The 144,179-nt window shown below is 41.9% G+C and overlaps 1 protein-coding gene across 2 annotated transcripts; it reads left to right on the forward strand.

The window, feature by feature from the left end:
- Window positions 1-49,813: 49,813 nt before the first annotated feature.
- LOC127420741 (delta-type opioid receptor-like) lies at window positions 49,814-99,941 on the forward strand. 2 transcript variants are annotated; one of them, XM_051663259.1, is made up of 3 exons: window positions 49,814-50,292; window positions 98,040-98,395; window positions 98,534-99,941. In XM_051663259.1, exons 1-3 carry the CDS (start codon window positions 50,054-50,056, stop codon window positions 99,061-99,063), a joined length of 1,125 nt encoding a protein of 374 aa, XP_051519219.1. In that variant the 5' UTR covers window positions 49,814-50,053; the 3' UTR covers window positions 99,064-99,941. The 2 variants fall into 2 exon arrangements, with proteins under 2 accessions (XP_051519219.1, XP_051519220.1); XM_051663260.1 differs by having other exon boundaries at window positions 98,630-99,941.
- Window positions 99,942-144,179: the final 44,238 nt, after the last annotated feature.

Below are 144,179 nucleotides of genomic sequence, written 5' to 3' on the forward strand. Positions count from 1 at the left end.
TTAGAAGTGCCACAACAGTAGCCACATTTAAATCCAGACTGAAAACAATTCTGTTTAGCTGTGCATTTTCTGACTGAGCATAGTCCTGCACTTATTAATTTCACAGAATCATTTTGCTTTTGTCTTTCATTTTAGTTATTTTGTATCTTATCGACTTGTGATGCCTATTAAACCTACAGAAAACAATCAGTAAACTCTCTCATTTGATTATTGCAAAACATGACTCTGGGTTTTTATTCTTCAATATCCACATTGAGGACCCAGTTGTCACCCCCTACAGCTTATGGTGGAAGAATGTGTTACACACCTCTGGCCAGATGGCAGTGACATGATGCAGTTTATCTAAAACACAAGAATAAGAAGATGGAAAGAGTTGTGCTGCTTTCATTAGCATGACCGCTCTGGTAATCTTTTATTACAGTTAACAATGCAATCTCTTATCAAGGTTCCTTAACATTATTGTTCAACATTTGACAGCCTTTAACACTTCACATGTGCACTCTATAACATCAATAAATCCTGTTTGTTACCAAATCATTTCAGGGTGATTCTTTTAAACCCTCATTATACACTAATACACACTAATATTCATTCTCTTCAACGTATTCATGAACCTTAACCAGTTCCTTGAAAAGATTGACATTTTCTCTCAGTAATAGTTCCCAATGTGTAGGAAAACTTTTATCTTTAAGGATTAGATTGTACATTTTTAACCAAATAAATCAGCAAGTCACTCTTAAATGTTATATAAACACAAAACTCAATTATTTAAGCAAACCCAATAACTTTAACTAGTCATCAATCATTTCCTCTGAATACCATTATATTATTATCATTACCACATTAAGTATGTAATATAAACTATACATTACATCAACAATATAAACAAACACAGCAATTGTAAGGGGGTTTAAGTGTGCAGGAGCTTACCATTTTAACTTCAGTATAAGTTTACAAGTTACCTCGTCACAACTAATCATGGCCGTCAACAGCGTAATGTCTCAGTGAAACAAACTCAGAAAATCAACTCTATTCACGAAGCTAAAGTGTAAAATAATTCACTTTGACGTTTATACACTTCAGTAATCATGATGTTATATCAAAGTCTTCACTTTATAACAAGATTTACTCACCTAAAACACAAGAATAAGAAGACGGAAAGGGTTGTGCTGCTTTCATTAGCGTGACCGCTCTGGTAATGGCTGCCAGTTTCAGCCGTACACAATAAAACTCCAAAGTCACTAAACAGCACACCGCTCCCTCTACTGTCCACTCAGAGAATTGCATGTTTTCAATCCATAAGAAATAATACAGTCACAAAGCATATCACCACAAAAATAAACAAAACAATCATCATATTTACTCAAAACATAAATATTTGTGACCAAACATTTAGGGTCACATTCTCCCCGACAAGAAAAATGGCTCCTGACATCACTTTCCCCGATTAATTGTAAACGTATTTACAAACCAATATGAGAACTCTTAAGATCACAAATGTTCCCACTCTGCAAGTGTGAAATGTAATGTTCATGTGTTCAGTCTCTAAACATGTGTCCATGCATTTAACTGACGACTACAAATTTTCAATACCCAACAATAGTAGTGTAGGGTAATAAAGCAGGATAGGAAGCTGTCTGACAGGGGTCTGTTGGTGGGACATAGGACCAGGGTATGCAGTGTGATCCCTGAACTGAATAAGGGTAATGCTGCAGTCTCTGCATAGGCATCAGCTGTACGGAACTTATTTCAGTAGGCAGTTCATAAGAAGGCTGACCTAAGGAATGGTAAGTGAATATCTTTGCAGGATTCCTATTTCGACTAGATCTTCTCATTGCTCCAGGTTCTGAACCTTCTTCAGTAGGATTCACCATTTAATTTTCTCTCTCTACAGGTGCTGTCTGTTCTGGCTCACAGTCTGTCTCTCTTGGTTCATGCACAACAGGTAAGTTATCAGGTGGTAGGAATTCTGAGGAAACAGGTAAGTTTTCATCTCTCAATTCTGCTGTAATCTCTCCATTCCTCACAGGTTCATTCATACTGGTTCTCTGCTTCCTTAAATCCTTCTGATAATCACCAGTCACAGTTTCTCTATCCCTTGGACATCTCTCTCGTATAGGAGCCCGTAACCAGTAGCCAGTTCTTGGGACATCAATGTCATCTGAATTGGTATCACTTTGACTCAGTACCTCTGGTTCTCTTACTGGTCTATTATGTCTTTGTCTTCCTCTTCTAGGTCTACACATCTCATTGGCTTCTGGAGGTGGTGAATCTACAGGTAAGTCATTCACCAAGTGTAGAAGATTTCGATGAAGGACACTTGTCACCACTGAATACTGCCCTCTGCTTGATTCAGGATATATTCGATAAACTGGACTATCACCCACTCTTTCTTTGACCATATGCACCATCTTTTCCCAGTATGATCTTAACTTGCCAGGTCCACCTCTTTCACTAAGGTTGCGAACCAGCACTCGATCACCAGGCTGTAGGACCACACCCCGCAGATGCTGATCATAATACTTCTTGCCACGAGCACTGGCCTGTTTGCTGTTGTCAGATGCAAGTTTGTATGCATCAGCCATCCACTTAGCCCACTTCTCTGCATACCCGCGGGGAGAATATTCATGATCTTCTGACCCCAACCCAAACAACAGGTCAGCTGGCAGGCAAGGGTGACATCTGTAAAGAAGAATGGGGAAAACCCTGTTGACTCATGTTTTGTGCAATTATATGCGTGCACCACCTGAGGAAGGTGCTCCTTCCACCTGTCCTTTTCTTTCTCCTCCAGCGTTCTCAGCATCTATAACAGAGTCCGATTAAATCACTCTGCCGGATTTGCCTGGGGGTGATAAGGTGTTGTTCTGGAATTGCCGACACCTGTCAACTGTTGTAGTGTTGCAAAGAGTTGGTTCTCGAATTCACGTCCCTGGTCATGATGCAGTTTGTAGGGGTAGCCGAACCTTGGAATATAGTCATTAAATATCCTCTCGGCCGCCATTTTTCCTGACTTATCTCTCGTCGGATATGCCTGTGTGAATCTGGTAAAGTGATCCACCAGTACCAGAATATTTTCATATCCACCGCGATTCTGTTCCAAGTGCAAATAGTCAATTGACACAATGTCAAATGGACAGCTTGAAGTAATGTTACCCATTGGAGCTCTGACTTGGATCACTGGTTTCTTCTGTTTAATGCAACGGCATTGTTGGGTTACATAGTGCTCAATTTCCTTTTTCATAAAGGGCCAATAGAATGTTTCTTGTGAGATCCAGGACGTTCCGTCCCAACGTGACCCATGTTGTTGTGTAGGTGTTTCAAGACCAAGTGTTTGTATTTTGTTGGAAGGACGAGTTGACATCTATGATTGGTCTTCTGATGAAGTAATCCAACTTGAAGATGCAAGTTTCCCCACTCATACATAAGTCTCTTTACACCGCCACTTGCTGTTTTCTTGATTTCAGGTGTTAATTCTTGACCAGCCTCCTACAGTTTCATCAGTTCACCAATGACAGGATCCTCCCTCTGAGCCATCTTCAATTCAGCTTGGTCGAGTGTCGCTAGGCCTTCACAATATTGGTATTCCATATTCTCCTGACATGCGTTGATTGCGGCAACCCAGGCAACATCACTCTTTAGTGTGACCTGACTCCCTTCCCATGTGGCACAAACCACCTCCTCAGACACCTCTTCCGTACATGTGGTCACATACTTGCTAATATCCAGAGGCCAACGAGAGAGTACATCTGCATCTGTGTCTGCCTTTCCTGGTCTGTAGCGAATGCTGAACTTGAAGTCCACAAGCTCTCCAACCCACCTGTGACCTACTGAATTTAGCTTGGCCATGCTCAATATATAAGTCCAGGGGTTGTTGTCCGTGAATACCGTGAAGTGGGGGGTGCAGAATAGGTAATCCCAGAACTTTTCACATACTGCCACTTAAGTGCCAGAAACTCAAGCTTGCCTGAGTGAAGTCGATAATTTTTTTTTGGCTGGTGTCAATGTTCTAGCCAATGACTCAGAGCTTTCCATCTTGCTGTTGATACAGTACAGCTCCGAGCCCTTGCTCTGACGCATCTGTGTGAAGTACAAACGGGAGTGCGAAGTTTGATTAGGCTAACAATGGGGGACATGTAAGGGCATCAATGAGCCTTTCCAAAACACCCTGATGTAAGCTTGTCCATCCCACTTTAGCATGGGATGACAATTGTGGTCCTTTCTTTCCAACTTTACTAGACTTCTGCCCTGCAGTGGCCTCCATTCCCCTGGTTTGAAGGAGCTCATAGAGTGGCTTAGCAATGCGTGAAAAGTCCTGAATGAACGTGCGGTAATAACTGAGGAATCCCAGCAACTTTCGCACTTCACCAACTGTGCTGGGCTTCTTTTCCTTGAGAGAGAGGACTGACTCCAAATCTTTTGGATCAATGCGGACACCATCCTCCGAGACAAATCTTCCTAGGTATCTGACTTCTTCCTTGAAAAGTTCACATTTTGCGGGCCTCAGCTTTACTCCGTGGCTCTGCAGTGCCTGGAGAACTTTCCTCAGTCCCTGTACATGCTCAACTAAGGTCTTGCCATAGAAAAGAATGTCGTCAAGATAAGGTAAGCATAACTCGTCTCGAAGTGAATCTAGCATCTCCTCCATACTCCTTTGAAAAGCAGCTGGAGCATTAGTTAGCCAAAGGGTTTGCACACCCACTCATATAGACCCCATGGTGTGATGAAAGAGGTTAAATGGCATGACCCCTCGGCCATGAATCCCTGGTGGTAGGCCTTCCCCTGATCTAGAACTGAAAACCACCGGTAGCCTCCCAGGGTGTCGATGAGATCCTGAATACCGGGAAGTGGATGTCTATCTGGGACTGTCTTCTGATTCAGCAGCCCATAATCGATGCACAGCCTCAGAGTACCATCCTTCTTCCGAACACACACCACAGGTGCTGCATATGGAGACTTTGACTTGACAACCCATCCACGAGCTAGCAGATCCTGGATATACTCCTTTACCTCCTTATACAAGGGTTTTGGGATAGAAGCATATGCCCGTTGAACTGGTATGACATCCTTCAGACTAATTGTCATCTGCAAATTCGGGATACATCCAATGTCGTTATCTGTGCATGCAAAGGCATTGGACTCCTTATAGAGCATGTCTCTGACTAACTTTTGATGTTCTTCATCTAAATGGCTTAGGTCAACAGGTGGGTGCCACAGACTGCCAGCTTTGTGGTCTTCATCCTTCTCCTGAAGAGTTGGCATTTCCACCTGACTCACTGGTAAGTCACTGTTGCTCAAAGGACCTTCTTGGTCAGATTCGACAATGTTAGCAATGGACTGAACACTCCCCAGGGGAGTCCGCTGTTGAATTTGGATTTCACATGTGGTGGGATTGACCAACGGAACCATGACATAAGGCTTGTCTCTCCCTTCTATCGCCATCAACCCTTCTCCAATGTCTAACTGGGTGAGTTGTGTATTTCCGCTACAGGGTTCAAACAACACCACAGGCTCGGTATATCCCACGTCAGCTGGAACAACACACTTGACATAAGCCACCTGACCTGGCAGTACAACAACATCTCTGTAGCCTCCTGTGACAAGTGCTTGGTGGTGGTTACTGGTTAAGTGTTCTTGAATGAAGCTTACCATGGCATTGGCTTGTTCATCTTTGATGTCAAGAGCAGCTTTCAGGAGATCTGCAAATGCATGTATGCCGTGTTCTCTATCCACTTTTCCCTTGATTATCTCCTCATCCACGTTGAACCTCAGCAATGGTCTCTCTAGTAACATTTTCCCAACCAGGAAAGGTACTTGAATGGCTAAGTTTGGGTCATTGTTTCCTGGCAGGTTCACAGTCAACTCTACCCATCCCTCAAATGGAAGTGGATCACCATTAACCACTGAAACATTGAAGTCACCTCCTCCAACTATCTCAGATAGTGGTCGCAAGGCTTGGTCAGGCAAGTATCTACTTTTGCAGTTGTAGTCTATTATACTAACTTGTGCTCCTGCGTCTAACAGAGCACTGACTGAGAAGCCATTAAGGTAGCATTTGAGAACAGCCTTCTTTCCGATAAGCTGTGCTGCTTTGTCACAAGGAAGATCTTTTTGGTGTGGCCGTGAGAATGGGCCCACCCCGCTGTCTGACTGACTTTCTCTTTGAGCTGGGACTGTGGTTGCTCGGTCACTGATCGTCCCTCTTCAGTGGCCACGGGTCGTTTCCTGACACTTTTCTTTTGAGGCAGCCTACCGCACGATGCCCTTCCTCTTTGCACAAAAAACAGTGATTGCAGGCCATTGTACCTTTACTTTTGAAATCAGAGCAGACTGCTCTTCTTTGCCTTCGCTGCAGCTGAGAATCAGTAACTTTGTGTTCACATTCAGTTGCTTTTGCCTTTGTAAGTGACTCAACTAGCTTTGTGAGAGCCTCAACCTGTGCATCAGTTTGATCACTTTTCTGGGTAAGGACTGGTCCCTTAGTTTGGCTGGACTCAAATTGTGCACTGAGGGCATGTGAGGTTTTGGGACATGAGCTCTGTCCTAAGCGACATTGTCTTTCACTCTCATCACTAGCTATCTGATTTACCTGGCGCAAGAGTGTTTCATCGGTCACCATCCGGTTAGTAAGTAGCGGTTTCAGTTCACTGCGGAGCTGGTTGAACTTTGCACCTATGCCCTGATAGATAGTTCTCAGAAACACATTCTTGATTGTCTGTTCATCATATTCAATGTCTGTTGAAGCTTGTTTGGACATGAAGATCAGTTTCTGTTTCAGTCCAATCAATCTGTATAAGAATTGTTGGGGTGTTTCACTGTCATGCTGTTTATCGCACATCAGCTCTTGAAAGAGCTCAGAACTGCTTCTCTCATTTAGAAGTGATTGGAGGAAACTTTTCAGTTTGGGTATTGTCAGCCCATCTTTATTCACCAACATGTCTTTAAAGTTTCCTGGCTTGATAACCCTCAACACCCCCCCTTATTATGTCATTTTCACTATGGTTGGTTGCTAGTCCCTCATCTATCCGTTTCGTCAGGCTTGTGCTAATGTCTGATGCACTATCACTAATTTGCCCTCCCTGAATCTTAAATTCTCTGTGTTGTAATGGGAGTAACTGGAGATCATGCAGAGAGATAATACCTTCCCCTTTATCACCGGTTAGCTGATCAGTTGCACTCATGGGTAAGCTACAACGAGTTTTGGAAGACCCTGACTTATTTGGAGTAGCAGCGACTCTGTACTGTGCTAGTTTCTGACCTAGCTCTGTGTACTTGTCTACCATCTGTCGATACTCATCCTGCTGTGTGTGTTTGTCAATGCTAGGTGTGTGTTGTGTCAACATCTGTGGTGGTGATAGCAATTCAGAATGATACAAGGCAGGTTCTACATTGTGTTTCTGAATAATCTCATCAACATCATCTTTCAACATTAACAATCGTGAAAGACCACCATCTTCCAATTCAAGAAAAGACGAGCCCCCAAAATCTGTTACACGCCACTGGCCAGATGGCAGTGGCACGATGCAGTTTATCTAAAACACAAGAATAAGAAGACAGAAAGAGTTGTGCTGCTTTCATTAGCATGACTGCTCTGGTAATCTTTTATTACAGTTAACAATGCAATCTCTTATCAAGGTTCCTTAACATTATTGTTCAACATTTGACAGCCTTTAACACTTCACATGTGCACTCTATAACATCAATAAATCCTGTTTGTTACCAAATCATTTCAGGGTGATTCTTTTAAACCCTCATTATACACTAATACACACTAATATTCATTCTCTTCAACGTATTCATGAACCTTCACCAGTTCCTTGAAAAGATTGACATTTTCTCTCAGTAATAGTTCCCAATGTGTAGGAAAACATTTATCTTTAAGGATTAGATTGTACATTTTTAACCAAATAAATCAGCAAGTCACTCTTAAATGTTATATAAACACAAAACTCAATTATTTAAGCAAACCCAATGACTTTAACTAGTCATCAATAATTTCCTCTGAATACCATTATATTATTATCATTACCACATTAACTATGTAATATAAACTATAACTATACATTACATCAACACTATAAACAAACACAGCAATTGTAAGGGGGTTTAAGTGTGCAGGAGCTTACCATTTTAACTTCAGTATAAGTTTACAAGTTACCTCGTCACAACTAATCATGGCCGTCAACAGCGTAATGTCTCAGTGAAACAAACTCAGAAAATCAACTCTATTCACGAAGCTAAAGTGTAAAATAATTCACTTTGACAGTTTATACACTTAAGTAATCATGATGTTATATCAAAGTCTTCACTTTATAACAAGATTTTCTCACCTAAAACACAAGAATAAGAAGACGGAAAGAGTTGTGCTGCTCTCATTAGCGTGACCGCTCTGGTAATGGCTGCCAGTTTCAGCCGTACACAATAAAACTCCAAAGTCACTAAACAGCACACCGCTCCCTCTACTGTCCACTAAGGGAATTGCATGTTTTCAGTCCATAAGAAATAATAGTTACAAAGCCTATCGCCACAAAAATAAACAAAACGATCATCGTATTCACTCAAAACATAAATATTTGTGACCAAACATTTAGGCTGTCACAAATGCGGGCAATTTTATCTGTGTAAACTTGATCAACCAACAAAAATAAGATAGGTAGATTCTATTATTTTGTTAGGGACTGTCTGGTGGAGAGATGGAGTGAGGCGCTGCTGTTAGTACCTGAATAAAATAGGCCTGAGGCACCCCACACTCTGTACCGAGAGTGGTTCTAAGTGGTTCTCTGAGTTTAGGAAAAGATAGATAGTAGATTCTTTTAGTTTAGATTTGATATTCATTTTTCTTTTATTTTCTTGTTTTATATACACGGTGTAGGCATTGGTTGTAGATGGGTACACTGAGATCTGCCTTTGAGACTAAAATTAAAGGAAAAGAAATGCAATAATGATTTGAATCATTTCATGTTCTCTGCTTTTTCAATTCACTGAATTTGTGCTCTTAACTTTTACAAATTTATCTGTAGCCTAGTTTCCATCCACTTTTCGCGATATTTTGTTATAGACAAAGTGAAAATGCGTAAAAAAAATTTGGGGGGGAAATTTGTCGTCTTCTGCCTTTTTCCATTCAAATGGCCTTTTATAAATAAAAATGGTGTGCGTGATGACGGCATGCCTAAAAAAAACACTTTGTCGCATACGTTTTGGTTTATCGCAAAAGAAATCTGCCCTAAAGCAGTTTCCATACAGAAATGTTTGTTTATCGCTAATTGTATACTTTTCACCTTGCAGATGTCCCTCTTTGTTTTCCTTGAGACAGTTCATTGAAATTAAACAGCTTGCTGTCATTTTAATTTCGCAAATAATGCAATCAGAAGAGGAGGAATTGCAATGAAAAGGGAGCAGTTGCCCTTCTGATAGGACTGTAATATTGGTCCTGATGTTGCCCCTATCGCAGGCTGCCACCGATTCCGATCCGCAAGTGAATCGTCATGGCCCTGTTCAAGCTGGCAACCTGCACCAAGTAGTGGGGAAAACTTTCAGTCTTAGTATAAGGACCATCCATCGATGTGTATATGTTGTGTTTACAGCTAATAAAGAAAAATTGATGCGGTGTAATGTCAGGGTTTACATATGATACATTCCTGATATTCAGTAGGATATTTTGAACAATCATCTAATCTAAAGCATCGTCATCACAACTGCATTATGTCCCACATATTTGTCCAGCAACTTTTAACAACCAGCTGAACTTGATTGTCATCTAAAATTAATTTTACCGTCATAATGCAATTTACATGTTCTGAAGAAACTCAGCAAATGTGATCCGAGGTAAAGAGGGTTAGATTTAAAACATTTAAAAGTTTTAAAATGTTCAAAATCTCGTTTTCTTAAAGTGAACTCAGCATTGGACAAATAATTCTGATGTAGAACATTCTGAGAGTGTCATTCAGCCGACTTTTTTCATCTACAGAACAGGGTAAGGCTAATTTAAGTTTGTGTAAAGAAAATGCATATATATATATATATATATATATATATATATATATATATATATATATATATATATATATATATATATATATATATCACTTTGTAATTAAATATTTTATTTAATGCTTTATTCATTTGGTAATTTATTTAGCCTAATTTAATACAAGGAATTTTGCCGGCATTTTTTCAAAAGTATAAACAATAATTTTATAGAATTGGGCTGTGTTAGTGTTCCAGAAAAGCACACTGAAGCTTTTCTCCTAGTATTGTGTATTTGTTTTTAATTTAAAACATCTTTGTGCATAGAAATATGCATTTTTTTTGTATTGTGGGCTAATTCCATGACTGCCGTCTATTATTTGAATGGTGTGGAAAAGCAACTTTAATAAATAAATGGATGGCTAACGCGATTAAATTAATCACAAACAGTGGCCATTCATTTGTTCTCCATGCACTTGTTGATGTGCATGATACGAGATATTTGTGTTGGCACTCCTGGAAGTGTCATGTTTGCAGCATCGGATCTATATGCCATTAAGATCAATCCATAATCACGTACAGTAAATTGGCTTTCAAGGATGCATACTGTTGTCATGATTAACACAGGCTAACGACTGGGGTAAATTATGTCATGTGACACAACATTTTTGCGTCAATGCCAATTTTCTCGACAAAAACTGTTTCCAAACCAGTTGTTTTTTTTTTTTTTTTTTTTTTTTTGCAACATTTGAAGTGTCGACATAGAGTTTATGCGCTAGAGTTAAATGGAAAAATATTATGTCCAAATTTTAGCGATAATTAGCATTTCCATCAGCTATATTTTGATGCACTAAAACTTTTTTTTTGCAAAAAAATCCTTGGATGGAAACTTAGTTTGTGAGGCCTGATCATTGCTTACTCCACTGGCAAGAAGCAAACATATCAGAATTAGCTAAACTCAATATCCAAGGAACTTAAAAGGCTAGAGCTAGAATACTCTTTATCTAAAGATGGAGAACTTCAAAGATTATGTACACTAAGACTAGAATATAATATGTTTAATATGTTTAATATGTTCCAGTTTATTTTACTAAAGAGGCAGAATATATGCTTGAGAACTAAACAATGTTATTATGAGCATGGAGATAAAATAGAGTAACTGTTTGCCTAGCAATTGCGTAAAGAAAATGCATCAAAATCCATTACCTCAATATGCTAGAATAGTAATGTTATCAAAGATCCTGAACTTATAAACCAGGAGTTCATGCAATTCTATAAATCTCTATATACCTACCAAGGTGATGATTTGGAAAAGATTAGTGATTTCCTAGACAGACTGGTCATACCATCATTATCCAGTGATGATATTACATAGGCTGAAATTCAAGAGGCCATTGCCAAATTCTCCACCGCTAAGTCGCCTGGCCTGTATGGCTTTTCCATAGATTTTTTTAAAGCCTTCCTACCTAAATTAATTAATCCACTAATGCATGGTACATGAATGCCATAAAGGAACAGAGATTACCAGATACACTCGAACAGGCAATTATAATACTGTTACTTAAGCCTGGCAAGGATGCTGGCCTGTGTAGCTCATATAAGCCTATTTCATTGCTCAATTCCGATTACAAGATCTTCACAAAAATTGTCGCACTTACACTTGATAAAGTTATACAATGACTGGTGCACGCGGATCAGACAGGATTTATTCAGGATCATTCATCCTTTGATAATGTCTGTAGGCTTATGAATGTAATTTTCGCTGCCACACAGGTGGAGTACCCAGTAATAGCCATCTCTTTGGATGCTGAGAAGGCATTTGACCGAGTTGAGTGGTCTTATTTGTTTTCAGTTTTACAAAAAATGAATTTTGGCCCTTCATTTCTCAATATGGTTAAGATGCTCTATAGGCATCCGGTGGCTGTAGTTCAGACTAACAGAGAAATTTCAGCACAGTTTTCCTTAAAGCGGGGTACAAGACAGGGCTGTCCATGGTCCCCACTGTTATTCACACTTGCAATTGAGCCTCTAGCTATTGCAATTAGGTCACATCAGGTTTTTAGCAGCTTTTCAATTCGTCACTCCCAACATGTAATATCACTATATGCGGATGATTATTATGCTGTATCTTACGAATATAGACTCTTCTGTACCAGCCCTAACTACACTACTGCAGGATTACAGCATGGTATCTGGGTATAAGATCAATATGAATAAGAGTGTTGCAATGCCGCTGAACAATGCAGCTGCTCAATTTCCTCTAAGAAACATTCCTTTTTTATGGAATGCTACCAAACTTGTGTACTTAGGACTGCAAATACCTTGGGATATATCTCAAGTATATAATTTGAATCATGTCCACCTACTCAAAAAAATTAGAAAAAGATTTAGATAGATGGAAATCTCTTCCTATCTCATTAATTGAACCGGTCTAACCTTAATTCCTATATCTGTTCCAGACACTTCCATCCATGCTGCCAAAGTCTTTTTTCAAGGACCTAGATAGGCTTATCTCAGGTTTTTATATGGAAGGGGAAGGTACCATGGGTCAAATTAAAATCCCTACACATGTCATGCCATCAGGGAGGACTACAGCTCCCAATTTCTATTTATTTTACTGTGCATCCCAGTTAAGAGATTTGTGAATATGGCAAGCAGAAAAGATTGTGACAAATAGAAGAAGTGCAGATTGAGGGTGTTTCTATAGCTGCCGCAATTTTTGTCCCTTTAAATTATGCAAAGAAAATAACAACAAATCCATTTATATTAGGCACTTGTAAAGTTTGGGTGGATATAAAGACAAAAGTTAACAGTAAACAAAATGTAATTAGATCTACCCCCTTTTACTATAACCCCGCTCTACCACCTATCTTTAGAGATGGAATAGCTCAACAATGGCAACTGGAGGACATTCAGACATTTGGCAACTTATATGAAGAAGGCAGCTTTATGTCTTACGAACAGCTGAGACATAAGTTTTCACTCCCATCCAAATACTTTATGTATTTACAGGTGCAGCATTATATTTCTACTCAGCAAGGTGGTCATCTCTTGCCTCTTTTCTTTTACTCCCCTGGAAGATGTTTTAAATCATTTGAAAAGGTCTAAGGGCTTGGTCTCATATTTGTATTGGAAAATGTATCACTTGATGGAAAACATTAGTACTGTTATCAAATCAATGTGGGAAATGGTGAGGAATGTGGATCTAAATGCAGCTTTTAATGAAACAAAAGATAAAGTTACTCAGAATATAATTAAACAAAAACACAGGGAACCAGGCACTGAACATGACAACACATGTGAAGATTGACAAAGAAACCAGAGGAAACAAGGGCAAACAAGGGAACGAGGAACACCTGGGGAAAACAATCAGGGGAAAACCAATCATGAAAGAAAACTACAAAGGACTACAAAACTAACAGGAATCAGGAATGGGGAACTAAACAAGAATTTCAAAATAAAAGTCTAAGCACAAAAAACAGGGAATATGTGACAGAGCCCCCCCCCCCCTTAAGGATCTGATTCCAGACGCTCCAAAAAAATAAATAAAAAATTGTCCATAGGGTGTGGGGGGAAGGGGGAAACAGGCAGTTCAAGGGGGCACAAGGGACAAGGGGCAAGGGGAGCAGAGGAACAAGGCAAAGTCAGGGAGGCGGGTCAGGGTCAAGAGGCCTGGGAGGCGGCATATACCAGTCAATCTTTTCCCGGTTTTTGAATATTCAGACATTTCGCTGGACAATTTAGTTGTTCAAGAGACGCAGGCGAGGGAGATGAGCAGGCACGCTGGTCAAGCTCCGTCAGCGTGGCTTTCAAACAGCGCTGCCGAGCATTCATCTAGCGAATCTCCGCTCTCTTCCTATCAAAACTGATGAACTACATCTCCTCACCCGCACAAACAAGGACTTTTCAACCTCTGCTGCCTTGTGCTTCACAGAAACCTGGCTGATTGAAGCCATTCCGGACAGCGTGTTACATCTGCCGGGCTTTCAGCTGTTCAGAGTGGATCGCATCGCGGAGTTAACGGGGAAAACGAGAGGCGGTGGAACATGCTTTTACATCAATGAAAGTTGGTGTACAGATGTAACAACGTTAAAGAAGATGTGCTGTCCTAATTTGGAAGCGCTCTATATTAACTGTAAGCCTTTCTCACAGACACAAATCACAGACACAGAATAAAAATAGCCGGACTCAGTTATTATTATCCTTGGGGATTTTAACAAAGCAAACCACACATGTGAACTTCCCAAATACAAACAGCACATTACATGCCCCACCAGAGACAGAAATATACTGGATCACTGCTACACAACATTAAAGGATGCATATCACTCTGTCCCTAGAGCAGCTTTGGGACTCTCTGATCAATGTCTGGTTCATCTTCTTCCAAACTACAGACAGAAACTAAAATCTGATAAGCCTGTAGTAAGGACTGTAAAGAGATGGACCAATGAAGCAGAGCTGGAACTACAAGCCTGCTTTGACTGCACTGATTGGAGTGTTTTTGAGGCTGCAGACACTAATCTGGACGAGCTCACAAATACTGTTACATCATATATCAGTTTCTGTGAGGATATGTGCATCCCTACTAGGACTTACTTAACATTTAACAACAACAAACCATGGTTTACAGCAGAACTCAGGCAGATTTGTCAGGCCAAAGAAGATGTTTACTGGGGTGGGGATAAAGTCTTGTACAATCAGGCCAGGAACACACTGAATAAGGAAATCAGAGTGGCTAAAAGAAGATACTCTGAGAAGCTGAAAAACAAGTTTTCAGCTAACGACCCTGCATCAGTGTGGAGTGGCATGAAACAACTTAGGAATTACAGGACTCCTGCCATCCAACCCTGTGGTGGACCAACAACTTGCTGATGACCTGAATGTGTTCTACTGTAGATTTGAAAGTCCCAATCTCACACCCCACACCCGCTCTGACCTTCACTTCACACAAACACCAACACCTCCTGCAACCCTCCTCCTCCCCCCTCCTGCTACTCAAGCTGCACTTAAGATCTGTGAAGATGATGTGTGCCGTGTCTTTCGAAAACAAAGGATAAGGAAAGCACAGGGCCCAGATTGTGTTTCACCTGCATGTCTTAGATCATGTGCTAACCAGCTGGCCCCCATCTTCACACATATCTTCAATAGATCACTGGAGCAGTGTGAAGTCCCATGCTGCTTCAAATGCGCCACTATCATTCCCATCCCAAAGAAACCAAAAATCACAGGACTTAATGATTACAGACCTATCGCCCTGACATCTGTGGTCATGAAGTCATTTTTGAGACTGGTGTTGGCCCACCTGAAGGACATCACTGGACCCTTTCTAGATCCCCTTCAATTTGTTTATCGAGCAAACAGGTCTGTGGATAATGCAGTCAACATGGGATTGCATCATATCCTGCAACAAATGGACAGACCAGGGACATATACAAGGATCCTTTTTGTGGACTTCAGTTCGGCTTTCAACACCATCATCCCAGCTCCGGAATAACTTACACCACCTTTCTGTTCCCACGTCTATCTGTCAGTGGATTACCAGCTTTCTGACAGACAGGCAGCAGCTTGTGAGACAGGGGAAATTCACTTCCAGCACCTGTACAAGCAGCACTGGTGCCCCCCAGGGATGTGTGCTCTCCCCACTACTCTTCTCCCTCTTCACCAAAGACTGCATCACTAAGGATCCCTCTGTCAAGTTCCTGAAGTTTGTAGACAACACCACTGTCATCGGCATCATCCGAGATGATGATGAGTCTGCATACAGAAGGGAGATTAAACAGCTGGCTGTCTGGTGCAGTCAAAACAACCTTGAGCTGAACACACTCAAAACGGTGGAAATGACTCACCATTCTAAACAGCACTGTGTCAGCAGTGGAGTCATTCAGGTTCCTGGGCACTACCATCTCACAGGACCTGAAGTGGGAGACCTACACTGACTCCATTTTGAAAAAGGCCCAGCAGAGGTTGTACTTCCTTCGCCAGTTGAGGATGTTCAACCTTCCACAGGCGCTGTTGATACAGTTCTACTCAGCAGTCATTGAGTCTGTCATCTGCACTTCAGTATCTGTCTGGTTTGGTTCAGCTACGAAATCGGATATTAGAAGACTACAAAGGACAGTTCGGACTGCTGAGAGGATTATTGGTTTCCCCCTGCCCTCCCTTCAAGAACTATACACTTCCAGAGTGAGGAAAAAGGCTGGAAAAATCACACTGGACCCCACTCACCCTGCCCACTACCTTTTTGAACTGTTGCCTTCTGGCCGACGCTTCAGAGCTCCGAGCACCAGAACTGTCAGGCACAGGAACAGTTTTTTCCCTCAGGCTATCCATCTCATGAACAGTTAGAACTGCCCAATTGAGCAATAAATAATGTGCAATACACAGCTTAGTCTTTTTATATTATCCAACACTTCCAACCTCTTCTGCCATTACATTCCCTTGCACTGTATATAACCAATTTGTATTTAGATTTACACTACTTATGTGTATGTGTGTATGATATATATATATATATATATATATATATATATATATATATATATATATATTATATATATATAGTCTATTGTGTATTCTATATATACATTATATTCTTTTCAAAATTTTGTTTTTCCTTTTTCCAATTTTTAATTATTCTTTAAAGGTCTTGTTGCTGTCGCTCCTGTCACCAAGACAAATTCCTTGTATGTGCCAGCATACTTGGCAATAAAGCTCATTCTGATTCTGATAATCCACTGTGTAAAAGGATCCGCAAAGTTCAAGAGCCTTCTCCACACATTCGCAGAGTGTCCAGTGAGGATCAGCAGGAGGCATCAGATCCTTCAGTGCACTATTCAGACCAGTCCAGAAGAAAACCACCAGAGAGCGGTCTGGATAATGCACTAAATTCGCTAGCTCTAAAAACTCATGGACATGATCCTCAACTGGATGGTCGCCTTGCTTCGGAAGCAGAATTCTGACAGCCGCTAGATCCATATTTGGTCAGTATTTCTGTGACGAGGCAGGCGAGGAATGAGGATCTAAATGCAGCTTTTAATGAAACAAAAGATAAACAAAGTTACTCAGAATGTAATGAAACAAAAACACAGGGAACCAGGCACAGAACATGACAACACATGTGAAGACTGTCAAAGAAACCAGGGGAAACAAGGGCTTAAATACACAAGGGCAAACAAGGGAACGAGGAACACCTGGGGAAAACAATCAGGGGAAAACCAATCATGAAAGAAAACTACAAAGGTCTACAAAACTAACAGGAATAAGGAACGGGGAACTAAATGAGAATTTCAAAATAAAAGTCTAAGCACGAAAAATGTCCTGGTTACTTTCGTAACCTCCGTTCCCTGATGGAGGGTAGTTCAGTGTTGTGGAAAGAGGGACACAACGTCTCATTCCCTCCATCAGGGAACGGAGGTTACAAAAGTAACCAGGACGTTCCCTATCTGTCACTCACTCGACATTGTGTCGATGTAGTGACACTAGGGGTCCCTATACAAAATGCCACAACTAGCTGAACTGTGTTAGGTGGACTGGCGGTGCGAGACGGGCAGACCGCTGTGTGCCTCATAGCCAGCGCACCAAGCCGTCATGTAACCTCCCCCAACACTCTTATGAGTGTTGAACAGTCCTTCGGGAACAAGACACAGAACATGACTGTTCTTTTCCATGAGCACTTAACCAGTCATTAACCAGCACCTGTTGCACTTTATTCTGATGCTAGTGAAACTTTGTAATACGGCACTTTTCATACCACTGTCTCCTTAAGATGATTCGCTTAAGTTTTCCACTTTTGTAAGTCGCTTTGGATAAAAGCGTCTGCCAAATGAATAAATGTAAATATAAATGTAAGTCAAATGCCCAAAAAATAGGGACAAGCTAGCCCAGATATGGCCTCTTTTCCTCTTTTTTCTCCCCAAAAATAGTGGAATTTCTTAACCGACTGGTGGCCATAAATGTCTACGTTGGTGGGGGGGGGTGTCACTCCTAAGGGGAAGACACCACGGAGACCACACACTGCCCAGTGAAAAAAAAGGGGGGGAGGGGTATTTTGAGTGGAAATATGTCACATGGTCTTACCGAGTCTTGTTGGAAGTATGTCATGTGGAGAAGTCCCATGGTAGGTCCTACCCGAGGGGGGAAGAGTTTCTACAAACATGGTGACCGGGGAAAAAGGGGCCTCTGCCCAAGGAAGACGCAGTTTTCCGACAGGGTTTACCTGGCGGAGGTGGTCCTATTGGGGTCCCCAAATCACCCCCAGTGCTAACCGACAAGGCCTCATACCCGTAGGTAGAAGGACCGAGGCGGGGAGCCGCTGGGGTGGCTTGCTTTCTTACGAAGGCAAGCGTGACCGCAAATGTCTCCACGTGGGCAGCGCCCAGACACGTAAGACAGTGATCGTGGCCATCAGAAGCGGAGAGATAACGACTGCAACCAGGAATAACACACAAGTGGAAAGGCATTTTTAAAAAGACATACACCCGAATGTGCCGCTCTTTTAGAATTTAAAATATACTCTTTTTTTAGAATATACTCTTTTTTTTGTTGTTCTGCCGAAGTGCCCAAGGGTGTTCTCTGCACTCCACGGTGTAGAGGGGGAGAAGCCGCTGAAATGCACCGTAAATCCAGCAGATGAGGTGAATGAACTCGGCGGATGAATTCAGCTCAATGAGTAGAACCGATCGGCTCCGAAGAGAAAATCTGAATGAGTGGTTGCATACCAGCTCCTTTTATACCCATATGTCCGGGGGAGTGGCATTCAAATTCCACTCGCCAATTCCCATTGGCCTTTTTTCAAAAAGCAGAGGTGTTTGGGGCTCCCAAGAGTGACCCCTAGTGTCACTACATCGACACAACTTCGAGTGAGTGACAGATAGGGAACAGGGAATACGTGACACCAAGAATGGAAAACAATTTGTGAAAATTCGCAGACCTTTTCTTTCAACAGTTGACATAAATTAATTCAGTTTAATATAATCCACAGAGTATATTACACTCCGGAAAGATTACATTTGTTCAAGAACAGCTATTCAGAGTTCTGTTCAAGATGCAAAAAAGGCTAAGGGATGCTTTTACATATGCTTTGGTCTTGCTCAGAATTGGAGCAATACTGGAAAGGGATCTTGGATACTATTGCAGAAATTGCTGGTGTTGAAATCCCCCCCAACCCCAGGCTTACTCTTTTAGGGGAAATATCAGTGTTTTTTCCAGAACAAAATTATGTTAATTTTAGGTTTGTAAGGATGGTACTAATAGCTGCCAATAAGTGTTTAACTTTGTTATGGAAAACCCCTGAACCACCCACTATTTGTGGATGTGGATGAAAGAGTTACCCTCTTATATTCCCCTGGAAAAAACAACATTTTGTGTGAAGCATCAGGACATGTTCGAAAAATACTGGGGTGGTTTTTTCTTATCACAAAACAATAGGGTAAATTAGGTAGTAATTTTATTTCTCTAGTCTTCTGTTTCTTATTTTGTTATGTATATGCATGTTTGTGTATGTATATGCATATCTATATTGTGTGTTTGTGTATATACTGTATATGTCAATTATTGGTTTGCACTACGGGGTTTGGAGAGCTGGGGTTTTATTTTTCTTTAGGGAGGGTCTTTTATTTGTGTATCTCGTCTTTTGTCTTTTTATTTCTTGTGTTTTGTGGGTGGGTTGGGGTTGAAAAAGTAAAATTTCTATATTATACTATATCTGTATATTTTTGTACCATGTAATTGTAAACTTTATATAAATATATAAAATATATATATTATTTAATACCCAACAAAATATTTTAATCAGGATAGTAAAGACATTTTTGTCTATTCAAAGAAATATATATATATATATATATATATATTTTTTTAATTAATTCATTTTTATGACTACTACATGTTTGTCTGCTTGCATTTCTGTGAGAGTTGAAGGGTCTGCATCTCTAAATGAGTCATTGAAAGGGAGAAATGTGTGGCGCCAAGAATATGACTTGTGTGCGACAATGAACAAGTAGGAAATCTAGACATTATTTTGAATTTGTTGAGTGGAAAAACAAACACTTTTCTGCGAAAGGGGTTTTAGATAGAAAGTTAAAAGTATTTAGTTATGTGATTACTTTTTCTGATTAACATTTTTATTGATCATACAGATAACAAAGAAAAGCAAAACATATATACAGAGAATCAACATTTAACTCCCCAATCCCCAACCCCACCCTGACCCTCAACAAACATCCCTGTGGTCACATATAAGTATACATACAAAAAAATAATAATAAATAAATAAAATAACAAATATAATAATCACACACATTTAAAACTATGCTTCTCTCTCCACTGCTCCTCTCTGAGAGCCCACAAAAATGCCAAATAACTGCCCCATTTCCCATTAAACGAATCCCAGATCCCCAGCCTTCAACATGATACACCCTCGAAAACCGCCACCCTCCCCATCTCCGCACACCACTCCCGAAACGAGGGCACTCCAGCTGACTTCCATCCCCTTAAAAGAATCTGTCTGCTGATCATAACACTGGTCAGGACCCAATTTTTTATGTGGTTGTCCCCAATATTGATGACCGCCCCATCGCAAAAAATACAGATTCTGGGGCAAAATGGAATTTGAGTGCCCAATACATCACACATAAAACTCTGAACCTTCAACCAAAATTCTTAGATCTTAACACACCACCAAAAAACATGGGTTGTGTCTCCATCTTCTGATTGGCATCGCCAGCAGGTGGGTGTGTCTTTAAGAAAAAGCCTATACAATCTAGAGGTGGTCCAATAGAATCTATGTAAAATCTTGAATTGCATAAGGCACACCCTTGCATCTCTAGATACAGACTTGACACTTTTTTTTTAGAATCCCAGCCCACACTTCCTCCAATACCAAGTTTAAATTTTTCTCCCATAATCTCTTGATAGAAGTTAAAGCTCCTTCCCCCAGACTCTGAATTAGCAGGGAGTAATACACTGATGCCTCATGACCTTTTCCAAAAGCAGTAATCACCACTCCCGGAGTATCTGTCGCTTTAGGGTGGTGTATGCTACTCCCAAAAATACAGCAGAGCAGATGGCACAGCTATAAATACCTAAAGAACTGAGATCTGGGAATCCCAAAATGTTGAACCAAATTTTCAAAGGATCTCAACACTCCACTCTCATATAGGTCACCGAGTGTATTAACCTCCCTCACAATCCACTCTGGTCAGCAAAACGGGGACTAATTAATACATAATTTTGGGTTCAGCCATATGCTTGTGTCAACATTTAAATAAATGTCCAAATTAGACTCTCTGGACACTTTTGTCCATACCGAGTGCAAATGCGAGATAATGGGCCATAACTTAACTTCTCCGATTAGTTTGATAGAAAGGCTTTGCAATGGCAAAATAGGGGCAATAACTTCCTGTTCAATACAGAAGCAGGGAGGGGGTCTCTCAGGTGGCTCTCTCAGGTGGAAGTGACCAATGAGCCAAATGTCTGAGACCGAATGCATAATAATAAAACAAAATCTTGGGTAAGCCTAGACCACCTTTGTCGATCGGCCTATGCAGTTTACTGAGATGTAATTTGAGATGTTTACCATTCCAAATGAAGGACTTCGCTATGCTATCAAATTGCTTGAAATAAGAGAGGGGGACATCTATAGGGAGATACGGTAGCAGGTAGTTGAATTTTGGAATACAATTCATTTTAATAACATTAACCATTCCAATCATAGATAAATGTACTGAAGCCCACCTGCCCAGATCACTCAAAAACCTTTTTATTAAAGGGTCAAAATTAACTCTAACTAAATCACTCAAATTTGCTGGGAATAAAATACCCATATACTTAATGCCCTGTTGGGGCCACTGGAAGGCACCTGGCTGAAAAGCCTTTACCGGGCAGTGCGTTGTCAGAGCCAAAGCTTCGGATTTAGAACAATTAACTCTGTATCCTGAGAACTTAAGAAGGAATTAATAATTCTGTGGAGGCAAGGCATAGATCTAGTAGGGTCGGAGACGAATAATAAAATATCATCTGCGTAAAGCAAAAGCTTATGCGCCACACCTCCCGCCACCACCCCGGAAAATCATCCTCCTTTCTTTTCGCAGCTGCTTATGGTTCCAGGGCAAGACAGAACAATAATGGGGAGAGAGGGCAACCCTGCCAGGTGCCCCTATCCAGAGTAAAATAATCTGAAATTAATCCATTAATTTGTACGGCCGCTATCGGGTGTCTATAAAGTAACTTAATCCAACCAATAAAAGTATTCCCGAACCTTTAAATTTCCACAATCTTAAAAAGATAATCCCATTCTACCATATCAAATGCGTTTTCGGTGTCAAGTGAGATGGCAGCGACCGGAGTCTGATGATTCGCCACTGACCACGTGATATTGATGAAACGCCTAATGTTATCAGAAGAGCTACGGCCCCGAATAAACCCCACCTGATCTATATGCATAAGAGTTGTCATAACTTAATCAGTTAGCAAAATTTTGGACAATATTTTAACGTCTAGCTGGATGAGGGAAATTGGACGGTAACTCTTATACTCGCTTGGATGTTTGTCCTTTTTAAGAATCAGACTGATCCGGGCTTGCATCATGGTTGGCAGAAGTTTTCCATTCTTTAACGATTCCATATAAACTTCTAGCAAAAGTGGAGCCAATTCTATAGCATAAGATCTAAAAAAACTCAGTGGCAAAGCCATCTGGCCCCAGAGCCTTGCCTGTAGGCAAGGCCTTAATTATTTTGCTCAGCCGTCAGTTTAGGAAGTTCAAAAACATTCTAATATCCTCATCAGTAGATGAAGTCATGGAACTATAGAGATCAAGATAGAATTCTTTAAAAGCATTATTTATATCAATGCCTGAGGTAAATATTTCACCACCAGCAGATTTCACTGAGGGAATGGTAGAAAAATACTCTGTTTTATATATCTAGCCAAAAGTTTTCCTGCCTTGTCCCCCGACACAAAGTATGACTATCTTGTTCTGAATAGACAATACTCCACCTTCCGCAACAAAACAGTATTAGATCTGTATTTCAAACTGGTCAATTCTCTGAGGCCATCAGATGACATAGCACTTCAGCTCTGCCTCAGCACTTTTAATATTCCTTTCCAATTCCACGAGTTCTCGTGCTTTGGATTTTTTGGTGAATGAAGCACACTGTATTATCCGGCCCCTAAGAACCGCCTTAAGTGCCTCCCAAGCCATGCCCACAGAGGATACTGAGGACCAGTTGGTCTCCATATTAATACTGATTTCAGCCTTTAACATTTGTTGGAATTCAGGATTTTGCAAAAGGGATACATTAAAGTGCCAACTATACAATTTCCTTTTCTCCATATGTGGGAACACCTCTAAACTCATCAGGGCATGATCTGAGACTTATATGTTTCCAATTGAGCAATCAACAACATATGAAATGAGGGACTTAGATATAATAAAATTAAATCTATTCTAGAACAAATCTTATGGACTGATGAAAAAAATGTATAGTCCCTACCAGATGGGTTCAAAAATATCTGTAAGACCAAGATTTTTGCACATCCTATGAAGCCTCAATGTTGCTCTAGGGGGCTTGCACACTTTTGCTTCACTATGATCAAGTCCATCAAAAGATTAAAGTTTCCTCCCAATATTATATCATGAGGGGTGCCAGCGGCTTGCAACTTCCCTTCAAGATCTATAAAAAAGCCCTGATCAGCATTGTTAGGTGTGTAAATATTAGCCAAAATAAGACTCTGCCCCCAAATTTCTGCTAAAACAATATTGACTCTTCCTAATTTATCTTAAATCTGTTTGAGACATTTGAATTGTAGATGCTTACTTATTAGTGTAATAACTCCCCTGCTCTTACTTTAGCCAGCACTAAAGAAAACATGTCCACCCCATATCTTCCCAAATTTTTCAGCTTCCTGCAGGGAAAGATGCTTTTCTTGAAGAAACACTATATCATATTTCTTATGCTTAAGAAGAGAAATAACCTTCCTTCTTTTTATGGGGTGCCCCAACCCATTTACATTACACGTGGAGAGAGACAATCCGCTCATATTAACATCTGATATTTTGTGTCAAAAACAAAATTATAAAGACCACATTCCAACATTAGTGCAACAATCAAACCCCGAACTTCCCCCAGAACCAAACAAACAAAAAACAAAAACAAAAAAAAAAACATGCGCATTAACCCCGCGCACGACAGCACTAACTGGCGTCCATCCTTCTAAACTCAAACAGTTCATGTATGCCTACGAGAGCCCCCGCAACAACTTTGCCATCGTATTGCTCAAGTCCTGTGTTTCTATACAAATTTTGTGAGACAGAGTTACACAACAAAATATAATCTATAAAACAAACTCCAGCCAATAGGTGGAATAAACACAAAGAACATGTAGATTCATCCACATAACTGTCCCGAAGGTGTGTTATTCCACAAAACAAACTCCAGCAGCTAGGCGGAACCAGCACATAAAAAAGGTACTCAGTTTTCTCAGACAGTCAAATGAATGTTCAGTGAGCCTGCCCAGTTGGCTGCTACGAGTATAACAAATGACCTAATCACTCCAATGTCTTGCAAGAAATACTCCATAAAACAAACTCCAGCCAATAGGTGGCATGAGCACAAAGAACGGTAAGATTCATCCACAGAACAGTCCCGAAGGAGTGTTACTCCACAAAACAAACTCTAGCCCCTAGGTGGAACCAGCACAAAAAGAAACAAAAAAGGTGCTCAGTTTTCTCAAACAGACAAAAGAATGTTCAGTGAGTCCATTTGGCTAAACTTGAGCACCACAAATTAACTTACATTAACAACATGGACATCGCTTGCTGGAGACATGTGAATGTTTTACGCCATCCTTAGCATCTATTCTCAATTTGGCATGTCATTTCTTTGACACTTTCATCTCACTTGTCAGCTTACCTGCTGGACTGGTGTCGAACCGCATACTTCAGAGTTCAAAGTCTAACACTCTATCAGGTGAGCTACTGTGAAATCTAATCATGTTGGGATAATTGTGTAAATGTAGATGAATCTGTAATAGAAGTGATAAAATCTATCATTTTAGAGTAGTGTGGAGTAAAAGTGTTTCAATATCATAACAAAGCAGTGTGTGACTTGTGAAAAACAATTGTTTATAATGTCATAATCACCTTTACAAAAATCTAAACTAGCCGCAAACTTGCCATACATTTTCTGCAGATTTGCAGCTTGTTATTTTCACATGCAAATGAGCTTGTCATTTGCTGCAAATGTTTTCCAGAAGTTTGCAGCTCTTCACCGGTAGTGGTGAACCTCCGGCAAAACCTACCAACCATTGTACTGGTGAATTGTGTGAAAGTGAATAGTGTTTGAAGCCTTAACCGTCCCAGAGCTAGCATCTGAAGTCTCTACCATCCCAAAGCCAGTGCCTGTAGCCTCTACCATCCCAGACCTAGCACCTGAAGCCTCTACCATCTCAGAGCCAGCGCCTGAAGCCTCTACCATGCCAGATCCAGTGCCTGAAGCCTCAACCTTTCCAGAGCTAGCGTTTGAAGCCTTAACCGTCCCAGAGCTAGCGTCTGAAGCCTCTAATGTCCCAGAGCTAGTGTCTGAAGCCTCTAATGTCCCAGAGCTAGCGTATGAAGCCTTAACTGTCCCAGAGCTAGCGTCTGAAGCCTCTACAATCCCAGAGCCAGTACCTGAAGCCTCTACCATCCCAGAGCCAGCACCTTAAGCCTCTACCATCCCAAAGCTAGCGCCTGAAGCCTCAATCTTTGCAGAGCTAGCATTTGAAGCCTTAACCGTCCCAGAGCTCGTGTCTGAAACCTCATCAAATTATGTTGTTATGTTGTGTTATGTTGTCTCGCCTGACCTGCCAAGCCATGTTGTCATGCCTGACCTGCCAAGCCATGTTGTCACGTCTGACCTGCCAAGCCATGTTGTCACACCTGCCATGTCAAGCCATGTTGTCATGCAATGTCTGACCCGTAATGCCAAGCCGCCATGTCTGACCCAACATGCTAAGCCACCACATCCGACCCACCATGCCAAGCTGCCACATCTGACCCACTATGCCAAGCTGCCACATCTGACCCACTATGCCAGGCCACTTTAACCCCTGGCCCTCCGACTCCAGCAGATCTGCCACAGAGTCTCAAGCGGAACCGCTCCTTGAGAGATCCAGCTTGCCATGCTGCCTCGTCAGCCTCACCATGCCACACTGCCTTGTCAGGCCCTGCTCCCCAGCCCTCATATATCTTGTCAGACCCTGATCCCCAGCCCTTGTCTGTCTCATTAGACCCTGCTCCACAGCCCTCATCTGTCTTGCCAGACCACCCTCCACATCCCAGGTCCTCCCCAGCAGGCCACACTCCACAGTCCACGTTTGTCTCATCAGGCCACGTTCCAGGCCATCTGCCGGATCCACCCTGGTCTTCTGGCCGTCTGGTCCCCCCTGGTCTCCAGCCACACCTGGTTCCCAAAAGCCCATGTCTATTAGCCCTCTTCCACTGACATGATTCAGGTGCGGGTTCCTGGGCCTGTGCAAATTCTCGAACTGTTCCGTGCATTTTCACCACAGAAAAGGCCATTCCGGGGCCGAAAACCTGGTTTGACACCGGCCCCAAAAGCTTGCTGGTCTCTACGCAGGAACCAATTATGTCAGGGGATGGAGGGTGGGATAATCTTTCATAACCATGGTAAAGTTTTCCCAAACAACAACAGTAGCTACCGTCTGTAGCAACGAGTACTTCTTCACTCCATAACAACAATAAAAAACCAACAAAATTATCAGACATCAAATGCCCTCAGGTAACACAACGAAACGAGTGCTCTACTTGCGATATGGTATTTACGAAGATCCGAGATAAACTAGAGAGATTGCAAAGGAAAAAAATACTCTATGAGAATGAAGATACAGCACGAAATGATGCCTTCAATCGGACAATTGACCAAATCATAAACAAATTGACAAACACTTAAGGGAGTACAGGGATCATAAGAAGGACATAAGCAAAAGTGCCAGTGGATAGAGCAATGATGTTCTGGACTCGGACACCGACCAGCTTGCTAACTAACCAGGGCATAGCATACAGCCAGTAATGCTCATGATAAACAGTGAATTGCCAGTGTCTTCTGCAGCTGATCTCAGTAAGTTGTTATATTTGCCAACTTTGTTAGCTTTTCTTACACTGTTGTCATCTTATTTTGTGTATTGTTTTGTACTGTAAGGGGATTTTTGGCCAGCTACTCACTAAGTTTGGAAGATCGCGGCTATCTGTTAAGCAAAACGGTGAGATTCTCAATCAATAATATTATATGCTATGGCAAAAATCCAAATACAACCATCTGCTACACCAATGTTAATAATGATTCCGCTGTAACAGTTTACAGAACTTAGTAAGCTAAGCCATAGTTCATACAATATAATGTAATTACATTACATGTTGTCTTTAGCATAGATGTTGTCTCTGACAATCTTGTTGAGCAATGAAATAATGATGGATTGCATTAATCCATATGTTTAAATATGTCCTAAAAAAAGAGTAAAAGCTGTTTATTTATGTTTGAGGTAGTCACGTGAAACTACCACGTAGGCAGTAACCTGTTATGTCACCTTTCAGCTCTCAGGTCAGTGGAAAAGCATGGCCGGTTTACGATAGGCTCCAAATTGCCCCGGCCATGAACCAGCAGAGCACAGGCTCGGTACGAGAACCATTGCAATTTCAGTGGAAAAGGGCTATACTGTATGTGTTTTTGTTCATGTTTTCTTTTCATGTCTTTTTATTTTAAAATGAAGTTGTTTGATTTCTGTTCCTGTTTCTTGTTGTAGGATATTAGATGTAGAAGAGCGAACAATTGCTGCAATATGACTTGAATCTAGAAAACCCAAACGTTTAATCCTGGAATTCCTCAACATCATAAATTAAAAGATTCTGCTTGACTAGGTGCCAAGAAGTGTAGCTGAAGCTCACATCTGGCAAATAAAATGAACAAAAGATACTTGTCCAGATAGCACATGACTTGAGAACTTCATGCTTCTGAGGAAATACCCCCACATTTAATAGTTATCGCCTGACACTGCCATCAAAACCATCTCTGCAAAGAGACCTTAAGGGCAGATGTTATGGGCAATAAATGACAGAGAACACACTCCCTGGAAACCCTGGGAAAGGCTTAAAACACACTCTGTATTTGTCCTTTAATATAAACCAATTTGCTTCACTTAAACTAGACTCATCAGATCAAGAGACATAATGAACATTATTCTGCAAACAGCAGCTAAAAAGGAATCCATGAACATTTCACACAAAGTACCAGTACTTGTGATTTAATCCCCTAAAATATACAGAATGCATATTGACCCAAAATGTACACAATACCTAGCCTTGCTAGATAATCCTGAAAATGACTTTATGACCTGTGATCAGGTCATAAAGGCCATAAACAGGTGACCTATGACCTGTTTGTCATTAAAACTGACAAATTATTGATTATAGCCTGATGTACCTTTTAAAATATGTGTAGTGATTTGTAATCACTTATAACTGACAAATCAATGTGTAAACATTAATCTCATATTATTCATCTCATTCTACTAAGAATGGCAATTCAAGGCTTAACCTAATAATATACCCTGACAATCAGGTTTCTCATAATGTGTGATGTATTATCCATGTTGTAAAACCAATGAATTAACCAGTATGATTTGTAATCAGGGATTTTCATGTTTTGTTACTTACACGTATAATATTCATGAAAGTATGTCATATTTAGTATGTAAATGCTTGCTTGTTTACGTAGAGAATGTTGATGACAATGAATATCATGTCTCTTGCACCATTTTCAAAATATAAAAGTTCATGATTAAACATGCACTACTATGAGTGAGAAGTTTATAAGAATCCTCCACACAAAGGATTGTAAATCAACCTTGAAAAGGACAGACCAGTTGACCATGTGACTCTGAAAAGCCATTCCTGACTGGCTCAGGACACCTTTGGGGTGCAGCCAATTTTCCTACCAAGGAAGAAGTCTTCGGTGGTGGTCTCCTCTCTTCTTCGACTCTTTTGCTTCTTCCACTTCCTCTTGCCCTCGTGGTTTGCAGTGTCCGTGCCATGTAGAGTCCAAGGAATCTCGGGACACGAAGTCCCGAGGAAGCCTCTCACTCTCTGCTTTGCGGCTCACACACATAACTGGAGTCACAAGTCCTCCTTGCGGAAGGCCTCGCTTCAAAGCCCACCTCATCATCCATTGAGACAACAACTAACCACGATCATCAGAGTCCAAGACATCGACGGAATGAACTTTCTTCAAACGCCAAAGAACCAAGCAACACAAGGAAATGCAACAACACGCAACAACACATAAGTGCATCTCCAGACTTTTGCTGAAAGTGCTGGTGTATTATTTAAATACTTCGGGTAATCCGATTGCAAATCGATTTAGACTCAGTGAAGGATAAATGGTTCTTAAGGCATTGTCTACAGACTCCATGAAGTTCATTTTCTTTGTATTGATCATTTCTTCCACATTCTGTCACTTTATTCACCAACCTGTTTCATATTTGTAATGTGTTAATTAGTTTTTATGTTTAGAATAGCAATAAAGTTTGTTTGTCTTGAAAGATAACTTGACTGTGGTATATTTTGATAAATAATCTCGTCACTTGATTTTAAAACATCTTGCCTCAAAAGCTATACCAAAAATATGTGTGATATTATTTTCAATAAGCCGTGAGAATAATATTACTCCAATAATTAAATTAATCATAATTCCCTTATTAAAGCTAATTCCTTACAATAGAAATTGTGAGCAGATGCAACGAGACGTTGTATTACGATTTTAATGGTGCAGAATTTTATTCAGACAAATAATTAATTATTTGTCATTTATCTTTCTTATAATGGTTGTTGAACGCGACTAATTCCATTATAAACTTCCTACATAATAATGACATAGAATGAGGACAGTTCAATTTAATTCCTAATACACATACTGTTCCTACATTGTGATGTGTTTTAGTCATGTGGTTTCCTGTTTCCCTCATGTTTCATGTGTCTTGTTCTGATTGGTCTTTGGTTTATTAGTCTTGTTCTCTTGTTCCCTGTCTGTCACTCACTCAACGTTGTGTCGATGTAGTGACACTAGGGATTCGCTCTTGAGAGCCCCAATCACCTTTGCTTTATTCAGAAAAGGCCAATATCTCATACTGATATTGTTGAGACATTTAATATCTCATTCAGAGCTTGCAACGAGGATGAGTTATTGGTTGCATCGGAGGGTGGGCTTCTGCTTTTGGAAGTGGACGAATCTTCTGAGCTCTCGCTCTCAGGCGGTAGAGCTCAGGATGAGGCGGACGCTGAGTTGGCAGCCGTGCTTGCCCGAGCGGCCACGAACATCAGGCTTGAGTGGAACCCTCTGCCCTGCCCTGAGCATTCGTGGCTAGATGATTGGTTTCTGGGCTCGGAGCGCGACTCATGGCTGCGCCCTGCTCCAGTGCCTTTCTTCCCAGAAGTGCACGAGGAGCTCACGAAGTCATGGAAGGCACGTTTCTCCGCCCGTACACGCTTCGCCAGCTCGTCCACCATAACTACCCTCGACGGCGGAGCAGCTAAGGGATATGTTGAGCTTCTCCAGGTAGAGCGTGCCATAAGAGCAGTTTCCTCATTCCCTGGGTCATTCTCCAATGTTCAGCCCCTCCGGCCTTCGCACCCACGATGGCCAGACGCTGAAAGTCTTTCCGGTCCCTTATTTTCCATCGAAAAAAAGCCAGCAAACAGGTAAGTATGGTGGTTCTTGGGGCCACTTCTGGACGATCCTCCCAGTGGGGTGTCTGCTTTGCCTTGCTGTGAACCACTCACCCTGGGTGTGATAGATCCAATCGTCCCCCTGGTGCCATTAGTGCAAAGGTTGGAAGCCTGGTTAGCGCTTTCCAGCCCGTTGCAATGGCTCATCAGGACGATCTGGCTCGGCAACGCGATCCAGTTCGCCAGACAGCCGCCCAGGTTCAGTGGCGTCCTCTCCACCACACTGTGAGGAGAGGATGCCTTGGTCCTTCTGGCGGAGGTCACCACCCTTCGATAGAACCCGTCCCCTTAGCCAAGTCGCACAAGGGCTTTTACAGCCCTTATTTTATCGTGCCAGGGGGGGTTGCACCCAATCCTGGATCTGTGTGCTTTGAACAGAGCCTTACACAGGCTTCCGTTCAAGATGTTGACGCAGAAGCGAATCCTGATGTCTGTATGACATTAGGATTGGTTAGTGGCCATTGACCTGAAGGATGCGTACTTTCATGTATCGATCCTTCCTCTACACAGACCCTTTCTTCGGTTTGCCTTCAAGGGATGAGCATACCAGTACAAGGTCCTCCCTTTCGGTCTGTCCCTCTCTCCTTGCGTCTTTACCAAAGTCACAGAGGCGGACCTGGCCCCACTAAAGGAGACGGAATTCGCATTCTCAATTATCTCGACGACTGGCTGAAACTAGCACACTCACGAGATCTATTGTGTGCGCACAGGGACCTTGTGCTTCGGCACCTCGACTGACTAGGCTTCAGGTCAACTGGGAAAAGAGCAAGCTCTCCCCGGCACAAAGCATCTCTTTTCTCGTTATGGAGTTGGACTCGGTCACCTTGATGGCACGCCTTACAAACGAGTGTGTACAGTCGGTGCTGGCCTGCCTGAAAACCTTCAGGCAGAAGGTAGCGGTCCTGGTGAAACAATTTCAGAGGCTCCTGGGGCATATGGCATCCTCAGCGGCGGTACTCCCCCTCGGGTTGATGCATATGAGACCGCTCCAGCACTGGCTACAGACTTGAGTCCCGAGGTGGGCATAGCGCCACGGCACCCAGCGGGTGACTATCATGCCACGGTGCCATCAAACTTTCAGTCCTTAGTCAGACCTGCCATTTCTACGGGCAGGGGTTCCCTTAGAGCAGGTCTCGAGGCATGTCGTGGTCATGACAGATGCCACAAATTTGGGCTGGGGCACTGTGTGCAATGGCACATCAACTGCCTAGAGTTGCAGGCAGTATCACTGACCCTGCGGAGGCTTCGGCTATTGATTCAGGGCAAGCACGTGTTGGTCCGGACAGACAACACAACGACTGTGGAGTACATAAACCGCCAGGATGGAGTATGCTCACGTTGCATGTCGCAACTCGCCTGCCGCCTCCTCCTTTGAAGTCAGCAGACGTTGAAGTCTCTGTGAGCCACTCACCTCCCGTGCGTCCTCAACCATGCAGCTGATACGCTCTCACGGCAGGTAACGCTCCGCAGAGAGTGGAGTCTCCACCCCGTGCAGTCCAGCTGATTTGGGAGAGATTTGGAGAGGTGCAGGTGGACCTGTTCACCTTCCGAGAGTCCTCTCACTGCCCCCTTTGGTACTCCCTGTCTGAGGCTCCCCTCGGCACGGATGCCTTGACGCACAGCTGGCCTTCGGGGGCTGTGCAAGTACATGTTTCCCCCAGTGAGCCTCATTGCACAGATGTTGTGCAAAGTCAGGGAGGACGGGTAAAAAGTCCTGATGTTTGCGCCATACTTAACCAACCGTATTTGGTTTCCAGACCTGATGCTCCTGGCAGTAGCCCCTCCCTGGTGCATTCCCTGAGGCAGGACCGGCACCCACAGGAGGAGTAACGCCACCAGGTCCAGTACTCGTGGTATGCCCCTTTTCAGGTAAGCCCATGTACTTGAGCTCAGTGCTCCATATGTGGTGATTCCCCCCTTGGTAATCCCATATGATGCATTTCCACTGTTTGGTTTCCCCTCATGTGAATCCTGTGTTTCCCCTCGTCAGAGCTCTGCTCTGCCTCGGTCACTGTTGCTGTGTACCCTCTCCACAGATAGGGTGCTCCCCAGTGGCATCATTCCATATGTGAACTTCCCCGACGGTAAGTCCATGTGAGGTATTCTCCACGTTAACCTCCCTCCGGTAGGATGTGGTCTCCGTAGTGCTTTCCCTCCTGGAGAGGGAAGAGCACTTCCCCAGCCCTATTCTAGCAGGTGCTTGGCAGGAAATTGCTTAATACAAAAATCAGGAAAGGCCACCACCTGTAGCTTCCTCGGGTAAGTGCCTCCTCCCACTCTTATTGGTACCCGGGAGACGCCTTAACTAACTCGCTGGAAGGTCAAGACATGGTCGAGCGCTTGCTGCAAGGCACGCAGTAGCCTGCCCGTGTCCGCTCCTCCATACCTCGTGACATGGTTCAGCGCCTGTGGCATTTCGTATAGGAACCCCTAGTGTCACTACATCGACACAATGTCCAGTGAGTGACAAACAGGGAACGTCTTGGTTACTGATGTAACCTCAGTTCGCTGATGGAGGGAACGAGACGTTGTGTCCCTCCTGCCACGGCATTGAACCGACCGCTGACATGGCCGGGACTCTCTCTCGGCTCCTCAGCACAACTCTGAATGAGTGGTGCACGCTATCTCCTTTTATACCCATATGTCCGGGGCGGAGAGTGGCATGCAAATTCCACTAGCCAATTTTCATTGGCCTTTTCTGAATAAAGCAAAGGTGATTGGGGCTCTCAAGAGTGAACCCCTTGTGTCACTACATCGACACAACATCTCGTTCCCTCCATCAGGGAACAGAGGTTACATCAGTAACCATGACGTTATCAGTTCATTTCTGTCATTGGTCATTATTTTATTAGTTAAGTCTTGTGATTTGTTATCTTGTTACCCCAGTCTGTGTATTTTAACCCTCTTGTTTGCTTTTGTTCTTGGTCAGGTATTGTTTGTGGTAATGTTGTAATCAAATCTTAAGTCAAGTCTTAGTGAAGTCAAGTCTAGTTAAATACATGTTATGTTTTCACTTTGGAGTTATTTCACATTTGGTTTTCACGTTCTGGAATATATTCACTAAACTGCACTTGAGTTCCTCACATCATTGTCTCCTGTCTGCAATGTTACAGTTACCATCTTTGATTCTGACCTTTTACTTAAGACTATTAACAAGTGTTGAGGAACCTTTACCTCTAATGTACTCACTAAGACTCACTCTCAAATTCTTTGGTTTTGATGCCATAAGATAAGACTTTATTAAAAACATAACAAAGCCGAGGTGGTCCATGGAACATCTGACATAACACATCAGAATCATGCATTTTTATACAGTTTTCTGCTCCCCTTAACTCTTTGAGGGATGGCCTCTTCATCCAATGAAATCGTCTTATGCCTTCCTAGTTTCATCTTTGCCATCTCTCTTCCAGCTGGTCAACTCTGGCCCCAACTTGCTATTTCATCTTAATGCTAGCACTTAGTAGCACACATCGTTTGCCTGTTTTGGTAATCTTGGCATTATCTGCACCAGTCCTGCTCATTAAATTATCCTTTCAGTACCCACATGCCCACCTCCCTTTGTGCCCTACAAAGTTTGATAGAAAAAGGCTGTAATTCTTTCTAAAAGCCAAGCTACTACAGGTGATGTTCCATATCTAAACCCAACTTACTCATTCGCTTGAGACAGGGCATCCCATCTCCCAGGTCTCCTCCTTTCTGCATTACATCAATTAATTTTCCCTTGACACAAAGGCCTTACACAGAGAGAGACTGCAAGCTAAGCTGTTTTCTGCACTTTCAAATCTAAATAATCAGAGTAAATCAGAGCATTAAATTAATAAAAGAATGATTAAATATGTAACATACTGAATAACATTGAATATGCAGCTTATCATAATACATTGATTACACATTGTCATTTTTAGATCATTGCATATTGCATACATATTAATTAAATTATCAAAAACAGATTAACTGAATGATTAAATAAAAATATTCCATACAAGGAATCACCATTAACAACACTGTTATTGTGATAATGATTGCAGTCAGATGATAAATGTCATATCTTTTACCATTATTGGCTTAAATGAACAGTAACTGCATCATTGTCATTTCAGCCGTGGCAGTGGTTTGTTTGGTCAATCTGGCAGATTAGTCTAAAATTTACACATAATGTGCAGCTATTTATTTTTTATAGTCTGAGAGAGTGTTCATACTTAAGCATTCCAACCACATAAAAAACACAAACACGTATACTCTACATAGATGTCTTTGGACCCCCAGACACAATAAGCTTCCCATCGCCTATCTACATAGACAGGTGAGTTATGCATGATTGTGTATGTATGTACTGCATTGCATGTATGTATGAATATGTATTTTTACTAAGCCTATCTCTGAAGAATTATATTATTTCAACTGTCATAGTTTGGAATTTATATTTTTGAAAAATGGATAGATCATGAGTAAATAAAAAAAATATAAAATAAATAAATAAATAAAAAAATAAAAAATAATGGTGTGCCTTGAAATAAATCACATATTATTATAATTATTATTAAAAACCAATGACATTTCTCTTTCAAATCAGGTTTTGTAACGTTCCTGTTATATTCAAATTGTTTTGGGGTTGAATGTCTAATAAAAGCCATAGCTAACAAATATCATTGCTCCACACCACAGAATTTGCAGCGGGTATTTGTGTGGTTAACTGTGCCAAGAAAAATATTGTTTCCTGTATAAAAATAAATAAATAAATAAAATAAATAAATAATAATAATAATAATAATATATATATATGACTATTGTTCTCATAACAGAGAACTATTTATCTGGACAAGGCAAATACAAGTGTAAACATACTGAAAAACGTATCTCTGTTGAAACCATGTGGTCAAATTTTTATGATTTTACTCCCTCAAATGTAATGTCAGAAAGATCAAACCATTATTTAAAGGGGTAATCGTCACAGTGTAATGGGATTAAACAGAAAGGGCAGATACAAAGACAAATGCTACATTTTCACATAAAAAGCAGAAAGTATTCAGTCCTGGGTAGATTACTTCTGAATTATAGTCAGGTACTGATTAAAAATTACATGACGGGGGGTCATGTGATGCCATGCGAGAAGCAGACGTGTGAGCGGCGAGCTCTGCACACTTTGTTGGTTTTTTATTATTTTTGCGTTATAATCCGGTGAGATTTGATACACCCTGCTACATATTTGCCTTTGTAGTCAATATGTCAATAAATTCAAAATCTTCGGGCTCTGGAGATATTAAAAGACACTTACGTGCTCAAGCTGAAACCTCTGGGCCTGCAGAACGGGGACTCGATTTGAATGGCACGGCAGGAGAAATTCAGCATCAACAGTCCAACATGTTTGTGATGCTGACGAAAGTTGTTGCCGATTTAGAAAATCTCGCTGTAATACATCGATCGATTATGGCGATGGAAACAAAATTCTCTGAGTTGGTCACAAGAGTGGCAGATGTTGAGAGGCGGGTTGATTATCTGGAGTCATCAGAGAGGGAATTATCTGATAATCCGCTGGAAACCAAAGTTGATTTGGAACACATTCTTGAAAAACTTGAAAATCTTGAGAATAGGAGCCGTAGGAATAACATCCGAATTGTTGGAATTCCTGAGCATGAAGAGGGCAGAGATATGGTGAAATTCCTAGACGAGCTCTTCCCGAGTCAGCTCGACATAACAGACTGGAAGCTGGAAATTGAGCGAGCTCACAGAGTCCCGGCTCGCAGATCTGCTGAGGGAGACAGGCCCCGAACAATTCTGGCCAAATTTCTGAGATCATCCGATAAAGATCTAGTGTTGCGTGAGGCGAGGAGCAATGGAAAGCTTTCTTGGAAGAATCACAACATTTTCTTGTTCCCAGACTTGCTGGAGTTTGTTTGTGGAGTGTCAATCTTTCAAGAAACATTTGCATTGATGGAAGATCACTTTTACACTGAAGTTTCGAGGCCAGTGATAAGGATGACAGCAAAATATCTACATGCCTATATCAAGCGATGTCTTTTATAGAGTTGATGGACTGAGGAAATTATGGTGTGTTTCTTATGTGACCTCTGAGTCAACTCGTTAAATATACACTTGACTGTCCGAGAAACCGGGACACCTGTTTGTTTCTTTTTGTGCTGGTTCCGCCTAGCGGATGGAGTTTGTTTTGTGGATGAACATATCTTCGGGACAGCTGTGGATGAATCTGCTTGTTCTTTGTGCTTATGCCATCTGTTGGCTGGAGTTTGTTTCATAAAATTTTTCCTGTTATGTAATTTTGCACCAGACTTGAGCAATCCGATGGCAAAGTTGTCATGGGGGTTCTCGTAGGCATGCATGGACTCTTTGAGTTTAGAGGGATTGACGCCGGTTGGCGCTGTCGTGCGTGGGGTTAATGTGCACGTTTTTCTTTTTTCTGTTTGTTTTGTTTGGGGGGATGTCCGGGGTTATGTTTGGGGTTTGATTGTTGCACTGATGTTGAAATGTGGTTTTTATAATTTTGTTTTGACACACAATTTATTCTTTATATTACATCAAAATGTCAAAGATTAATATGAGTGGACTGTCTCTCTCCACATGGAATGTGAATGGGTTGGGGCACCCCATAAAAAGAAGGAAGGTTATTTCTTAAACTTAAGATATATAGATCATCTTTCCCCGCAGGAAGCTGAAAAATTTGGGAAGATATGGGGTGGACATGTTTTCTTTAGTGCTGGCTCAAGTAAGAGTAGAGGAGTCATTATACTGATAAATAAACATCTACAATTCAAATGTCTCAAACAGACTAAAGATAAATTAGGAAGAGTCATTATTGTTTTAGCTTAAATTCAGGGGCAAAGTCTGATTTTGTCTAATATTTACGTGCCTAATGCTGATGATCAGGGCTTTTTTATAGATCTTGAAGGGATGTTGCAAACCATTGGCACCCCTCATGATATAATATTGGGAGGAGACTTTAATCTTTTGATGGACTCAGTCCTTGATCATAGTGAAGCAAAGTGTGTAAGCCCCCTAGAGCAACATTGACGCTTCACAGAATGTGTAAAAATCTTGGTCTTACAGATATTTGGAGACTTTTGAACCCATCTGGTAGGGACTATACATTTTTTTCATCAGTCCATAAGATTTATTCTAGAATAGATTTTTATATATATATATCTAAATCCCTCATTTCATCTGTTGTTGATTGATCATTTGGAAACATTTTAGTCTCAGATCACTCCCTGGTGAGTTTAGAGGTGTTGCCATATATGAAGAAAAAGAAATCATATAGTTGGCACTTTAATGTATCCCTTTTGCAAAATCCTGATTTTCAACAAATGTTAAAGGCTGAAATCAGTGTTTATATGGAGACCAACTGGTCCTCAGTATCCTCTGTAGGTATTGCTTGGGAGGCAGTTAAGGCGGTTCTTAGGGGTCGGATCATACAGTATGCCTCATTCATCAAAAAATCCAAAGCACGAGAACTCGTGGAGTTGGAATGAAATATTAAAGGTGCCGAGGCAGAGCTGAAGTGCCGAATATCATCCAATGGCCTCAGAGAACTGACCCGATTGAAATACAGACATAACACTATTTTGTCACGGAAGGTGGAGTTTTGGTTATTCAGGGCAAGACAGTCATATTTTGAGTCCGGGGACAAAGCAGGAAAACTTTTGGCTAGATATATAAAACAGAGAGAGTCTTTTTCTACCATTCCCTCAGTGAAATCTGCTGGTGGTGAAATATTTAACTCAGCCACTCATATTAATAATGCTTTAAAAGAATTCTATCTTGATCTCTATAGTTCCACGTCGTCGTCTACTGATGAAAATATTAGGAACTTTGTGGAACCGTTAGAACTCCTTAAATTGTCGAATGAGCAAAAAAATTATCTTGATTCTGAAATAAACTTGGAGGAGATTGACGAGGTAATTAAGGCCTTACAAGGCTCCGGAGCCAGATGGTTTTGCCACTGAATTTTTTAGATCTTATGCTATAGAATTGGCTCCACTTTTGCTAGAAGTTTATATGGAATCATTAAAGAGTGGAAAGCTTCCCCCAACAATGACACAAGCCCAGATCAGTCTGATTCTTAAAAAGCATTCGTGTGTAAAAGTTACCGTCCAATTTCCCTGATCCAGCTAGATGTAAAAAATATGTCAAAAACTCTGGCTATCCAATTAAGTTATGACATCTCTTATACATGTAGATCAGGTGGAGTTTATTCGGGGCCGCAGCTCTTCTGATAACATTAGGCGTTTCATCAGTATCATGTGGTCAGTGGCGAATGATCAGACTCCGGTCGCTGCCATCTTACTTGTTGCTGAAAATGCGTTTGATATGGTAGAATGGGATTATCTTTTTAAGATTTTGGAAATATATGGGTTCGGGAATACTTTTATGGGATGGATTAAGTTACTTTATAGACACGCTGTAGCAGCGGTACATACAAATGAATTAATTTCAGATTATTTTACTCTGGATAGGGGCACTCAGCAGGGTTGTCCTCTTTCCCCATTATTGTTCTGTCTTGCCCTGGAACCATTAGCAGCCGCGATAAGAAAGGAGGATGATTTTCCAGGGGTGATGGCGGGAGGTGTGGCGCATAAGCTTCTGCTTTACACAGATGATATTTTATTATTCGTCTCCGACCCTACTAGATCCATGCCTTGCCTCCACAGAATTATTCATTCCTTTTCTACATTTCTGGGATACAGAGTTAATTGGTCTAAATCCGAAGCTTTAGTGCTGACAGCATACTACCCAGTAATGGCTTTTCAACTGGGCACCTTTCATTGGCCCAAACAGGGCATTAAGTATTTGGGCATTTTATTCCCAGCAAATGTATGTGATTTAGTTAGAGTTAATTTTGACCCATTAATTAAAAGGTTTTCGAACGATGTGGGCAGGTGGGCTTCATTACATTTATCTATGACTGGGAAGGTTAATGTTATTAAAATGAATTGTATTCCAAAATGTAACTACTTGCTACAGTCTCTCTCTGTAGATGTCCCCCTCTCTTATTTCAAAAAATGTGATAGCTGTGGCAGCGGGGGTGTGGTCAAGCGCCCGTCCGGAGAGAGAGAAAGCAGTAAAGGCACTTACACCTGAGCTAAATTATGCCTAACACCTGTTTCTAATTCCAGTGAGCATGGGGAGAGCGGCATAAAAGCAGCCACACAACCAGCAGATGAGAGAGAGCCTGGGTCCAGAAAGTTATTGTTGTGAAGCTGAAGAGATTATTATTGTGAAACTAAGAATTTATTATTGTGAAGCTAGGAATTTATTATTGTGAAGCTGAAGAGATTAGTGTGTGAAGCTGTGAGTGCTGAAGTGTGGTCATTAAAATCCTTATCTGTGAGTGGAGCAATCTGCCTCCCGTGTCCTCCTTATCGACCGCCTTCACACTGATGCCGAAAACCCGGGACCCGAAGTTGGAAGTACGCCCCATGGAGCCCTCCACCCAGTTGGCCAAAGTCCTCCAGTCCCTTGCCAGCCTGCATCAAACTCACCAACAAACTCTGCTTGAGCTGTGCCAAAAACAAGACCGCTGGTTCTTTGAGATTCTGCGAGCTCAAGCAGAGGACCGGCATGTGATCCGGAGCCTCCTCAGCCAGGAGAGAGCCCTGGCAGCGACCCCGGACAGCCACAGCCCCCTGCCCCCAACCACACTCTTAAAGATGGGGTCGGAAGAAAACCCAGAGGCCTTCCTCGATCTCTTTGAGCGAAATGCGGAGATCTGGGGCTGGCCACGTGACAAGTGGGCGGCCAGACTCCTTCCGTTGCTGTCCGGGGAAGCCCAGCTCATGGCAAAACAACTGCCGGCGGCAAACCTCCTGGCTTATGAGGATCTAAAGAAGACTATTCTGCAACGGGTTGGCCGCAGTCCCGAGCAGTACCGCCTGCTCTTCAGAACCCTGAGGCTGGAGAGAACGTTTGCGTTCTCCCAACGGCTCTTAGACGCATGCCGGAAGTGGCTGCTGGTGGGGACCCACGACGTCGGGGGAGTGGTCGACCGAGTGGTGCTGGAACAGCCGATACTTTGACTGCCAAAGGGAATGGTGGAGTGGGTCCAGTGCCACTGCCCGGCATCGCTGGAGGAAGGAGTCCGACTGGCGGAGGACCATATGGCGGCATACTCAAGGGTGGAAGAGCTCTCTTCTCTCTCTCTCTGCCCCCTCCACTTGTGTGTTCCCCCCTCCCCCTCACTCTACTCTCTCCCCAGAGCCCGTTCCTGCCCCACGGAGGCGAGGAGCTCCGCCACCGCAGCCAGTTTCGCCGAGCAAGGTGGTGGGCACACATCCCTGCCCCTACAGTGCCCCGCCGCTCTCCCCCTCAGGTGGAAGTGTCCGCCAACGCAGGTGCAGGCATGGCGTCTGGGCCGGCCTGTTGGAGTTGCGGGGATCCGGGACACTTCCAGGATCAATGCCCCATGATGGAGCTGGGGATGGTGGTCCAGATCCCAGATGCCCCGTAGGCTGCCCCCGGCCGAGCCGGAGCGTACCGGCTACCGGTAAGAATCAAGGGGGGTACTCACCAAGCTTTGGTGGACACAGGTTGTAATCAAACCACTATCCACCAACGTTTGGATCAACACATGTGTGCATGAGGATATTCACAAATACCCTGTGGTGACTCTTGCAATTAAATTTCGGGGAACAAAACAGAGTGGAGGCAGCGGATAGTTCCTGGCTCACCCATCCGCTGATTCTGGGGACTAATTGAAACCGAACCGGGAGTGGTGGAACGTAGCCGTCCCTATCACTTGCCCGAACACAAAAAGAAAATAGTTCAGGAGGAATTGGATGCAGTGCTCAATATGGGGGTAATAGAGGAATCCCACAGCGATTGGTCCAGCCCAGTTGTTCTGCAACCTGCCTCCCGTGTTCTCCTTATCGACTGCCTTCACAATAGCATAGTGAAGTCCTTTGTTTGGAATGGAAAGTGTCCCAGGTTACATTTCAATAAGTTACATAGGCCGATTGACAAGGGTGGGCTAGGCCTACCCAAGATTTTGTTTTATTATTATATCTTCGGTCTTAGACATTTGGCTCATTGGTCGCTTCCACCTGAGAGGGCCCCTCCCTGCTTTCTTATTGAACAAGAAGTTCTTGCCCCTATTTCGCCATTGCAAAGCCTTTCGATCAAACAAACCGGAGAAGTTAAGTTACACCCCATTATTTAGCATTTGCACATGGTTTGGATTAAAGTGTCCAGAGTGTTTAATTCAGACATTTATTTAAATTTTGCCTCAAGCATATGGCTGAACCCTAAATTGCATGTTGGTGGGTCCCCTATCTGTTGATCAGAGTGGATTGGGAGGGGGGTTGCTACACTCGGTGACCTATATGAGAGTGGAGTACTGAGAGCTTTTGATAATTTGGTTCAACATTTTAAGATTCCCAGATCCCAGTTCTTTATGTTTTTGCAGCTGTACCACCTGCTCTGTACTGTTTTTGGGAGTGGTGTACACCCCCCTAAAGTGGCAGATACTCTGGAAATGGTGATTACTGCTCATGGGAAAGGTCATGAAGCTTCTGTATATTACTCCCTGTTAAGCGAAGCCAAGGAAGGAGCCGTGGGAGGCTCGAGGGGCGGTGCCATGGAAGGCGGAGCCGTGGAAGGCGGAGCTGTGGAAGTGGAAGATGGAGCCAGGAAAGGCTCGAGGGGCAGAGACATGGAAGGCGGAGCCATGGGAGGCTCGAGGGATAGAGCAATGAAATGCAGAGTTATGAGAGGATCAAGGGAAAAGTCTGTGGAAGGCTCGGGGCTGAGAGCCGTGGAGGAGAGTACAGGCAGAGACTGGGGATTGACCTCCATGGTCGTGAGCATAGGCAGAGACTGGGGAGCGACCTCTGTGGTCGTGAGCATAGGCAGAAACTGGGGAATGACCTCCGTGGTTGCGAGCATAGGCAGAGACTGGGGAGCGACCTCTGTGGTCGTGAGCATAAGCAGAGACTGGGGAATTACCTCTGTGGTCACAAGCATAGGCAGAGACTGGGGAACGACCTCCGTGGTCGTGAGCATAGGCAGAGACTGGGGAGAAGGTGTCCTTTTCCTTCTCCTCCTCTTCCGGCCAGCAGGGAGCGTGGATACGGGGATGGTCAAGGCTACAGGCACTGGCTCTGGGACAGTCGAGGCAACAGGCACTGGCTCGTTAACATGGCAGGCATGGGCACAGGATGTGACCCGGGGTTCCCGCCATAATACATAGCATAAGGGGGAAATGCAACTTCCGTGGTCGTTACCGCTGACTGCAGTAGGGAATCGACCACTGAAACCTGGAGAGGATGAGCCACCCCCCCCCTCAAATTTTTTTTTTAGGGGAATTGAATGGAGAGGAGTTACCTTGGAGATAGGGGGCGCGGAAGGCACGGAGACAGGGGCCTGTGGAAGGTGCGGAGACAGGGGCCATGGAAGAAGTCAATTTCTGTAGTAAACATGATGCGAGTGGAGAGTTATGCATATTCAGGGTGGCTAGGATGTAATTCGCCAAGGGAAGATCTTCCACCTCCAGAAGTGCTGTGGGTCTGTGGAAGTTTAATCCCATTCTATAAATGGGCTTGAGGTATATGTCCAGAATTGATGTCGAAGCAGCGAGGTGAAGGAACTTGGTTGTGTATTCCAAGAGGGGAAGATCCTGCCTGAACAGCTCCAGGAATAACTCTGATGGCTCCATGCTCAGTTATGTGCTCATCGAGATGAGGCTTTGTAGGAGAGGAGGATTGGTGGGATCGCTGGAGTAGAGGAAGACGTTAGGAGGAACAGGTAAGTGTATCCGTATTTTCTTGTGGGTCAGTCCTTCTGTAATGTTGGTGTCTAGGAGTGGAAGAGGAAGAGAGGAGACGTAGGAGTAAGTACTTTCAATTATAATCGTTGGAGTAGATCATTCACTGGAGTGGAAACAAATGCTAACATCAAAACCTAACTCAACGTAACACTTCACTAACTCAACGTAACACTGCAAGGACTGATAAATGATGAAGAAAACTAAAGGGTATTTATACACAAGGAAACTAATGAGGGAATGGAAGGCAGGTGCGGATGATGATGAACAGATAGAAGTGATTAGGGCAGTGAACTCTGGGAAATGTAGTGCAGGGGAAAACTTCAAAATAAGAGTCCTTGAAGAAAATGAGGGAGACAGACTATGACAGTAGCAGAGTACAAAAGCAATTCACGAAACTAAACGTAATTGTATGTCACTAATGCAATTGGTTTACATTGCGAATATGAAATTATGTGTATTTGGGCATTTTGGTAGACAAAACCCTTCCAAACACAGCTAATGACGAGTATCAAGTCTGTGTGCAAATTTCACAACCCCCTCTCCCTCTCTTCTGAAAACACTTGAAGTGTTACTGAACGTCTGTCCTAGGTAGGCTGATTTAGAGTGAAAAATGTAAAAGATTAAAATAAATTACAGTGATCAATAAATTATGAACAGTTTACTGCCATTGTCTAATTAACATGTAATCATGTAATCCATAAAAAATATTGTTGTCTGATTACGAGCATTTTAAAATTGAATTTAATCCAATTACAAGTACTTGATTATCATAATCTGATTATGTAATCCAGATTACATGTAATCTGATACTACCCATCACTGAAAGTATTTTAGAAAAAAACAGGCACTGAAATGATCATATTTTAATTTCTATAAAGCAATATTTACGTAGAATTGTTTTTTTTTATTCTATACAGCTCAATAAAACATAATCAAGCAATTTGTTTAAATTCCAACTAAACACAAACGTTAAAAAAATAAAATGATTGAATTTCAAATGTTGTTTAGCAATACACACAACAAAGAGTCAAATTTCTCAAAGTTCCATATCCTTTTAAAGGGATAGTTCATCCCGAAAGAAAATCAAATTCTGTCATAATTTACTCCAAACCTTCCAAACCTGTCTGACTTTCTTTCTTTTGCGAACATTAAAATGAGATGTTTCAATGAATAGCAATACAATGACAGACTCACTCTAAGCTTAAAAAAGGCTAGTACAAGTGATCCTGGGTTATATTCCAAGGCTTTTGAAGGCATATGATAGGCTTTTGGTTAGAAACAACCCAAATTTATTATTTTTTTTTTTTTTCAGTGAAAATGTGATGTCAATTGCACGTTCATGAGTGCTATGAAAGAAGCTTGTTCACAGTGGCATGCAAGTTCACAGATGATTTTACATATTTTTTAGCTTGTGAAACTATCGAAATGTAGTACAAGCGATTCCTGGGTCATATTCCAAGGCTTCTGAAGGCATATGATAGGCTTTTGGTTAGAAAAAACCCAAAATTATTATTATTATTATTTTCAGTGAAAATGTGATGTCAATTGCACATGAAAGAAAGAAGCTTGTTCACAGTGGCATGCATGTTCATGCAAGAATGTACTTTTTTTTTGCTTGTGAAACTATCGAAATGTAGTACAAGCCACTACTGTGTCATATTCCAAGGCCTTTGAAGGCATATAGGCTTTTGGTTAGAAAAAACCCAAAATTATTAGAAGTAGTTTTTGTTTGTTTTTTTCAGTGAAAATGTGACGTCAATTGCACATGAAAGAAAGAAGCTTGTTCACAGTGGTATGCATGTTCACACAAGAATTTACTTTTTTTTTAGCTTGTGATACTTGTTGGTCCTTTTTTAAGTTTTAAAGTGAGTCGCTATCAACAGCAATTTTATTAGAATAGACAGACTAAAATATTAATTATAACATCTCTACCACATACGACACAGTCATACAGGTGTGTGTATGATTGTGCCATTTTTTGGTGAACTATCCCTTTCATTATTTCAGTAGTAAGCCTTGGAGACACACAAAGCACATAAATGGCACTATTTCCTGCGAATGGCCCAAGGTTTGTATATGCTTTAAATAAAAAGCAGAAACATTTTTCAATCTTTCACCATTACAAATACATACAAACAAACGTGATCAAACCTCATATACGATTCTAAACCCATCCTAGAATCCCAATCCAGTGGATGTGCTTCTAAAGGCTGGGGTTGCCACCATTACAGAGCAGAGTTTGTTGGTAAAGGCTGAATTAAAGTGTAGTAGTGTTTCTCCCATTGCCTCAAACTGTCAGATGAAAAGAACTTGCACTGCTCCATTGCGCTGGTTATGATTAATTCCAAAGCTAAGTGCCACAATTACTAAATCGTTACTGAACAGAAAATGCTTTCATGTTACCGTGGCAGCAAAAAATGTCTTTTGAGAGGTAAATGTACAAAACTTGTGTCTTCAGAGCCCAAACACTTAATAAGTGTTCTTAGAAAATTTTTTTGATGTTATACAGTGGTAAACACTCGACTGTCTCAAATTTTTTGGGTCGTGCTGCAATTTTCCATACTGTCCAGACTTTTTCAGAATTGAGGTTGTAATTTACCATGAGATGATGAATGTACTGTGTATGTGTTGACTGCAAATAGATAAATCTCTGCAGTCTATTTTTAACAGTCTAATCCACTTTTGTTTGTTTTTATTTACCTTGCCCACTGAGAAGTGGTCTGGGCAGTTAGCTTTGGTCTTGAGATTTCTTGGAGGAAATCAATAAAATTATTCTGGAGATCATTAAATGTGAATGCTAATGACAATCAACTTGGAGATTAATGCAATTGCTCTATGATTTGCTCTTAATAGCACTTGGTCAGTGTTACCCATTTCTGAAGTCTTGAATGCATAAGTACAAATAGTCACTTAATTGTCAGAGTCCTGTTGAGCACCATAGAGAATCTTTCTTTTTGTCAAAAAGCCAAACCTCAATAATTTCCCCTGTCTCTTTTTTGGATTCTCATAAACTTGCTACACAAATTTGCAACATTTAAAAAGCATCAGAATCAAACTTTAGATATTGCACACAATGATCTCATGGATCAGGAATATTTTGCAGTGCATATATTGACAAAGTGGTGTTTAGGAAGGTGCTGTGGTAGTGTTTTGTGGCTAGTTAGTCTTTCAAAAGCGTCTCTTAACCCGGAGGCCCTTAGCCCCTTTGTACCCAGACCTATAATATATTTACATCGTGCACTGTATAGTGTTATCTTCTTATCTACATGCCTACCTACATATCTACTAAACTAATATATCTGCCTAATCTATCTACAGTACATACTTACCAGCCTACCTACCTCCCTGTATACCTATGTCTTTCTACCAAAGTTATCTATCTAAATGACTCAGTTTCCACAATGAGAAGCATCAGTCTGTAAACTGTAGTTTATGTCCAGGCAGACTGACCCAGTGGATTATAGGACAAACAATCCAGTTACTGCTACTTTCAACAAAATCTATTGTAACTGAAGAAACAGAGAGCCTCTCAAATGTTTCATATGACACACAAACACAGGTGCATGAGTGTAAATACTCTGACCTGCTGTGATATGTGTGGCCAGAAGTGTGTGAGAAGTCAAGTGTGGCAAATCTGTCTTGACGTTTTGTTCATCTTAACTCAGTTTTGCTGTTTGTGTGTGCTGATGGCATAAGGAACAGACCTGGATAGCACACACTTACTCTCTCTTATACACACACATGCACGGACTCGTGCGCACACACACCCACACACAAACACGCACACTTGCGCGCACACACACAAACACACACACAGTCCAGTACCTGAAGATACTGACATCACCCAAACCATATTCATTTTCAAACATTTTATGTTCCATCACACATCCCTTCCCTTCAAATCTTCCTCTCTCCCCAACTCTATTTTTATTTAGCATCACAGAGTACCTTGGCAACAGTTGGTCAAAATGTAGTGCAGCCGAGAGAGTTCTTAAACCATCTTCTCAGTTTCATACAATATCGATCTCTTTTTTACTCTCTCTATTTCTTCTGTACCCCTTCTCCAACAGCATCCATACTTCCAGCTACACTCCATAACTCTCTGTCCCTCTCTATAACCTGAATATTCTCTCTGTGGTCTCCAGAAGGTCCCTGCATGGAATAAGACGTGTACTGTATGTCTGGGTGAAACTGTGAAATATGAAGTATATTTGTGTATAATAGTTAGCTTTTTTTTTTTTTTTTTTGTCAGGATAATGAAATAATGGATAGAAGATGTGGAATTATATTTTCTTCTTTTGCATGCTTCACCACTAGAAATTATACTTAAGGTGATGTTTTTTTTTGTTTGTTCGTTTATTTATTTATTTATTATGGTAAAATACCTTCTATCCCATTGCTCTGTCGGTCATTATACTGTATGTTAAACATTAAATGTGACTGATAATTACAATTATATATTGAATATTCTCTCTGTGGTCTCCAGAAGGTCCCTGCATGGAATAAGACGTGTACTGTATGTCTGGGTGAAACTGGCAGAGGTGACCATCAGTTGGATTATATCTCACCTGCACTGACAGGGAGACAGAGTGACTAGCCCACTGCATTAATGCATTCATATGAAGTATATTTGTGTATAATAGTTAGCTTTTTTTTTTTTTTGTCAGGATAATGAAATAATGGATAGAAGATGTGGAATTATATTTTCTTCTTTTGCATGCTCCACCACTAGAAATTACACTTAAGGTGATGTTTTTTTGTTTGTTTGTTTATTTATTTATTTATTATGGTAAAATACCTTCTATCCCATTGCTCTGTTTGTTTGGGCATCACAAGCAGCCACACAGCAACAGAAATGTCACACTTTAAAATGCTGTATAATAATTTATTTGTAATCTTTTGGGGTTCTCTTATTCTTATCTCTAATCTAAAATTCTCTGATGTATAGGAACACAACAGATATTTCTTGTGATGTATTTCTTGTAAATATATCAATCCATTACACCACACAATCCATTCAAATCTCTTGCAAAACAAACTTTAAAATTTAAATTTAGATTTAAAAAGTGTGTTCGTGTAAGGACTAAAATCAAAGCTTGTAAAATGCCCTTTGAACAGCAATTCAATTCTACAATTATTAATGCAATGCAATTATTTTGTGTATTTGCTTGAAGTTCAGTAGTAATTGATTACAGAAAGATTTTGAAATTAAGATCGGAGTCAACCCCTTTGCCTTAAACGTCTACATTTCATAGTAGATTATGCATAATATTGGTTTGATATTACATTGGTAGATGGGTCGTGCTGTGAAACAGGTGCCTTTTACATTTTGAAAAAGCTATTTTTAAGTTAATTTCTGTAAAATTTAAAACATTCTATTAAACAAATCATATCTTGAAGTGTTAATAAATGCATTGTGACATATCAAGTTTAATAAATAAACTTGCATAGGCTGTTCATTGAGGTTTTATGCCTTTAAAAATGTAACAGGGTTTTACAGTTTAATTTGACATTTCTAGCTTTGTACTCAAGGCCATAAACTTTTTATTAGAAAAATAATTTTGAATATTTCTACAAATATCCACTTTCAATTATAAATTGTTTAGCTACTATACAACAACAGAGTTGACATTTTCAGATTTTCTATTACTTACAAATATAACAGATACATTTATCTATCTATCTATCTATCTATCTATCTATCTATCTATCTATCTATCTATCTATCTATCATCATTCTGTCTGTCTGTCTGTGCATGTGTATTTGATAAAACAGTAAGGATAATTTGGAAATACAGGGCTAAAAAGGCATCCTCATGAAGAAAATACAGAAAGAACATTTGAAATAAATGATAATAAATACGTTTTTTTTTAAAGCTCTCTTATTATTCCACACAGTAAAAGCTGGCATCATCTTTTCATTGTTCAAGTCATTATTTACATGTTAATAAGGGCCAAACGCAGCCCGTTAGTCGGTCATTATACTGTATGTTAAACATTAAATGTGACTGATAATTACAATTACATATTTAACGGTGAATTAACTGAGCAATAATTTTCTCTTTTCAGACAGCTTTCCTCTCTCATTCAGAATGTTATACTGTCAAATGTCTGCCTTTATTTGTCATTAATCTCATGGGGAGATATTGTATAATTCAAGTGTATGTTGGGAATCCAGATATAAGGCAGGTTGACGTGGTCGATTCTCCCCACATCTACACCCCCCCCCCCCCCCCCCCCCCCCACACACACACACACAAAAAGACATAAGTTTCTTCAGCTTTTGAGCAGATCCATTCAGAGCCACTAACAGCTCCACAGGAGGATCGCGCTGTTCATCTCACACCTGTAGATGATTCTTATTCTCTCTTACCCTTGTTGGATTTGGGTTATTTTTGAGCGTGGAACTAATGTGTGTTCCTGCACAAAACTGAGCTGATATTATAGTCTACGTTTATATTTCTCCGCTGAGATCGAGAAGTTAAACGACGTAAAACGCAACTTTTCAGCACCACAGTGACCGAACAGCGAGCACTGACCCGATGGAGCCGTCCGTGATCCCCGGAGACGAAATGCCCGACATTTACTCCATTAACCCGTTTAATATCACTTTTCCTGACGAGGTGATGGGGTTCGTTCCCGACGGGAGAAACTACACCGAGCCCAACCCGGTAAAGAGCCCCGCGGGGATCATCGTCGCCATTTCCATAACGGCTCTGTACTCTGTCATCTGCGTGGTGGGACTCCTGGGAAATATCCTGGTGATGTACGGGGTGGTCAGGTAAGCAACACTAAACCTTATAATGGAAAAAAATTCCATGTATGAATAAGTTTCAACTGCTAATGTAAAATCAATCTATCATCTATCCATCCATCCATCCATCCATCCATAATATCCTGTCTATTTCTCTCTTCTTGCATTCAAATCTGTAAAAGAGAGAACAATTGATTATTTTGAATGAAATATTTCTTCATGCAGTAAATTGTAAATTAATTGATTTTATTCAAGTAAAAAATATTGCCTAATATGTCTGAATCAACTTGAGTACAAACGGTTAAACCGACAAAACTACAGTAATTAAAATCAGGTAGAAATGTACAAAATCTGCAAGCTCTGCAAATGGCTTTTTTTAACCTAAGATATATATATATATATATATATATATATATATATATATATATACATATATATACACACATACACACACACACACACACACACACACACACACACAATATATATATATATATGTGTGTGTGTGTGTGTGTATATATATATATATATATATATATATATATATATATACACACACACACATATATATATATATATATATATATATATATATATATATATATATGTGTGTGTGTGTGTGTGTGTGTGTGTATATATATATATATATATATATATATATATATATATATATATATATTCAGATTTAGGCCTGTGACAGATTTGAAATGCATGTTTAAAACGAACATGCAAAGTCATTGCTAAAGAAAATGCACATTTGAGTTTAAACTTTTGACTTAATGTGATACATGTATAAGTCTTTTAATTAGTTTTAGAAGTTACTAGATGGTCACCCCTAATTTATTATTTTCTGTGTCGATGTATTCAATGAATCAAGAAGCAGATACTCTAGACATTGTGAAAAATAAACTAAAAGAGCAAATCCATCACCATTTTCAATGCATTACCTACCTGTGAACCCAATTGAGGGTCAATTACAGAATTTAGGTCATGCATCACTTTACTATTGTAATTATTTTTGGTCTTAGACCCCTGGGATCAACAATCACAGGTGATTGCCTTAGGCTTCTCGTTGAACAAACTGTGATGACGGGGTGGTGGGGGAACAAAACGACATATCATCAGGTATGGATTGGTACTTCAGTCCCTGAGGGCATGAATTGACATTATAATAGATGTACATCTCCCCTGGTGTTAATTGGGCTGTCTGCAGATCTGATGAGTGGCTGTGCTATTGGTCTTCCTGTTGAGAAGTAATCAACAGTGTTGTGGTGCTGGTGAAAACTAGAGGTTAAGATTAGCCCCTGCTGGTAGAGGGCCAGAACTACACCAACTGCCTGGAAAAAACCATCTTTCTCAAATGAAAAAGTAGCTGTGCATTCTGACGGAATTAAATTTTTATGCAAGGAACTTATACATTTGCATATATTTTATTATATTATAGTAAATGTTTTACCAGTGTCCCTCTTTGAGGGATCTTAAAAGCATGAAATGGACTTATTTTGTCCTGTCTGCTGCTTTTGACATCACAGTTTAGTCACTAGTGAGGGGCTTGGGACTGTGCTCGTTCTTGTGATTAGTCACATGACACTTATGTCTCCAGAACTGAGTGCCCATGAGGAAAGAGGAGAGCAAGCAAGTTCTTTGAAAAGGTTCATGAATCAGCAGAGCAGCTGCCATTGAGAAAAATGGGAATACTAACTGATATCTCCCTCCAGATTTTATAGATCTACTTGTGTGGAATAACTAAGCCAGTTAGGGAGAGCTAAGGCAGGCAGTGACCTCATTTTGGTACCATTTGATAAAAATAGCATTATGCATCACCAAGGATATCTCCAGAGAAGACTCATCTCATATTTGGTGCTTACCCTGGTCCATTTAATTCCAGAGCTTGGCATTCAGATGTGATGAATATCTTACAGTTAGGTAATGTGCCAGCTGAAATCTCTGTAAGTGGAGATGAAGAGTATGTGCCAGCTGAAATCTCGAAATTCATCGTCTTCCAATTAAAAATCTGTCAAATATCTCCGTAGGTCATCAATTGTATTCTAAAAAGGAATATTCTGGGTTCAATACAATTTAAGCTCAATCGACAACATTTGTGGCACAATGTTGATTACCACAAAAATTATTTAGACTCATCCCCATTTATTTATTTATTTATTTATTTATTTATTAAGCAAAAATCACAGATACAGCAAGGCATTACAATGGAAAAGAATGGAGCCAGTACATTAAAAATAAATACAAACTGTTGTAAAGGTAATGCCACAAGATGTAGACATTACTGCATGTGTTAACATGAATTTAGTGTGATAAAATCGCTTACCGTGATTACAGGGTAATTTTAAAATGAAGTTGTATAAATTTGATATAAATTTACACAGAAAGCACTGAAAGCATGTTAACACTTGTAATTAAATATGTCCTGTGGCTATGTTTTTCACAGAGTATGTATTTTAATGAATTTTTACGGATTGCCCCATTCACTTGTGTCTCATTGTAACCATGAGTTTTGCTTCTTCTTATATATATATATATATATATATATATATATATATATATATATATATATATATATAAATTAGGGACAAGTTGAAATTATATCTTAATTTTATGCCACAAATGCAGTTGATGCTAACCTAAATGTAAATATTATTTTCACTGAAAATATTGCCCTCTGCTGTACTGTATCTCTCAAATCAAATACGTTGGCAGGAAATGTGCTGCGTTTAGTAAAGAGAGCCACAAGAACCAATGGTGTTTGGTCGTTATTTTGTAGTCCATACAACTTTTGTTGTTCATTTCAGAACATCTGCAGCTTGTATGTTTATGTGGTAACACTTTACAATAAGATTAAATTTGTTAAAATTAATTAAAAACATTAGTTGACATGTTAATGAACAATTAGAAATACAGTTACAGCATTTATTAATCTTGGTTAGTGTTAATTTCAACAAATACTAGAATACAGTATTTTTATAATCAAAAGTTGTATTAGTTAATATTAGTTAATGCACTAGTATGAACTAACATGAACTAACAAGTAACAATTATATTTTTATTAACTAATGTTAAAAACAAAGAATAATAAATGCTGTAAAAATTATATTGTACATTGTTTGTTCATGATACTTAATGCATTAACTAATGTTAACAAATGGAACCTTACTGTAAATTGTTACCAATATATGTTATATTTCTATCTGTTACTCACACAAAGATATAAGATGTCTTCTGAAGTCTTGGCATATATCACAATAGTCAAATAGATAACTTAAATGGTCCCTATACCCTATTTACCTTCACTGAATGGAAAAGAGTGGCTAGAATACTCTCACAAAAAAATCACATTTTTGTGTTACACAAAGAGAGAAATTCATACATGTTAAGAACAACATAATGGTCAGTAAATGACTGATTTGTATTTTTTAGAGAACTGTTCCTTGAACTGGTTTCACTTTCTATTAAAAAAAAAAAAAAAAAAAAAAACAACGCAAACTTTTTTTTTTTTTTGTGCAAGGTGGAATTTCTTTTTAATTTAGTATTTTGTAGTTCTACCTGTAAGAGTAAGTTTTCCGGTCACTGGGTTGTCTGGAAAAGGACATTGTGTGAAAAGTAGCTGCACCAGCTGTGGTTGTCATGCTGACAGTAATTGTTCTTTCCTCCTGGTACTAATGTGCTTCTTCACATACAGCTTTAATCAACATACTAATTGAGCGCTCATTCTCTGCTGCCTGTGTGTTAGCCTTTGAGTGGGTCAGCATTAACTGAATGCGCTTCCACTTTTAATAATTAGAAAATTATAAGTTGTACATTGATCAAGGCATATTATAGTCCAGTGAAAGTGTAAGCCACAACAGTGATTAACTCCTTATTATCGCATCTAATTGGTTGATTTAAAATAATAATAATAAAAAGAAAACCATGGTTTGTGGTATACAAGGTAATGCATCATTTGCTAGCAAATTAAGATTCAGAACTGAATTGAGATGATGCCTTTCAAATTCCAAATCAATTCCTGAATTTGAATTACAACATACAGTATGAGGTATTTCCAGGAACATTTGAAGATGTTAATTGCCACTTTCACACATGAAACCAGTCAAATTGCAGTACAATTGCTGGATTGCCTTTTCTGGTAAATGCACCACATCTGGTATTTACACATACAGGCTTTCCCTCTTTTATACATTTTTCTACCATTCACACATCAGCACCAAAATGTCATTGGGACATGGCAGGGTATGACTTATCTGTAACTGAACATACATGGTCTGTAATGTTGTTGATGTTTTAATGTTTCTACAAAATGTTACATGCATTTGCTTGTGAGTCTTGACCCTACGACATCATAATCGATGACTTCAAATAGAAATGATAAACTGTAGGGAACAAAATGCTCTCCGAATTAGATGCTATCAGTGGCTAAAAAGCACAGTATTGTGTACATGTTAAACATTAAAACACACAGAGTAATTGCGTCATCTCCGTAAAAACTTGGCCCAAAGAAAATGTCTTATTTCAGCAGCACGTCTTGACCACCTTCTGTATGAGCTCAAACCATTAATCTTACAGTGTTGTTCACACAAAGCATCAAAACAAACTTTTCCTGATAATTTTAGAAGTTCTCTTTCTGTTGACCTCTCACATGACCTCTGAACCCAAAAAATGCAGTTACTTCCCAGAAAAGGCTGTATGTATGAAAGCGCCTACTGTTACAATAAACATTTGGATTTTCACCTGTTGAAATTTGTATTATATATGTATTATATATTTCTTCATGTTTAATAAATTAACTTTCATTTTATGGGGGAAGAACACTTCATTTTCCAGAATTTTCCAATTTACCCCAAAGTCTTCAAAATGGAGCCAACAACACAAAACAGCTCACAAGATGGAAAGCTTTAACAGAACAACTAAGACACTATATGTTTTTTTTATTTTATTATTATTATTTTATCCCCTTTTCTCCCAATTTGGAATGCCCAATTCCCACTACTTACTAGGTCCTTGTGGTGGCGCGGTTACTCACCTCAATCCGGGTGGCAGAGGACAAGTCTCAGTTGCCTCCGCTTCTGAGACAGTTAATCCACACATTTTATCACGTGGCTCGTAGTGCATGACACCGCGGAGACTCCGCATGTGGAGGCTCATGCTACTCTCCACGATCCACGCACAATTTACCATGCGCCCCATTGAGAGCAAGAACCACTAATCACGACCATGAGGAGGTTACATTATGTGACTCTAACCTCCCTAGCAACCAGGCCAATTTGGTTGCTTAGGAGACCTGGCTGGAGTCACTCAGCACACCCTGGATTAGAACTCGTGACTCCAGGGGTGGTAGTCAGCGTCAATACTCACTGAGCTACCCAGGCCCCCTATGCTATTTGTTCTTGTCCATTTTGTTGGGGGGATAATGGGGGTGGGGCTTGGGGGTAAATTAATAGGTACTTTAGGGTGTAAATTAATCTAGTTGATCTAGTTATGTTTATATGCCTATAATATAGCGACCTAATATCTATAGCCCAATATATGTAGCCCAAGTAATTTCAAAAATACACAAACATTTTCAAATATTAAACAAGATATGAAGAAGATACTATGTTCCAGTATATGCACTATTCATTCCAAGACAGCTCCAGTGAGAAGTCATAAAGATTTGTTCACCCTTTTTAGTGTTTTGCAGTAAAGTAATGCATAGCACTAATTAGCATTTGCGTGAAGGCGTCTCAACGCAGTTATTGCAGGATAAACTGTTATTTTTTCCTGTTATGACTGTTTTCATGACAAGCAAATATCTCTGTTAAACTATTCAAAGGAGTTTGGCAGATTCACACCTGATGAGTGACTCTCAGGTGAGATGGAGAGCGCGCATTCTTGATTGACAGACCACGCGTGTGCGCACATACCGTTTCTATGAACACGCCCGCTGACGGACCACCGCTCTCATTAAACATCAGCTGAGCTCAGATATTCTTTGTTGTTTATTTCATTCGTTACATCCTTTTGCAGTTTATTTCCCTCTCTAACTGTGATGTGCTTCAGCCATTCAGAGAGCTACCGTAAGCCCTCTGATAAAGGAACACCTCAATTAAATTCATGCACATTTGATACATTTGAACATATATTTTATGATGAATGTGGCCCACGTGCCACGTGTTGAGCGCTGCTAGCGCATGCAACACTACATAAAGAGACCTTGTCCAAAAAGAACGATTTATAGCATTTATGGATTACTGTGATTGTTATTGAGCTAATAATTAACATCAGAGAAATGCAGCCTCTGACTTACGGTCATTTACGTAAACCTGGAGATATTAACACGATTCGAAAATAGAGGTCACTGTTGCCCCAAACATTGCAAATGTACAGTTCTATCCTTCTAATTGGTAATTTGTACTTGTGACAGAAAAGATCTCACGACCCAGCAGACAATGATCCACGACACACTTTTGGTTCGCAACCCAGTGGTTGAGAAACCCTGACATAACCCTTTCCCTAACCTTAACTGTAAATGGAAGTGATGCCCCCTTTTGGAGTTGGCGCAACCCTCTTTTGGAGTAACCCCACCCTCTTTTGGAGATTCCGCCCCCATTTGGAGGTCTCCGGCCTGCAGCTTTACCTACTTGGTGGGGTGTGGCCAATTCCATTCAAATTACAACTAATTTGGGCACTAATTCTTAAAAACTTCAGAAAATCTCTTACTGCAAAAAAAAAAAAAAAAAAAAATGCTCTCCTGTGAAAATATCAAAACATCATAATAACAAAACAAAACTAATGAATGATATAAGATATTTAGTCTTGTTTTCAAATAAATCTAGCAAAAATTAATGGGGTTCATGCTTAAAAAAAAATAAAAATCTTAAGAAGTTCTTAAGAAATTTTTCTTAAGAATAAAAAGACAGGCTTTGACATTATCTGATCAGCCTGCTCATGGAGATGCCTTGTCTAATAGCCTACAACACTGGTAAATTGTAACAATAAATGTATCTATTAATCTTTTTTTATTATTATTTATTTATTTTATTTTTTTTAGCAAGCAACTTTTTTATGTAAAGTGCATGAGATGTGTTAGTGACATTAACCGTCAAAGAAGAATTTATTTGCTGCTAACCATTTTAGAACATTTAATTTGACATGGAGGAAAAGAAAAGAAACAAAAACTTCAGTAGACAAGAGCTGGATGTTCTTGAGGAATTTACTGCAAGGAAAAAGTTCTCCTCGGGAAGCTTGATATTATCACGTCGGAAATTAAGAGGCGGGTAAATGGGAAAAGGTGGTGGAGGATGTCTCTGCTGTGCCCAACTCCGATAAGGATGTAGATGGGGGTGAAAAAGAAAGTCTCAGCTTTCTAATGTTATAATAATTATGTTTCTATTTCTATGAAAGATCGTGGAGAGAGAGTGCTATATGTTGCGCACAGGGTTGGGGAGTAACAGAATACATGTAACAGGATTACGTATTTAAAATACAAAATATAAGTAACTGTATTCCACTACAGTTACAATTTAAATCATTGGTAATTAGAATACAGTTACATTCAAAAAGTATTTTGATTATTGAAGAGATTACTTTGCATTTTATTGTCATTTGTTTCATTTAATATTTAGTCCTTTCAGATGGAAAACATTTATACATATAATTGATGCGATCCAAAGTGCATTTGAACAGTGGTGAAACACCTTCTTATGATGTGTTACATTCATATAAGCAGACAGAGAAGTAAGTTTGGAGCAGAAGAAATAAACCTTGTGTAAATTGTCAGCTTTACGCTAAACTAAAATGCTATTTCTAGCCATTTTACATGCACATGTTACCAGGCACGATCATATTTTTTCATCAAGAAAATTCACGTTAGATCATAATTTCTTTTTTTTCTAGTAAGAACTTTTGATATTAGGGCAAAAATCTTATTCTTGATAATAATATTTATATTGTTTTCCTGTAAAAAATATCTAAAAATCCTTAAAACAAGATCAGTTTGATTTTATCTTGTTTTAGAAACAACACTGCATAAGATATTTAGGTTTTTCAGAGAATGTACAGTACTGTGCAAATGTCTTAGGCACATAAGATGTTTAAAAAAAAATTGTCTTAAGATGGTTATTTATATCTGCTACTATAGTGTGTCAATAGGAAATGTGCATTTTATACTCCCAAACATTCCTTTTGCAAATAGAATAGAAGAACAGGGAGCCCTGCAACAGATGGCAATGCCCCCACAGAGCCCTCACTGAACATTGAGTCAGTCTGGGATTACATGAAGAGACAGAAGTAATTGAGACAGCCTGAATAAATAAAAGAACTGTGGCGAATTCTCCAAGAATCTCGGAACATCCTATCTGCCAACAACCAAGAAAAACTGTGTCCAGGTGTAAGTAGGAGAATTGGTGCTGTTTTGAAGGAAAAAGTGTTCACACCAAATATTGATTTAGCTCTTTTTCTGTTTACTGGACTTTGTATGACGTTAATTGATTATTGAAAATGTCCTGGTTACTTGCGTAACCTCCGTACCCTGATGGAGGGAACGAGACGTTGTGTCGATGTAGTGACACTAGGGGTCACTCTTGGGAGCCCCAAACACCTCTGCTTTTTTTTAAAATAGGCCAATGAGAATTGGCGAGTGGAATTTGCATGCCACTCCCCCGGACATACGGGTATAAAAGGAGCTGGTATGCAACCACTCATTCAGGTCCTGGCCATTTCAGCGGGTAGTTCAGCGTTGTGGCAAGAGGGACACAACATCTCGTTCCCTCCATCAGGGAACTGAGGTTACGAAAGTAACCAGGACTTTCCCTATCTGTCACTCACTTGACGTTGTGTTGATGTAGTGACACTAGGGGTCCCTATACAAAACGCCACAACTAGCTGAACTGTGTTGCGTGAACTGGCGGTGTGTGATGGGAAGACTGCTGTGTGCCTCGTAGCCAGCACACCAGGCCATCACGTAACCTCCCCCAACACTTTTATGAGTGTTGAATGGTCCATCAGGAACAAGTCGACTGCCCAACTATAGGGACAGGCTAGCTCAGCCGAGGCCTCTTTTCCCTCTCTTTTCTCCCCAAAAAGAGTGGAATTTGTTAACTGACTGGGAGCCATAAGTGTCTGCGTCGGGGAGTGTCCCTCCCAAGGGGAAGACACCACGGAGACCACACCCCACCCAAAAGGGTGGGGGGTATTTTGAGTGGAATATGTCACATGGTCTTACCGAGTCTTGTTGGAAGTATGTCATGTGGAAAGGTCCCATGGTAGGTCCTACCCAAAGGGGGAGGAGTTTCTATAGAGCATGGCGACTGGGGGCAGGGGGGCCTCTGCCCAAGGAAGATGAAGTTTGCCATCAGGGAAACAATTTTGCAGAAGATATCACATGGGGTCGCCTTCGGGGAACCAGCACATGTGGAGCACCTACCTCAGTACAGGGGCTCATTAGCGCATGTACTGGGCCGGTCAGCGAGTTTCTCTGCAAACTCAGCTGCCAGAGGGCTAAGGAGGAAAATCATCCAAGGATCACCTCCTCAGGGTGAGCAGTACTGCCAACAACTCTAGGCAGTTGATGTGCCAACGCAGCCGCGGGCCATTCCAGGAGCCGCCGGCTGTGTGCCCGTTGAATATGGTGCCCCAGCCCGTCTTGGAGTTGTCTGTTGTAACCACGACACACCTGGAGACCTGCTCTAGGAGAACTCCTGCCCATAAAAATGCAAGGTCGGTCCAAGGGCTGAAGAGGCGGCGACAGATTGGCGTGATGGCCACGCGATGTGTCCCACGGTGCCATGCCCATCTCGGGACTCGAGTCTGAAGCCAGTGCTGAAGCGGTCTCATATGCATCAACCCGAGCAATGTGGCCACCGCTGAGGATGCCATATGCCCCAGGAGCCTCTGAAAAAGTTTCAGTGGAACCACTGCTCTCCATCTGAACGCCTTCAGACAGTTCAGCACTGACTGTGTGCACTCGTTCATGAGGCTCGCTGTCATCGAGACTGAGTCCAACTAGTCGTGATGACGGCCATGCACACCGAACATGTGACCCAGGGAACAAGAAAACCACTCTTTTGTTGAATTTTTGGGTACCGCAGCCTCTTGGATATGTGGCGAAATTAAATGAAAACGAAACAAAAGATTCTCCTCCTGGCCCTCCATCGGGGGATGGAGTGGTCTGTTCACCAGCTCCGGGCACCCAGGGGTGCTTTGAAGCCTTCTTCGGGTTCTTGGTGGCTGGCCGTGAGACGGGTGTTGTCTGCTTCCTGGCGGAGCCGGTGTTGTAGTTGCAGGAGTACGCCCTTGGCGATGAGCAGACGGGGTGCGGGGTCTTGAGCCACACTGGGGCAAGATGTGCTATATGGCCTCCATCTGCTGCTTCACCACCGATAACTGCTGGGCAAAGTCCTTGACGGTGTCGCAGAATAGGCCAACCTGGGAGATGGGGCGTCAAGGAAACATGCCTTGTCAGCCTTGCGCATCTCAACCATGCTGAGCCAAAGGTGGCGCTCCTGGACCACCAGGGTGGACAAAGCCTGCCTGAGAGACCGCGCCGTGACCTTAGTCGCCCGGAGAGTGAGGTCGGTCGCCGAGTGCAGTTCCTGCATCAATCCTGGGTCAGAACTACCCATGTGCAGTTCTTTTAGTGCCTTGGCTTGGTGTACTTGCAGGAGAGCCATGGCGTGCAGGGTGGAGGCGGCTTGTCCAGCAGCACCACAGGCTCTAGCTGTCAGGGACGACATAAACCTACTGGCCCTGGACGGGAATTTCGGGCGCCCACGCCAGGTGGCGTCACTCTGCGGACACAAGTGCACCGCAAGCGCCTTATCCACCTGGGGGATCACTGAATACCCCCTGGCCACTCCGCCATTGAGGGTAGCGAGAGCAGGGGAGCTGAAAGACCGGGACCGGGCAGTATAAGGTGCCTCCCACAATCTTGTGGAAGAAAGGAACGGGAGCAGGGCGTGGCCGTGGGCGGCGCCCCGAGCCCAGGAACCAATCGTCGAGCCACGAGGGTTCAGGGGAGAGCGGAGGGTTCCACTCTAGCCCGACGCTCGCGGCCACCAGGGAAAGCATGTCCGTCATTTCTGCATCGGCATGGGACTAGGCGTCCACTCCCGAAGGAGGAAGCCCAGTCAAAGCCTTTGCATCCGACTGGCCGAGCCCGCTCTCCGATGCTGCGCTCAATAACTCGTCTTCTTCCTGGGCTCCGAACGAGATGTCGAACTCACCCTGAGACGAGCTGGTGATCTCGTCCGAGCGCCCGACAGGAGCAAGCGAGCATGCTGGTTAATGGGAGGTCCGTGGGGGGATACCCGGTGGAGGTGGTCACATTGAGGTCCCCAAATCTCCCCCAGTGCTAACCGGCACGATCTCATACCCGTAGGTAGAAGGACCGAGGTGGGGAGCCGCTGGGGTGGCTTGCTTTCTTACGAATGCTAGCCGCGACCGCAACATTGCCATAGTCATGTTCTCTCAGTGAGGACAAGACCCATCCATGAATGATGTCTCCGCGTGGGCAGCGCCCAGACACGTAAGACAGCGATCGTGGCCGTCAGAAGCGGAGAGATATCGACCGCAACCAGGAATAACACACAGACGGAAAGGCATCTTTAAAAAGACGTTCCGTGTGTGCCGCTTTTTTAGAATATACTCTTATAGTTGTTTCTGCCGAAGCACCCAGGGGCGTTCTCTGCACTCCACAGGTGCAGAGGGGGAGAAGCCGCTGAAATGCGCCGTAGAATCCAGCAGATGAGGTGAATTAACTTCTCAGATGAATTCAGCTTCAATGAATAGAACCGCTCGGCTCTGAAGAGAAAATCTGAATGAGTGGTTGCATACCAGCTCCTTTTATACCCGTATGTCCGGGGGAGTGGCATGTAGATTCCACTCGCCAATTCTCTTTGGCCTTTTTTTCAAAAAATCAGAGGTGTTTGGGGCTCCCAAGAGTGACCCCTAGTGTCACTACATCGACACAACGTTGAGTGAGTGACAGATAGGGAACTATTTATGTCATAATTAAAAGTCCTCACTTTGAAATTTTTTCACAAATGCCTAAAGCTTCTGCACAGTACTGTATTTTTAACATGTGTATTTTGTATTACTGTACTGGCAGAGTTTTTATAGTCAAAACAAGTGAAAAAATCTATCAGTGCTGAAGTAATCCAAAGTATTTAGAATACGATACTGACATTGAGTAATCTAACGGAATACGTTACAAATTACATTTTACAGCATGTATTCTATAATCTGTAGTGGAATACATTTCAAAAGTAACCCTCCCAACCCTGGTTGCGCATCCGTTTTTTTATTTTTTTATTTATTTATTTTTATAAATTTGAATGCTTAAGTTTTTTCTTAATAAAGTTCTTATCTTTTTTTTCTTAAGATTGTTCTTAAGAAGTTTTTGGGGGGGAATACAAAATATTCTAAACTTTTTTCTTAAATTAGAAATTAAAAAGAAAATGGTAGTTAAGAAGAAATTTCCTATTAAGAACATTTCCTGAATCCGGCCCCAGATGCGTGATGTCACACAAAAATGTTGGCACTCAAGAAGATATACAAAATAAGTGATAAACATTCACTTTTATTAAATAATATCGATAAATGATTCAAAGTTCATACATTACAGGATAATAAACCTTGTTTAACAAATGCTAGCAGAGTAGCAGGTGTTCAAAACATGGTAAATGATACCATCTTTTGATAATTATACACCTGTAGCACAAGTTAATGCTAGTGTTGCAGCATTGTTTATCAGCTGGGTTGCTAGGTGACAGTAAAACACCTGCTAAGCATGAGTGTTGCAGTTATGTTTCCTTAAACGTCATCTTCTGAGCATCTGCTAATGGAATGCATTTATGGTTGGAGATTGGAGATATCAAGTAGGAATATCCCACATCTGAGTTGAAAGGAGCACAGCATAAGCATAAACATTACTACATTTCTCTGAAAACAAGACTGTGGCTGGGTGAGAAGGAGACAGACACAGTGGGTGAGCGTCAAGCCTCGGAGAGGCATTTTTTAGAAACATTAATAAACATAAAATGTCCAAAAAAGGGGAAATTGTCCAATATAAAGGGGAATCTGGCATCCTTATGGTGAAAGGTGGCATTGTTTAGGATTGGGAGTGTCCAGAGGAGGATCCAGGACATGGCTTCTTCGGCGGCCTGTCTTCCCAGTGTCACGGTGCTTTTGAGGGGAAAGCAGCCCAGCGTCCACGACGCGTGTTTCTATCCCTTGCCATCACATCTAATTCGCACCGCGGGTGTGGGTCTGACATGCATCAAATATGGCCAGAATCCTTCCCACTCTGGTCTGCTCTACTTTTGGATTTGTGAGGACGCCAGTGTGTGCACACAAGGGGATAGAAGCCGGCTCCCCAAGAAGAGGTGTGCTCTACATGTCAGAATAATAGTAGCGAGAATTATTTATTTCAGCTTTTATTTCTTTTATCACATTCCCAGTGGGTCACAAGTTTACATACACTTTATTAATATTTGGTAGCATTGCCTTTATATTGTTTAACTTGGGTCAAACATTTTGGGTAGCCTTCCACAAGCTTCTCACAATAAGTTGCTGGAATTTTGGCCCATTCCTCCAGACAGAACTGGTGTAACTGAGTCAGGTTTGTAGGCCTCCTTGCTTGCACAAGCTTTTTCAGTTCTACCCATGCATTTTCCATCATATTGAGGTCAGGGCTTTGTGATGGCCACTCCATTAACTTGACTTTGCTGTCCTAAAGCCATTTTGCCACAACTTTGGAGATATGCGTGGGGTCATTGTCCATTTGGCAGACCCATTTGCAACCAAGCTTTAACTTCTTGGCTGATGTCTTGAGATGTTGCTTCAATATATCCACATCATTTTACCTCCTCATGATGCCATCTGTTTTGTGAGGTGCACTAGTCCCTCCTGCAGCAAAGCACCCCCACAACATGATGCTGCCACCCCCATGCTTCACGGTTGGGATGGTGTTCTTTGGCTTGCAACCCCTTTTTCCTCCAAACATAACGATGGTCATTATGGCCAAACAGTTCCATTTTTGTTTCATTAGACCAGAGGACATTTCTCCACAAAGTAAGATCTTTGTCCCCATGTGTACTTGCAAACTGTAGTCTGGCTTTTTTATGGCAGTTTTGGAGCAGTGGCTTCTTCCTTGCTGAGGAGCCTTTCAGGTTGTGTCGATATAGGACTCGTTTTACTGTGGATATAGATACTTGTCTACCAGTTTCCTCCAGCATCTTCACAAGGTCCTTTGCCGTTGTTCTGGGATTGATTTGCACTTTTTCGCACCAAACTATGTTCATCTCTAGGAGACAGAATGCATCTCCTTCCTGAGTGTTATGATGGCTGCGTGGTCCCATGGTGTTTATACGTGCGTACTATTGTTTGTACAGATGAATGTGGTACCTTCAGGCATTTGTAAATTGCTCCCAAGGATGAGCCAGACTTGTGGAGGCCCACAATTTTTAGTTAAAGATGCATATTTGCAACATTATAACATCATATTTCTCAGCGAAGAATCAGAGTTATGGCAAGTGGCATGTAAACGGGATTGAAGAGGTTTTCCCAAATAATGTAAACATCTTAACCTGATTATTCCTTTTATTCTGATTATTGCAATAATCAGAATATTGGTGTACATGTAAACATAGCCAATGTTTAAGAGTACACTAGCATATTGATGGCTTCAAAGCTAACAAACATGGACTGAAAGCCACAAAACTCCATTTGTGATTTCATGGGTCTTTATATTCAGAATTTTGCCATACCCTCCTTCAAAATGTTCTCCAAATTCAAGAGCTCTCCTCTCGTACTCACAGTTACTCCCTAAACACAACAGGAAACAAACAATAATTTAACAGGTAGTGCTCAACAGCAATTCTGCTGGAATCGCAGCAATAACAATTCAATCTTCTAAGCATTATTTTATGGACTGAAGAGGAACAGAGGACGAGGAATATAATATGTGCTCACTCCATTTGGAAAGAAGTAAGAGAAAACACACTGGAACCAGGTTTTACCTCAAATGTCCCCAGACACCCTGATGCATTCTGTCCAACAAATGATTTTGTCCTGTACTAGCACAGCATCACTATCTACAGGTTATAGTTAAAAGGTGGGAAGGGGCAGAGAGGCAGGCTTTGTGGTAGAAAGTGTCTTGACTGTAATTGGTGTCCATTTTGTGTGTGTGTGTGTGTGTGTGTGTGTGTGTGTGTGTGTGTGTGTGTGCGCGCGCGCGTCCGTGCATAATTGCTTTCTGTTGTTGTTCTACAATATAGTGGAGGCCATTTGGAGCAGAAATCCACCGGCAGATTTGCTACATTATATGTAAGAAAAAATAAAATTTTCTACAAATAGGAGGAACATTAACATTATAATTTTAGCTGGAAACAAAATAGGCAATATCTTTTAAAGCAGTAGATGTAGTTTTGCTTCAGGATAGATTTTACATTGACACAGACATGAAGTGGTGACCCAAAACAGCAATTTCAGTGGTTTCATGCTCTCAGCAGCTAACAATTCTGGTATTATCAAATTTAAGCCTGAACCCACAATTGCTCACTGTCTTTATAATTTCTTCTCCAAGCAAGTACATTTGTTGCTGTTTTTATTTTAGCATCATAGCAAAATTTGTAATGGTATAGTAACAGGACCCAGTGATAAAATAGATAATCAATGATCATATTATAACATAAAGAAGCATTTCAGAAGATTTGTCCATGGTATTTGTTTTGAAGTGAGCCAAGCTGGCTGTTGTCGTATTAAGTTCAGATGTCACCGTTATAACAGCATAAACACTTATGTCAAAGATTATTTAAATAAAATTCTTGTTTTCTCTGTCCCTGGTGGACAAACATTATTGGAATTTTATGGGTATGGGTATAGTTCCTCAGTTAACTAAATATTCACATCATGTTCTTTCTTGCTCATTGCATTATACTGTCCCAGAACCCAGTATACTGTATATCATAAATAAAAAAATAAAAAAATAAAAAAAACGCTATAGGACCATGATGCATTTTATAATCATGCTTCATTATAGTGTCTCTAGAGACCTAAGAATATGGCGAGTCATTATGAGTTTCTGTAAAGGAAGGGGAATGTATGATTATACACCCCCTTACAACTTCAAAAAACAAAAGCACTACATATAATTACATGAGTAAATAACTCGTATATGCATCCAAATCTCACGATATGTGACTAAAAATAATGACTGTTATTAGACACTGGCTGGTCAATGGTCAGATTTAACCCACCAGTAATAGAGTTGTGTAATATCGAAGAAGTTCAAGAGACAGTACATTTTAGCACTTGTTCTACACAACGATGTTAACAGTACAAATAGAACATATTATGCATGTTAACATTAAACATATCAAAAATATGTATGCAATATAATTATGCAATTTCCAACCTAGTCTCGTAGAACCACATTACTATAACAATATTATTGCAAAATGAGTTTTACGTGCTTTGTTCGATGAATCATTGCAGTTTAAACAATAGAGGCACAACAACCACATTTTATTCACTTTCACAAAAATCAGTAGATTTACACTTTATAACAAATTAACACTTTATAAAAACTTATTTTTTATTTTTTTGCCCTGTTCCCTACACAATACTGTCTTATGATATCAAAACACTTTTACTATAATGTATGATTTAAAAGACTATATATTTTAAGGCTTATTTAAGTGTAACTGGCTTGTGCGGTGGTGCAACTAATAGAGCGTTGGACTTTTTGAGTCTAGCAATGCGCGTGAGCTGAAAGTGTCATACGTGGTTGCTTCAAATATTGCATTTTTCATGTCACATTTGTTTTTATGAGTCGGGTTTAGGGTAGGGATGTCTGTTTTGTTCACCTTACATTTGCTTTCATGAAACTATATGTTAGGTTTAGATGTATTATTTACAATAGGGATGCCGGTTTTGTTTATTTAAAACTAGAAAAACAGATGAGGTTTCTAAGGTTAATTCTCTATCATCTCACATCTGCTTTTTATTATACTTTTGGTTAGGATTATGTTAAAGGTTTATGTTATAGAGCATTAACCTTAAATACACTAATTGTTCGGGAGAACATTTAAAGGAATAGTTCACCCAAAAATTAAAATTCTCTCATCATTTAATCACCCTCATGCCATCCCAGATGTGTATGACTGCTGAACACAAATTAAGACTTTTAGCAGAATATTTAAGCTCTGTAGGTCCTCGCAATGCAAGTGAAATGTGACCAAAACTTTGAAGCTCCAAAAAGCACATAAAGGCAGCATAAAAGTAATCCATACGACTCCAGTGGTTTAATCAATGTCTTCTGAAGTGATCCAGTCTGTTTTGTGCGAGAACAGACCAAAATGTAACTCCTTTTTCACTGTAGATCTTGACAGCATTCTCTTTGGCATTCATGATTTCAAACTCGATTACACTTCCTACCATCTAGTGCTATCTAGCACTGAGTTCGGAATTGCATACAACACATATTACTCATACTACTTCTGCCATATCTGTCTATGGATCGCTTCAGAAGACATGGATTAAACCACTTGAGTCTTATGAATTACCTATATACTAACTTTATCTGTTTGGAGCTTCCAAGTTCTGGCCACCATTCACTTGCACTGTATGGATATTAGGGTGAACTATCTCTTTAACTTGCTTTTAGCGCCCCTTAATGGACATTTCACATCGAAACTGCAGCAATATTTGTAAAGAAACACATCACCTCATTGTGCAAAAATGTTGCCACAGTCACATAAATTTCATGAGATCAGGCTAGCAATTTCTAGACATCATATTTATTGATGGAATACATGGAATTTGTACATTTTTAAAAAGCTCAAATTTGACCAAAATGATGAAAAACTAATCAAATAAAATTTATAACATTTATATTTTTATACTGGACCAAGTTAGAAGGTCCATTGTATAATTATCAGTGTTAGCTGAGAGAGACCTTGTAAGTATTGGGAATTGGGCATGCCAAATTGTGGAGAAAAGGGGATAAAAATAAATAAATAAAATAAAATAAAAAAAGAATAGGCCTGTGACATGGGGTTCAAATCCGGAGACAAACACATTTCTTGAACATATAAAATGGCTTCTGGTTTCTTAGGAAATATATTGTTGGTACTAACCTAAGGTTAAAAATTATGTTGTTCAAGGTTAGAAATAATTAATGCATAGATATGTAGGATTTTGAATAGAACAATCCTCCATGCCATCAATAGAATAGTGGAAGAGAAGGATACCTACAACACCAGAGACCAGGGTTTAAATCCAGAAATAAACAAACCACTTTAATAGATCCTGTATTTACTAGTCCTCAAAAAAGAATGTGGCCTGTGTCAATTTAAAAGAAAAAAAAAAATCCATCTTAAATTAACTTATTGCCTTCACCTAACTGGCAAATGTGATTTTATGAAAATGTGACTTTGCAGCAGGACAGATATAGACACGACCCTGCATTTGCTCTCAGGTGAGAACGTAACTTTCCAGAGCATAAGAATGTGATGTTGTGCGGAAAGCCCTTATATGGAGATGGTTTGTGTATGTTTCATGCACATTATTAACTGCAGGCAATGCTCTCTTATTTAGAATAATTTGGATTCGTCAACATTTAAACAAAGGTAAAAATGATCAGCAGACTCACCTTTTTTTTTCCAATGGATATTTTGCATGAGAATCTTTTCTGGGCACATGAGTCAGAACATCTGAATGCAGTGTAGGGTATTGGGAATTAGGTTAGCAATTAAATGTATCTGCTCATGTTTTATCTGGTTTAAAGGGATAGTTCACCCAAAAATGAAAATTATCTCATCATTTACTCACCCTCATGATATTCCAGATGTGCATGACTTTCTTTCTTCACCAGAACACATTTGAAGAAAAATAGACAAATATCGTAGCTCAGTGGGTCCTTAAAATGCAAGTGAATGGAGATTTCTCTTTTGAAGCTCCAAAAATCACAGACAGTCAGCATAAACATCATTGATATGACTCCAGCGGTTAAATTAATGTCTTCTAAAACAAAGACATTCGCTTTAGAATGTCTAAAACATTCTTTTTCACACTTCTGGTGCGAAAAAGATAAATATTACTTTTTAACAATAAACCAACGCTTCCGGTAAACTTAACAAGAGAATGGAGTCCAAATGGTCTCTATTACTGTTGCCATGATACAGATGTAATTTCACGTTCTCTCCTCGGTTGAGACATCCAGGATAAGCACACAAACACACCATTGTGAGTAAAGAAACAGATAATAACAGATTTAAACCAAAACCAATGAAGCTTCTATACAGCGCTCAACCTTCTCACTTGTTAACAGCGCTGCTCTTCCGGCTGTAACTCATGTGCATCAGTTTTGGTTGCTGCCGGCACGCTGCACGAGTCTGTGTTTGTAGCTTGCTAGCCTGCGTAGCACTGCTTATTCTTATATGTTCATCATTTTATCTGTTGCCATTTTACTGCGTGCTTCGTTTTTTATGCTTTTCTACTGTTTCAACTGCATGTATTTTACCACACGCACCCGTTTCTCTCTTTTTCTTTTTTCCCCGCTTGTCTACATCTCACATCTTGAATGCATGCATTTGTTTTCTCCTCTGTGTTTTACATGGATTATTGCATCCATCTCAGACATCTGCTGATCAGGAACCACATCGAACCACATCGATCTCAAAACCTCGCCGCTCAAGAACAACCATAACAACAACAACAAACATTTGCGGTAAGTCATGGCATTCGCTCATGTTATTTTTCCTGCATTGCATGCCACATGTTTACTATAGCTTCTTCTGTCAGCAGTGAGGGATTTACATGTGATAAATGTAAGGAATTAGTCAGGCTGACAAAGAAGGTTAATGAGTTAGAGAAATGCATCCGAATGCTAATGGAGGTCAGTGAAAAAGAGAAGCCGATAGATACTGTTTGGATGCGGGTAGTACAGCGAGCAACACATACACTTTGGTTCCGGCTGTAGAGCCCCCGCAGCAGGGCATTTGGATGACATCTCGGCGGCATACTCGCTCAGCAAAGTAACACCACTCTCCCATTCCTGTTAGGGTTTCGAATTGATTCTCATCACTCAGTGATGCACCCACTGAGAATCATGTTGAAAGAGCCTTAGTAATAGGTGAGTCTATTGTACGGAATGTGGAAATACTCCAGACACTATTGTTAAATGCATTTCAGGGGCTCGGGCGTCTGACATCAGATCAAATTTACAAGTGCTGGCTAATGCTAAACGTAGATTTTCTAAAATTGTTATTCATATCGGCACTAACGATGTCTGGCTTCACCAGTCGGCGATCACTAAAGATAATGTTAAAGAGGTGTGTGAACTTGCAATAACGATGTCAGACACTGTAATATGCTCTGCCCCCATCCCTGCTCATTGTGGTGATGAGGTTTATAGTAGATTAGTGTCACTGAATGGCTGGATGTCTGAGAGGTATCCGGAGAATAGCAAAGGATTTATAGACAATTGGACGAGTTTTTGGGGTAGACCTGACCTGCTAAAGAGAGATGGACTCCATCCTTCCAGGGAAGGTGCTGCTCTCCTCTCTATAATTTGGCTCATAGTCTTAATAGTGATAGTATATGTCTAACTGGGGCCCAGGTCAGGAAGGAGACAAACTGATTAATTTGAACATCTGGTAGCTGCCTTGAGACATCACACTACATCACAGAGACTGTATTGCCTAGACATCATATAGAGACTATGTATGTTCCCCGAACTACCAAACACAAACCTCTTATTAAATCATTTAGAACATTTTTTATTAAGGTCAAACTTGAAAACAAAAACAAAAACTTTTAAGATAAACATCATATAAAGTTAGGGCTACTTAACATTAGAACTCTTTCAAACAAAGCACTAATTGTAAATGAAATTATTACAGATCATAGTTTGGATGCGCTCTGTTTGACTGAAGACTGGCTTAAATTAATATATTAGTTTAAATGAATATACTCACCCAGTTTCCCTATCTGTGGAGTGCAGAGAATGCCCCTGGGCGCTTCGGCAGAAACAACTAAAAGAGTATACACACACGGAACGTCTTTTTAAAGATGCCTTTCCATCTGTGTGTTATTCCTGGTTGCGGTCGATATCTCTCCGCTTCTGACAGCCACGATCGCTGTCTTACATGTCTGGGCGCTGCCCACACGGAGACATCGTTCGTGGGTGGGTCTTGTCCTCACTGCGAGAACATGACCATGGCAACGTTGTGGTCACGGCTTGCATTCGTAAGAAAGCAAGCCACCCCAGCGGCTCCCCACCTCGGTCCTTCTACCTACGGGTATGAGGCCATGCTAGTTAGCACTGGGGGCGATTTGGGGACCTCAAGGGGACCACCTCGGCCGGGTATCCCTCCACAGACCTCCCATTCCCCATCACGCTCGCTTGCTCTGGTCGGGCACTCGGACGAGATCGCCGGCTCTTCTCAGCGAGTTCGACATCTCGTTCGGACCCCGGGAAGAAGACGCGTTATCGAGCGCAGCATCGGAGAGTGGACTTGTCCAGTCGGACGCAGAAGCTTCGACTGGGCTTCCTCCTTCGGGAGTGGTTGCCCAGGCCGACGCGGAAATGAAGGACATGCTTTCCCGGGTGGCCGTGAGCGTCGGGCCAGAGTGGAACCCTCCGCTCTCCCCTGAACCCTTGCGGCTCGACAATTGGTTCCTGACCCCGCCCCCGTTCCTTTCTTCCCGGAAGTGCATGAGGAGCTGACAAGATCGTGGGAGGCACCTTTTACTGCCTGTTCCCGGTCTTTCAGCTCCCCCGCTCTCGCTACCCTCGATGGCTGAGCAGCCAGGGGGTATTCGGTGATCCCCCAGGTGGATAAGGTGCTCGCAGTGCACTTGTGTCTGCAGAGCACCGCCACCTGGCATGGGCGCCAGAAACTCCCATCCAGGGCCTGTAGGTTTACGTCATCCCTGACTGCTAGAGCCTACGATGCCGCTAGACAAGCTGCCTCCGCCCTGCACGCCATGGCTCTCCTGCAAGTACACCAAGCCAAGGTGCTAAAAGAACTGCACGAGGGTAGTTCTGACCCGAGATTGATGCAGGAACTGCGCTCGGCGAACAACCTCGCTCTCCGGGTGACGAAGGTCACGGTCTCGGGCAGGCTATGTCCACCTTGGTGGTCCAAGAGCGCCACCTTTGGCTCAACTTGGTTGAGATGCGCGAGACTGACAAGGCATGGCCTATTTGGCGACACTGTCGAGGATTTTGCCCAGCAGTTCTTGGCGGTGAAGCAGCAGACGGAGGCCATACAGCACATCCTGCCCCGGCACGGCTCAAGACCCCGCACCCCATCTGCTCATCGCCAAGGGCGTCCCCCTGCAACTACAACAGCGGCTCCGCCGCAGCCCACCCCCGTGGCCCGGCCCTGGCGTAGAGCCCAGCACAGGAAGCAGACGCCACCCGTCACACGGCCGGCCACCAAGAACCCGAGGAAGGCTTCGAAGCACCCCTGAGATGGGCAACCCAGGGGCAAGGAGACCCGCTTCTCCGGAGCTGGTGAGCACAACTCCATCCCCCGGTGGAGGGCCGGGAGGAGAATCTTTTTTTTCATTTTCATTTAATTTCACCGCATGTCCAAGAGGCTGCAGTACCCAAAAATTAAAAAAAAGGGCGGTTTTCTTGTTCCCTGGGTCACATGTTCGGTGTGCACGGCCGTCGTCACGACCACCGTCACATCTTTGCAGGTATGGCACCCCAGCAGCGGTCCCCCCACCCCTGTGCGCCCAGCTGTGGCACAAACACGCCCACACGGGATTGGGTCCGGTGGACTACGGGGACGAGACTCCTCCTCCCCCCTCCTCAGCCAATATTATGGTGGGCAGCAGGAGCCAGGTAAGTGCTTTAATGTCCCTGGACTCAGCACAGCCACGGGGCTCGAATCCCCTTGACCTGGCACCTCGAGTTCCACCCCGCCGTGAGGCCCCACCCACCGGTATGTCCAACGTGATCATTCCCTTGGTCCCCCTCACCCAAAGTTTGGACGTGTGGATCGTGCTTTCACCCCGGTGAAGGGAGAGAATGCCGCTACCTTGCGTGCGGAGATCACTACCCTTCTGCACAAGGGCGTGATAGAGCTTGTCCCTCCAGCCGAGATGAAGAAAGGTTTCTACAGCCCTTACTTCATCGTACCGAAGAAAGGCGATGGGTTGCGACAAATCCTGGACCTGCAAGTACTGAACCGGGCTTTGCACAGACTCCTGTTCAAGATGCTGACGCAAAAATGCATTCTAGCTAGCGTCCGGTATCAAGATTGGTTCACGGCGGTAGACCTGAAGGACGTCTTACCTCGACACAGACCCTTCCTGCAGTTTGCCTTTGAAGGCCAGGCATACCAGTTCAAGGTCCTCCCCTTCGGCCTGTCCCTGTCCCCTCGTGTCTTCACAAAGGTCACAGAGGCTGCCCTTGCCCCGCTAAGGGATTTCGATGACTGGCAAATCCTAGCTCACTCTCGAGAGTTGCTGTGCGTACACAGGGACCTTGTGCTCTGGCATCTCAGCCGACTGGGTCTTTGGGTCAACTGGGAAAAGAGCAAGCTCTCCCCGGTTCAGAGCATCTCTTTTCTCAGTCTGGAGTTGGACTCAGTCTCGATGACAGCGCGCCTCATGAACGAGCACGCACAGTCGGTGCTGAACTGTCTGCAGGTGTTCAGACTGAGAGCAGCGGTTCACTGAAACTTTTTCAGAGGCTCCTGGGGCATATGGCATCTTCAGCAGCGGCCACACCCCTCGGGTTGATGCATATGAGACCGCTTCAGCACTGGCTTCAGACTCGAGTCCCGAGATGGGCATGGCGCCACCTCTTCAGCCCTTGGACCGGCCTTGCATTTCTACGGGCAGGGGTTCCCCTAGAACAGGTCTCCAGGTGTGTCGTGGTTACAACAGACGCCTCCAAGATGGGCTGGTGTGCCATATTCAACGGGCACACAGCCGCTGGCTCCTGGACAGGCCCGCGGCTGCGTTGGCACATCAACTGCCTAGAGTTGTTGGCAGTACTGCTCGCCCTGCAGAGGTTTCGGACGTTGATCCAGGGCAAGCACATGTTGGTCCGGACGGACAACACAGCAACGGTAGCGTACATCAACCGCTAAGGTGATATACACTCCCACTGCATGTCACAACTCGACCACCATCTCCTCCTGTGGAGTCAGCAGTGCCTCAAGTCGCTACGAGCCACTCACATCCCGGGCGACCTCAACACTGCAGTGGATGCGCTGTCATGTCAGGTTACCCTCAGGGGAGAGTGGAGACTCCACCCTCAGGTGGTCCAGCTGATTTGGAGTCGATTCGGTCGAGCACAGGTAGACCTGTTTGCTTCCCGGGAATCCTCCCACTGCCCACTTTGGTACGCCCTGACCGAAGCACCCCTTGGTAAAGATGTGCAGGCACACAGCTGGCCCCCTGGACTATGCAAATACGACAAAATATGACAAAATATGACATCTGCAGAGCAGCGGGCTGGGCAACACCCAACACCTTTGCAAGGTTCTACAATCTCCGGGTTGAGCCGGTTTCGTCCCGTGTATTGGCAGGCATGAGCAGGTAAGTTCCGGGACAACAGGCTGGGTGTACTGCTTGCGCATAGCGCCTTTCCCCTCCCTTGAGGTGAAGATGTGTGCTCTTGACTCCCAGTCGTGTTCACAGACTATGATCCCTGGATGACTTTCCTCCTTAGCCCTCTGGCAGCTGAGTTTGTGGAGAAACTCGCTGACCGGCCCAGTACGTGTGCTAATGAGCCCCTGTACTGAGGTAGGTGCTCCACATGTGCTGGTTCCCCGAAGGCAACCCCATGTGATATCTTCCGCAAAATTGTTTCCCTGATGGCAAACTGCGTCTTCCTTGGGCAGAGGCCCCTCTGCCCCCGGTCACCATGCTCTGTAGAAACTTCTCCACCTTCGGGTAGGACCTACCATGGTACCTCTCCACATGACATACTTCCGACAAGACTCGGTAAGACCATGTGATGTATTCCACTCAAAATACCCCCCCCCCCTTTTTGGGTGGGGTGTGGTCTCCGTGGTGTCTTCCCCTTTGGAGGGACACCCCCCGACCCAGACACTTATGGCTCCCAGTCAGTTAACAAATTCCACTCTTTTTGGGGAGAAAAGAGAGGGAAAAGAGGCCTCGGCTGGGCTAACCTGTCCCTATAGTTGGGCAGTCGACTTGTTCCTGATGGACCGTTTGACGCTCATAAGAGCGTTGGGGGAGGTTACGTGATGGCCTGGTGCACTGGCTACGAGGCACACAGCAGTCTGCCCGCCACACACCGCCAGTTCACGCAACACAGTTCAGCTAATTGTGGCGTTTTGTATAGGGAACCCTAGTGTCACTATATTGACACAACGTTGAGTGAGTGACAGATAGGGAACGTCCTGGTTACTTTCGTAACCTCTGTTCCGTGATGGAGGGAACGAGACGTTGTGTCCCTCTTGCCACAAAGCTGAACTACCCGCTGAGGTATTCCCTGTAATCTCAGAACCTCTTCTTAATATTATTAACTCCTCGCACTGTTCGGGATGCAGACACACTCACTCAGTTTAAGTCTAGACTAAAGACTCATCTATGTAGCCAGGCATACACCTAATTTATCCATCGACTCACAATTAGGCTGCTTTAGTTAGGTCTGCCAGAACCAGAAACATTTCTCAGAATCATTTCTCATAATATATAATTCTGCAATAAATTGAATGGCATCTACGCTAATATTATTCTATTTGTTTCCCTGTCTCAACCTCGGAATCATATCCTGAGGTTACCAGAGCCGGCCATTCCTGCTTGGTGTCAGACTCCACTGCTATGTGTCGCTGTGTGATGACAACAAACTACAGCTGGTGCTAGCCAGACATCACTTCAGTCTTTACGAAAGACTTCAGAGGATGAACTGATGCCAACTCCAACTGTAAGACATTGGATACTACATATGCCACTGCCTGAAACTTGGAATTAGGATGGACCTCACCGAACCTCACCGAAATGACCTGCCGGTTGAATTGCGATGCACCTCATTGATCTCTGCAAGCATCACCTTTGTTTATTAATGGACTAACTCTTGAAATGGAATACATAGACTATCAATTAATTGCCAACAAAAGCCTTCATCAGCCAACTAACAAAGGACAATGCATCTATGTGAACTTCTGCAGTTAATCCAGGATGGACTTCAAAAGACATTAGTCATTAATCTCACAGTTCATATAAAATCTTTGTTTAAACACTGGCCCTTAACACTTACTTAGTTTATAAATTTTAAACCATGACTTGTACTGCACACAAATAACTACTATAGCCATTATATTCATGCTTTTTAGACAGAGGGGAACTGGCCCCCACGGTAAGCCTGATTTCTCCCAAGGTTATTTTTCTCCATTAACCAACATATTATGGAGTTTTGTGTTCCTTGCCATGGTCGCCTTCGGCTTGCTCACTGGGGTTCTAAATACAATTAATATTTAAATATTTAATTATTTATTTTATACACAATTTACCATTACACAATGATGACTCTAAGACTTTATAGATATTACAGTTTCATTTTCTGTTAAAGCATGATTTTCTGTAAAGCTGTGTGTTGTGTAACGACGTGTGTTGTGAAAAGTGCTATATAAATAAAAATGACTTGACTTCTTGTGTGTTTCAAATACCAATGTGATTACGTCGCACGCGCATACGCTGCAGAACGGAAGCATGATTTAGAGTTAAAAAAGTACTTAAATATTTATCTTTTTTGCACCAAAAGCGATCATATTGCTTTATAATACATTAATTTAACCGCTGCCGTTTATGCAGACTGTCTGTGATTTCTCAAAAGAGAAATCTTCATTCACTTACATTTTAAGGACCTACTGAGCCAAGATATTTTTCTGTTTGTCATACACACTTTGGATATCATGAGGGTGAGTAAATCATGAGCGAATTGTAATTTTTGATTGAACTATCCCTTTAGTTATTGTTGGGTACTACAAACAGTGTGACTCAGGACTTGAGAAAATAACATATAATATATGTGGCATTGTCTCCCAGGGACACAGAATGTACTTTACAGCATTATTGCTTAGAACTGATGTATCTGCATTTCACAGTTACATAGTCCATGGCAATAAGCCAGAGTTCCTACATTTGGGAGACAATGGACATGTTCTGTTACTGTACACATACCAGAAATAACAAGTTAATTTTGTACACAGACAATAAATTGCACTTGAAAATAAACATACAAATGAACAATGTCCTTGACATGCTACCAATCTTTTCACTAAAACCTCTTACAATTTATACAAGTAATTATAAATATATACCTCAACAATTGATAAATATATGAGTGGTAAAGTCATTCTATAGGAAGCTGCTTCGAGTAATAATCAAACAAAGAAAATCCATTTGATAAAAAAATAACAGCTCAAACATGTTTTTTAACCTTTAAATAACATTTACAGGTGATCTTATTATGCATCATACTATTCTCACTTGAAGCACAAACATGTTTGTTTCCCATGCTGTAAGATTCTTTTCAGGTTCTCTGTGATAACAGTAAAACAGCCGTGTGATTGTGCAGTGTAATTAACGCTGAATTCTGATGGATTTACTCATAGGAGAGTCAAGCTGAACAAACCTCATGTTGAGCTAATTCTGCATAAAACAAAATGAAAATAAATAAATAAATAAATAGTTTGTCTCATTCATCCTAACACACTCAGCGTGTACACAGACAGGAGGTTTATTCATCTGATGCTGTCCTGCTGGGGCTAAAATGAAACCGGAATTATGTGGCAAAGGGTGACAATCCAAAGTCCAAAATAACATTCATAGTGATTTTAAATCACAAACAAACACTGCTGCAGAAATGTAAGCTAATTTATTTGAACTCTTAAATTCTGGGACAAATTCATTAAACAGCTTAATCTACAGCACAAGAAGTGTGTATGTATGTAAGTGGGGATTTACACTTGGTCACTTCACACTTTTTTTACTGGCTGGATTGCTATGTGCCAGTATTTCATCAAATGATAGAGAAGAGGGATATAACCAGCCAAAAATCCAGATGCACAGTGTAATCGAGCACACTTTCGGCATTAAAAGAGCTGAATCAGGTGTCTGGAACACAGTGGTGGTTTGATGCTGTACAGTCCCATTAAAGTAATTTGGGGGGGGGGGCATTGTTTACGGCATTGCATGATTTGCATAGCTACTTAAGTTAATCAGGTGCTAAAACAACAGACAGCATGTGCAATTAGCAATGCTATATGAACGGCCTCAACTCATTTAGAGTGAATTCCTCACAGTGTCCAGTGAGGACTAGTTCTGTGAAATGTGGAAACCATACAAGAAATCACTAACACAGAAGGAAACTTTGTGAAATGTATGCGGGTGTCCTCAGACCACAGGTCATCCAAACCCCTTTATCCTGCGAGTGTTCAGAAGAACTGCTTAATTGAATCTAAGCTGAATGATTGAGAAGCGAGTGGATGAATGTTTTCTCACCACTAGGTCAACATAATGGCACAGAGTGAGGTTGTTTTCAGCTGTTGTTAGTGACTGAAAATGACAGTTAACATTGATATATGTTAAATGATGATATATGTAACCACTTTATATTATGTGAATTTTAACTACTATGTAAGTGCTTAAGTGTTTGATGCAATTGGCCTCGTTCAAGAAACTTTCGTAAATATATGAGTAAATTCAGAGTAATTTGCGCATAAAATGGACCTTCCCGAAAACTTTTTGCTGGTTTCACAAATGCTTCGTACTCCCCAGATTTGTTAGTTAAACGTGTGTATGTTAGTGAATTCCAAACATTCTTACACAGGGGGTGTGTGCACATTCATTCACAATTATTATAATCCACGCCCATGGAAACACCATATGAGTAAGTCACCAGACTCACTACTAAATGCTGTTAACATCTATGCGGAACATTAATGAAATAATTTTTATGAAATTTGGATTTAGCAAACACAATAGCGTCTCACAATAGCTGTCATCGCATGCTTTTGCTGACATCGGAGGCTCTTTTGTGCATAAAACAGTTCAAGAAGTAAATAAAAATGGTTTTAAATGAGTGTAACAAATGTTCAGTTCACACCGGGAGGAAGATGTCCACCACCATTAACCTTCTCCGGTTCAGTTTGCAGCGCATCACCAGGATCATAAATTAATAGAATGCCTGAAAAAAGATCTTTGACCTAAACGCTGTTACCCACCCCACAAACATCCAGTGGTCTAACACAAAATGAAAGTATACACACAAACAAAAACAAAAAAATAAAATGAATAAAAAATTTAAAAACAGACAAGAGGAAACACTTAAGAATAGATAAAAAAATGTAATCATACATTTAAAACTACAAATCTCCCTCCACTGCCCCTCCCCATGAACCCTCCGAAAAGGCCAAATAGTTGCCCCATTTTTTATTAAACACATCCATGCTACCTAGCCTTCTATACGACTTTCCCTCAAATGCCGCCACCCAGCTCATCTCTGTGTGGCACTCTCGAAACGAGGGAGCTCCAGCCGACCTCCATCCCCTAAGAATAATTTGACTCCCAACCATAACACTGGTTAGGACCCAATTTTTTATGTATTTGTCCCCTATATTAATGACCACCCCATCGCCTAAAATACAGAGTCTGGGGCAAAATGAAATTTGAGTTCCCAATACATCACACATAAAACTCTGAACCCTCAACCAAAATTCTTTGATCTTAACACACCACCAAAATACATGGGTTGTGTCCCCATCTTCTGATTGGCATCGCCAGCAGGAGGGCATGTCTTTAAAACCATGCCTATACAATCTAGAGGGGGTCCAATAGAATCGGTGTAAAATCTTAAATTGCATAAGTCTTGCATCTCTAGATGTAGACTTGATGTTTTTTTAGAATCTTAGCCCACACTCCCTCCTCCAATACCAAGTTTACATCTTTCTCCCATAATCTCTTGAGAGAAGTTGAAGCTCCGTCCCCCAGACTCTGAATTAGCAGGGAGTAATACACTGATGCCTCATGACCTTTTCCAAAGGTAGTAATTACCACTTCCAGAGTATCTGCCACTTTAGGGGAGGTGTATGCTACTCCCAAAAATAGTACAGAGCAGGTGGTGCAGTTGCAAATATCTAAACAAATGAGATCTGGGAATCCCAAAATGTTGAACCATATTTTCAAAGGATCTCAACACTCCACTCTCATATAGGTCACTGAGCATATTAACCTCCCTCACAATCCATTCTGTCCAGCAGAAAGGGGACTTATTAGTACATAATTTTGGGTTCAGCCATATGCTTGAGGCAACATTTAAATAAATGTCTGAATTAAACATTCTGGACACTTTTGTCCATACCGCTTGCAAATGCAAGATAACGGGGTGTAACTTAACTTCTCCAGTTAGTTTGATAGAAAAGCTTTGCAATGGCGAGATGGGGCAAAAACTTCCTGTTCAATACAAAATCAGGGAGGGGCTCTCTCAGGTGGAAGCGACCAATGAGCCATATGTCTGAGACCGAATGCATAATAATAAAACAAAATCTTGGGTAGGCCTAGCCCACCATTGTCAATTGGCCTATGTAACTTACTGAAGTGTAATCTGGAATGTTTACCATTCCAAATGAAGGACTTCGTTATGCTATCAAATTGCTTAAAATAAGAGAGGGGGACATCTATAGTGAGAGATTGTAGCAGGTAGTTGAATTTTGGAATACAATTCATTTTAAGAACATTAAACTTCCCAGTCATGGAAAAATGTAATGAAGCCCACATCATTTTTTATGAAAGGGTAAAAATGAGCTCTAACTAAATCACACAAATTTACTAGGAATAAAATACCCAAATACTTAATGCCCTGTTTGGGCCACTGGAAGGTGCCTGGCTGAAAAGCCGTTACCGGGCAGTATGCTGTCAGTGCCAAAGCTTCGGATTTAGACCAATTAGCTCTGTATCCTGATAACTTAGAAAAGGAATTAATAATTCTGTGGAGGCAAGGCATAGGTCTAGTAGGTTCAGAGACAAATAATAAAATATCATCTGCGTAAAGCAAAAGCTTATGCACCACACTTCCTGCCATCACCCCTGGAAAATCATCCTCCTTTCTTATCGCGGCTGCTAATGGTTCCAGGGCAAGACAGAACAATAATGGGGAAAGAGGGCAACCCTGCCGGGTGCCCCTATCCAGAGTAGAATAATCTGAAATTAATCCATTCATTTGAACTGCCGCTACCGGGTGTCTATAAAGTAACTTAATCCATCCAATAAACGTATTCCTGAACCCCTACATTTCCAAAATCTTAAAAAGATAATCCCATTCTACCATATCAAATGCTTTTTCGGCATCAAGTGAGATGGCAGCGACCGGAGTCTGATCATTCGCCACTGACTACATGATATTGATGAAACGCCTAATGTTATCAGAAGAGTTACAGCCCTGAATAAACCCCACCTGATCTATATGTATACGAGGTGTCATGACTTTACTTAATCGGTTAGTCAATTATATATATTTGACAATATTTTAACATCTAGCTGGATCAGGGAAATTGGATGGTAACTCTTACACTCACTTAGATCTTTGTCCTTTTTAAGAATCAGACTGATCCGGGCTTGTGTCATGGTTGGCGGAAGCTTTCCATTCTTTAATGATTCCTTAAAAACTTATAGCAAAAGTGGAGCCAGTTCTGTATCATAAGATCTAAAAAATTCAGCAGCAAAGCCATCTGGCTCCAGAGCCTTGCCTGTAGGCAAGGCCTTAATTACCTCACCAAGCTCCTACAAGTTTATCTCAGAATCAAGACAATTTTTTTTGCTCAGCCGACAGTCTAGGAAGTTCTAATGGTTCCACAAAGTTTCTAATATCCTCTTCAGTAGACGAAGATGAGGAACTATAAACATCAAGATAGAATTATTTAAAAGCATTATTAATATCAGTGGCTGAGATAAATATTTCACCACTAGTAGATTTCACTGAGGGAATGGCAGAAAAAGACTCTCTCTGTTTTATGTATCTAGCCAGAGGCTTCCCTGCTTTGTCCCCCGACTCAAAGTATGACTGTCTTGCCCTGAATAGCCAAAACTCCACCTTCCGCGACAAAATAGTATTAAATCTGTATTTCAATCTGGTCAATTCTCTGAGGCCATTAGACGACATTAGGCGCTTCAGCTCTGCCTCAGCTCTTTTAATATTCCCTTCCAATTCCATGAGTTCTTGTGCTTTGGATTTTTTGGTGAAAGCAGTATACTGTATAATCTGGCCCCTAAGAATGGCCTTAAGTGCCTCCCAAGCCATGCCCACAGAGGATACTGAGCACCAGTTGGTCTCCATATAAACATTGTTCTCAGCCTTTAGCATTTGTTGGAATTCAGGATTTTGCAAGAGGGATACATTAAAGCGTCAACTACACTACCGTTCAAAAGTTTAGGGTCACTTACTCATTATTTTTCACATTTTAGAATAATAGTAAAGTCATCACAGCTATGGAATAATAGAAATGGAAATATGGGAATTATGTTTTGACTAAAAAAATCAAAAATAAATCAAAACTATGTTATATTTTAGCATCTTCAAAGTGGCCACACTTTGCCTAGATTTTGCAGAAATGTACTCTTGGCATTTTCTCAACCAACTTCTTGAGGTATCACCCTGGGATGCTTTTTAAACAGTATTGAAGGAGTTCCCATCTATATGCTGGGTACTTAATGGCTGCTTTTCTTCATTATTCGGTCCAAGTTATCCATTTCAAAAACTTTGTTTTGTAATTAATATGTTGGCACAATTATATTTTTGTCTACAAAACTAATTTCAAACATTTAAGCATACACCTTCAGATCAAAAGGTTTTTAAGATCATGAGAAACATTTCAGGCAAGTGACCCCAAACTTTTGAATGGTAATGTATATGATTTACTTTTCTTCATATGTGGCAATACCTCTAAACACACCAGGGCATGATCTGAGACTAAAATCTTTCCAATTGAGCAATCAACGACAGATAAAATGAGGGACTGAGATATATATATAAAAAATCTATTTTAGAGTAAATCTTATGGACTGATGAAAAAAATTTATAGATCCTACCAGATGGGTTCAAAAGTCTCCAAATATCTGTAAGATCAAGATTTTTACACATCCTGTGAAGCGTCAGTTTTGCTCTAGGGGGCTTGCACACTTTTTCTTCACTATGATCAAGGACTGAGTCCATCAAAAGGTTAAAGTCTCCTCCCAATGTAATATCATGAGGTGTACCAGTGGCTTGCAACATCCCTTCAAAATCTATAAAAAAAGCCCTGATCATCAACATTAGGTGCATAAATATTAGCCAAAATAACACTTTGTCCCTGAATTTCAGCTAAAACAGTAATGACTCTTCCTAATGTATCTTTACTCTGTTTGAGACATTTAAATTGTAGATGTTTACTTATCAGTGTAATGACTCCCCTGCTCTTACTTGAGCCAGCACTATAAAAAAATTCCCACCCCATATCTTTCCAAATTTTTTAGCTTCCTGCGGAGAAAGGTGCATTTCTTGAAGAACCACTATATCATACATTTCTTACGCTTAAGAAGAGAAATAATCTTCCTTCTTTTCATGGGGTGCCCCAACCCATTCACATTCCACGTGGAGAGAGACAATCCACTCATATTAACATTTGACATTTTGACATATGAGAAAAAATAGATCGTGTGTCAAAGACAAGTTTATAAAGACCACATTCCAACATTAGTGCAACAATCAAACCCCGAACATCCCCTAGTACAAAAAAAAAAAAAGCAGAAAAAAGACAAATGTGCGCATTAACCCCGCGCACAACAGCGCCAACTGGCATCCATCCCTCCAAACTCAAACAGTCCACGCACGCCTACGAGAGCCCCCACGGATAACCTTACCATCGGATTGCTCAAGTCCGGTGTTTCTATACACATTTTGTAAAACAGAATTATACAGCAAAAGATAATCTATAAAACAAACTCCAGCCAATAGGCAGAATACACACAAATATTATGTAGCTTCATCCACGAAACTGTCCTGAAAGTGTGTTACTCCACAAAATAAACTCCAGCCGCTAGGAGGAACCAACACAAAAATTACTTGCAGATTCGTCAAACAGTCAAACTAATGTTCAGTGAGCTGGTCCTCTCGGCTGCAACATCAGTACAAGCAAATTACTTACTCCAATGACTTTGCCAGAAATACTCCACAAAATAACTCCAGCCGATAGGCGGCACCAGCACAAAAAACACGTGCAGGTTTCTCAAACTGTCAAGCAGAAGTGCAGTGAGTCAGTCCACTCGGCTGCAACATGACTGCATGCAAATGACTTACTCCAATGACTTTGCCAGAAATACTCCACAAAATAAAATCCAGCCAATAGTCAGAATAAGCACAAAAAGAGCACGCAGAATCTTCAAACAGTCAAGCGAATGTTCAATGAGCCAGTTTATTCGGCTGTACGTGAGTACCACAAGATGGCTTCCTCACTCCATTGACTTTATGAAGGACATCGATTGCTGTGGGCATGTGAATGTTTTATGGACATCCTTAGCATCTATTCTCAATTTGGATGGGAATATCAGTGCAAAAGTGACCTTCTGTTGATGTATAAGTTTATTGCATTCCTTGAAACGATCACGTTTCACTCTTATCGAGTTCGCAAAGTCTGGGAACAAGAGAATGCTGTGGTTCTTCCAAGAAAGCCTTCCTTTACTCCTCGCCTCGCGTAACACAAGATCTTTATCAGATGATCTTAGAAATTTGGCCAGAATTTATCGGCCATATTTTTTTTCCCACCGTCTGGTTCCTCGCACCATCGTGCGCACAGACGGGCTCTCCCTTCTATCAATCCGCATCAGAAAAAACTGTCCTAGCGGGTAACACTCTTGCTCATGGTGCTGTGCTGTAATTCCCTGGCCTGTGCTGCTGTTTATCTGTCTGAAAAGCCTCACCCGCTAGAGGCCAAATGTGCGCAAGGGATGGATGTTATATGAAGAAGGTATGAGAAATCACAAAACAAAATATAACCAAATGCTACAATTTACTTAATAATAATATCTCAATATGTTAAATTGTAATGATACACTGACACAGAGATGAACCCAGATGCGGAGTTTATTATACCGGACACTGGAAAAGCAGGTAAGCAAGCAAGGTAAGTATTCAGGTGTGGTACACAGTCTTAGGAAACAGTCTTTGATTAAACTGAGAACCAAGGCAGAAGGCACTAATCCATGAGTGGTAACTTCCAGATCAACATTGGTCCAAACAGGTAACTTCAAAGATCAAAGGTGAGAAAGGTATGTAAACAGAAGGGCAGGTTACTACATAGAAACACAAAGTATTTTCAAGGTTCTCAATGTCACGTTTCCTTAGTATTCAGAGTGGTTCGTGGTATAACATGTAAGTTCCAACAGGTAAGTAGATATGCTGTAAACTCGGAATACATAAAGTCACTTATCTTGCACGTCAGGAATGGATCGTAGATAAACAGGTGAGATTAGTCCAGGTCAGTGTTTCCGTGAAGGATTTTCAGGTGTGCCGTGGAAAATTATCAAATTCCACCAAATAAATAAATGCATGAAAAAAAAAATTTCAGGGATCCAAACTCCTCACCTTTCGGAGAAATTTGCCATTTTGAAACCATAATCGGTCAATTTTGTGATTGTGAAGAGCAATGATTAATGTGCAAAAGTGACTGATATTTATATGCGTTAAGGGTCTTTCACATGACTCGCGTCAGTGCTGCAGAATACATTGAAGTCTATGAAGTGACGCCACTTTACACCAAAGTGTTTTTCACACACACGTTTTTGCTTCACCAATAATGTCTTTGAGAGTACTAAGCAACAAGAAATATATAAAAACTGTCCAAATTTGTGAAGAGACATTGAATGTCTCATAATTTCTTTTAATTAAATATTACCTCCTCGTAGCCAGTGCACCAGGCCGACATATAACCTCCCCCAACATAGTTATTTGTGTCGAATGGCCCTTTGGGTACAAGTCGACTACCCAAAAGATAGAGACAGGCTAGCCCAGTTGTGGCCTCTTTTCCCCTTCTTTTTTTCCACTCCCTAAAAAACAAGGGGGATTATCCGACTGGGCCACCAGGTCTAGTCAGGGGTGTCCCTCCCAAGGGGAGGACACCGTGGAGACCACACCTCGCCCAGAGAGAGGGGGGGATATTTAAGTGGAAAATAGGTCACATGGTCTTGCCGACCATGTGGAGAAGTCTCATGGTAGATCCTACCCAACGGGGGAGGAGTTACTACAAACATGAAGACTGTGGCAGAGGGGGCTCTGCCCAAGGAAGACGCAGTTTGCCAACAGGGAAACGAATTAGCGGAAGATATACATTGCATGGGGTTACCTTACAGGGAACCACCACATGCGGAGCACCTACCCTAGAACAGGGCTCTTAGTTAGCACGTGTACTGGGCCGACAGCGAGTCTCTCCAAAAACTCGACTGCCACAGGGCTCGGAGGAAGTCAACCAGGGAACACAGTTTGTGAACACTACTGGGAATTAATGGCGCAAGTCTTCAGCTCAGAGGAGGCGAAAGGCACTATGTGCAAGCAATACACCCAGCTGGTTATCCCAGGCTTATCCGCTTGTATTGCGTGCCACTACCCGGGATGAAACCGGTTCCACCTGGAGGTTGTAGAACCTCGTAAAGGTGTTGGGTGTTGCCCAGCCCGCTGCTCTGCAAATATCTGTTATAGAGGCATCCCTGGCCAGGGCCCAGGAGGCCGCTACACCCCTGGTAGAATGGGCTCATAGCCCTACCGGGGGCGGCACATCCTGGGCGTGATATGCCATAGCTATGGCGTCAATGAGCCAGTGGGCGATCCTCTGCTTGGATACAGGCTTCCTTTCCGCTGTGCACCAAAGCAGACAAAGAGACACAGCAATGACAGGGCTGGGTCTGCCTCCTCCTGGGGCAGCGCTCACAGGTTCACCACCTGGTCCCTAAAAGGGGTCGTGGGAACCTTGGGCACATAGCCCGGTCGGGGTCTCAAGATCACATGAGAATAGCCCGGACCGAACTCCAGGCACATTTTGCTGACAGAGAATGCTTGCAGGTCTCCTACCCTCTTGATGGAAGTGAGTGCAGTCAGGAGGGCAGTCTTCAAGGAGAGTGCCTTAAGCTCGGCTGACTGCAAAGGCTCAAAGGGGGCTCTCAATAGACCCTGAAGAACTACAGAGAGGTCCCATGAGGGAACGAGGCATGGTCTGGAGGGGTTCAGCCTCCTGGTGCCTCTCAGGAACCTGATAATCAGGTTGCGCTTCCCTAAGGACTTACCGTCCACTATGTCATGGTGTGCTGTTATAGCAGCAACATACACCTTCAAGGTGGAAGAGGACAGCCACCCTTCCAACCTCTCCTGCAGGAAGGACAGCACCGATCCGACTGCGCATCTCTGGGGGTCTTCCCGTCGGGAAGAACACCACTTAGTGAACAGATGCCACTTAAAGGCATACAGGCGCCTCACAGGGGGGGCCCTAGCCTGAGTGATCGTGTCTTCCACCACGGGTGGTAGACTGCTTAGGTCTTCCGCGTCCCGTCCAGGGGCCAGACATGGAGATTCCATAGGTCTGGTCATGGGTGCCAGATGGTGCCCCGTCCCTGAGAAAGAAGGTCCTTCCTCAGGGGAATTCGCCAGGGGGGTCTGTCACAAGGAGTGTGATGTCCGAGAACCACGTCTGGGTGGGCCAGTAGGGTGCTACCAGGATGACCTGCTCCTCATCCTCCCTGACCTTGCACAGAGTCTGTGCAAGTAGGCTCACTGGGGGAAACACATATTTGCGCAGGCCAGGGGGCCAGCTGTGTGCCAGCGCGTCTATGCCGAGAGGTGCCTCAGTCAGGGCGTACCAGAGCGGGCAGTGGGAGGATTCTTGGGAGGCAAACAGGTCTATCTGTGCCTGTCCGAATCGACTCCAAATCAGCTGGACCACCTGAGGGTGGAGTCTCCACTGATATATGCTACCATTACAGTGTTGTCTGTCCGAACTAACACGTGCTTGCCCTGGATCAATGGCTGGAACCTCCGCAGGGCGGGCAGAATTGCCAGCAACTCGAGGCAGTTGATGTGCCAACACAGCCGCGGGCCATCCACCAGGGGATGGAGTGGTCTTACTACCAGCTCCAGTGCAGTGGATTTCATCGACCCTGGGCCGCCCGTCTCAGGGGCATTTTGAGGACCTTCGTGGGTTCTTGGCGGCCGGCCGTGAGACAGGTGGCATCTGCTTCCTGCGGTGGGCTCCACGCCGGGGCCGGGCCGAAAGGGCGTGCTGCGGCGGAGCTGGTGCAGTCACTGCAGGGGGATGCCCTTGGCAACGAGCAGATGGGGTGCGGGATCTTGAGCTGCGCCGGGGCAGGATATGCCGGATAGCCTCCGTCTGCTGCTTCAACATCGAGAACTGCTGGGCAAAGTCCTCGACAGTGTCGCAGAATAGGCCAGCCTGGGAGATAGGGGCAGCAAGGAACCGTGTCTTGTCGGCCTCACCCATCTCTACCAGGTTTAGCCAAAGGTGGCGCTCCTGGACCACTAATGTGGACATCGTCCGCCCGAGAGACCATGCCGTGACCTTCGTCGCTCAGAGAGCGAGGTCGGTCACTGAGCGCAGTTCCTGCATCAGATCTGGGGTGGAACCACCCTCATGCAGTTCTTTTAGCGCCTTGGTTTGGTGGACCTGCAGGAGAGCCATGGCGTGCAGGGCAGAGGCAGCTTGTCCATCAGCGCTGTAGGCTTTGGCTGTCAGGGATGACGTGAACCTACAGGGCTTGGACAGGAGTTTTGGGCGTCCATGCCAGGTGGCGGCGCTCTGTGGGCATAGGTGCACTGCGAGCCCCTTATCCACCGGGGGAATCACCATATAGCCCCTGGCCGCCCCGCCATCGAGGGTAGTGAGGGCGGGGAAACTGAGAAATCGGGACCGGGCAGTAAAAGGTGCCTCCCACGATTTTGTCAGCTCCTCATGAACTTCCGAGAAGAAAGGCACTGGAGCAGGGCGCGGCTGCTTTGAGCGGCGCCACGAGCCCAGGAACCAATTATCAAGCCGCGAGGGTTCAGGGGAGAGCGGAGGGTTCCACTCTAGCCCGACGCTCGCGGCCGCCCAGGAAAGCATGTCCATCATCTCTGCATCAGCCTGTAACTGGGCAATCGTCCCCGAAAGTGGGAGACCAGCTAAGGCTTCTGCATCCAACTGGACAAGCCCGCTCTCCGATGCTGCGCTCGAGAGCTCATCAGCTTTGCGGGCTCCGAACAAGAGGTCGAACTCGCCGTGATACAAGCTGGCAGACTCATCCAGAAGCCCGATCGGGGCAGACGAGCGTGCTGGGGAATGGGAGGTCCACGGGGGGATACCCGGTGGAGGCGGTCCCATTGGGGTCCCCAAATCGCCCCCAGTGCTAGCCCCGCTGGCCTCAAACCCGTAGGTACAAGGACCGAGGCGGGGAGCCACTGGGGTGGCTTGCTTTCTTAGGAAAGCGAGCCGCTGGGGTGGCTTGCTTTCTTAGGAAAGCAAGCTGCGACCGCAACGTTGCCATGGTCATGTTCTTGCAGTGAGAACATGAACCATCCACGAATGTTGCCTCCGCGTGGGTCGCACCCAGACACGAAAGACAGTGATCGTGACCATCTGAAGTTGAGAGGTAACGACCGCAACCAGGAATAACACACAATGGGAAAGCATCTTTAAAAAGGCGCATCTTTAAAAAGACGTCTGTGTGTGCCGCTCTTTTAGAGAAATATACTCTTTCAGGAAAATATACTCTCTTTTTTCTGCCGAAGCGCCCAGGGGCATTCTCTGCAGTGCAACAGTGCAGAGGAGGGAGAAGCCGCTGAAATGCAGTGTCAGATCCAGCAGAAGTGAATGAACAGTCAGCTCAGTAGACATTGACTGTTTGGCTCCAAAGAGAAAATCTGAATGAGTGGTTGCATACCAGCTCCTTTTATACCCGTATGTCAGGGGGAGTAGCATGCAAATACCATTCGCCAATTTTCATAGGCCTTTTATCAAAGACCAGAGGTGTCTCGGGCTCCCAAGAGTGACCCCTATTGTCACTACAACGACACAACGCCGAGTGAATGACAGATAGGGAAAGCATAATTTTTACATTTACAGTTTTGCTCTTAGCAAAACATTTTTAAGCTGTTCTTCTGCTCCCTTGAACCAACATTTGGAACAAAACAAAAAAGCTAAGAAATTAATTATTATTCTATTTAAATTTCATAGACAATACAAATAGTAAAAAAAAAGAAAGAAAGAAATCCCTCTAAGCATTAAAAAAAGATTTTGTCTTGAGAGAAAAAAGTAAATGTCATGAAAAAAGAAGATAAAAACATTATAGAACCACAGTAAGTCTATGTGTGTTTTGAAAGTGTGGATTAAAAAGTGTGCAACAGAGGCTTTGTAATACCATTTTTAACAGGAAGACTCGCAGACTTGAGTAAAGTTTAAGATGACATTTATTTGATGAATATGAATCAGGAATGTAATGACTTCCTTGACGTAAGCCCTGTCTGGCGGTCCGAAGAAGTTGTACTTGGAACCATCAGATGCTGCTGGAGATAGGAGGTGGGGTGAGGAGCCTACCCCAAAAGAGAAAAATAAAATACCACCCCCAATAGAGAAGATCCGGTCAGGTAACGAAACAGGTCTTGTGTTTGGCGTTCAATCTGGAGAAGAGAAAAGGAGATGTGAAAACCTAGAATTGACACTTGGCATGAAATACACAATATCCCTGGCATGGTTGTGCAATACGTTTGCAATAGGATAAGCCGTGTTTGCGTTTACTGATGGTTTTTATAATAGAGCGCGCATCGTGTGGTTGTGCACAATCTTTGCCAAAAGATGAACATAGTAATGAGGCACTACGGTAAGGCCAATGTTGTTGTGCAGTATCTTTTGTTGAAAGATAAACAACATTTGATTATGAACCCTCCGACGAGGGCGGCATTGTTTGGAACATCTTTGCCGAAAGAGGAACGATGTAGCATAAAGCCATACGATAATGGTGACGTTGCGTGCAATACCCTTTGTTGAAAGAAACCAACATATGATTATGAACCATCCGACGAGGGCGGACGTTGTTTGGAATACCTTTGCCGAAAGAAAGATAAATAACATAGCGTAAAGCCATTCGACAATGCCGACATTGTGTGCAATACCCTTCATTGAAAGATATCCCATATTGATTATGAACCCTCCAATGAGGGCGGACGTTGTTTTTAGAATATCTTTGCCAAAAGATGAACAACGTAGCATAAAGCCATATGACATATGGTGACATTGTTTGCAATACCTTTTGTTGAAGGATAAACAACGTTTACATATGGGCCCTCCGATAAGGGCGAGCTAGGATTGTGCAGTACCTATGCAAAGGAAACCCATGCTTGGAATTGAGGAAGCCCTGGTGAGGAGGGTGGATATGGTTATGAGGTGTCCTTGCAGGACAATAGACATGCTTGAATTTGATGGTTGTGTGGGAAAAGATGTGGATGAGCAGTGAGAGCCCCCGACCGCTACCAGATAGGTATGAAAACTTATGGCTGATGGAGAGTTGAGCATGTGTGATGATTTGAGTGTTCAAATATATATCAAATATATTTCTGGTAGGATGAGGAAGACCAGCGGCTGAGCAGCTTGATTGTGGGTTCTGATTGTCCTTGATGAGCAGCCATTGTGGCCGCACCAATTCTGAATGAGTGCCCCGAGACTAGGGGAGGGTATCGCAATATTTGAGGGGTCAGATGCGAATTGTGAACTAGTTTGCAGATGTATACCGTGGAGGTGTCAAGGCAGGAGGAGCTGGAGATAATAGATTTCGTTATGCTATGATCGCACCCCGAGTGGTCTGTTGACAAAAGGGGAAAATAAGCGAGGACTGCGTGAGTCCTTCTGCAAGAGTTTTAGCGGAATCTAAAAGAGGGAGGAGTGAGGGGCTTAGTCTGATAGAAGGTTTGAAAAGGTGTGGGCAGGGGACGAGAAGTATGCTGGCAGAGGGAAACAGTCGATGGAACTCCTGAAATGAGATAAAGTAGCGATTGAACTGAAAAAACCGGGAATGTGCTCGGGTGAGAAAATGGGGTTCAGCTGGTGCTCTGCCATGTCAAATATCTCAGTAGGGGCTAAGGAGCCTGGAGGAGGACCTGCATTATGATGATCATGACGGCGGTGGTGGTGTCGCAGAAAAAGACGATATGTTTGCGTGCCCATGAAGGACCCCAAAATACGAGAGTGGAAAATTAGTCTGGCCATTTCCCTGCGATTCATGTTCCTATACAGTAGCCTCAAGACCTTCGGAGGGCGCGTGTCCATGAAAAAGGACATGCAATCTTAGGATTCACGGTTTTTTATGGAAAAGGGAAATTCAGTTCCGGTGATTAGCAACGGGGACCAAATTTGAGGTCCGATCAGCAGCGGACGTCAATAGATACATTGTCAGAGTGTTATCGACAAAATGGCGGTAGTTGCGGTAGATGCGCTGGCTTGACTGAGGGAGGTCTCCTATGTGGGATGAAGATCCGTCTCTGTAAACCATGTAGGTTTGATGCGGGGCAGAAAGTTGAGATGAAGCGACAGTATTGTTGTGGAGGGAAGGCGGGCTTCCCAAGATGTTATGTGAACTGGTTCACCTGTGGCCTGAAGAGATCGGAGTTGACAGAGATGCTGTTAACATGTCTATTATCATTCCAAGAGGGCCGCGATCCCACTGAGAATCCGAAAATTGCAGAAGTGTGTTGTGGCGAGGAGCTGCTGATCCTGGATAAAAGGTAAGGAGCAAGTGACTAATACATGTCCAGAGCTGGATGTCAGACGTAGTGAGCTATAGAATGATGTTGCCGTGTTGGCACTCTGAAACAGCAGTATGATAGATTGTAAGCAGACTTCTAAAGCGATGGCTGATGCATGATTGGCTAGGAGTTACTTAGCTAATGGTGCGATGATGTACAGCTGCGAGTCTTCCCGCTAGAACTACGCTGCACTTACATTTCAAAGAAAGGTTAAATGCTGGTATGCAGGAGAGTTAGAAAATAAAATTATCATATTCTGTATTCTATGTTCTTACATTTACATTCTGAACAAAACATTGTTTAATCATCAAATTGATTGTGATCAATTGTAATTCACTGATTCTTGAGATAAGGTACAAAATCCATCATCATAATAATAATAATAATGAAAAGTTAAATCTAAAGGGAATTTGTATACTCAGGGTGTCACGTTTTCGTGTGTTTTTGTTCATGTCTCTTTTTTTGAAATTTAAGTTCCATGTTCCTGTCATGTGATTTCCTGTACCTGCCATGTTTTCATGTATTTAGTTCTTATTGGTTCCTTGTCATGTTACTGTAATATGACCCTCTTGTTCCACTATGTTTATTAGTCCTGTCTCCTCATTGGTTTGTGGTCATTAGTCTTGTTATCAGTTCTGTCATTGGTACATATGGTTATTGCCTGGTTATCTTGTTATTAGTTTAGTCTTGTTATTGGTTCATGTTTCATTGTCTTGTTAACTTGTTTACCTAGTCTGTGTATTTATAGCCCTCATGTTCTCTAGTCCTTTGTCGAGTATTGTTTTGGTGTAATGTTAGTCTAGTCTAGTCTAGTCTAGTCTAGTCTAGTCAAGTCAAGTCTCTTGTTTTGTATCTTATGTTTGTTGGCACTGAATAATAAACTGCACTTGGGTTCTCACATTCATCTCGTCATCATCTTCGTCCTGCTCATGCTTGCACTGCCCTGCCTGAACGTTACACAGGGTATTCATTACTTATATTTGTAAATAATTGTATTATAATTTTTATATGCATGCTATATATTTGTAACATTTTATAATGTTAAACTGCCAAACAAAGTGTTTAAAATGCAACAAATTAATAAATATAAATAAATAAAAAAAAGATTTAAAATATGCTTTGTCCATTATCTCAAGAATCAGCAAATGAAAGAAATCAAAACATCAAATATAACAAAATGCAACAAAACCCCAAGGAATCCTGATGTATTCTTGAATTGTGGAGAAGCATATTAACATATCTGCTTAATAATTTTTTAATTGTTAATAAAATGCATTTTAGGACACATTTACATACATTTACTCATTTAACAGGTGCTTTGCCCTAAGGGACTGTAAAGAGAGGAATAAAAAAACATCTTGGTTACTATCGTAACCTCCGTTCCCTGATGGAGGGAATGAAAAGTTGTGTCGATGTAGTGACACTAGGGGTTGTCTTTGGGAGCCCCAATCACCTCTGATCTTTGAGAAAAGGCCAATGGGAATTGGCGAGTAGAATTTGCATGCCATTCCCCCGGACATATGGGTATAAAAGGAGCTGGCTTGCAACCACTCATTCAGGTTTTGTGCTGAGGAGCCGAGACAAGGTCCTGGCCATTTCAGCGGGTAGTTCAGTGTTGTGGCAGGAGGGACACAATGTCTCATTCCCTCCATCAGGGAACGGAGGTTACGACAGTAACCGAGACATTCCCCTTCTGTCACTCACTCGACGTTGTGTCGATATAGTGACACTAGGGGTCCCTATACAAAACGCCACAACTAACTGAACTGTGTTACATGGTCTGGCTGTGCGAGATGGGCAGACCTCTGCGTGCCTCGTAGCCAGTGCGCCCAGCCGTCACGTAACCTCCCCCAACGAGGACAAGTCGACTGCCCCCGGCTGACCCAGCCACAGCCTCTTCTCTTTTTTCACCCCAAAAGGAACAAAATCGTTCAGCTGGGGGCCATATAGGGTCCTTTCATCGGGAGGTGTCCCTCCCAAGGGGAGGACACCGGTGAGACCACACCCCGCCCGGAGGGGGGGCATTTGAGTGGAAATACATCACATGGTCTTACCGAGACTTGTCGAAAGCATCTCATGTGGAGAAGTCCCGTGGTAGGTCCTACCCGAGGGGGGAGGAGTTCTACAAACATGGTGACCGGGGGCAGAGAGACCTCTGTCCAAGGAAGATTCAGTTTACCAACAGGGAAACTTTTTTGCAGAAGATACATCACACGGGGTTATGAATGGGCAAACAGCGCATGTGGAGCACCTACTCCAGTACAGGGCCTAGTTAGCACATGTACTGGGCCGGCAGCAAGTTTCTCTGTAAACTCACCTGCCACAGGGCTAAGGAGGAAGGACATCCAGGGTCCACGACTTCGTGAACACGACTAGGGGTAAAAAGCGCACATCTTCACCTCAGGGGAGGAGGAAGGTGCTATGCGCAAGCGGTACACCCGGCCAGCTGTCCCGGAACTTAACTGTTCGTACATGACAACACATGGGACGAGACTGGCTCAACCCGGAGATTATAGAATCTCGCAAAGGTGTTGGGTGTTGCCCAGCCCGCTGCTCTGCAGATGTCTGCTAAAGAGGCGCCATTGGTCAGAGCCCAGGAGGCCGGCACACTCCTAGTAGAGTGGGCTCGTAGCCCCAAGGGTGGCGGCACGTCATGGGTGTGATATGCCATAGCGATTGTGTCAGTGGCCCAGTGGGTGATCCTCTGTTTGGAGACAGCGCTCCCTTTCCGCTGTCCACCAAAGCAGACAAAGAGCTGCTCGGAGCTCCTAAAGCTCTGCGTGTGATCCAAATAGATGCGCAAAGCACGCACCGGACACAGCAATGCCAAGGCTGGGTCTGCCTCCTCCTGGGGCAGCACTTGCAGGTTCACCACCTGATCCCTAAACGGGGTCGTGGGAACCTTGGGCACATAGCCCGGTCATTTTTCAAGCAGAAGTTCTGGACATGGGGTAACAAGTTCATGGCAAGATGCAGTTTGCATTTGATTTTCTCGAAAAAACGTCACTGGTTGGACAGTTTTTTATTATCATTATTTTATATGAGCTCTATAGTTTAGGTTTCATAATTTAGTATAGGCATCGGCAAATAGCCAATTTTGGAATGCCCAATTCCCAATGCGCTCTAAGTCTTCGTGGTTGTGTAGTGACTCGCCTCAATCCAGGTGGCGGAGGACGAATCTCAGTTGCCTCCATGTCTGAGTCCATCAATCCACACATTTTATCATGTGGTTTGTTGAGCGTGTTACATGCACAACTCGCCACGTGCCCCACCGAGAGCAAGAACCACACGATATAGCAACCACGAGGAGGTTACCCCATGTGACTCTACCCTCCCTAGCAACCGGGCCAATTTGATTGCTTAGGATACCTGGCTGGCGTCACTCAGCACACCCTGGATTCGAACTCGTGACTCCAGGGGTGGTAGTCAGCATTAATACTCGCTGAGCAGGCCCCAAAAAAATTCATTTTAATGACTTCAACCTAAGTGTATGTAAACTTCTGACTTCAACTGTATATATTATAATAATAATTCTCTCGCTGCTCACAATAACGTACAGATTATGAGAAGCAAAATAAACATATTCAGAACAGAAACAAATCCCTCAAAAGGCAATAATAACTTTTTTGAATTATTTTATTTAAAATAGTAAAGGTAAATATGCTGTTGTGTTATCTATTAAGAAAAAAGTGTCTGAAACAGTCTTTGTTTCATAGAATATAATGGTGTTCTTTTATCATTTTCAGATTTACCCGCCCCTGTTTGTCTTCTAAAAGTAAACAAACTGTGGTTGCTCGTTTTACATCACCATCAGACAATCTCTTCTTATCCAAGTAAGCCGTAATAAGCAGCCAGTAGATGCTGGTAATGCACTATTTTAGTTTGTGATCTGCCGTTACAAAAGAAGAAGAAGAAATACACTGCCTGATTCTGATCAGCAGTCAGAATACATTGTAAAGGTCCAGGTATACTTCACTTTGCACATTCCGTTCAATCTCGTGAACAGTCGTGTGCGCACAGCTTTGAAAGTTTACCTCATGCGGATGAGCGCGAATGGACACATTCAACACATGCGCAGTACAATTGCTTTCTATATGCTACCATACATTAGAGGGCAGCGCTGAGTCGTGTCATTTACAGTGGAACACGGACAGGCGAAGTATACTTTGGGCTTAAGTTCATCAGATGTTTTGTCAACAGAAGTTTGGCTTCTACGCAATAAAGAGGGCTATTAGTTATAAACTGACCAAAACGTGACGTAGCGTTTGGTCGCGCTACACCGCTACTTGCTGAAAAAAGTAATTCGTTACAGGAAAAGCTACTCTGTTTTAAAAGCAGCTGAGCTACTGTCAAGCTACTGAAAAATGTATTTAAGTTAGTAGCGTCGCTACTTGTAGTTAGCTACTCCCCAACACTGACTTCAGCTTTGACACTGGAACCACACATGAAGTTTTCAAAAGCTGGGGCACCTTGCCCAGTACAAGACAGAGGGAGAAGAGATGCTGCAGTACTCCAGAGAGCTGGTCAGCAGCTGGTCAGGGCCTTATTGCATCAGGCCTCACTTTGTCTTTGTTAGGTTGAGTTGAAGGTGGCATACCTTCATCCCATATCTGAGATGTCTGAAATGCTTGCAGAGATTTGTGCAGAGACCATGGGGTTGTCAGGCTGGACTACAGGTACAGTTGCATATCATTTGTGTAGCAGTAGTAGGAAAAGCTATGTGCCTAAAAGACTGGACCAAGTGAAGTTCTGTTAAAGAAGAAGAAGAATTGGTTAGCTGATGTGACTTGGACACCCCTCACTTCCAAAATAGGAAGGATTTCTAAACTTTCCAATTTCGAGAGAGTGGACTGAAAGATCTGGTATTTCACTGTGTCGAAAATGCCCGATAGGTCTTGCAGAATGAGTAAAAGACTGCATTATAGTCACCGCACACATACTATCTATTCTATCAAAATGACCTGTCCTCTCTCTCTCTGTGCAGATACACCAAGCTGAAAACTGCCACCAATATCTACATCTTCAACATGGCTCTGGCAGATGCCCTGGCCACCAGTACACTTCCATTCCAGAGCGCCAAGTACCTAATGAACACCTGGCCATTTGGAGAGTTTCTGTGTAAAATGGTCATAGCCATTGACTACTATAACATGTTTACCAGTATCTTCACCCTCACAATGATGAGTGTGGACCGTTACATCGCAGTGTGCCACCCTGTGAGGGCACTGGAGTTTCGGACCCCAATTAAGGCCAAAATCATCAACGTGTGCATCTGGATGCTCTCCTCTGCTGTTGGAGTGCCAATCATGATCATGGCTGTTACCAAAGTGACGAACCAAGGTGAATAAGCATCTTTAAAAGATCCTTCCTCTACATGTTTGTAACAACTAATTGAATTTGTTGGATGAATACACTTAATATGTTTTGTTTCCATACATGTTTAGGGAAGTTCACCTGTTTAAATGTATTCCCTAACAGGGACAACTATCTGCATGCTGAAATTCCCTGATCCCGACTGGTACTGGGATACAGTGACGAAAATCTGTGTGTTTATCTTTGCATTTGTGATACCAGTGCTAGTCATCACAATCTGCTATGGTCTGATGATCCTACGCTTGAGGAGTGTCCGTCTTCTCTCAGGCACAAAGGAGAAGGACAGGAACATGCGTCGTATCACTCGAATGGTCTTGGTAGTGGTGGCTGCCTTCATCATCTGCTGGACACCTATCCACATCTTTATCATTGTCAAAACACTCGTAGACATCAACCAGAAGAACCCCTTTGTGATTGCCAGCTGGCACCTGTGCATCGCGCTTGGCTATACTAACAGCAGCCTCAATCCAGTCCTCTATGCTTTCTTGGATGAAAACTTCAAGAGATGCTTCAGAGATTTCTGTCCACCGTTCCGAACCAGAGCTGGCCAGAATACTCTCAACCGAGCCAGGAATGCCACAAGGGAGCCTGTGTCCGTTTGTGCTCCTTCAGAGGCAGAGAAGAAGCCGGTATGACTAGGCCTGGAGAGGATCCCACAGGGGTCCCAGTCCAGAAGAGTTCAGCAGGACCTACAGTCTGAGGTCACCCAAATCTCTACAACTGAATTCTAACAAAATGAAAGAGCCATTTCCAACACAAGGGAAAGTATACAACTGAATAGTACTCAATGCTATCTTGTTGTAATTATTACTTCAGAAGGTTGCCAGGGCTCCTCTTTCACACTGTTCATTACTTACTTTGGATTGTGGATTGGCCCCCAATATTCTGTTGTAAGATGACCTTAATCAACCTTAAACACAATATTGAGGCCAATATTCTCCTATGAGGCCAATGTTCTTCGACAATACATTAAAACATGGCACATTTTCTCAACTTTAGGGTCTGGTGGACTGTCAGGGTCTGACATCATACTGACACTGAGGAAATAACTTTTATGTGAATGAAGGACCGTGCATTGAAAGAGTCTGCAAACAATGTTTCAATTTATTCATAGTCAGTAAACAAATAAGTGCAGATACATCAGAAAATGAAATCTGGCACAGGATACAAAAGCAAATAGTAGAGAAGTGGTCCAATTGGAGGACGCTCATGCTGAATCATTATATATTTAATTTCTTCTATATCTAAGAGATTGGACTGGCAGAGGACTAGCCTTGGGGAAATAAAATATGTAAAAACTTTGCAACTTGCCACAATTCTCTATTAACCCCCAGTGACTGTAACTGTAGGGAATGATAGGCAAATATGTGTTGTGATATGCAGACCAGAGAGTATATGGCAGTTTGTCTGAACTTCATTCAAGTAAAACAGACACACAATTTATGTAAAAAAAAAAAAAAAAAAAGTTTTTTGTTTTAGTGGAACATAAAACACATGGAACACTTGGAACTGATTTCTGGATGTCTTGAATTTGGTCTGTAAAAATGAAATTAGTCAATGAATATATATATATATATATATATATATATATATATATATATATATATATATATATATAATCAAGTCATTGCTTATGTTCTAGCTTTGATATTCCTTTAGAATCAGCAGGTGCAAATTATATATGAATGTGCTTTTACAGATCTGCAAATAATTTTATTTCTACATTTTTCTTTTTTTGTTGTTGGCAGTTCCATTTTTGTTCAGTTCCATTTAAAATGAACCATTTCCAGAGATAGTTGCTCAGTTAGAGAGGTGAATTTTTTTGGTAAATTAAATACCCCATAAATGCGAGGGGGATTTTAATTTCACTACATCTCCTGAGTTGGCTAACTGGAATGGCTTTTGATCTTAACCTAAAATAACATACTAGATGAATTAAAACTAATTGGTTTTGATGCTTTGCCTCTGGAGTATTTTCGATTTTGTACAAACTCATAGAGTCACTTGTTTTAATACTGATATGTTTTAAAACTGATAATTGTACTGAGCTGTAGTTTTGGTCATGCAAAGTGATTTTTGTCAAATCATGTTTGTGTTGCATTTTGAAGAATGAAACACACAAAAAAAGAGTTTTTAATATACTATGAACTGTAGAGGACAGGTAAAGTTGGGAATATCTGAAGATATATGATCAGATCTGTTCATGAAGAATACAAGGTACTAAAGTGTCAATGCTCTCAAAGAGAAAAACATAAAAACATCATAATCTTTATCAGAAGAATTATGAACTCATGATACAGTATATTCAGTTCTGCTTACTTTTTTCTGACTCTATTTTTCTTGGCAGTTAATAGAATATTCAGTCTTATTGCTGGGTTTGTTAAATTCTTGAATAGTTGCTTTCAAATGCTGATTTTTAATTGATCCAAATATAACAAATAATCCCATTTCTGTTATCTCTGCTAGGGTTGTTTTATGTCTGGCTGTACAGAAGGCATTTGTGTCATTATGCTTCTCTAGGCTGTTTGTGCTTCAGTGCTCAGTGTGTAATTGCGTGAAGTCTGCAGGACATACTGTAATTGTAAATGTCTTATTAGTTTCCAGAAGACTTGATTATATTGTATAAATCATTGTAAATATAAATATCCAATAAAATAAAAGCCTCTGCTAATATTCTTTTGACTAATAGTAGTTGGTAACTCTGTCAATGAAACTTCCTGATTCTAAATACTCATTGTTTCTCACTTAGACAAGCTTCACTGAATGTTTAAAGAAATTAAACATAGGAATGAATTAGAGATTTTATTCATGGTTTTATGAACAAATCTGCATTATGCTGTTTATTAGATTTTATGTTGTACGTTGATGTGCTCATTTGTCTTCACTGATATTTCTGCTGTTGAAATGGCCTTATCATTCCTACATGGGCTGAAATGTTTTGTGACATTGCAAAATATATTTTATCTTCCATTTATTGCTATTAAATGCAGAGACCGCAAATCAAGGAAATCACTTATCACAGTCAACAGAAAAGAGAAAGCTTCACAAGCGATAACTTCCTGTCAACTCTACTATAACTATGAAGAAATATTTAAATGAATTGACAATATGTTAGTAACATTAATTTACTCTGGAGCAAATGTAGGTGTCTTTTGTGATGTTTTACATGTTCAGTTGCATGAGGGCTGACACATTGTTAAGTCCAAAGAATCCACTTCAAGATTTATTTTAAAATAAAAAAAAAGGTGAAAAAAAAAAAAAAAAACCCACACCCTATCAATCTGGTTTCCTATTATTTCCCTATTTTACTGTATTTAACTTCTGAACTAGACTTTCGTACACTATATTACTAAGTTTTTAACCCTTTAAAGCCTGACAGAAATAATAATAATCTGAATTTTTTTTATTTTTATTATTATTATTGAACTGTTCTTTGGACCTACAGACAAATAATAAAAATGTTATTTAAAATTATCTTAGCCCATACTTGCCACATTCGTAAATCTCGAGATATCTTAAGAGGAGTCCCTGGGTTTTTTCAGAGATTTCAAAATGTTTGGGAATTTAGCCATGAAAACACTCTCCTTGGTCTATATATACTGTGTGTGTGTGTGTGTGTGTGTATATATATATATATATATATATATATATATATATATATATATATATACACACACACACTGTATAGGGATGTCCCGATAGCGATACTGGTATCGGGTCCGATATCACACTCATGTACTAGTACCTGTACTCCTAAAAATGCTCCAATACCAAAAACCGATACCATCTGGCGTACGAATGTCAGTGCGTAGACATTCAGCCCACAAGTTAAAATCACATTATGTCCTAGTGAGATCAGTGTTGCTAATTTAGCATCTTTGTCACTAAATTGGCATTTGAGTGTATATATCTCAGTGTATATATATATATATATATATGTGTATATATATGTGTATATATATGTCTTTATGACTCAGTGATTGTATTCATAAATTGTTTGATCTTACTGAACATTTATATAGAAAAAAATCCACAGTTTTAGCATCATTTGTGGACTTTTCAGATGGTTCCTTACCACACCCTCCACAGTATTAGCACAGTTTTTACACAATGTGTGGACTTTTCAGACGGTCCCTACCCACATAGGCAAATTCTGACCAGCTTAAATATGGGACAAATCGCATCCTGTATTGATTCGATACGGGACACATAATTTTATCTTTAAATACGGGATGATCCCATATTTGCGGGCGCCCCCTGGCTGCCGCCAGCAAGGTGCCACCCTAGGTGGCTGCCCATGTTGCCCATGCCTAAATACACCCCTGTCTGTTATGCAGCATTTTATTTGACAAAATATAACTACAATGTTGTATTTTTGATTGTGCTGTGAGGTTCTGTATATAAGCACTTCATTTGATAAAAAAAAATAATACGATATTATGTTGAAAATGTATTGTTATATTTTCATTTGATTCAAGTTTTAATGAATTCATTTATTTAAACACCATCTTGATGATAAAATGTAAATAAACTGTTGATATGGATTTCAGAAAAAAAGAAAAGAAAAAAAGAAAACCGGTATCGGACTCGGTATTGACTAAAAAGGAGGTATTTGTACTTGTACTTTTACTCGTTCTAAAAAAAAATTAAAAAAAAAACATGGTATCGGGACATCCCTATTAAAACGTGTTTTTTTTTGTTTTGTTTTTTTGTCATTGGTCATGTTTGTTTTGCATTTTGAAGAAAGACAAAAAATATTTTTTAATATACTATGAACTGTAGAGGACAGGAAAAGTCGGGAATATCTGCTCATGAAGAATACAAGGTACTAAAATGTCAATGCTGTCAAAGAGAAAAACATCATAATCTTTATCAGAAGAATTATGAAATCGCAATACAGTATATTCAATTCTGCTTACTTTTTTTATTCCGTTTTTCTTGACAGTTAATAGAAAATTCAGTCTCATTGCTGGGTTTGTTAAATTCTTGAGTAGTTGCTTTCAAATGCTGATTTGTTGTTATTATTTTTATTTATTTATTTATTTTTTTATCATTTTTATTATTATTATTTTTAATTGATCCAAATATAACAAAGAGTCCCATTTCTGTTATCTCTCTTTGGGTTGTTTTATGTCTGGCTGTACAGAAGGCATTTGTGTCATTATGCTTCTCTAGGCTGGTTGTGCTTCAGTGCTCAGTGTGTAATTGCATCAAGTCTGCAGGACATACTGTAATTGTAAAATGTCTTATTAGTTTCCAGAAGACTTGATTATGTTGTATAAATCATTGTAAAGATAAATATTCAATAAAATAAAAGCCTCTGCCTAAATCCACCCTTGTCTGTTATACAGCACTTTATTTGACAAAATATAACTCCAATGTTGTATTTAGGATTGTGCTGAGAGGTTCTGTATATAAGCACTTCATTTGATAAATTTATTTATTTATTTTTTTAAATACGATATTATGTTGAAAATGTATTGTTATATTTTCAGTTGATTCAAGTTTCAATGAATTCATTTATTTAAACACCATTTTGATGATAAAACTTAAATAAACTGTTGATATGGATTTCAGAAAAAAAAAAAAAAAAATGGAATCGTGACATCCCTATTAAAAACTGTTTCCAAACACTAGTTGAAGTTTTTCTCTATTAATTGTGAGGGGCACTATCTTCTATTACCTTAAAGTTGCTACCAGCTTATTAATTAGGACTTCACTCAGGTGGATGAGACCATGAATTAAATGAGGGTTATTTACACAGACGAATAAGATAAATGAAATGAACAAACACTTGAGCATTATCTTAAAGCAACACAAATTTCTAGGCAAAACAATTGCATCATCCATTGTGCACTTCACATCAAAGTGCAAGAGGTAACGCATTCTGAGAGTATCCATATATTACTTCATTCTATTGAATAATGAGGCCAGTCTAACAGGAGAAATCTGAAAGACAATACTGTAAATATAAATGAATGATGCAAACGTCATGCACGACATGTTACTATTGTACCACACATAGGCTAGCTTATGTGTATTTTAGAACCCCTGTGAATGGGTGAGCCTTGTTTGTGTAATATCTTTTCAGAAAGCTAAACAATGCTGTGAATGAGCCCTTGCTTGGATTGCCCCTTGCAAAAGGCAGGCATGGTTGTGCAATGCCCCTGCAAATGTATGAAACAACATTTGTGTTTGAGCCCTACGATAAGGGCGATGTCGTTTGTGCAGTGCCCCTGCTGGAGGACAAAAGACGTTTTGCTTTTGCATTTCAGCCCTATATAAGTGTGATGCTGTTTGTGCAATACCTTTGTTTGTGCAATAAAAGAATAGCAACATTTTGCATTTGAACACTGTGGGGATGGGGGCGTGGTCATGTGTCTGTCTGCAGGAGAGGGAAAGTGGTAAGGCTTGTCACCTGGGTTGTAGTTATCTCTAACACCTGTCTCTTGTTATAGTGATGGCAGATGGAGACCTGAAAAGGCACACCAGTGCATCAGTTTGGGAGAGAGAGCGATCCGAGAGCATGGTGTCGGTGTGTACTTAAAGGTTTATGTTATCTTATTGAGTGTTGTGAAGAATCTACATGAACTGAGTGTTTTTAAAGCAGCAAACAATACAAGTCACTGAAGGCAGAAAATAAAAGATTTGCCTGAACTGCTTCATTGTCTCCTGACTCCTCCATTGCCCGAAGAACCGAACTTGCCACAAACACATTTTGCGTTTGAGCCCTACGATGAGGGTGAGAAATATTTGTGCAATACCCCTGCAAAGATAAACAATGCTTTGCCATGTGAAGGGAATTTAAATGTTATATAAACGGCATTTGTGGGTTCATAAGACTCTTAAAAGCACACCTGAGACATGCCTAGACAGTACATTTGTGCTGCTTAGAAGATGTACTGAGCCGACAGTAGGAAACACACCGTGGTTGAGGTGTAGTGGGATGCTTAGTCGCACAGCAGAAGGCAAGCTGCAGTTGCAGCACCTGGACGGCAAATTTGCACTGCCAGAAGTTTGCACTGCCAGCACTGTTTTTATCCCAATAAAGTCATGCAAATACCTTACTTACCTGCTACTACATGTTACTGCCCTGACCATGAGCACATGTAGTGAACACAAATGTTGATGAACTAATGTAGAGAGCATGAGTGGGGTGCTTATGTTTTGACCAGCAGATGCAGAAATGAACTGTATGCAGAAACTTCAGTAATGCAGCTGAAGTGCGTCTCCACTCTCCCCTGAGGGTAACCTGTTGTGACAGCGCATCCGCTGTAGTGTTGAGGTTACCCGGGATGTGAGTTGCTTGCAGCGACTTGAAGTGCTGCTGACTCCAGAGGAGGAGACGGTGGGTGAGTTGTGACATACAACGAGAGTGCAAACCACCTTTGCGGTTGACATATGCTACCATTGTCGTGTTGTCTGTCTGAACTAACACGTGCTTGCCCTGGATCAACAGCCGAAACCTCCGCAGGGCGAGCAGAATTGCCAACAACTTGAGGCAGTTGATGTGCCAATGCAGTCGTGGACCTGCCCAGAGGCCGGCGGCTGCGTGCCCGTTGCAAACATCGCCCCAGCCAGTTTTGGAGGCGTCTGTCATGACCACAATGCGCCTGGAGACCAGTTCTCCATGGGGGCAGCAAGGAATCGTGTCTTGTCGGCCTCACCCATCTCGACCAGGTTGAGCCAAAGGTGGCGCTCCTGGACCACTAGTGTGGCCATCGTCCGCCCAAGAGACTGCGCCGTGACCTCCGTCGCTCGGAGAGCAAGGTCGGTCACCGAGCGCAGTTCCTGCATCAATCCCGGGGTGGAACTACCCTCATGCAGTTCCTTTAGCGCCTTGGCGGACTTGCAGGAGAGCCATGGCGTGCAGGGCGGAGGCGGCTTGTCCAGCAGCACCGTAGGCCTTGGCCGTCAGAGACGACGTAAACCTACAGGCTTTGGAAGGGGCTTTGGGCACCCGCGCCAGGTGGCGGTACTCTACGGGCATAGGTGCACCGCGAGCACCTTTATCCACTGGGGGATTGCCGAATAGCCCTTGGCCGCCCCGCCATCGAGGCTTCCGACTGGACGAGCCCGCTCTCCGATGCCGCGCTCGAGAGCTCATCACTTTCGCGGGCTCCGAATCAGAGGTCGAACTCGCCGTGAGATGAACCAGCGGACTCATCCGGAAGCCCGATTGGGGCAGACGAGCATGCTGGGGAATGGGAGGTCCATGGGGGGATACCCGGTGGAGGCGGTCCCATTGGGGTCCCCAAATCGCCCCCAGTGCTAGCCGCGCTGGCCTCATACCCGTGGGTAAAAGGACCGAGGCGGGAGTCTCTGGGGTGGCTTGCTTTCTTACGAAGGCGAGCTGCGACCGCAACGTTGCCATGGACATATTCTTGCAATGAGAACATGACCATCCACGAACGCTGTCTCCACGTAAGCAGTGCCCAGACACGAAAGACAGTGATCGTGACCGTCAGAAGGCGAGAGATAACAAGCACAACCAGGAATAACACACAATCAGAAAGTCATCTTTAAAAAGACGCGTCTTTAAAAAGACGTTCCGTGTGTGCCACTCTTTTAGAGAAATATACTCTTTTATAGAAATATACTCTTTTATTTCTGCCAAAGTGCCCAGGGGCATTCTCTGCAGTGCACCAGTGCAGAGGGGGGAGAAGCCGCTGAAATGCGCCATCAGATCCAGCAGAGGTGAATGAACAGTAGTATTCAGCTCGGTGAGCATGACCGTTCGGCTCCGAAGAGAAAATCTGAATGAGTGGTTGCATACCAGCTCCTTTTATACCCGTATGTCCGGGGAAGTGGCATGCAAATACCACTCGCCAATTTTCATTGGCTTTTTATCAAAGACCAGAGGTGTCTCGGGCTCCCAAGAGTGACCCCTAGTGTCACTACATCGACACAATGTCGAGTGAGTGACATATAAGGAACCCATAGTGTAGAGAGGCCCCATTGTTTAGAAAACTTCATGGTCCTATACTAATAAAATAATAAATAGTTTCAGGGACCCGTGGTAATACAAATCTCTCCACTGTATTGACAACAGATGACTCTCATAAAATGAAACGTGACATAGCTAGATATGGAAATAATACCTTAATTTAATTTGATAATTTCTTGTATCAGAGCACAATCTGCATTGTGCTGTTGATGAAACACAGAAATGTAATGAGCAATGCCTACCACTAGGTGTCAGAGGAATGAATATTGGAACCTGCTTCCCCAATAGGAGAACGCTCAGGCATGCAAACACTGGTAAAATTTGAGAAATGTGAGTGGCACGGCTACCATGCTGCGAAATGCACAATCACCAAACATGTTCGATGAGAACCGAATGCTCAAGTAAAATTAATATTGCCACTTGAAGCGATATTGCTGCATTACAAAGCTTAAGATGAACAGAGGATTGAGAACATTGTAAGCAGAAAACCTGAAGGCAGATGCTATTTACAGCCCAGTGCAAAAGGTGGCAGATATTATTTGCACCCCAACCCCAGAGCAAATAATGTTAGATACTAATTGCACCCTGGTGCAAATTGTTTTAAGATACTATTTGCACCCATATTTAAATAATAGCATACAGTGTGGGCATCGCTGCAGTGTGTTTATTGTGTTTATTTAGAGTCCTATAGACAAACTACATTAACCCCTACCCCTAAACCTAAGCCTAACCTTACCTTAGAAAAAATAACCTTGGTTCTACTACAGTAACCATGGTTTCATGCAGTAACGAGTGTGATCGACAGACCCCGCCTCTGGATCAAACCCTTCTCTGCACTCCCTGACATTCACTATGACCAAATCAATGTGATGAAATCAACATTTATATTCATTTCTATCTATTATTTTAATTAGTATTAAAGGATATACAGGTGCATCTCAATAAATTAGAATGTCGTGGAAAAGTTCATTTATTTCAGTAATTCAACTCAAATTGTGAAACTCGTGTATTAAATAAATTCAATGCACACAGACTGAAGTAGTTTAAGTCTTTGGTTCTTTTAATTGTGATGATTTTGGCTCACATTTAACAAAAACCCACCAATTCGCTATCTCAAAAAATTAGAATACATCATAAGACCAATAAAAAAAACATTTTTAGTGAATTGTTGGCCTTCTGGAAAGTATGTTCATTTACTGTATATATACTCAATACTTGGTAGGGGCTCCTTTTGCTTTAATTACTGCCTCAATTCGGCGTGGCATGGAGGTGATCAGTTTGTGGCACTGCTGAGGTGGTATGGAAGCCCAGGTTTCTTTGACAGTGGCCTTCAGCTCATCTGCATTTTTTGGTCTCTTGTTTCTCATTTTCCTCTTGACAATACCCCATAGATTCTCTATGGGGTTCAGGTCTGGTGAGTTTGCTGGCCAGTCAAGCACACCAACACCATGGTCATTTAACCAACTTTTGGTGCTTTTGGTAGTGTGGGCAGGTGCCAAATCCTGCTGGGAAATGAAATCAGCATCTTTAAAAAGCTGGTCAGCAGAAGGAAGCCTGAAGTGCTCCAAAATTTCTTGGTAAACGTGTGCAGTGACTTTGGTTTTCAAAAAACACAATGGACCAACACCAGCAGATGACATTGCACCCCAAATCATCACAGACTGTGGAAACTTAACACTGGACTTCAAGCAACTTGGGCTATGAGCTTCTCCACCCTTCCTCCAGACTCTAGGACCTTGGTTTCCAAATGAAATACAAAACTTGCTCTCATCTGAAAAGAGGACTTTGGACCACTGGGTAACAGTCCAGGTCTTCTTCTCCTTAGCCCAGGTAAGACGCCTCTGACGTTGTCTGTGGTTCAGGAGTGGCTTAACAAGAGGAATACGACAACTGTAGCCAGATTCCTTGACATGTCTGTGTGTGGTGGCTCTTGATGCCTTGACCCCAGCCTCAGTCCATTCCTTGTGAAGGTCACCCAAATTCTTGAATCGATTTTGCTTGACAATCATAAGGCTGCGGTTCTCTCGGTTGGTTGTGCATCTTTTTCTTCCACGCTTTTTCCTTCCACTCAACTTTCTGTTAACATGCTTGGATACAGCACTCTGTGAACAGCCAGCTTCTTTGGCAATGAATGTTTGTGGCTTACCCTCCTTGTGAAGGGTGTCAATGATTGTCTTCTGGACAACTGTCAGATCAGCAGTCTTCCCCATGATTGTGTAGCCTAGTGAACCAAACTGAGAGACCATTTTGAAGGCTCAGGAAACCTTTGCAGGTGTTTTGAGTTGATTAGCTGATTGGCATGTCACCATATTCTAATTTTTTGAGATAGTGAATTGGTGGGTTTTTGTTCAATGTGAGACAAAATCATCACAATTAAAAGAACCAAAGACTTAAACTACTTCAGTCTGTGTGCATTGAATTTATTTAATACACGAGTTTCACAATTTGAGTTGAATTACTGAAATAAATGAACTTTTCCATGACATTCTAATTTATTGAGATGCACCTGTATTAAGAGTGGAAACAGAAAATCGGATGGGAAAAAGAGTTGAACAAAACACGGATTCGAACCGCGGTCGCTAGGACAACAGTATACATTTACACAGTCTTTACACCCCACACCACTGCAGCAACATATATTGGTTAGTTTGTCGTATATTTCTGTGGTTCCACCAGACTATTAGGGTGCAAATAGCTGCCCTGTGTGACAGATGCTATTTAAAATAGACACTCCAAAACATCAGGGTTACTTGCGTAATCTCCGTTCCCTGATGAAGGGAACGAGACGTTGTGTCAATGTAGTGACACTAGGGGTCACTCTTGGGAGCCCGAAACACCTCTAGTCTTTGATAAAAGGCCAATGAAAATTGGTGAGTTACTTTCGCCAAAGTTACTTTCATAACCTCCCTTCCCTGATGGAGGGAATGAGATGTTTTGTCAATGTAGTGACACTATGGGTCGCCGCTGGGAGCCCCAAACACCTCTGATCTTTGAGAAAAGGCCAATGGGAATTGGCGAGTGGAATTTGCATGCCACTCCCTATGCTCCTATGAGTGTCGTACGGTCCCCCGCACCTCGGGAACAAGTCGACTGCCCAAAATGGGGACAGGCCGCCCCAGCCGTGTCCTCTTCTCTTCTTTTTTCTCCCCAAAAAAGAATGGAAATCAATCAGCTGGGGGCCATAAATGTGTGTGTGTGGGGGGGGGGGGCGGGTTGGGTTTCCATTCCCAAAGGTAATTGAGTGGAAATATTTCACATGGTCTTACCGAGTCTTGTCGGCAGTGTCGCATGTGGAGAAGTCCCCGAGGTAGGTCCTACCCAGAGGGGACGGAGCTCTACAAACACGGCGACTGGTGGCAGAGGGAAACTCTGCCCAAGGAAGACACGGGTTTACCAACAGGGAAACCGTCTCATGGAAGATATATCACACGGGGTTACAAACAGGCAACCAGTGCATGTGGAGCACCTACCCCAGTACAGGGCCTAATAGCACACGTACTGGGCCGGCATCAAGTTGCTCTGCAAACTCTCCTGTCACAGGGCTAATGAGGAAGGACCTCCAGGGTCATGACCTTGTGAACACGGCTGGGTGGTAACAAGTGCACGTCTCCCCCTCCAGGAGGGGAAAGGCACTATACACAAGCGGTACACCCAGCCAGTTGTCCCGCCAACTTACCTGTTTGTACCTGAAAACACACAGGATGAACCGGCTCAACCCGGAGATTGAGGAACCTTGTGAAGGTATTGGGTGTTGCCCAGCCTGCTGCTCTACCGATGTCTGCCAAAAAGGCGCCATTGGTCGGGGCCCAGGAAGCCTCTCTTCTTGTGGAAGCACTCCACACTCCTGGTGGAGTGTGCCCGAAGCCCCAAGGGGGGCAGCACGTCCTGGGTGTGGTATGCCAAAGTGATGGCGTCAACGACCCAGTGGGCGATCCTCTGTTTGGAGGCAGCACTCCCATTCCGCTGTCCTCCGAAGCAGATAAAGAGCTGCTCAGAGCCTCTAAAGCTCTGCGTGCGATCCAAGTATATGTGCAAAGCATGCACCGGACACAGCAAGAAAAGGCTGAGTCTGCCTCCTCCTGGGGCAGCTTTGCATGCAGGTTCACTACCTGATCCCTAAACGGGGTCGTGGGAACCTTGGGCATATAGCTCGGTCAGGGCCTCAGGACCATGTGATAGTATTCCGGACCGAACTCCAGGCACGTGTCGCAGACAGAGAACACCTGCAGGTCCCCTACCCTCTTGATGGACATGAGCTCAGTCAGGAGGGCAGTCTTCAAGAGGTTGCCTTTAACTCAACTGACTCCAGGGCTCAAACAGGGCTCCCTGCAGGACCACGGAGAGATTCCATGAGGGAATGAGGCACGGTCTGGGAGGATCTCCTCGCACCTCTAAGGATCCTGATTATCAGGTCATGCTTCCCTACATACCGTCAACTGCATTGTGGTGCGCCGCCATAGCGGCTACGTACACCCTCAAGGTGGGAGGGACAGCCACCCTACCAGCCTCTCCTGCAGGAAGGAAAGCACTGACCCGACTGCGCACCTCTGGGGGTCTTTGCGTCGGGAAGAAAACCACTTAGCAAATAGATGCCACTGCAAGGCATACAGGTGCCTCGTAGAGTGAGCCCTAGCCTGAGTAATCATGTCTAGCACCATGGGTGGTAGGCCACTTAGGTCTTCCGCAACCCGTCCAAGGGCCAGACATGAACATTCCAGAGGTCTGGTCATGGGTGCCAGATGGTGCCCCTTCCCTGAGAGAGGAGAACCCTCCTCAGGGGAATTCGCCAGGGAGGGGCTGTCGTAAGGAGTGTGAGGTCCGAGAACCAAGTCTGGGTGGACCAGTAGGGTGCCACTAGGATGACCTGCTCCTTGTCCTCCCTGACCTTGCACAGGGTCTGTGCAAGTAGGCTCACTGGGGGGAACGCATACTAGCATGGCCCCCGGGGCCAGCGCATCTGTGCTGAGGGAAGTCTCGGTCAGGGCATACCAGAGTGGGCAGTGGGGGGATTCCCGGGAAGCAAACAGGCTTACCTGCGCTTGACCGAATCGACTCCAAACCAGCTGGACCACATGGGGGTGGAGTCTCTACTCTCCCCTGAGCATGACCTGTCACAACAGCGCGTCTGCCGCACTGTCGAGGTCATGCGGGATGTGAGTGGCTCATAACGCCATGAGCGCAAGCCGCCTTGTTGGCTACTGTACGTTACCATCGCCGTGTTGTCCATCCGGACCAACACGTGCTTGTCCTGGATCAATGGCCGAAGCCTCCACAGGGCGAGCAACACTGCCAGCAACTCGAGGCAGTTGACATGCCAATGCAGTCGCGGCCCTGTCCAGGAGTCCGCGGCTGCATGCCCATTGCACACGGTGCCCCAGCCACGATCGGATGCATCTGTCGTAACCACGATGTGCCTGGGGTACTTGCAAGGCCTGTCAAAGGGCTGAACAGGTAGAGGCAGATTGGCATGATGACCACGTGATGTGTTCCCATTGGCCTTCTCTCAAAGATCAGAGGTGTACTACATCGACACAACGTCGAGTGAGTGACAGATAGGGAACTTGTTTTTGTCCTGAATGGCTTTGGGTTAAATTAGGTCCCAATTCCTTTTGAGGCAAGCTCTGCTCCCCTGCTGTCATCGCCTCCGGCAGGATTTGACAGTTCAAGCAGCATCGTAGGACGGGGCTTGTGCCAAATGAAATAAGTATCTTTTCATTCATATTATTCCAATAATCTAGAGTTTTTGGAATAGAAATGTAAGCGTAAGTGTAGTTCTAGCAGGAAGATCTCAGGATTCTTTTATCAGGCATTATATACAAATCACAATACAGCTTCCGCTTTATAAGCCTGCCAGCTGCCTCTCATTGTTTGCATACTTCCATGTTTTCCCCCTATCCCACCCCATCTCCACCAGTTTAGGTCCTGTCCTGGGCAGGGGCAAGCTCCGCTCCCCTGCCGTCATCGCCTCCGGAAGGATCTGTTGGTTCAAGCAGCATCAAAGCGCTGAACTGTAGGATGGAGCTTATGGCAAATTATATATGTATCTTTTCATTTGTATTATTCCAATAATCTCAAGTCTTTCTGATAGAAATCTCGTTTCCCTCTGTTGACAACCTACCTGGATTGGGCAATGGTTTTGCCAGACTGGCTAGGTCTGCTGCATTTAACAAGGTGGTGGGCAGCATCGATGGATGTCATGTCTGCCTGAAGCCATTGGTAGCAGATGGCCCTTGCTATTTAAAGATGAAACTGTTTCATTCAGTTCAATGGAGTGGTCTGCTTTCCATCTCTAGGCCTGCAGCATGTCTCGAGGCCTGCAGCATGTCATGTCTAGAGTTTTTGGAATAGAAATGTAAGCATAAGCATAGTTCTAGCAGGAAGATCTCAGGATTCATTTATCAGGCATCATATCCAATCACAATACAGCTTCTGCTTCATAAGCCTGCCAGCTGCCTCTCATTGTTTGCATACTTCCGTGTTTTCCCCCCATCCCACCCCATCTCCACCAGTTTAGGTCCTGTCCTGGACCACCTAATTTCAGACCATCTGTGATCACACAAGGACATTTCTGGATATGTTTATTGGTTACCCTGGGTCTGTCCACGACTGCAGAGTCTTAAAACATAGCCCTGTCTACAAAGACTCTATCCACCACCAGGTTGGTGTATAATAGGTGATGGTGGATTCCACTGTCTTTCCCAGCAAATCAAATTAATGACCCTGTACAGGCACTCTTTACACTTTCTGGTTCAGCAATCTTTTAACCACCACTGTCAAAGGTATGCAGTGTTGTGAAGAGGGCATTTGGTGTGCTGATAACGAGGTGGCGGTCCATCTTCCTCAAAGCAATATCTTTAAATTAGCTTTGTATACGTATATGTTTGTTGTTTAAATATGTTCTATATATTTGTAACATTTCATAGAGGAAAACAAAATAAAAAAATAATAAAAATGATACAGGTCAACAATAGCATGTGTATAAATGTATATACAGTACCAGGGGTTGGCAACCTATGGCACGTGTGCCAGCATTGGCACGCAGAAGGGTAATCACTGGCATGCCAGCAATGGCGAGAGAAGAGTAGACTATTTTATTTATATAAATTCCGCACCTGCATTCCAATCTACATCTTGATGTAATCCTTCCTCATGATCATGCAGCATGTTTTATGAGCTGAATGGGAGGTTAAACAAAAAGTTAAAATGTGACAAGACTGCAGTATACCCAACAGTCTCAAGCAAGCCATTCACGCATCACGAGCCCGCAGCGCCTCACGTTCAGTTTATCTCGTGAGTGAACGAGCCTGCTTTAATTCACTTAGGCTGTGCTGATGACATTCCATGTTTCATTTGTTTCTTTTTGCTTTCAGAACAACATGTTAATCCTTGAGACTTCCAACCCAGCATACAGGTACACCCTCCTTAACCCATAGTCACATTCAAAATTACATTAAATGATTAAAAGAGAAAACATAAACCCATATCGTGGGGTTAAAAAATCTTTTCAAGTCTTTTCAAAATATTAATTAAACCTGGAAATAAAGTTTTAGGATTTTGCAGGTGGGATTCACCGACAAGGGCTAAATAGTTGATCGGCTTGTGATGCACGAATAGCTTGCATGCGCAGCGTGAGTCTTGTCACACTTTAATAGTGTTTAGTCTCCCATTAAGCTGATGAAAACACCTGCGTGATCATGAGGAAGGATTACATCAAGATCTAGATTGGAATGCAGGTGCGAAAAACTTCTTATAAATAAAATAGCCTGCTCCTCTCTTGCTGTTGCTTGCGTACTAGTGATTACATGATTACAATGACATAATATAAGAATTCCACAAAATTTTGTGAACAGTAATCAAATAAGCAAATTTGTGACATTAACTGTTAACTAATTTTTTAAAAAAAGGATAGGTTTTCTTTCATTAAAGCACTTAGATGCTCTGTGAAAATTCACATGCAGGATCATGATTATATTATAATCATTGGGTTTTGCACAAAATGTTCACTCAAACTGTTATGCTGATAATATCAATTGTAATGAAACATAAACGATTAAATTTGAAAAATGCAGGGGTGCGTTGACCAGGAAAATGGCTCTTCATGTCAAAAAGGTTTCCGACACCTGGTATATACAAATGTGCAACTCCCTCTCTCTCTCTCTCATACAGTATATATACAGTATATATAAATACATACAGTATATATATATATATATATATATACAAACACAGTATATATACACAATGCAAGTATCAACAGATTATCCTTATGCACATTTTCTTTACTAGGTCTTAAACACCCCTTCAGTAACAATAAATTATAAACAATGAACAATGAAAGAAAAATGTTTACTTCCTTAAATTAAATGTAATACTCACTACTCTAGCACTAACCCATGTACCTAGATATTATTCATTAATCTTACATAAACTAATTTCTTCACTAATTCACTAATGTAACCAATTTATTTATTAATTAATCTTTATAACCGCTCCTCCCATGCAGCCATCTCCCTGCCTCTCCTCTCCTCTCTCTCCCTCACTCTCTCTCTCTCTCTCTCTCTCTCTCTCTCTCTCTCTCTCTCTCTCTCCGTTCTTCCCTCTCCATCGCTTTTCGTGCTCTTCTTTCATCCCTCTCTCGCCTCCTGCTCTCTTCTGTCCTCCCTCTCCATTAACTCTGTCTCCAGCCTCTCTTCCCTCTCCTGCATCTCCCTGAAGACCTCACATAGGTTACTCCTGACCTCCATCCTCCTCCTCCTTTTAGGTGTGACCACTGTGTCACCTTCATCATGAGTCACCACAGAGGGAGGTGACACTACTGCTGCATCCTGGGAAGATGAGGCAATGAGTGTAGGTGATGTTATAGATAGCCTGCCCCCAACTGCCTCATCCATCAAACTGTACCACTTCCAGGTAGCGGCAGTAGTCTCACCCCCCTCTTTGCCGACTCCTGTTTTAGGACACTTCAAGTCCTGCATAAACAAATGAAAATAACATCAAATGGAACATGTTACTCAAAGGAACAAGGCTAAAATACAAATAAAACCACACATTTATAATAAAGTAAATATATTGCACAATAGTGATCTTACAGTTATATAAGCATTAATAAAACCATTATTCCAGTATTTCCCTTATATTTCTGTTTTAAATTTTCCCATTTTTTCTTTAACCAGGTCGGGCTGATGTTGCTGTACAGGCCATAATGGGAAATGACCATCGTAAATGACCTTTCAAAACACAACACACAAAGTATTAGGTTTGATTTACACTTTATACTATGTAATGCTATTATGTATCTTCCTCTTAGCCTTTAGTCGCAGCATTCCGGCGGCCCGTAAACAAGTAATCGTTTGCAGTGTGCCACATAATTAGATTGTGGATGTCCTCATCAGTCCCTAACAAAATGGGGCATTTAAGAAAATGCTTTATTAATACAAATTACAAAGAAATGAGAAGTGCAACAGCCAAATTAACACAAACATTACAATAGAATAATTCAAAACGTGAAGCACTTTATTTTGCTAGAAATAGTTAGCTGCGTAAATAAAAAGCATTAGAAAACCTCAACCTTCATTTCGTGAAATGTACAAATATTAAAACATATACGTTTTCTCCACAAGAGTTTCATCGGCTCCCGTTCTATCCACCATTTTGATAATTTTTTTTCAGGTCAGATAGCCCCGCCCCCTTCCGCTACGGTAGGTAAGCACGACACTGGCGCGAGCGCTGAGTGCATGAAGTGTCCAACATTCCACACTCCGTTTTGACGGTTGAAGAAGTGCATCTCTGGGTACTCGTAGTACACTTCTTTTTGTTGCATTTTCAGTGTAAACATACTACTTACACTACAAAATTACACAAAATAGTGCAGAAGTGTGTGGTTTGGGACACACCTTTAGTCTTATATGTGTACTTGTTTTACTTTAGGCTGCCTAAAAGTAAATAAATAGATCTACAACTACAGACATTCCAGAGCTAGTCGGGTAATTAAGAACAGCTTTGGAATTTTGTTGGCAAGGTGAAGAATCCTCAGCCTGTCAGAGGAGTGGATGTCATGAAGACCTGTTGTCGTGGTTCACAACTTCCTGGCTTACACCAATGAGGTCAACACGCTTAGAAATAAATTTACATACCCCAACATGGAGGTGGTATTTGATCCACCAACATCATTGTTGCAGAGAACTGCGATTTACTTTTGTTGGTGTGTCAGCAACTCAAGTGCTGGACATGTTGCTGCTTCAGGACTAATTTTTGTCCTGGAAATGTTAAGAAAATTGCTAAATGTTCAGTCGTTTAAATGGCAGATACTCTTACATAAAAAATTAATGTATATATTGATAATACGTGCATACTGTATTTACATGTTCATATATTGCAAACAGCATTGCTATCGAATGGTGAAAATATTGATGAAAGCAACATTTATTTTATTTCAGTTTGTCAGACTTCCATTATTGTTCAAACTGTGTTGCTAGGTAGTCTATAAACAACAGCATGAGTTCAAGCCATTACCAAACAAGTGTCCTTTGCTTACAACAAAGAGCTTAAAGGTGCAGTATGTAAGATTCAGAAACCCTTGTTATTAATGACACCTGTGGCCGTTAAGTGAACTGCAGCCAGCTACCTGTTGCTCGTGCTCGTGCACACACTCCATAGGGACGCGAGCGAGCATCGACCAAAACAATGACACAACTTACAAAGAAGCTGAACGTGATTCACTCACATCATGCTGACAGATGAGGTAGCATAATTAAAATTACACAGTTATGATTGTTTTACTACAAACTTTGAGACTGTATATTATATTTGACTCTCCAGTGCTGGAACAGGGCTAAAACAAAGTGTGGATATAGGTCTGACTATGCAAGACTGTAGTTTGAAGTAATCACTTTTCTTTGAATGATACATTGACTGCATTTATACGATAGCCTATGTCAGCTTTATCAATAGCTGTTAGCTATTTGCTGTTAGCTAAATTTTGTGGATGATGACATTAGCTGTTTATAAAATAGATTGTACATTATAAATATGTTGACACAATTCAGTATTGATGTGATTCCATCACAACTGTCATTTTGATATATTGATGCGCTATTGTTTTATAATAATAGATTGTATATATTTTCTGTATAACCAAGTTACATTACACTAATGAATGGAGCTTTTTGCATTATCTTGAACATTGTCTAGCATTCATTTAATGTATTATTGTAGTTTACCTTGCTGAATAATTACAGATTAACATTGACATTAACCTGACTTTTAGTATAAAGAGAAGATCGTTGAAATTATTTGAAAGTTACAAAGCAAGGTAGCTTGCAGTTCGTCAGCGTTAGCAGGCAAGATCAAGTTAGATACAATTTTACAGATCAATCCTTATGGCACTATATTTCACATGCTTTGCAGTTAGGTAAGCTTACCTGTCCAATAAGAAGAATGCCAATTCAGGGTCGGTTTTGATCCCTAAAACCGAACGAAGGTCCCTCCAGGAATCAAATGCCCTGCCGATGTTCACTCTAGTTTTTGCTCGACCACGATCACGTTCCCGCTTAGCCAGACAGGATTCAATAGATAAATGTTTTTATTTGAATTTTTTTTGGTTTACTCTGAGTTTGTATAGAAGTCGGTGTTATGCTGGGAGCTGGACGTTTGCTGGATTCCATCTCTAAGATAATGTTACCTAGTGTTGCAGACTGTCTGTTGATGCTGTTGAATAGTGGAAGAGAAGCTGTCTGAGGCAACTGTCTGAGGCAAGGCTCTCAGGAGCGCGCATAAACATCACATCCTTTGGATTTTCCCGGCAAAAGCGACCCGCTACCTTCGCATGAAAATCAGTCTACAGTCTTTAATAGGCAACCTAGGAAGTCCGGGAAGGGCTCATTTTTTAAGTTGTGTTACAAGCTGTTCACACATTGGCAAAAAAAAAAAAGATGTTACATATTGCACCTTTAAGATACAAAAAATAAGTATGCTGGCTATATTTACCTCCTTGTCGTCATAATTTAACTCTGTATCTCAACGTGTGACATGTAGTGCCAGCAAAGAAAGAAAAATATAAAAAGCTGGCAATTTTTGGCCATATGGGTCACTACATGGTTTACTATTATATTCAGAAGTAAAAATCACCCTTTAGGATTTACTTCTTTGTATATGATCAGAGATTCTTTGCCATTGTCATGACAGTCTTGCTTTCAGTCGGCTACACACAAAAATCAATACAGAAGGTGGGTTTCCATGCAAAAAATGCATCATTTAAAATTTGACTAAAGAAAATGTGAATCATTGTGCTTTTTAATCCACTATGTTATGCGCATTATATTAAGAGAGCCTGCCTTGTCATGATGGAGCAGTTGAATAACCTCCTTGCTGCGGGGAGAATTGAATTTGCAGTATTGTACCTCATTTTATTCATTTCACAAGGAGAAGCTGCAGAATGAGTGTAATATCTCATATGAGGGCTGAAATGGCTGCTATGCCCACACACACCACCAGCCTCCATAAACCTGAGAGTGCCCATGCTCAAAACTGTTCTGGCGTATTGTGAGTACCCACTTTATCGACCAGCTGTGGGTTAAGCACTTCTGAATGTCAAGGGCTATGTTCGAAGACTTGTTTGCAAAGGGAGGACCTTTCATTGGGCCAGTCGGCACAATACACCAATCAGTATTGAGTATTCCAGAGAGCCGCGTAATAAATTATTATATGAGACTCATGCCTTGTTCTGAAGGCATACGAAAAGGTTTGGTGAGAAACAAACTGAAATATCATTTATTATTTAGTCTATAAAAAATATAAATCTTGATCAACCGTTGCTCTCCTGTGCGCATTCATGAGAGTGCACGAGAGAGCAGCAGTTTATACAGCCCCAGCATTCTCACCTGCAGGTGTCAGTGTAATTCCAACATGACAAACACAAAAATTACTTAGGGCACCTTTAAAATAAAAAGGTATATTAGAACCAGGAACCCATTGTACTCAAAATGAAAACACCACCGCTAGAGTCTAGACCAACAAGTCAAAGATTATAAATAGTTGTGGATCCATGCATTTATTCACTGACTCTAAAACTGGCACTGGCAAGCGTATAAATGTATAGAAGTATAGAATGAATAGAAGTTATCCAATTAAATGTCAAGTGTGCATTGGAGCACTTGAACTAGTCAGCAACAATAATATTGTAGTTTAAATGTTTCTTTTTTTTACATTTCTAATCGTAATGTTAATGTTTACATTTCAGTTTTGACTTGAAAATGAGCAAATACTCTACTACAGACCTAATCTCTGGATCAATACATCGACTACTTATCAAAACGGTATACGATTATTTTTAAATAAACACGTCTGTTTTGCAAGCACTGTAATACGTTTTTTGAGCAGTGCATATTAAAATCAACAATTAGAATGCAGTAAAAAGTGACAAAATATAAATAGATAATATAAATCCATTTGGTCTGGCTCTGTTTTTGTTTTGATATTCCGAGCACCTCTGACCCAGGCAATTTTAATAAAATTCCAAGGATCATTTGCTGTCTTACTGTGTGGTTATTATGACAGGTGGGATATAGACCACTAGTCAATTACACCTGCTCTACTCAAAAGAATTTTCTAACTCTCCCCTCTGAGAGGGGAAATGTCAGTTCAGGTCCAGCCTTTATGGGTGTTTATCAAAGCAGACATTGAACATGTAAGCTTGGTGAGGCATTTAAAAAAAAAAAAAAAAAGATCTTCATTCAGTCAACCCTCAAGCTCTTTTAGTGATGCAGTCATGCTGAATTACTTATTAAGTGCTTTTGGCTTCCAAGTTCCACGCAGTCCCTGATGGCCTATTATGTGACAATATTTTAACTGCTATATGCAGAACTTCAGTGCACCAATACTGAAAACTGATTTGACATCAACTTGTGTTTGTGCTGGGGTCATTTGCACCAAATCACCTGTCGTCTGCTAAATTGCTGGTAGGAGATGGTGCACAATGCTTCTTAAAGTCTTTTAGTATGTATGTATTCAGAATGGCTGGATCATTATCATCAAGCCGTTTCTTCATTGGAGTGGCTGATTGCATAGTGTTCACTTTCTTGAACATTCAGAACAGGGTGATGTAAAATGTGTGCATGTGGCTAAAGGATTTGAATGTTCATGTCCTTCAGTAGGGAAGCTTTATTGTTGTCAAGTTCAGGGACATGTTTTATCAGGGAATGCAAATGTTAATATGACAAGAAAGTTTTTTATTTATAGTGTAGGAATGTGATGATAGTTTAGGAGACTTACAGTCTTCCCTGTACCTTTCTAACAGCCATTAACATGTCTTTTGATGACAAATATTTAGAAGATGAGATCTCAACAAGATAACATTTCCATGTTTTTAGACATACTGAATATACAAATGTAAAATATAAACTACTGCAACCCTAATTGCACATGTGATAATAGATGTCATACAGTATATTAACCTCCAATATCACTATTGCAAGGCTTTTCGACATTTAATCATGTGCAAATAAGATAACTACAGAAGAATAAGGTAACTACAGTTTGATTTTAACTAGTTAAAATGTTAATTCTTGAGATCAGCAATGGAATTACTGTAAGTGAAAGTGCTACCCAATAATGATCAATAATCATATCAATTAATATTTCACTCCCTTAAGTCAAATAGGAAACAACGAGTTCATGGGAAACACTGGTCGTTTGACAGCCGAACAACTGTCTTTGTGTTGTACAGACCTCCTTGACAATAATCATGCAATATTAATTGAAAGTTTTGACACAATTTTTAGTTTTGTCCAGAACTGAGCAACTATGGCCATAAGCAAAGATAGCAACATGCAGGTTGCGTACCTCCTGGGTTTCATGCTCTGGCCTTACAAGTTTCTCCAGGTTTTATATACACTGGAGGCCAAAAGTTTGGAATAATGTACAGATTTTGCTGTTTCGGAAGGAAATTGGTACTTGAATTCAACAAAGTGGCATTCAGCTGATCACAATGTATAGTCAGGACATTAATAATGTGAAAAATTACTATTACAATTTTTATTTTTTATTTTTCAGAACTTCTTAAACTATTTCAAAGAGTTCTCATCAAAAAATCCTCCACGTGCAGCAATGACAGCTTTGCAGATCCTTGGCAGATCCTTGTCAGTTTGTTCAGATACTCAAGTGACATTTCACCCCACGCTTCCTGTAGCACTTGCCATAGATGTGGCTGTCTTGTCAGGCACTTCTCACACACCTTACAGTCTAGCTGATCCCACAAAAGCTCAATGGGGTTAAGATCCATAACACTCTTTTCCAATTATCTGTTGTCCAATGTCTGTGTTTCTTTGCCCACTCTAACCTTTTCTTTTTGTTTTTCTGTTTCAAAAGTGGCTTTTTCTTTGCAATTCTTCCCATAAGGCCTGCACACCTGAGTTTTCTCTTTACTGTTGTACATGAAACTGGTGTTGAGCGGGTAGAATTCAATGAAGCTGTCAGCTGAGGACATGTGAGGTGTATATTTCTCAAACTAGAGACTCTGATGTACTTATCCTCTTGTTTAGTTGTACATCTGGCCTTCCACATCTCTTTCTGTCCTTGTTAGAGCCAATTGTCCTTTGTCTTTGAAGACTGTAGTGTACACCTTTGTATGAAATCTTCAGTTTTTTGGCAATTTCAAGCATTGTATAGCCTTCATTCCTCAAAACAATGATGGACTGACAAATTTCTAGAGAAAGTTTTTTTTTTTTGTTGTTGCCATTTTTGATCTAATATTGACTAAGACATGCCAGTCTACTGCATACTGTGGCAACTCAAAAACAAACACAAAGACAATATTAAGCTTAATTTAACAAAACAAATAGCTTTCAACTGTGTCTGATATAATGGCAAGTGATTATATAGTACCAAATTAGCAATTTAGCATGATTATTCAAGGATAAGGTGTTCGAGTGATGGCTGCTGGAAATGGGGTCTGTCAAGATTTGATCAAAAATGACTTTTTTCAAATAGTGATGGTGCTGTTTTTTTACATCAGTAATATCCTGACTATACTTTGTGAACAGTTGAATGCCACTTTGGTGAATTAAAGTGCCAATTTCCTTCCAAAACAGCAAAATCTGTACATGATTCCAGACTTTTGGCCACCAGTGTATATCTTCAGTTCTTGCTCCTAATGTGAAAAGAAGTTTTTTTTTTACATGCTATGTCCACTCCTGGATCCACAACAGGTCTCTTATCAGCAACAGATAGCATGCATCTTTCATGAGAGTATGTAGATGCATAGGAAACTAGGGAGAAGAAAAAAGAGAAAACTATTGACCTGCAGTCCACCAGGGATAGAGAGACCCTGTGAGTGAAAGATGGCAAACATCAGAAAAACACCACATGCTGCACTCCCATACTGGCACATACACACACACATAAACAAAACCTGAAAGACAGCAAGAATGGGGAATGCTAAAAGAGAGCCAGCTGTAGTTCGGCTCAAAGAGAGCTTATCTCCGACAAGGAAGACAGGCCCATATCCATGAGGAATGAGTGTTCTCAGTTCTCAGAGCCTGCAATGATCAATGACTTGTCATGTATGTGTACCACTGTGGCCAGATTCTTTGAAGAACCCCCTCCCATTTACATCAGTCTACAGAATACAACAAGAATGGCTCTCTGTGCTTTTAGAAGCATTTTTGATATGATGGTGGCACATTTATGATTGATTATCTGAACTCAAAATCACCTTGTTATGGAACCGGTAAACCACATAATCCATTTGCAGACATTTATATAAAGACACAAGCATAGTACACAGTTGAAAAGAACAGGCAGAGGTCAAAACAGAAGTCAGTAGAGCTAATCAAGTAATGTGAAGCAAAAAAAGACGAAATGGGGAAAAACAGGCAGGAATTAAGAAGTGATTGAACGTTTATTTTTGCAATCAAACAGGAAATATGTAACCAATGAGGCAGACTGATGTTACTGTAAATTCGGCAACAATAAGTCAAAATTTCTTCAGCTAAAATCAGTCTATACTTACCAAAATTCTAACCATTGCCCCCAGGATACACGGCTACAGACTATCATTTGAGAGCAGCGGCACAGGTGCCACCAAAATCTACAGTTGATTGCATCAGCACTTCATTTGGTAGCACCTGTGGGGGGTGGTCGCACTGAACTTCTCACTGGTTCTCACATGCTGTAATGATTTATGCTAGATGATTAAGAGCTCAAGACCAGATACACAAGTAAACACACTTTATCTGTGCTCGCACTGCTCTGTTCATTGAGCCATGCTGATAATTCATCCGGGTATCCTATAGCGCTGTTTTGTTAAGGGCTTTCCATTTGATATTTCTGCTTAACAGAAAATGGCAGCGCATGAACAGAGAAAAAGAGAGGGAGTTGCCCAATTCTGTATTCGAACCAGTGCAACCAGGGACGTGTTTACGATTTCTGAGGCCCCAAGCAACCGACTAACCCGGGGCCCCATTTTGAAATTTTTTGCTTAAAAACTTACATCAAATTTATTTTAAATCAAAATTTTAAATTCATCTTATCAGCCGTTGTAGCCAAGTACATTCAAAATGTTTAATTAAATAAAAATCTAGTTAAATATATATAATGCATGTTTTCCAGTTTTTCCACAGATACAAAAAGCAATATTTACCTACATATATTTTTACAAAACACTTTTTGGTGTGTGCAAAACCTACTACTCCACCCCGTAACATTTTGGAATTCAAGTCAAGTCAAATCAAGTCTTTTTATTTTTATAGTGCTTTTCACAACACACATCGTTCAAAGCAGCTTTACAGGAAATCATGCATTAAAAAATGAAACTGTAATATCTATAAAGTCTTAGAGCAATCATTGTGTAGTTTGATTAAATATGATTGTAAATTGTGTATAAAAATTTGGAATCCCTGTGAGCCAGCTGAAGGCGATGGTGGCAAGGAACACAAAACTCCATAAGATGTTGGTTAATGGAGAAAAATAAAACCAGGCTCACTGTGGGGGCCAGTTTCCCTCTGGCTAAACAACATGAATATAATGCCAATATTAGTTATTTGTGTGCAGTGCAAGTCATGGTTTAAATAAAAATTTGTAAATTAAGTAAGCATTAAGGTCCAGTGTTTTAAAAAAAAAGAAAATATTTTTATTAACTTTAAGATTAATGACTAATGTCTTTCCATCCTGGATTAACTGCAGAAGTTCACATAGATGCATTGTCCTTTGTTAGTTGGCTGATGAAGGCTTTTGTTGTCAATTAAATGATAGTCTATGTATTCCATTTCAGGAGTGTAGTCCATTATTAGACAAAGGTGATGCAGGCAGAGATCAATGAGGTGCATCGCAGTTCAACCGGCAGGTCATTTCGGTGAGGTTCAGTGGGGTCCATCCTAAGTCCAAGGATCAGGCAGTGGCATATGAAGAATCCGATGTCTTACAGTTGGAGTTGGCATCAGTTTATCCTCTCAAGTCAAAAGACTGAAGTGGTGTCTGGCTAGCACTGGCTGTAGTTTGTCGTCATCACTCAGTGACACGTAGCAGTGAAGTCCGACACCAAGTAGGAACAGAGCTGGATCTGGCCGGCTCTGGTAACCTCGGAATATGAATCCCGAGGTTGAGACATGGAACAAATAGAATAATATTAGCGTAGATGCCATTAAATTTTATGCAGAGTTATAGATCATGATAGATGTTTCTGGTTCCGGCAGACCTAACTAAAACAGCATAATTGTGAGTTGATGGATAAATTAGGTGTATTCCTGGCTAAATAGATTAGGGTCTTTAGTCTAGACTTAGTTTAGGAGACAAATATGAAAAGTTTCTACCTCCTTTTGTGGATTTTGATATTCTTGGAATTATTAACAAACCAGAATTTTGTGATCCTAATGAACGTGAAGGAATATAGCGTGTCATTAGGTCACTTAAGTACTGTGGCGCAAGACCATTCAAAGCTTTGTAAGTAGTTAAGAAAATTTTAAAAATCATACGAAATTGGACAGGTAGCCAATGTAACGACGATCAAATTGGGCTAATATGATCAAATTTCTTGGTTATTGTCAGCACTTTGGCAGCTGCATTTTGAACCAATTGAAGTTTATTTATTGAACTTGCTGGACATCCTCCCAGTAATGCATTACAATCATCTAGTCTTGAGGTCATGAACGCATTAATTAGTTTTTAGGCATCAGCAACAGAGAGCATGTGTCGTCACTTAGCAATAATTCTGAGGTAGAAGAATGCTGTTCTACAAACATTGGAAATTAGATTTTCAAAGGACAGATTGGTATCAAATATAACACCTAAGTGCTTTGTTGTAGAAGAAGATGTAACAGTACATCCATCGAGAGTCAAATTATATTTCAGCGGAGGTTTTTAATTTTAGAGGTTTTTTTCACCACTGGGCGAAGTAATCAAGTCCCTCGCCAGCATCCAGCAGAACCAACATCAGGCCCTGATGGATTGATACCTGGACAAGGAACAGCATTTCCAGCTCCAGGCCCAAGCGGAGGATCGGTTGGCGTTCCGGAGCCTGATCGCCAGAGAGGGGGCTGCAGCTGCGACCCCGGAGCCCACACCCCCCATTATCCTCATTAAGATGGGGCCGAGCGATGATCCCAAGGCCTACCTTGCCTTGTTTGAAAAGACGGCCGATGTGTGGAGATGGCCACCTGACCAATGGGCAGCCCACCTGTTACCTTTGCTCTCTGGGGAAGCGCAGCTAGCGGCCCTGCAACTTCCTGCCGCCAGCCTCCTCAACTACAGAGACCTGAAGGAGGTGATCATGCAACGGGTTGGCTGTAGTCCTGAGCAGAACCCCCAGCACTTCCGGACCCTGAAGTTTGAGAAGCACAGCTGCTCGTTTGCTTTCACACAACAGCTCCGGGATGCCTGTCGAAGATGGCTGCAGGCTGAGGGAACCCGCGGCACCATGGATATCGTCAACCTGGTGACACTAGAGCAGTTCATCTCTCAACTCCCTCAGAGGATGACCGAATGGGTCCAGTGCAAATGCCTGGCATCGCTGGAAGAGGCCGTCCAGTTGGCAGAAGACTACATGGCGGCATTTCCAGGAGGCAGCGAACCAGAGGCTTTTTTTCTCTCTCTTTCTCTCCTACCTCTCAAACCCCCCTCCCGTTTCCATCCTGTTCCAGCTCCCCGGAAGTGGGCAGGAGCCCCGCTCAAATCCTTCACCTTGTCTGTGTCTCATCCTTCCCCTGTCCCCCCCCCCCCCGCTCCCAGGTTGTCGAGCCCGCCCCCATGGGCATGGTAGGAAAGCCTGGGCTGGTCTGTGTGAGCTGCGGGGAAGACGGGCTCCCCGATCAGGCAGGGACATATTAGATACTGGTGAATTTAAAAGGGGATACATATCGAGCTTTGGTGGATTCGGGTTTTACCCAAACCTCTATCCACCAATGCTTGGTGCAAGACGGGGCATTGGGTATGAATAAAAGGGTGAGTGTGTGGTGTGTGCATGGGGATATTCACAGGTATCTGGTTGTTACCACTGAGATACTATTTAGGGGAGAAAAGAATAGAGGCCGCGGTTAATTCCCACCTGATCATCCACTGATTTTAGGTACGAATTGGCCTGATTTTAGGAATTTATTAAGGGAAATATGTGTGGATGGATCCTACAAAATGTTGTCTCGGTGTGACGTGTGATGCTATGGCTTGGGAGGTGGTGCCAGGGCTGTCTACGTCTGCTCCGCATCAAGATGACGCAAGAGGGGGAATTCCTGTCCTCAGGGGGTTCCCTGAGGGGGATTTCCCTCTAGAGCAGTCACGTAACGAGTCCCTCAAACATGCGTTTGACCAAGTGAGAGTCATCAATGGTCAAGAGCTTCAGCCTGACGTCGCACTCACATACCCATATATTTTTTAATTATTAAATATAGGTTGTATCTAGTGACGCAGGACACTCAAACATAATAAAATACAACCCAATTAGTAGTACCGAAGAGCTGTCAGGAAACCCTCTTCCAGGCGGCTCATCATATTCCAATGGCTGGCCATCTAGATCACGAGAAAATGCTTAACCGAATAATGGCCAAATTTTTTTGACCGGGCATTCACAGGGACGTTCGAAAATGGTGTGTGGTGTGCTGTGAATGTCAGTTGGTGAATCCAACGGCCACCCCAAAAGCGCCATTGCACCCTCTACTGCTAATCGAGATCCCCTTCGAAAGAATTGTCATGGACCTCGTTGGGCCATTAGAACTGACCGCACGTTGGCATCGCTTTATATTAGTTCTGGTGGAAAATGCAACACTATCCGGAAACAGTGCCCCAGCACAACATCTCAGCATGTAGTGTTGCGGAGGCACTCTTCAGAATAATCTCCCGAGTGGGGATTCCAAAAGAAATCCTCACTGACCAAGGCACTATATTTATGCCACAAACACTACACGAAATGTACAAATTGTTAGGTATTAAATCGATTCGCACCAGTGTTTACCACCCACAAACAGATGGGTTGGTGGAATGATTTAATAAAACCTTAAAAAATATGATTTGTAAGTTTGTACACAAGGACGCTAGAAAAGTGGCTCGAACCCCTGTTATTTGCAGTGCGAGAGGTCCCACAAGCCTCCACAGGGTTTTCCCCATTTGAGCTGCTGTATAGGCGTTGGCCGCGCGGTGTGCTCGACGTGATGCGGGAAGCTTGGGAGGAGGGATCTTCAAACAGTAAAAATGAAATTCAGTACATTCTTGATCTTAGAGCAAAACTCCACACTTTGGCTCAATTAACACAGGAGAATTTGGTCCAAGCTCAGGAACATCAAAGCCGACTGTACGGTTGATAAAGTGCTTGTATTACTGCTCACCTCATGCTCTAAATTACTCGCCAAGTGGCAAGGGTGCTTTGAGGTCACACGGTGAGTCGGAGATCTCGGGTAGTATAGGCAAATGGACAGGAATGGGGCGCGTCTAATTTACCACCTCAACCTCCTAAAATCATGGAGGGACAGTGGCCTCGGTGACAGTAGTACCGGAGAGGGTGGAGCTCGGGTCGGAGGTGGCTCTCAAAACCAAATTCATTCACCCCGGTCCCATGTGGAGGCCACCTCTCACCGTCGCAGACGTGGCCAAGTTGCAAGCAGAATTCACGGACGTGTTCTCGCATCTCCCCGGTTGCATGAATAGAACACCATATCGAGACCATATCAAGTTTCTTGGGACATGTCATAAGGATAGCAAGGAGTTAATAATATTAAGAAGAGGTTCTGAGATTACAGGGAATACCTCTTTTAAGAGCTTAATTGGGAACTTTTGATGTTTCGATAAGTTTTGTTATTCATGTGACAGAATTAAATCTAGCGTATGATTATGGCGATGAGTTGGTCCTGTCACATATTGTCTGACTCCAAGAGAGTTGAGAATATCGATAAATGCTAATCCCAATGTGTCATTTTCATTATCTATGTGAATGTTGAAGTCACCAACAATTAAAGCTATATATACTGTATATTAACTACTAGATCTGATAGAAAATTTACAAATTCACCAAGGAAACCAGAGTACGGCCTGGGTGATCTGTATACTGTAACAAGGGCAAATGACGACAGATTTTTTTATTTATATCTGATGGTGTCACATTAAGCATTATTAGTTCAAAAGACTTAAACTTATATCCTGTCCTCTGAGTAACACCAAAAACTTCACTGTAAATTGTAACAACATCTCCGCCTCGATGCTTCAGATGAGGCTCATGTTTATAACAATAACCTGGGGGAGTAGATTCATTTAAACTAATGCAGTATATTCATCCAGTTTATGCCAGGTTTCAGTTAAACAGAGCGCATCCAAACTATGATCTGTAATCATTTCATTTACAATTAGTGCTTTGGTAGAAAGAGATCTAATGTTTAGTAGCCCTACCTTTATATGATGTTTATCTTAATAATAATAATAATTATTATTATTTATATATATATATATTTTTTTTTTACCTTAATAAAAAAAAATTCTAAATGATTTATTGAGGTGTTTGTGCTTGGTAGTTCGGGGAACAGACACAGTCTCTATATGATATCTAGGTGATACAGTCTTTGTGTTGCAGTTTATGTGACCTGTGTGACGTCTCAAGGCAGCTAGCAGATGTTCAGACGTTTGTCTGCCTCCTGACCTTGGCCCCAATTAGTCAAATACTATCACTATTAAGACTATGAGCCAAATTACTAGAGAGGAGAGCGGCACCTTCCGTGGAGGGATGGAGTCCGTCTCTATTTAGTAGGTCAGGTGTTCCCCAAAAACAAGGTGTTCCCCAAAAACTCTTCCAATTGTCTATAAATCCTATGCTATTCTCCGGACACCACTCAGACATCCAGCCATTCAGTGACACTAATCTACTATAAACCTCATCACCACGATGAGCAGGGAGGGGGCCAGAGCATATTACGGTGTCTGACATAATTTTTACAAGTTCACACACCTCTTTAACATTATCTTTAGTGATCTCCAACTGGCAAAGCCAGACATCGTTAGTGCTGACATGAATAACAATTTTGGAAAATCTACATTTAGCATTAGCCAGCACTTGTAAATTTGATCTGATGTCAGATGCCCGAACCCCCGAACTGCATTTAACAATAGTGGCTGAAGCCTCTATTTCCATGTTCCTTACAATAGAATCACCAGTTATTAAGGCTCTTTCAACATGATTCTCAGTGGGTGCATAACTGACTGGGGAGAATCAATTGGAAACCCTAACAGAAATGGGAGAGTGGTGTTGCTTTGCTGAGCGAGTATGCCGCCGAGACATCACCCAAATGCCCTGCTGCGGGGGCTCCACAGCCAGAAAAGAAATTGTGAGTGTGCTGCTCGCTGTACTACCCGCATCTGAAACAGTATCTACCGGCTTCTCTTTCTCACTCACCTCCACTAGCGTTTGGATGCGTATCTCTAACTCATTGTGAAAGCTCTAGGTTTGTGGGCAATGGAGAAGTCAAGAGATAGTGAACAGTTAAGGTCAGTCAATTTACTTTTGGTCACAATGACACGGCTTATAGCCAACTCAATAAAGGGACAATTGTGTAGTTATGCTTCTTGCATGTCCCTGGTGCTCTCTCTCCCTGCTCTGACACCCTGGCATGCCTTTTCAAGTCTCCCTCCACCATCACTATAATCAGAGACAGGTGTTTGTATGATTAATCATAACCCAGGTGACAATCCTTACCGCTCTCCCTCTCCTGCAGACTGACACATGACCACGCCCCCCCATGCCACACTCATTAACCTTCTCCATCAGCCTGACTAATTCCTTACATTTATCACATGTAAATCCCTCATAAGAAGCTATAGTAAACATGTGGCATGCAATGCAGGAAGAAATAACATGAGCGGAAGCCATGACTTACTGCAGTTGTTTGTAGTTGTTGTTTTTGTAATGGTTGTTCTTGAGCGGCGAGGGTTTGAGATCGATGTGGTTCGATGTGGTTCCTAATCAGCGGATGTTTGAGATCGATGCAATAATCTGTGTAAAATACAGTGGAGAAAACGTATGCACACAGTAAAGATGCGAGATGTAGACAAGCGAAAAAAGAAAAAGAAAGAAAAAACGAGAGAAACGGGTGCGCGCAGTAAAATACACACAGTTGAAACAGTAGAAAAGCAGAAAAACCCGAAGCAGCAGGAAAATGGCATAGGATAAAACAATGAATGGTAATAAGCAAGAATAAGCAATGCTAAGCAGGCTAGCATGCTACAAACACAGACTTGTGCAGTGTGCAGTTACATATAGTTTTTTTTTGTTATTCCTGTTGCAACCAAGAGGTTTTAATTCAGATGTTATTTATAAATATTATAACCCAACAGGAGGTCACGTGACACCATTCAAGAAGCAGACGTGTGAACGATGAGCTCTGTGCACTTTGCTATATTTTTAATTATTTTCATGTTATAATCCAGTGAAATTTGATACACCCAGTTACACATTTGCTCTTTGAGGCAAAACATGGCAAAGACGTCAAAATCCTCGGGCTCTTGAGACATTAAAAGACACTTACGTGTTCAGGATGAAAGCCCTGACAGACCGGGGACTCTATTTGGATGGCACGGCGGGAGAGGAGATCCAACGTCAGTTGTCCAACATGTCGGTGATGCTGACGAAGGTTCTTGCTGACTTGGAGGATCTCGCTGTAACATGTTGATCGTTTACGGCGATGGAAATAAAATTCTCTGAGTTAGTTACAAGACTGATTGATTGTCTGGAGTCTTCGGAGAGGGAATTAACCACTAATCCGCCCACGACCAAAGCTGATTTAGAACATCTACTTGAAAAGCTTGAAGATCTTGAGAATAGAAGCCGCAGGAATAATGTTAGAATTGTTGGAATTCCTGAGCATGAGGAGGGCAGAGATATGGTGAAATTCCTAGACGAGCTTTTCCCGAGTCTGCTGGACATAACAGGCCATAAACTGGAAATCGAGCGAGCTCACAGAGTCCCAGCTCACAGATTTGCTGAGGGAGAAAGGCCCCGATCAATCCTGGCCAAATTTCTGAGATCATCTGATAAAGATCTTGTGTTGCACCAGGCGAGGAGCAAAGGGAAGCTTTCTTGGAAGAACCATAATATTTTCTTGTTCCCAGACTTTGCGAGTTTGACAAGAGAGAAACTCGATCGGTTCAAGGAATGTAAGAAACTCTTACATCAGCAAAAGATCACTTTTGCTCTGATGTTTCCGGCCAAACTAAGAATAGAAACGAAGGACGGTCGCAAAGTATTTACATGTCCCAATCAGGCAATGTCTTTTATAGAATCAATGGGTGAGTAAACCATTGGATGTTTCTCAGGTGAGTGGGTCGACTCGCTGTACTTTCTCTGGCTTTTGAGGAAGCCGGGCTTCATTTTGGTTTCTTTTTTCTTTTTGCATTGGCTCCGCCGAGCGGCTGGAGTTTGTTTTGTGAATAACACTTTTCCTTAAAGAAACTTTTGCATTGACGGAAGATTACTTTTGCATTGAAGTTCCCGGCCAGTTTGAGAGTGGACACTACGGATGACCACAAAATATCTACATGCTCATACAAAGGATGTCTTTTATAAAGTTGACGGATTGAGTAAGTCATGTATATATTTTTATGCGGCCTCCGAGTGAATTGACTCGACCATCCGGGGAACCGGGATGCCTGTTTTGTTTCTTTTGGTATTGGATACACCTAGCGGCTGGAGCTTGTTCTATTTAATAACACTCCTTTGGAACAGCTATGGATTAATCTGTTTGTTCTTCGTGCTTATTCCTCCTGCTGGCTGGAGTTTGTTTTGTTGAGTATTTTTACGGGACATTGGAATGATTACGTCATCCACTGAACTCACAACAGCTGGCTCACTGAACATTCGTTTGTCTGTCCGAGGAATCTGAACAGTATTATATCAGCTGGAATTTGTCTTGTGGAAGATCACACCTTTGAGACAGTTCTGTGAATTAATCTACACATTCTTTGTGTTCATTCTTCCTATTGGCTGGGGTTTATTTTCAAAGTATTTTCTTTTATGTAATTTTGCCTCACAAATTTGTGAGGCAAAATTGAGCAATCTGATGGCAAAGTTGTTGTGGGGGCTCGTGGGCATTCATGGACCTTTTGAGTTTAGAGGGATAGTCGCCGGTTGGCGCTTTCGTGCACGGGGTTAATGCACATGTTTTTCTTTTTTCTGTTTGTTTTGTTCGGGGGGAAGTTCGGGGTTTGATTGTTTCACTAATGGGGAATGAGGTTTGTATAATTTTGTTTTTGACACACAATATATATTTTCTACTATATCAAAATGTCAAATGTTAATATGAGTGTACTATCTCTCTCCACATGGAATGTAAATGGGTTGCGGCACCCCATAAAAAGAAGGAAGGTTATTACTTTTCTTAAACGTAAGAAATATGATACAGTGTTTCTTCAAGAAACACATCTCTCCCCGCAGGAAGCTGAAAAATTTGGGAAGATATGGGGTGGACATGTTTTCTTTAGTGCTGGCTCAAGTAAGAGCAAGGCAGTCATTATATTGATTAATAAACAACTACAATTCATATGTCTCAAACAGACTAAAGATAAATTAGGGAGAGTCATTGTTGTTTTAGCTGAAATTCAGGGGCAAAGGTTGATTTTGGCTAATATTTACGCACCTAACACTGATGATCAGGGCTTTTTTATAGATCTTTAAGGGAAGTTGCATGCCGCTGGCACCCCTCGTGATATAATATTGGGATTTAATCTTTTGATGGACTCAGTCCTTGATCATAGTGAAGCAAAAGTGTGTAAGACCCCTAGAGCAACATTGACACTTCACAGGATGTGTAAAAATCTAGGTCTTACAGATATCTGGCGACTTTTGAACCCATCTGGTAGGGACTATACATTTTTTTCATCAGTACATAAGATTTATTCTAGAATAGATTTTTTTTATATATCTAAGTCCCTCATTTCATCTGTTGTTTACTGATCAATTGGAAATATCTTAGTCTCAGATCACACCCTGGTGAGTTTAGAGGTGTTGCCACATATAGAGAAAAATAATATAGCTGGTGCTTTAATGTATCAGAATCAGAATCAGAATGAGCTTTATTGCAAAGTATGCTTACACATAGAAGGAATTTGTCTTGGTGACAGGAGCTTCCAGTGTACAACAATACAAAAACAATATAAAAACAGCAGCAAGACATAGATAATACTAAAAAATAAAAACTAATTATACACATACGTACAGACATACACATACATACATACACACATACACATGGGTAGTGCAAATCTAATACAATCTGTTATGTACAGTGCAAATGTTTTTTTTTTTTTTCCAGAGGAATGAAATGGCAGAAGAGGTTGGATGTGTTGGATAATTATAAGAAAGACTAAACTGTGCATTTCACATAGTTATTGCTCAATGGGGCAGTTTAACTGTTCATGAGATGGATAGCCTGAGGGAAAAAACTGTTCCTGTGCCTGACGGTTCTGGTGCACAGAGCTCTGAAGCGTCGGCCAGAAGGCAACAGTTCAAAAAGGTAATGGGCAAGGTGAGTGGGGGACCAGAATGATTTTTCCAGCCTTTTTCCTCACTCTGGAAGTGTATAGTTCTTGAAGGGGGGGGGCAGGGGGCAAACAATAATCCTCTCAGCAGTCCGAACTGTCCTTTGTAGTCTTCTGATGTCTGATTTCGTAGCTGAACCAAACCAGACAGTTATTGAAGTGCAGAGGACAGACTCAATGACTGCTGAGTAGAACTGTACCAGCAGCGCCTGTGGCAGGTTGAATTTCCTCAGCTGGCGAAAGAAGTACAACCTCTGCTGGGCCTTCTTCATAATGGAGTCAATGTGGGTCTCCCACTTCAGGTCCTGTGAGATGGTAGTGCCCAGGAACCTGAATGACTCCACTGCTGCCACAGTGCTGTTTAGAATGGTGAGGGGGGTCAGTGTTGGGATGTTCCTCCTAAAGTCCACAGTCATCTCCACCATTTTGAGAGTGTTCAGCTCAAGATTGTTTTGACTGCACCTGACAGCCAGCTGTTTAACCTCCCTTCTGTATGCAGACTCATCGTCATCTCGGATGATGCCGATGACAATGGTGTCATCTGCAAACTTCAGGAGCTTGACAGAGGGGTCCTTGGCGATGCAGTCATTAGTGTAGAGGGAGAAGAGTAGTGGGGAGAGCACACATCCCTGGGGGGCACCAATGCTGACTGTACAGGTGCTGGAAGTGAGTCTCACAAGCTGCTGCCTGTCCATCAGAAATCTGGTAATCCACTGACAGATAGACATGGGAACAGAGTGGTGTTGAAAGCCGAACTGAAGTCCACAAAAAGGATCCTTGCATATGTCCCTGGTCTGTCCAGATGTTGCAGGATATGATGCAATCCCATGTTGACTGCATCATCCACAGACCTGTTTGCTCGATAAGCAAATTGAAGGGGATCTAGAAAGATTCCAGCGATGTTCTTCAGGTGGGCCAACACCAGTCTCTCAAATGATTTCATGAACACAGACGTCAGGGTGACAGGTCTGTAGTCATTAAGTCCTGTGATTTTTAGTTTCTTTGGGATGGGGATGATAGTGGAACGTTTGAAGCAGCGTGGAACTTCACACTGCTCCAGTGATCTATTGAAAATCTGTGTGAAGATGGGGGCCAGCTGGTTAGCACAGGATCTAAGACATGCAGGTGAAACGCCATCTGGGCCCTGTGATTTCTTTATCCTTTGTTGTCGAAAGACACGGCTCACATCATCTTCACAGATCTTAAGTGCAGGTTGAGTAGCAGGAGGGGGGAGGAGGGGGGTTGCAGGAGGTGTTGGTGTTTGTGTGAAGTGAAGGTCAGAGTGGGTGTGGGGTGTGAGATTGGGCCTTTCAAATCTACAGTAGAACACATTCAGGTCGTCAGCCAGTTGTTGGTCCACCACAGGGTTGGGGGCAGGAGTCCTGTAATTCGTAAGTTGTTTCATGCCACTCCACACTGATGCAGGGTCGTTAGCTGAAAACTTGTTTTTCAGCTTCTCAGAGTATCTACTCTGATTCCCTTATTCAGTGTGTTCCTGGCCTGATTGTACAAGACTTTATCCCCAACTCTGTAAGCATCCTCTTTGGCCTGACGAAGCTGCCTGAGTTCCGCTGTAAACCATGGTTTGTCATTGTTAAATGTTAAATAAGTCCTAGTATGAATGCACATATCCTCACAAAAACTGATATATGATGTAACAGTATCTGTGAGCTCATCCAGATTGGTGTCTGCAGCCTCAAAAACACTCCAATCAGTGCAGTCAAAGCAGGCTTGTAGTTCCAGCTCTGCTTTGTTGGTCCATCTCTTTACAGTCCTTAATACAGGCTTAGCAGGTTTTAATTTCTGTCTGTAGGTTGGAAGAAGATGAACCAGACAGTGATCAGATAGTCCCAAAGCTGCTCTAGGAACAGAGCGATATGCATCCTTTATTGTTGTGTAACAATGATCCAGTATATTTCTGTCTCTGGTTGGGCATGTAATGTGCTGTTTGTATTTGGGCAGTTCACATGTGAGGTTTGCTTTGTTAAAATCCCCAAGAATAATAATAACTGAGTCCGGGTATTGTTGTTCCGTGTCTGTGATTTGATCAGCCAGCTGTTGCAGCACGGCAATCAAACACGCGTTTGGCGCGATATACACACCAAAATAAATGAGGAAAACTCCCGTGGCGAGTAGAAAGGCTTACAGTTAATAAAGAGTGCTTCCAAATTAGGACAGCACATCTTCTTTAACGTTGTTACATCTGAACACCAACTTTCATTGATGTAAAAGCATGTTCCACCGCCTCTCGTTTTCCCCGTTAACTCGGCGATGCGATCCGCTCTGAACAGCTGAAAGCCCGACAGATGTAACACGCTGTCTGGAATGTCTTCACTCAGCCAGGTTTCTGTGAAGCACAAGGCAGCAGAGTTTGAAAAGTCCTTGTTTGTGCGGGTGAGGAGATGTAGTTCGTCCATTTTGTTAGGGAGAGAGCGGAGATTCGCTAGATGAATGCACGGCAGCGTTTGTTCGAAAGCCCCGCCAACAGAGTTTGACCAGCGTGCCTGCTCGTCTCCTCGCCTGTGTCTCATAACTCATTTAAACAACACAGCCGCGCCTCCGACTAAAATGTCAAACAAAACGTCCGAATATTCAAAATCCATGAAAAGATTGACTGGTGTATGCTGTCAAATGTTCAGGAGTTCGTCTCTGGTAAAACTGACTGAAAAAAGATTACTAAACACAGGACAAACAAACAAAAATAACAAAACAATAGAAGCGCTACACACCGAAGCAGCCATCCACGGCGCCATCATGATGTATCCCTTTTGCAAAATTCTGATTTCCAACAAATGTTAAAGACTGAAATCAGTGTTTATATGGAGACCAACTGGTCCTCAGTATCCTCTGTGAGCATGGTTTGGGAGGCACTTAAGGCTGTTCTTAGGGGTCGGATCATACAGTATGCCTCATTCACCAAAAAATCCAAAGCATGAGAACTAAATTGGAAGAGAATATTAAAAGTGCCGAGGCAGAGCTGAAGCGCCAAATGATGGCCTCAGAGAATTGACCCATTTGAAATACAGATATAATACTATTTTGTCGTGGAAAGTGGAATTTTGGTTGTTCAGGGCAAGACAGTCATACTTTGAGTCGGGGGACAAAGTAGGGAAGCTTTTGGCTAGATATATAAAGCAGAGAGAGTCTTTTTCTACCATTCCTTCAGTGAAATCTGCTGGTGGTGAAATATTTACCTCAGCCATTGATATTAACAATGATTTTAAAGAGTTCTATCTTGATCTTTATAGTTCCACATCTCTGTCTACTGATGAAGATATTAGAAACTTTGTGGAACCATTAGAACTCCCTAAATTGACGACTGAGCAAAAAAATTCTCTTGATTCTAAGATAAACTTGGAGGAGCTTGATGAGGTAATTAAGGCCTTGCCTACAAGTAAGGCTCCAGGGCCAGATGGTTTTGCTGCTGAATTTTTTAGATCTTATGCTACAGAACTGGCTCCACTTTTGTTAGAAGTTTATATTGAATCATTAAAGAATGGAAAACTTCCGCCAACCATGACACAAGCCCGGATCAGTCTGATCCTTAAAAAGGACAAAGATCCAAGTGAGTGTAAGAGTTACCGTCCAATTTCCCTGATCCAGCTAGATGTAAAAATTTTATCAAACATTTTGGCTAACCGATTAAGTAAAGTTATGACATCTCTTATACATATAGATCAGGTGGGGTTTATTCGGGGCTGCAGCTCTTCTGATAACATTAGGCGTCTCATCAATATCATGTGGTCAGTGACGAATGATCAGACTCCGGTCGCTGCCATCTCACTTGACACCAAAAAGGCATTTGATATGGTAGAATGGGATTATCTTTTTAAGGTTTTGGAAATATTCGGGTTCGGGAGTACATTTATTGAATGGATTAAATTACTTTATAGACACCCAGTAGCGGCAGTACAAACAAATGGATTAATTTCTGATTATTTTACTCTGGATAGGGGCACCCGGTAGGGTTGCCCTCTTTCCCCATTATTGTTCTGTCTTGCCCTGGAACCATTAGCAGCCACGATAAGAAAGGAGGATGATTTTCCAGGGGTGGTGGTGGGAGGTATGGCGCATAAACTCTTGCTTTATGCAGATGATATTTTATTATTTGTCTCTGATCCCAGTAGATCTATGCCTTGCCTCCACAGAATTAGTAATTCCTTTTCCAAGCTCTCAGGATACAAAGTCAATTGGTATAATTCCGAAGCTTTGGCTCTGACAGCATACTGCCCAGAAACGACTTTCCAGCCGGGCACTTTCCAGTGGCCCAAACAGGGCATTAAGTATTTTGGTATTTTATTCCCAGCAAATTTGTGTGATTTAGTTAGAGTTAATTTTGAACCCTTAATAAAACGGTTTTCGAGCGATGTGGGCAGGTGGGCTTCATTACATTTATCGATGATTGGGAAGGTTAATGTTATTAAAATGAATTGTATTCCAACATTCAATTACTTGCTGCAGTCTCTCCCTGTAGATGTCCCCCTCTCTTATTTCAAGCAATTTGATAACATTGCAAAGTCCTTCATTTGGAATGGTAAGCCTCCCAAATTACATTTAAATAAGTTACATAGGCCGATTGGCAAAGGTGGGCTAGGCCTACCCAAGATTTTATTTTATTATTATGCATTCGGTCTCAGACATTTGGCTCATTGGTCGCTTCCACCTGAGAGAGCCCCTCCCTGGTTATGTATAGAACAGGAAGTTCTTGCCCCTATTTCGCCACTGCAGAGCCTTTCTATCAAATTAATCGGAGAAGCTAAGTTACATCCCGTTATCTCGCACTTGAACTCGGTATGGATAGAAGTGTCCAGACTGTTTAATTCGGACATTTTTTTAAATGTTGCCTCGAGCATATGGCTGAAGCCAAAATTATGCATTAACAAGTCCCCTTTTTGCTGGTCAGAGTGGATTGGGAGGGGGGTTACTACACTCGGTGACCTATATGAGAGTGGACTGTTGAGATCCTTTCAAAATTTGGTTCAGCTTTTTGGGATTCCTAGATCTCACTTCTATAAGTATTTACAGCTGTGCCACCTGTTCTGTACTGTTTTTGGGAGTGGTTTACACCCCCCTAAAGCGGCAGATACTCCGGGAGTGGTGATTACTGCTTTTGGAAAAGGTCATGAGGCATCAGTGTATTACTCCCTGCTAATTCAGAGTCTGGGGGACGAAACTTCAACTTCTCTTAAGAGGTTATGGGAGAAAGATGTAAATTTGGTATTGGAGGAGGGAGAGTGGGCTGGGATTCTAAAAAACGTCAAATCTGCATCTAGAGACGCAAGGGTTCGCCTCATGCAATTTAAGATTTTACATAGAGTCTATTGGACCCCCTCCAAATTGCATAGGCTTGGTCTTAAAGACACACCCACCTGCTGGCGATGTCAATCAGAAGATGGAGACACAACCCCTGAAAAACTGGGTCCTAACTAGTATTATGATTGTCAGACAGATCACTTTGAGGAGTTGGAAGTCGGCTGGAGCACCCCGTTTCAGGAGTGGTGTTCAGAGATGGCCAGAATGGTAGCTCTTGAGGAGGAGGTATCCAGAACACTAGGGAGTTTAGACATGTTTGTGAAGAAGTGGGGCAGATATCTGTTTTTTTTTTTTTTTTGGAGGGCTCTCGGGGAGGGACAGTGGATAGAGAGGTGTAGGGGTTTTACGTGTGTGATTAGTTTTATTTATTTTATTTTTTAATTGTATTTATTTATTTATTTATTTTTGTTGTGTGTCTGTGGTTATGTGACCACTGGGGTGTTGTTGGGGGTCAGGTGGGGGATTGGGGGGGGGGGTAGTGGGAGTTGGATATTGATTCTGTATATGTGTGTTCTGCTATTTATATTTAATGGTTGAATCAATAAAAAAAAAATGTTAATCGTAAAAAAAAAAAAAAAACACAGATCTGTGTTACAGTGAGACACTTACAATGGAAGTAAATGGGGCCGATTTCTGGAGGGTTTAAAGCTCCAGAAATGTGAAGCTTATAATTTTATAATAGCACCTACATTTATGTGTATTATTTGAGCTGTAAAATTGTTTAAATCGTCGTTTTTATGGTCGTATTATGGTTTGCGGTGTTAAGTTGTCATGGCAAAAAAGTTGTACAATTGTCTATAACTTTACGCAGATGTGGTTAGTAAGTGATTTTATCACACTAAAATCATGTTAACACACATATTGTTTATGTTATGTTGTTAGTACACCTAAAAATTAAAATTCTCATCATTTACTCACCCTCAAAAAAAAAAAAAAAATTGAATCTTATTGTAAAGAGTTACCACACAAGTTTTCCATTGTTAGCCCATAAACGTTTTGTCTGTTGTGTTAATGACACCTGGACCAAAATAGTCAAAATAGACCTTTTTTTTCTATTTTGTTTCTCACCATAAAATGTATTGTGGCATCATCTGCCAATTTTATGACATGGCAAAATTGCAGAACAGACATCTGCATATATACTGTATATATGTATATGGAGTTGTGTAAGCCCTCGACAACTAGATGGCTGTTAAATTTGAATTTTCCCTGGTTTTATTCTGAACCTGTGTTCACTTGAAGGTACATTTCTACACAGATTTCTCTGATTCTCAAGACCAAATTGAATAAAATGATATTTTAAAAAATGTAATGTATAAAAAAATTAAATAAAAAAATATTATAACCCAACAATATTTTTTTGTGCAGTTTGCCATTATAATATGGTACAGTATTATTATTACTTTGAGGATTTGTTGTATACAATAGTATTATATTCCTGTCTTATTTACTTTACTTTCACCTGGAGCTCATTTTCTGATGCTGCAGTGTATAGTTCACCATGTTGCAAAAGGCTGTATTTTTTGTAAGTGTCATAGGCAACATTCGGAACAGTATTGTAACAGTAAACATATAAGGCACTGTGGCCCCTCAGCACGCTAGAGCAGAAGGGGAAAAAAACATTGCCATTTATCAAGCGCTGAAACTTTGCTTGATGCAAAAAAATCTGGAATAAAGTAAAACATTGTAACAGTCACTTCTTTGCAACCTGAACTTGTTCAGAACATTAAATCTTTGTGACACCTACGCTAAAAACAGAACTAGACACAGCACAATGAATGAAATAGAATGCAGGTGGCTCAACATGCATTTTTGAAACCTGAAGTTCTTATTAACTTGACACAGTGTCTAAACATGTTATGGTCCTGTGTGACACACTGAAGAAACACAGAGACACAGTGCAGCAGACAAGGACATTCGCCCAGCACGTTTACATAGGAAAACAATGAAAAAAACAGAGCAGATGCTCACAAAAACACGTTTGGTGTGAACGGCCCCTAACTCATCCGTTCTTGCGTGAGAGAAACATCTCGGAAGGCCTATATATTTTTTCATTTTTTACAAACCCAAGGTCCTACTGACCTGAACCCGGCAGCTTCTAACGTGAACTGCTCTAAGAGTGCTGACAACGGCGTGTTCGCATGTTTACCCAGAACAACATGTCACCTCAAGGGGCTTTTGCATAGCTTTCCTACCGGGGTGGGGGCCCTCTCGATGTCCATGGTCCCACGCAATTGCATGGTTTGTGTGGTGGTTAAAACCGCTACTGAGTGCGACCTATAACAAAATGTTGTTGCACCAGCTGGAAAAATGGTCGCAAAATGGAAGATGGTGTCTGTCAGTCACTTAGCAGAATGGGGTCAATGTTAGTGTACTGGAAAATTCGGTAGCAATATTTTGACTTCCTGTGTGATCATGTTTAATGCAAATTCTATGGGTGATGAGATTTGGTGATTTGGTCAATGTGGAATACCTCCAGGTATGACCCTTCCCATAGGTCTACCCCCATTCCCAGAAGCAGGACAATGAGGATGGTTCTTGTGATTCCGGTCTCAAATCAATGATGGGTCCAGAACGTCAAAGGATGGTATCCACAAACTCTCCTCCTGGCAGTATTCCTCCCAGTTCTCCTGGCAGAACATCTGCCACCCATGTTTTCAATGTTAAAGATCTTTCTTTCCAAGTACATTGATCAAACTAGGGGCGATGGTAGAGCCATGGGTCAGAAGGAGGTAATTAAATGGGAGCTCAAGGTGGTATGTGACTTGTTAAATTGTCTCAGAATTTTAAAGAATTTCTTGGAAGGGAGACTCAAGTGCAGCCCCACAGTTTCAGTTTACTTGGATGAGACTGTCTTCTTCCATGGACCTAAATTATCTGCCTTCTGATGGCCTTTTGCAAGCACAAATAAACTGCATTCTACCTTCTCTGACTCTTCTGCATCCAATCATCAACCACTAGCATCTCAGAAGGCTCTCTGGACCAGGGAAACAGGGGTGGCTTGTGTCTCAAAAAACAGTGGAAGTGAGTGAGCCCACTAGAGGGGTGTGTATGTGAATTATATTCCATCTCAGCCCAAGTTAAAAACCTACTCCACTGGTCTTGTTTCATGCTATGGGACTGTAGGAATGGAAGAAACACTTGACCTGTTTAAAACTCTCTACTTTGAGGGTGATGTTACCCTGACACTCAATGAACTGTAAGATGTTCACAGAATGTTCATCAAACCTTTGAAACCTTCTATCAGATTCCACATCCAAAAATTTTTCCTGATAAAATAAGGTCTTAGCTGTTATAATGTTACCAGGAAGACACCTCACAGATACCAGCCTGCATGCCTTATAAAAAGCCTGTCTATGATGGTAGTGTATTATAGAATTATAGAGAGTGGTTCCTGGCTGCACAGAAGTACATAACTGGGAACATGCAGAAACTTAAAAACTTAAAATATTGCCACTAGTGAGAACTAAATTACCAATATCAAAAATTAGCATTTTTAGT

This window comes from Myxocyprinus asiaticus, chromosome 30 (genome assembly GCF_019703515.2).
Source record: "Myxocyprinus asiaticus isolate MX2 ecotype Aquarium Trade chromosome 30, UBuf_Myxa_2, whole genome shotgun sequence".
NCBI classification, from domain to species: domain Eukaryota; kingdom Metazoa; phylum Chordata; class Actinopteri; order Cypriniformes; family Catostomidae; genus Myxocyprinus; species Myxocyprinus asiaticus.

What these genes read in the sequence shown, in the direction of transcription:
- LOC127420741 (XM_051663259.1), top strand. Translation starts at nt 50,054, where the DNA reads ATGGAGCCGTCCGTGATCCCCGGAGACGAAATGCCCGACATTTACTCC. An exon ending in GTGATGTACGGGGTGGTCAG is followed by an intron (nt 50,293 to 98,039) that starts GTAAGCAACACT and finishes CTCTCTGTGCAG; the next exon opens with ATACACCAAGCTGAAAACTG. An exon ending in TACCAAAGTGACGAACCAAG is followed by an intron (nt 98,396 to 98,533) that starts GTGAATAAGCAT and finishes ATTCCCTAACAG; the next exon opens with GGACAACTATCTGCATGCTG.